The sequence below is a fragment of the Pristiophorus japonicus genome, chromosome 4 (assembly GCF_044704955.1).
Source record: "Pristiophorus japonicus isolate sPriJap1 chromosome 4, sPriJap1.hap1, whole genome shotgun sequence".
Lineage (NCBI taxonomy): Eukaryota > Metazoa > Chordata > Chondrichthyes > Pristiophoridae > Pristiophorus > Pristiophorus japonicus.
In genome coordinates this window covers 9492807-9636663 of record NC_091980.1, presented here as the reverse complement: position 1 = coordinate 9636663, position 143857 = coordinate 9492807, and the positions used below count along the sequence as shown (strand labels likewise).

Genomic DNA, 143857 nt, shown 5'->3' with positions numbered 1-143857 from the left:
CCCTTCCCCTTCCCCTCCTCTCCTCTCCTCTCCTCTCCTCTCCTCTCCTCCCCTCCCCTCCCCTCCTCTCCTCTCCTCTCCTCTCCTCTCCTCTCCTCTCCTCTCCTCTCCTCTCCCCTTCCCCTTCCCCTCCTCTCTCCTCTCCTCTCCTCTCCCCTTCCCCTTCCCCTTCCCCCTCCTCTCCTCTCCTCTCCCCTTCTCCTTCCCCCTCCTCTCCTTCCCCCTCCTCTTCCTCCCCTTCTTCCCCTTCTCCCCCTACCCCCACGCTCCCCCTCCCCAACAAGAGCTATTTTGAATTATTCTATCCGGCCAAACTTTTGAGCCGGGTGACTGCGTTGCCTGCGGTGTGTTTACCTCCCGCCAGCAACATTCCCGGGCAGGCAAGCCAGCATGCGACACCTGCTCCACAGCATAGCAAGATCCCGGGCTTTGAACCCCTTGCGCAGTTGGTCTCACGAGCGGTGGTATCAGCAACGAGCCGTCACTCTGGCGCTAAAAGGGTTAAATTAGGAGGACTGGGTTTGCACAGACCAGGCTTGTATTCCCTCAGCTGTGGAAGATTACAGGGGTGGTTGAATTGAGTTGCTTAAGACGATTAAAGGATTTGATACGGGAAAGATAGATAGATAGATAGAGAGAGAGAAAATATTTCCTGTGGGGGGAGTCCAGGACAAGGTGGCGTCACCTTAAAATCAGAGCCAGGCCGTTCAGGGGTGATGTCAGGAAGCACTGCTTCACACACAGGGTGCTGGGAATCTGGGACTCGCTCTCTTTCTCCCCCCCCCATCCCCAACCAAAAAAAAACTGTGGAGGCCGGGTGTCAATTGAAAATCTCAAAACTGAAATTGATAGATTTCTGTTGGGTAAGGGTATTAAGGGTTACGGAGCCAAGGCAGCTAAATGGAGTTAAGATACATAACATAAGAATATAAGAACATAAGAATTAGGAGCAGGAGTAGGCCATTAGACCCCTCGAGCCTGCTCCGCCATTCAATGAGATCATGGCTGATCTTCGACCTCAACTCCACTTTCCTGTACTATCCCCATATCCCTTAATATCCAAAAAATCTATCGATCTCTGTCTTGAATATACTCAAAGACTGAGCCTCCACAGCCCACTGGGGCAGAGAATGCCAAAGATTCACCACCCTCTGAGTGAAGGAAATTTCTCCTCATCTCAGTCCTAAATGGCCGACCCCAGATCAGCCATGATCTATTCGAATGGTGGAACAGGTGCGAGAGGCTGAATGGCCTCTTCCTGTCCCTCTGTTCCCGATCGCTGTCCAGTGACCCCCGACTGGAAGGTAGGTGTGGACATTAGATTCTGCCTCCCCTTCACATAGTCAACTCTCGATGTGAAGGGCAACTTGGCTGATGTATAGAAAGGTGGCAGTTTTATTGAAACCCAGCGAGAGTCAGCGCTTCTGGTGAGGAATGGGAGAGAATTTGAAGGGCCGAAAATCTGAGGCAAATATCGCAGATGGTCCTTTCCTGATACTACAGGTTGAACCTCCCTTGTCCAGAACTCCCTGATCCGGAACCACCCCTCGTCCAGAACCATTCCCGGGTGGCGCATGCGCAGAACTCTGACGTGAACAAATTGAAGTCCTTCCTCGTTGCCGACGCCCGCAATCGCTGGCCTGACCCCGCGATCCACCGTCCCCTCCATGATCTTTCTGCTGCACTCCCAGCCCCAAGCCAGCCAGCCCCGATATCCCCCCCTTGCTCAGTACCTGTACCATCCAATTTAACGTGACCACCCCTTGTCCGGAAAGATCGCTTATCCAGAACCTGCCAGGTCGCGAGGGTTCTGGATGAGGGAGGTTTAACCTGTACATCTGCCAAAGTACTTTGCTTGGCAAATGGTCAGGGCACCGTGACATGCACCCCATGTACTTTCTGTTGTTGGTTGTGTCCCGGTATAAGTTGCAAGGTCCTGTAGCATAAGTGTCAGACTTGCCTCTGGGTCAGAAGGCTGTGGGTTCAACTCTTACTCCAGAGGCCGGAGGCAAAATCCAGGCTGATTCTTCCAGTGCAGTATTGGGGGAGCGCCGCACTGTGGGAGGGACAGTACTGAGGGAGCACTGTCGGAGGGGCAGTATTGAGGGAGCGCCGCACTGTCGGAGGGGCAGTACTGAGGGAGCGCTGCACTGTCGGAGGGACAGTACTGAGGGAGCGCCGCACTGTCGGAGGGGAAGTACTGATGGAGTTCCAGAGGGTTGTAAATCTATGGAATTCTCTGCCCAGACAGCTGAGGAAACTGGGTCATTGAATATATTTAAGGCGGAGATACAGATTTTTTGAGCGATAAGGGAATAAAGGGTTGTGAGTGCGGGCAGGGAAGTGGAGCTGAGTCCAGGATCAGATCAGCCATGATCTTATTAAATGGTGGAGCAGGCTCGAGGGGCCAGGTGGCCTACTCTGTCCTATTTTTCATGTTCTTATATTCACTGTCGGAGGGGCAGTACTGAGGGAGCGCTGCACTGTCGGAGGGGCAGTACTGAGGGAGCGCTGCACTGTCGGAGGGGCAGTACTGAGGGAGCGCTGCATTGTCAGAGGCGCCGTCTTTCGGGTGAGACTTTAAATTGAGGCTCTAGCTGTCAGGTGGACGTAAAAGATCCCACGACTACTATTTCGATGAAGAAGCTGATATCTATTAATGACCTGGACTTGGGTATACAGGGCATGATTTCAAAGTTTGCGGATGACACCAAACTCGGAAATGTGGTAAACAGTTAGGAGGATAGTAACAAACCTGAGGAGGACATAGACAGACTGGGGAAATGTGCAAGCACATGGCAGATGAAATTTAGCGCATAGATGTGTGAAGAGTTTTGTTTTGGTTGGAAGAATGAGGAGAGGCAATATAAACCAAAAGGTTAAATATTATAGGAGGATACAGGAACAGAGAGACTTGAAGGTGGCAGGGCAAGTTGAGAAGGCTGTTAAAAAGCACATGGGATCCTGGGCTTTATAAATAGGGGCTTAGAGTACAAAAGCAAGGGAGTTATGCTAAACTTTTATAAACCACTGTTTTGGCCTCAACTGGAGTATTGTGTCCCGTTCTGGGCACCGCACTTTAGGAAGAATGTGAAGGCCTTAGAGAGGGTGCAGAGGAGATTGACCAGAATGGTATCAGGGATGAGGGACTTCAGTTACGTGGACAGACTGGAGAAGCTGGGGTTGTTCTTGGAGCAGAGAAGGTTAAGGGAAGATTTGATTGAGATGGTCAAAAATGACGGGATTTGATAGAATAAACAGGGAGAAAGTGTTTCCAGTGACAGGAGGGTCGGTAACCAGAGGCAACAGGTTTAAGGTGATTGGCAAAAGAACCAGAGGGTAGATGAGAATGTTTTTACGCAGCGAGTTGTTGTGATCTGCAACGCGCTGCCCTAAAGGGCGGTGGGAGCAGATTCAATAGTAACTTTCAAAAGGGAATGGGATAAATACTTGAAAATGAAAAATTAGCAGGCTATGGGGAAAGAGCCGGGGGAGTGGGCCTAACTGGATCGCTCTTTCAAAGAGCCGGCACAGGCACGATGGGCCGAATGGCCTCCCCCTGCGCTTTATCATTCTATCATTCTATAAGAGCGGGGGAATTCTCCCCGGTGTCCTGGGCCAATATTTAGCCCTCAACCAATATCACCAGAACTGGTTATCGGGTCACTTATCAAAATTGCTGTTTGTGGGAGCTTGCTGTGCGCAAATCGGTTGTCTTGTTCCGACATTACAACTGACTACTACACTTCATTGGCTGTAAAGTGTTGTGGGACATTCTGAGCTCGTGAAAGAGGCTGTGGCAATGCAAGTCTTCCTTTCTTTCTGAATCTGTCAGATATAATTCCCGTAATTCCATTTGAAAGTCTGATTTTGAAGATATCATCAGTGTTAATACTGAGTTATAGTGATCAGGCAATTCTGCATGAATATTCCTTGAAACAGCAGTGTTTGTAATGGAAGGCGCGTTATTGATTGATTAGCCATTTCTTTGCAAGCTTTTTATTTTCCTCTGTCAGTCTCGTGCTCATCAACACGAACCTTTGTCATGTTGGGGAAATCGGACACTTCCCTGTTGTGAGCAGGACTACTCCTAGCTCAGATTTAGAGGCAGTGAGTGTCAATCTCCCTCTATTCTGCCCCATCCAAACGCCTGACATCCAATCTCAGAACCCCCCCCAGTGCTCTGCTGCACCTGGGGATGTGGGGGGCGGGAACGGGGGAGTGGGGACAATTGGGGACCAAACAACGAGATCATCTTGTGGATGCGGAGGACACGGCTGAGGTACTAAATGAGTACTTTGTATGTCTCTTCACTGGAGAAGAGGATGCTGCCAATGTCACAGCAGAGGAGGAGGTAGTAGAGAAATTGGATAGGATAAAAATTAAGAGGAGGCACTTAAAAGGTTGGTGGCGCTCAGTGTAGAGAAGTCACCCAGTGCAGATGGGATGCATCCTTGTTACTGAGGGAAGCAAGGGTGGAAATTGCAGATGCTCTAGCCACAATCTTTCAGACCTCTTTAGATATGGGAGTGAGGCCAGGGGACTGGAGGATTGTAAATGTTACACCCTTGTTCAAAAGAGGGGAGAGGGTTAAACCCAGTGTTGGGGTAAAAAGAAGACTTCTCTTCCGCAAAGTGGACTCCCTGATATAAGGAATCGACACCCGCCCGTACGCATAGCGACCACTGCATCACTCAAACGAAACCTCGATTCAAACTGTTTTTATTCAAGCATGCTAGGGAAGGATTCCGATGAACAGTTCTCCGATCAGAGGTTTCACATCTACAATTATACAGTTTTTCGAGGTGTGCGACCCTCCTACAAAACCACTGATTGGCTGACTGCTGTTAGCGAAGTTGCATTGATTTGTTGACCTTTATCCGACTGTCTGTGAGTGGCTCTCCCCCACCTGTCCATCTCCCATCACATGTCACCCTCCCAGAATGTGTTGTTCAGTGGTGTCAACTTTGCCTCAGTTCCTCATGACATGTTGATGAACTTTGTTTCCCAGGGTGGTGCTTCCTTATCTCTCTCCCAAGAATTCTCGTCCAAACTACCAGTCAATACCATCCTGTTCCCATGCTGCTATAAGCTATGTTCCTAAACGGTTTACTGTCCTGGTTCTGTACTGAATGCAGTTTCCATGAGTCTGTACTAAGGATAATACAACGGATGGTTCATTAACCATCAAGCTTTGCTGGGTAGCAAGCTTTGCTGCTTCCCCTTCTTAAAACCCATTGTAAGCGAGTGTTATAAGCGTGCTTTACATACATAAGAGTTTTACAGACAATCGGTCAATTACAATCCCTACCGTAAGACAGAGGAGCTCCCAATTCCTCAGAACCTCCCAATACTGATAAGCCCTACAATCTAGACCATATTTTATCCCCTTGCACCCAGCAACTACAGGCCAGTCAGCCGAACGTCCATGGCGAGAAACTTTGAGACAATAATCTGGGACAAAATGAATTGGCATCTGGGAAAGTATGAACGAAGAAATGAAAGTCAGCAGGAATTTGTGTTTGATTAACATGATCGAGCTCTTTGATGAAGTAACGAGAGGGTTGATGAACATTGATGTATATGTGGACTTTCAAAAGACATTTGGTAAAGTACCACATAATAATCTTGTTAGCAAAATAATAGATTAATGGGACAGTGGCAGTGTGGACACGTAATTGGCTAAGGGACAGGAAGTAGAGAGTAGGGGTGAGTGGTTGTTTTTCAGACTGGAGTGAAGTGTACCGTGGTGTACCCCAGGGGTCAGTATGAGGACCACTTTTTTTTTGTTTATCAATGACCTGGATGTGGATGGACAGGGACATGATTTCAAAGTTATGCAGCTGATGCAAAACTCGGAAATGGAGTAAACAGTGAGGACCAAGGTAACAGACTCCAGGAGGTCATAGACGGACTGGTGACATGGGCAAACACATGAAATTTAACGTAGAGAAGTGTGACATGGCATATTCTGGTCGGAAGAATGCGGAGAGGCAATATAAACTAAGTGAGACAATCCTACAGCAGGTGCAGGAGTAGAGAGACCTGGGGTGGTGTACATACACAAGTCTTTCAAAGTGGCAGTACAAGTTAGTTAGAAGGCCGCATGTTATCCTTTGCTTTTAGAAATAGAGGCATAAAGTACAAAAGAAAGGAGGTTATGATAAACTTTGATATATCACTGATTGTGTCCCAGATGGAATATTGTGGGCACCGCACTGTCGGGAGGATGTGAAGGCCTTGGGGAGGGTGCGGAGGAGATTGACCAGAATGGTTCCAGAGATGAGGGACTTGAGCTACGTGGACGGACTGGAGAGGCTCGGGTTGTTCTCCTCGGAGCTGAGAGGGTTGAGAGGAGATTTGATAGAGGTGTTCAAAATCATGATGGGTTTTGATAGAGTAAATAAGGAGAAAGTGTTTACAGTGGCAGAAGGGTCAGTAATCAGTGGTCTCAGATTTAAGGTGATTGGCAAAAGAACCACAGGAGATGAGAATTTTTTTTTAACGCAGCGAGTTGTTGTGATCTGGGATCCGTTGCCTGAAAGGGCGGTGGGAGCAGATTCAATGGTAACTTTGAAAGGGGGAATTGGATAACTACGTGAAAAGGAAACATTTGCTGGGCTGTAGGGAAAGAGCAGGGGGGAGTGGGACTAACTGAATAGTTCTTTCACAGAGCCAGCACAGGCACGATTTATATTACGCCCCTCACGACCTCACATTCCAAAGTACTTCACAGCCATTGAAATACTTTAAGGGTCGTCACGTAATGTTGTTGTAACGTGGGAAACGCGGCAGCCAATTTGCGCACAGCAAGCTCCCACAAACAAACAGCAATGTGATGAGGACCCGATAATCTGTTTAATTGATGTTGGTTATGGGGTAAATTGGCCAGGAGTGAACTCCCCTGCCCTCTTCGAAATAGTGGCCGTGGGATCTTTTACACCCACCTGAGAGGGGCCTCGGTTTAACATCTCATCCGAAAGACGGCACCTCCGACAGTGCAGCGCTCCTTCAGTACAGCACCGGGGAGTGTCAGCCTGGATTTTGGGTTGAAGTCTGTGGTGTGGGGGCTCGAACCCTCGACCTTCTGACTCTCAGGCGAGAGCCACGGCTGACAATGATGGTTCGGAAGCTGCATCGATGGCTAAAATTGGCCCTCACTTTTCTCTTCCTCCCACCATCCACGGCCTTCTGAACCCAAACTTAACGTCACCTGATCTCTGCTGCTTGTTTTATCCTGTCAATTCCGACAAGCCTTCCTGGGGCTAGGAGTTCACCCCTTCACCCGGTTTTCTAAATACATTAAAATATGGCTCCCAGTACGCAGCGACTGAGATTGAAAACCCAGAGAGAGGAACAAACGAGTCTGGTAAACTGTTCATTTTCTCTTGAGTTCCCTTCCATAACTGCAGCTTTCAAATTCAATTTGAGTTGGGCTCTGGCTCCAGACCAGCACAGTGTGGGGCGGTTAGAGCAGAGTCTAATTTTAGCTGTGACGTTGCTGGCAATTTGCTGAGTGGAGGCTGTGAGAGAGAGAGAGAGCTGCTGGCATCGAGGTAAATCGCTGCTGTGCAGTCTTCAGTCAGAGACTGAACGGAGGGCAGTTTTAACAATGGGGGCCAGTATGTAAACAGTCACAGCGTAGTAAACCCTTTAGTTAGTAGGTGGTGAGGAAAACGCTCAGTCCTGCAAGGTAGAATTGGAGTAGGAATTGGTCCTAACACCCTCTCTGTCCCTCTCTGTCCGCTCTGGCCCCCTCACACTCAGTTGTCCGGTTCTGATCCTGCTCTCTGCCCCACACTCTCTCGCCTGCCTCCCATCTTTTCCAGTGCCCGTTTAGTAAGTCAGAGTTGTCTATTGCAGATTGATTATAAAACTTCATGTTATGTTTTCAAATATAAGCAGGAGAAGCTGGAAGAACAGACCTAGCCCCCAGCTTTGTGCTCTTATTTCCCACCTCCAGCCTTTGCAGTTTTCCTTCCCCATGCTCTCATTATAAGGAGAAGAACTTGCTCCTTTGCCCTCAAGAGGTCCCAAAGCACTTTCCAACCAATTAAATACATTTGGAGACAGCGCTGTAATGCAGGAAATGCAAGTTGCACACAGCAAGGTCCCACTATAATAACCAGATCTTTTTATTTTAATTGAGGGATAAATATTGTCCAGGGCACTGGGGAAACTTCCCTGCTCTTAGAATTGTAGCGTGATGCAGCAGAGAAGGAGGCCATTCAGCCCATCACATCTGTGCCGCCTTCAAAATAGAGCCATGGGATCTTTTACGTCTACCTGAGAGAGCAGACAGGATCTCTGTTCAGTATCTCATCCCTCAGCGCCGCCCCTCCGACAGTGCGGCGCTCCCTCAGCGCCGCCCCTCCGACAGTGCGGCGCTCCCTCAGCGCCGCCCCTCCGACAGTGCGGCGCTCCCTCAGCGCCGCCCCTCCGACAGTGCGGCGCTCCCTCAGCGCCGCCCCTCCGACAGTGCGGCGCTCCCTCAGCGCCGCCCCTCCGACAGTGCGGCGCTCCCTCAGCGCCGCCCCTCCGACAGTGCGGCGCTCCCTCAGCGCCGCCCCTCCGACAGTGCGGCGCTCCCTCAGCGCCGCCCCTCCGACAGTGCGGCGCTCCCTCAGCGCCGCCCCTCCGACAGTGCGGCGCTCCCTCAGCGCCGCCCCTCCGACAGTGCGGCGCTCCCTCAGCGCCGCCCCTCCGACAGTGCGGCGCTCCACTGGGAGCGTCAGCACTCCAGTCCCTGGAGTGGGACTTGAACCCACAACCTTTTGAGTCAGAGACGAGAGTGCTGCCCACTGAGCCACGGCTGACACTGACGTACACAACTCAACTAATTACAGGTGTTAAAAAAATTCTTGAAATCTCCAAATCCACTCTCTCCACAGAAACCTTTAGCAAAAAGCAAAAGATTTATACAATCTGAAGAGAACTTGGAGCTCAGAGACAAGGGTGCCACCCACTGAGCCACAGCCCACATGTCCGTGTTCGATTATTATCATTTCACACGGAGCGCTCCTATGAGATGTGCCCACACCTCACACACAGCACAATTCCAGGGTTATTAACACAAGTTAATGTTGAATTCGGGGCAGCATTTCCTGAGACATGTGCATAACCCAGCTGTGCAGTGCCAATGAATAATTTTAATGGCAATTGTTTCAAGTCTGGCAGAGCATCCTTGTACGGAGGTGGCTAACACCTGGTTTGATCGGCTTTCAACACCGCCTTGTTTCATTAACAGATAATGTGTGGGGAGTGTTTGCGGCCAGAGGGGTTTGAACAGGAATCCTATTGGCTTTCAAAATCTCCCGGCAGGGGGTGGGGGCGGGGACAGGTAGCGATCGGGGGTGGGGGCGATCGGGAATGGGGGGCTGTCGATCGGGAGGGGGGGGGTGATTGAGGGGAGCAATTTGGGGGGGGGGGCGATCGGGGTGGGGTGATTGGGGGGGGGGGGCGATCAGGAGGTGATGAGTGGGAGCCAACAATAGTCTTTGGCACTGCAGCAGATCTTGGCGTGGGAGGGGAGAGGGGGCAGTGGGAGGGGGGAGGGGGGAGGTGAGAGGGGGCAGTGGGAGGGGGGAGGGGGGAGGGGAGAGGGGGCAGTGGGGGAGGGGGCAGTGGGAGGGGAGAGGAGGGGGAGGGGGCGGGGGGAGGGGGGAGGTGAGAGGGGGCAGTGGGAGGGGGGAGGGGGGAGGGGAGAGGGGGCAGTGGGGGAGGGGGCAGTGGGAGGGGAGGGGAGAGGGGGCATTGGGAGGGGAGAGGGGGCATTGGGAGGGGAGAGGGGGCAGGAGAGGGGAGAGGGCAGTGGGAGGGAGAGTGGGAGGGGGCAGTGGGAGTTGGGGGGGCATGGGCAGCAGGAGGGCTAGAGGGAGGAGCAGGGGGCAGGGGTAGCGGGAGGGGGAGGAGGAGCTGGGGCAGTGGGGAGAGGGAGGGGCAGTGGGGAGAGGGAGGGGCCCTCCTACGCCTCGCTCCACAGTCAGGTAACTAGTTTAATCGGACCTTTCTGGTGATGATTTCCAGTGGCCGATTCAAGGATCGATGGTTGGGCTGCAGGAAGGCCCCGCATTCTGGGCCGACTGTGTTCAGGGCTGTCCAATTTCGGAAAGTGGGCCGGAACAGACGGAAGGCCTCCCGCTTTGAATATATCAGGAGCCTAACGCCTGCTTCAGGCACGGGCCCCAAACGCCGCTTTTTTTGCCATTAGCAAAATGGCGCACTTCCGATTCGTAATGAGAATGGCCCGTCTGTCCCCCTCCCCGCACTCCTGCCCTGTCACCTACATCCCTGTTTTGCGCCTGGAAAACAATGGGCCGCGCCATCAAATTTCCAGGCCAAAGTTTTACAATGACTGGAGCATGATACCATGTAATGCGCAATGTATTATTCTGCTGCTACGGTACAGCTGTGTTTAACCTGCATTGAAGGCCACAATTTTCTGCAACTGGGAGATGCGGAGGACAGTCAGAGATTAATTGCTGTAACTGAGGCAAAATTGGCAGGCGCTTGTAAACATCTGGCTCCAGGTTAGAAGCAATGAGCAGGAAATAACTGAAGTACTCCTTTCTTTGTACTTCCAACACTTTGAATTGTGGTGTATAAAATAATAGATCTATCCATCTATTGCTTTCTCCCTAAAGGCTTTCATGCCGATTACTCTCATTCCGACAGATTAAGTAACTGGCCCTGATAAATATAATTTCTATAAACTGATGCACTTTTATTAATTAAATCATCCCAAACTTCAAATCAATGACGGATTGCTCAGTTTCACTTCACTTTGCCTTTCACGACCACCGGAGATACCAACGGGCTTTACAGCCAATGAAGTACTTTTGGAGCGTAGTCATTGTTGTAATGTGGGAAATGTGACAGCCAATTTGCGCACAGCAAGCTCCCACACACAGCAATGAGATCATCTGTTTTAGTGATGGTGGTTGAGGGATACATATTGGTCCACGACACCAGGGAAAATCCCCTTGCTCATCGAAATAGTGGCCGTGGGATATTTTGCATCCAACTGAGGGGCAGATGGGGTCTTGGCTTAACCTTTCAATTAAGATGTCAGCCATGTCTCAGTGGGCTTAGGAAGTCATGGGTCCAGAGACTGACACTCCAGTGCAGTACTGAGGGAGTGCTGCACTGTCGGAGGTGCGTCTTTCGGACGAAATGTTACGCCCTCTCAGGTGGGCATAAAACAGATTATCTGGTCATTATCACCTTGCTGTTTTGTGGGAGCTTGCTGTGTGCAAATTGGCTGCCACATTTTCAACATTACAACAGTGACTACACTCCAAAAGCGATTTGGGACACCCTGGGATAGTGAAAGGTGGTAAGATTATCGTTCCTTTTATCCGAAGCATTCCCCTTGCTGTCGTTTGTTTTTCAACTTTTCCCAATCTTCAATGTCTACAAATGTCTCTCAATTGCCCCAATCACATCAAACAACTAATATCCTTGAGTTGTTAATGCTGCTATTCCCGACGTCTGTTGAAATTAATGGGTGATAGAGTAACAGTAACGCTTGTCATTCTTACCTCCACCAGAGGTGGCACTGCCACCTCTATTTAAAAAAAAGGCAGAGTGTAGTGACATCGCAATCCAAGCCAAGCAGAATGGAGATGATTGACAAGCAAGTTACCCAATCATACCTGCTGTATGTGGACTGGGATTGATTTTATGCACATAATTTGTATCCTAAGATGAGAGGGTTGTCCTATGAGGAGAGATTGAGTAGATTGGGCCTATATTCACTGGAGTTTAGAAGAATGAGAGAGGATCTCATAAAAACATATAAATTCTGACAGTTTAGCTGCAGGAAGAATGTTCCCGATGTTGGGGAAGTCCAGAACCAGGGGACACAGTCTAAGGATAAGGGGTAGGCCATTTAGGACCGAGATCAGAGATGCGGAGGAACTTTTTCACTCAGAGTTGTTAACCTGTGGAATTCTCTACCACAGAGGACACAGATGCCAGTTCATTGGATATATTCAAGAGGGAATTAGATATGGCCCTTATGGCTATAAGGATCAAGGGGTATAGAGAGAAAGCAGGAATGGGGTACTGAGGTGAATGATCAGCCATGATCTTATTGAATGGTGGTGCAGGCTCGAAGGGCCTACTCCTGCTCCTATTTTCTATGTTTCTATTCTGAGGGGGATTGACAGGGTAGATGCTGAAAGGCTATTTTCCCTGGCTGGGGAGTCCAGAACTTGGGGGCAATATTTATCCTTTAATGAACATAACAAAAAAGCAGATTATCTGGTCATTATCATATTGCTGTTTGTGGGAGCTTGCTGTGCGTGAATTGGCTGCCACGTTTCATACTTTTATAACAGTGACTACAATCCAAAAATACTTAATTGGTTGTAAAGTGCTTTGAGACGTCTGGTGGTAGTGAAAGGCGCTATATAAATCGAAGTCTTTTGTTCTTTTCATAGTCTCAGGTTAAGGAGTCGGCCATTTAGGACTGAGATGAGAAATTTCTTCACTCAGAGGGTGGTGAATCTCTGGAATTCTCTGCCCCAGAGAGCTGTGGAGGCTCAGTCGTTGGGTATATTCAAGGCTGAGATTGATAGATTTTTGGACTCGAGGGGAATCAAGGATCAAGGGGTAGGGAGAGAAAGCAGGAATGGTGTCCTAAAGTTGCAAAAATGATCAGCCACGATCCTATTGAATGGCGGAGCAGGCTCGAGGGGCCGTATGGCCTACTCCTACTCCTAATTCTTATGTTATGTAACTATTGCCCACTCACTGCATTTTACTGGAGAAAGAAACCTGTTTTTATTGGGAGACTTTGCTATCAGGAGTTCAACATGCTGCAGGTTTTAATAATCATCTTTAAAGAAGGAGAGAGATGTTTAGGGAGGGAATTCCAGAGCTTAGGGTCCAGGCAGCTGAAGGCACGGCCGCCAATGGTGGAGTGATGAAAATTAGGGATGCGCAAGGGACCAGATTCGGAGGCGTGTGAAGATCTCGGGGGGGGGGGGGGTGTGGCTAGAGGAGTGTTGCAGGGATAGCGAGGGCGCGAGGCCATGAAGGCATCAGAACAGGAGTAGGCCATCTAGCCCCTCGAGCCTGCTCCGCCATTCAACAAGATCATGGCTAATCTGGCCGTGGACTCCGCTCCACTTACCCGCCTGCTCCCCGTAACCCTTAATTCCCTTATTGGTTAAAAATCTATCTATCTGTGACTTGAATACATTCAATGAGCTAGTCTCAACTGCTTCCTTGGGCAGAGAATTCCACAGATTCACAACCCTCTGGGAGAAGAAATTCCTTCTCAACTTGGTTTTAAATTGGCTCCCCTGTATTTTGAGGCTGTGCCTCCTAGTTCTAGTCTCCCTGACCAGTGGAAACAACCTCTCTGCCTCTATCTTGTCTATCCCTTTCATTATTTTAAATGTTTCCATAAGATCACCCCTCATCCTTCTGAACTCCAACGAGTAAAGACCCAGTCTACTCAATCTATCATCATAAGGTAACTCCCTCATCTCCGGAATCAGCCTAGTGAATCGTCTCTGTACCCCCTCCAAAGCCAGTATATCCTTCCTTAAGTAAGGTGACCAAAACTGCACGCAGTACTCCAGGTGCGGCCTCACCAATACCCTGTACAGTTGCAGCAGGACCTCCCTGCTTTTGTACTCCATCCCTCTCACAATGAAGGCCAACATTCCATTCGCCTTCCTGATTACCTGCTGCACCTGCAAACTAACTTTTTGGGATTAAAAAAAAAACACAAAAAAAAACACAAAAAAAAAAGGAAAAAAGGGCCTTGTAAATGTCTGGTGTGTCACCCAGGTCGGGTGGCACGGTTTAATGTTTTATGTTTTTGCAGGTAGACTCTAAAAGAGTTTCATGCACAAGGACCCCCAGGTCCCTCTGCACCGCAGCATGTTGTAATTTCTCCCCATTCAAATAATATTCCCTTTTACTGTTTTTTTTTTTTTCCCAAGGTGGATGACCTCACACTTTCCGATATTGTATTCCATCTGCCAAACCTTAGCCCATTCGCTTAACCTATCTACATCTCTTTGCAGCCTCTCTGTGTCCTCTACACAACCCACTTTCCCACTAATCTTTGTCATCTGCAAATTTTGTTACACTACACTCTGTCCCCTCTTCCAGGTCATCTATGTATATTGTAAACAGTTGTGGTCCCAGCACTGATCCCTGTGGCACACCACTAACCACTGATTTCCAACCGGAAAAGGACCCATTTATCCCGACTCTCTGCTTTCTGTTAGCCAGCCAATTCTCTATCCATGCTAATACATTTCCTCTGACTCCGCGTACCTTTATCTTCTGCAGTAACCTTTAGTGTGGCACCTTATCGAATGCCTTTTGGAAATCTAAATACACCACATCTATCGGTACATTTCTATCCACCATGCTCGTTATATCCTCAAAGAATTCCAGTAAATTATTTAAACATGATTTCCCTTTCATGAATCCATGCTGCGTCTGCTTGATTGCACTATTCCTATCCAGATGTCCCGCTATTTCTTCCTTAATAGTTTCAAGCATTTTCCCCACTACAGATGTTAAACTAACCGGCCTATAGTTACCTGCCTTTTGTCTGCCCCCTTTTTTAAACAGAGGCGTTACATTAACTGCTTTCCAATCCGCTGGTACCTCCCCAGAGTCCAGAGAATTTTGGTAGATTATAACGAATGCATCTGCTATAAATTCCGCCATCTCTTTTAATACCCTGAGATATATTTCATCAGGACCAGGGGACTTGTCTACCTTGAGTCCCATTAGCCTGTCCAGCACTACCCCCTTAGTGATGGTGATTATCTCAAGGTCCTCCCTCCCACATTCCTGTGACCAGCAATTTTTGGCGTGGTTTTTGTGTCTTCCACTGTGAAGACCGAAGCAAAATAATTGTTTAAGGTCTCAGCCATTTCCACATTTCCCATTATTAAATACCCCTTCTCATCTTCCAAGGGACCAACATTTACTTTAGTCACTCTTTTCTGTTTTATATATCGAGGCGTTGCTGGACCAAGAGCCCAATGTCTGTCATCGAGCACAGATCACCACCAATACTCCAGATCCCCTTCCAGGCTCAGGAGCGGGAACTCGCAGCTTAGGATCTCTCTGTTCAGGCTTTGTCTCCAGCCTGTAATTAGTCTGGTGTGTCAGTTGTGGCTCAGTGGGCAGCACACTCGCCTCTGAGTCAGAAGGTTGTGGGTTCAAATCCCACTCCAGGGACAAGTGCAGTGCTGAGGGAGTGCTGCACTGTCGGAGTTGCCATCTTTCAGATGAGATGTCCTGTCTGCCCTCTCAGTTGGACATAAGATCTCGTGGCACTATTTCGAAAAAGAGCAGGGACGTTACCCCAGTGTCCTGGGCCAATATTTCATCATCATCATCGACAGTCCCTCGAAATCGAGGAAGACTTGCTTCCACTCTAAAAGTGAGTTCTCAGGCGACTGAACAGTCCCATACGGGAATTACAGTCTCTGTCACAGGTGGGACAGACAGTGGGTGAAGGTAAGGGAGGGTGGGACTGGTTTGCCGCACGCTCCTTCCGCTGCCTGCGCTTGGTTTCTGCATGCTCTCGGCAACGAGACTCGAGGTGCTCAGCGCCCTCCCAGATGCTCTTCCTCCACTTAGGGCGGTCTTTGGCCAGGGACTCCCAGGTGTCGGTGGGGATATTGTATTTTATCAAGGAGGTTTTGAGGGTGTCCTTGTAACGTTTCCTCTGCCCACCTGGGGATCGCTTGCCATGTAGGAGTCCGAGTAGAGCGCTTGCTTTGGGAGTCTGTTCGCATGCCCGACACAAATGTGGCCCGTGCAACGGAGCTGGTCGAGTGTGGTCAGTGCTTCGATGCTGAGGATGTTGGTGCATCCTCCCAGGGGATTTTCAGGATCTTGTGGAGACAGTGTTGGTGGTATTTCTCCAGCGATTTGAGGTGTCTACTGTACATGGTCCACGTCTCTGAGCCATACAGGAGGACAGGTATCACTACAGCCCTGTAGACCATAAGGTTGGTGCCAGATTATATTGCCCCTCAATCAACATAAAAGCAGATTATCTGGAGCAAGGAGGTATGCTCAAACTGTAAAAATATTGGTTAGGCTGCAGCTGGAGTACTGTGTGCAGTTCTGGTCACCACATTACAGGAAAGATGTGATTGCACTGGAGAGGGTACAGAGGAGATTTACAAGAATGTTGCCTGGACTGGAGAATTTTGGCTATGAGGAAAGATAGTGGATAGGAAGGATCTGTTTATCTTGGCAGAGGGGCAACAACCAGGGGGCATAAATTTAAAGTAATTGGGGGGAGGTTTAGAGGAGATATGAGGGGAAATTTCTTCTCCCAGAGGGCGGTGGGGGTCTGGAACTCACTGCCTGAAAGTGTGGTAGAGGCAGAAACCCTCAGCACATTTTTAAAATACTTGGATGTGCACTTGAAGTGCCGTAACCTACAGGGCTACAGACCGAGAGCTGGAAAGTGGGATTAGGCTGAATAGCTCTTTGTCGGCTGGTGAGGGCACGATGGGCCGAAATGGCCTCCTTCCATGCTGTAAATTTCTACGATGATTCTATGTATCACATTGCTGTTTGTGGGAGCTTGCTGTGCGCAAGTTGGCTGCGGCGTTTCCCACATTACGATAATGACTACACTCCAAAAGTACTTCATTGGCTTGTAAAATGCTTTGAGATGTCTGGTGGTCATGAAAGACGCTATATAAATGCTTTTTTTTCTTTTTTGTAAGGGACAGTGTGGAGGTTTTGCCGTCAGGAAACACCGGGGTGTGGTGGAGAACCTGGCTTAACGGGATCTCTTCTCTATCTACCGAAGTTCCAGCAGAAGTTACTGGTCGAACTCCTGAGGAATCTGAGAGCCATTGCTCCCCTCTCGAAGGTGCAGAGGCCACTCTGCATGTGACCAAGCAAACATCTGAGGATATGTTGATGAATTGCGCCTGGTTGAAGTAATCAAAAGACTAATGGAATGGTGGTCTTTATCTCAAAGGGGTTACATAGAAACATAGAAAATAGGTGCAGGAGTAGGCCATTCGCCCCTTTGAGCCTGCACCACCATTCAATATGATCATGGCTGATCATTCCTTCAGTACCCCACACCTGCTTCCTCTCCATACCCCTTGATCCCTTTAACCGTGAGGGCCACATCTAACTCCCTTTTGAATATATCTAACAAACTGGCCCCAACAACTTTCTGTGGTAGAGAATTCCACATGCCCACAACTCTCGAGTGAAGAATTTTCTCCTCGTCTCGGTCCTAAATGGTTTACCCCTTATCCTTGTGACCCCTGGTTCTGGACTTCCCCAACATCAGGAACATTCTTCCTGCATCTAACCTGTCCAATCCTGTCAGAATTTTATGTTTCTTTGAGATCTCTCATTCTTCTAAACTCCAGTGAATATAAGCCTAGTCGATCCATGTCAGTCCTGCCATCCCGGGAATCAGTCTGGTGAACCTTTGCTGCACTCCCTCAATAGCAAGCACGTCCTTCCTCAGATTAGGAGACCAAAACTGTACACAATACTCCAAGTGAGGAAGTGATCCTTCAGTTGAGCCGAGCCTTGGTCAGATCTCCGTATGGAGGACTGCGTTGGGTCCTGGGTAGCGCACCTCAGGGACGATATGTTGCTCTTGGAGGGAGCGCAGCACAGGTTCACCAGAATGAACAGCAAATGTATTTCAACATAGATCAGTGTGAGGTGCTGCATTTTGGTAGGAGGAATAAGGAGGTCACATACTGCTTGGGAAATAAGTCTAAATGGTGTAGAGGAACATCGGGATCCAGGGAGACAGAATGATACCGGGCCTTAAGGATTAAGTTATGAGGACAGGTTGCATAAGCTTGACATCCATTCCCTTGAGTTTGGAAGGTTGAAGGGTGATCTGATCAAGGTGATTAACATGTTAAAGGGATCCGATTGGATAGATACAGAGAAATTATTTCCACTGATAGGGGAATCCATAAAAGGAGAGGACATGGGGGCGGGTTTTCGGCTCCTCTGCGCTCCGTTTCTCGCCCCGGAGCGGCGGCAATGGCGGCGGTGAGGTGTTCTAGGCGGGCGGTCAGCCTCCAGCGCCCCGCGGCGATCCTTGGGGTCGGGTTTAGCACTGAGCTGCGTCCAGTGTGCACCGCCCCTGGGTCGCGACACCGGCGCGAGATTTGACTCCCGCGCGCCCCACAGTGACCGCCTGGGAAATCAGGGCGGGTAACCTATACCGACAGCGGAGAGGTGAGTAACGGACTCCTGAGGTCAGTGCGATTGTTCGTTCTTTTAGTTTTTTTTTGCGATTTGTGATGTGGTGGCATGGGCAATGTTTTGGGAATGTTTTTCTGGGTTTTTTTTTCAGGCGTCTCTGGGAGAGCTCCTGGCCCGGCTCTTTAGCTCGGGAGTTTCCCATCCTGACGCCCCCACGAGGGATGTACAACGCCTCCCATAGCGCTGCGTCCCCTGACTCAGGGCCCAGCCGCCCAATGTTACTGACTGAAGTGCAAACTGTTCCCGGGCGCTAACTTTACCGTCCTGCTGCAATTACCGCCCCGAAATCATCAAAACCAAAATTTCATGCCCTAAAATTAGAGCCAGTCTATCCAGGGGTGAAACCAGAAAGCAATTTTTCACACGCAGGATAGTGGAAACCTGGATCTCGCAACCCCCCACCCCCCAAAAGGCTGGAGGGTGGGGGGCAGATAAATGGAGCTTTCAAGACTGAGATCATCGAAATTTACAGCGCAGAAGGAGGCCATTTTGGCCCATCGTGTCCGCGCCGGCCAATAAAGAGCCACACGGCCCTCGGTCAGCAGCCCTGAAGGTTACATATAAACCTGTGAACAATGACGGAAAGGCAAAGAGCACCCAGCCCAACCAGTCCACCCCACACAACTGCGACACCCCTTATACTGAAACATTCTACACTCCACCCCAACCGGAGCCATGTGATCTCCTGGGAGAGGCAAAAACCAGATTAAAAACCCAGGCCAATTTAGGGAGGAAAAAAATCTGGGAAAATTCTTCTCCAACCCATCCAAGCGATCGAAACTAGTCCAGGAGATCATCCGGGCCGTACTCTATTCCCTGCAGTACTTACCATTATATCTGCGCCATCCAACAAAAGGTCATCCAGTCTAATCCCAATTACCAGCTCTAGGTCCGTAACCCTGCAGTTTAAGCACTAAGTGCCCATGCAACCATCTCTGAAAAGTGGTGAGGGTTTCTGCATCCACCACTCTTCCAGGCAGAGAGTTCCAGATCCCCACAACCCTCTTGTAATAGACCACTCCACTAATGGAAATAGACCCTTACTATCTGCTATATCCAGACCCCTCAATATTTTGCACACCTCGATGAGGTCTCCTCTCAACCTCCTCTATTCCAGTGAGAACAAACCCAGCCTATCCAATCTGTCCTTGTAACTAAGATTCTCCATTCCAGGCAGCATCCTAGTAAATCTGCTCTGCACCCTCTCTAGTGCAATCATGTCCTTCCTATAATAAGGCGACCAGAACTGCACTCAGTACTCCAGCTGTGGCCCAACCAAAGTATTATACAATTTAAGCATAACCTCCCTGCTCTTATATTCTATGCCTCGGCCAATAAAGGCAAGCATTCCGTATGTATTCTTAACCACCTTATCCACCTGGCCTGCTACTTTCAGGGATCTGTGGACAAGCACTCCAAGGTCCCTTTGTTGTTCTACATTATTAAGTGGCCTACCGCTTAATGTGTATACCCTTTCCTTATTAGCCTTCCCAAAGTGCATCACCTCTCACTTCTCTGCATTAAATTCCATTTGCCACTGCTCTGCCCACCTGACCAGTAGATTGGTATCCTCCCACAGCCCATGACTTTCCTCTTCATTATCAACCACAGTCAATTTTAGTGTCATCTGCAAACTTCACAATCATACTCCCTTTATTCAAATCTAAATCGTTGATATATACCACAAAAAGCAAGGGACCCAGTACTGAGCCCTGCGGAACCCCACTGGAAACATCCTTCCAGTCACAAAAACATCTATCAACCATTACCCTTTGCTTCCTACCTCCAAGCCAATTTTTGATCCAACTTGCCCTGGATCCCATGGGCTTTAACCTTCATGACCAGTCTGCCGTGCGGGACCTTCTCAAAAGCCTTGCTAAAGTCCATATATACTACATCGTACGCACTACACTCATCGACCCTCTTGGTTACCTCCTCAAAAAATTCAATCAGGTTAGTCAAACACGATAGATTTTTGTTGGCTAAAAGGTATCAAGCGATTATGGAGCAAAGGCGGATAAGTGGAGGTGAGCTACGGATCAGCCGATGATCTAATTGAATGGCGGATCGGACTCATAGGGCCTAATAGCCGCCGCCTCTTTCTATGAATGTTTCCAGATGAGAAAGGGGATTGAAAGCAGGTACAGAGGGGTTGAGGGTTCACAATGCCCAGTGCAACAAGTTACCAACTTTCTAAATCTCTTGGCGGGCATTTGAAAGTCATGACATCGGCTGATGCTCGTACACGCTGTCCTGTTATGGATCCGTTAAAATCTTCCAAGCATTGTCCTTGGCCAGCAAAAGTGATATTGCCCGGTGAACATCGCTGCTGTTTCCTATTATGACATGGCTGTAATAGGACACAACGGGCTTCAGAATGACTTGGCACTCCACCTCTCCTCAGTCAGATCCCACTCTTCGATCACCTTGTTCCACTGAAGTGCACACTCGGTCCATTTTTAGCAAGTGTTCTGTAATATCATCCTCATCTTAATAGTTATAATCAATAACTTTCTCAATCACACTGCGTCACTTCACCCAACTATGCTGTATGCTCAATAGTTTTTAAACAAATTGGGACGTTGGTCTTGCTGTCAAGGCTGGCATTTATTGCCCATCTCTAATTGCCCCTTGAGAAGGTGGTGGTGAGCCGCCGCCTTGAACCGCTGCAGTCCCATGTGGTGAAGGTGCTCCCACAGTGCTGTTGGGGAGGGAGTTCCCTCCCTGACCCAGTGACGATGAAGGAACGGCCGATATATTTACAAGTCGGGCTGGAGTGTGACTTGGGAGGGGAACTTGTTGGTGATGGTGTTCCCATGCGCCTGATGCCCTTGTCCTTCTAGGCGGTAGAGGTGGCGGGTTTGGGAGGTGCTGCCGAAGAAGCCTTGGCGAGTTGCTGCAGTGCATCTTGTAGATGGTGCACACTGCAGCCACGGTACACCGGTGGTGGAGGCTGTGGATGTATAAGATGGTGGACGGGGTGCCGATTAAGCGGACATCTTTATCCTGGTGACGCCAGTCAATGCCACAATGGGCAGGGTGAGCTGAGCTGGAACAGCAGCAGGGACTTCACCAGCTGATTGCCTGCAACGTTTTAGCTGTTTTAACTCCAGCGATACAACAGCAATAACAACCTGTGTTTATATAGCGCCTTTTAATGTAGTGAAACGTAGTGAAGCTTCACAGGAGCATGTCGGGGCTATAAATAGAGCTGGAGCGCCGGGCCCTGGAACACCGTGGGCGAAGGTGCGGCGAATGAGGATACGGGGCCCAGAAGAGCCGAGGATCCAGGGGCAGCACGGGCCCAGCCCACACTGCGATATGTGTGCACACTGGGTCCGTGCAGCAGAGCTGGTCTCCAGTCGTTTTGGTTAATCCTTGCCACTGGACCAAGACCTATCTCTGTCAAGCCCGCGTGGTGGCTGGTTTGTAAAGGCCATCCCACATTAAAAAAAAAAACCACGCATAGGCATCTTCCACCCCCTCAATTGGAGTTCAGGACTGGCTGGAACATCGGGTCCTTCATTGAAACATCTGTGAACTCTTGTGGAAGCAAGTCATCCCCGTTCGAGGGACCGTCTATGATGATGACGTGATAAAAAATTTGACACCGAGCCACATAAGGAGAAATTAAGGCAGGTGACCAAAAGCTTGGTCAGAGAGGGAAGTTTTAAGAAGTGTCTTGAAGGAGGAAAGAGAGTTAGAGAGGGAGTTCCAGAGCTTAGTGCCTAGACAACAGAAGGCACGGCCACCAATGTTTGAGCGATTATAATCAGGGATGCTCAGAAGGGCAGAATTAGAGGAGCGCAGACATCTCGGCGGAGGGGGGGTGGTTTGTGGGGCCGGAGGAGATTACAGAGATAGGGAGGGGCGAGGGCCATGGAAGGATTTGAAAACATGGATGAGAATTTTGAAATCGAGGCGTTGCTTAACCGGGAGCCAATGTAGGTCAGCGAGCACAGGGGTGATGGATGAGCGAGACTTGGTGCGAGTTAGGACACTGGGCAGCCGAGTTTTGGATCACCTCTAGTTTACGTAGGGTAGAATGTGGGCGACCAGCCAGGAGTGCGTTGGAATAGTCAAGTCTAGAGGTAACAAAGGCACGGATGAGGGCTTCAGCAGTGGATGAGCTGAGGCAAGGGGCGGGGACGGGGGTGGAAATAGGTGGCCTTAGTTATGCTGCGGATATGTGGCCGGAAGCTCATTTCGGGGTCAAATATGACACCAGGGTTGCGAACCGTCTGGTTCAGCCTCACAGGAGTTGGGGAGAGGGATGGAGTCAGTGGCTGGGGAACGGAGTTTGTGGCGGGGACCGAAAACGATGGCTTTGGTCTTCCCAATATTCAATTGGAGAAAACAACAACAACTTACATTTATATAGCGCCTCTAACGCAGTAAAAAAACCTCCCAAGACGCTTCACAGGAGTGTTTTCAAACAAAATTGTACACCGAGCTGCATAAGGAGACATTAGGACAGGTTGGTCAAAGAGAGAGGTTTTCAGGAGGAGAGAGGGCAGAGCTTGGGGCCGAGGCAACAGAAGGCACGGCCTCCAATAGCGGAGCGATGAAAATCGAAGACGTGCAAGAGGGTGGAATTGGAGGAATGGCGAGATCTTGGGTAGGCTGTGGGGCTGGAGGAGGTTAGCGATAGGGATTTGAAAACTAGGATATCCATGAGAACGTTTGAGGATTGCCAAGTGTTGAATCCAGCAATCTGCAACCAAGCAAGAATTAGATCGAATTGCAATCAACGACGACGACAGATACAACAACAACAACAATTTGCATTTCTATAGCACCTTTAACGCAAGGCGCCTCACAGGATCAATCATCAAACACAATTGTACACCAAGCCGCATGAGGAGATATTGGGACAGGTGACCAAAAGCTTGCTGGAAGAGGTCACATGTCAATGCTGGCCTTTGCTGGTATTAGATATTCCGCATGAGCCTCCTCCCAATCTAATTAACTCTTCCCAACCTGCCCCCATATCCCACTCTCCCTCATGTAGACATCAAGCCTCCCCTGAAATACACCAATGCTCACTGCTTCAAGCACTCCATGTAGCAGTGAGTTCCACATTCTTGCCCCTCTCTGTGTCAAGACATTCCTCCTAAATTATTAAATTGCTCAGTCAGTGACCATCTTATAATTATCCCCTCCCTCCCCACTATTCTGGGCCCTCCCCACAAGTTGTAACCGTTTCATAACAGCGTAAGAAATGGGAGCAGGGGTCGGCCATTTGGCCCCTCGAGCCTGCTCCGCCATTCAATAAGATCATGGCTGATCTGATCATGGGCTCAGCTCCACTTCCCTGCCCGCTCCCCATAACCCTTTGCTCCCTTATCGCTCAAAAATCCGTCTATCTCCACCTTAAATATATTCAATGACCCAGCCTCCACAGCTCTCTGGGGCAGAGAATTCCATAGATTTACAACCCTCCGAGAAGAAATTCCTCCTCATTTCAGTTTTAAATGGGCGGCCCCTTATTTGGAGACTATGTCCCCTAGTTTTAGTTTCCCCTATGAGTGGAAACATCCTCTCTGCATCCACCTTGTCGAGCCCCCTCATTATCTTGTATGTTTCAATAAGATCACCTCTCATTCTTCTGAACTCCAATGTGTACAGGCCCAACCTACTCAACCGATCTTCATAAGTCAACCCCCTCATCTCTGGAATCCCCCTGACCTTTCGAAACCCTTGATAATTTTAAAGACCTTTATCAGGCCTCCTCTTTTCCAAAGTAAAATAGACCCAACCTGCTCAATCTTCCCTGATAGTTACAACATCTCAATTCCGTAAATCGTTTCTGTACTTTTTCCAGTGCTTCAATGTCCCTTTGTGTAATATGATGACCAGAACAGTTCACAGTACTCCCAAGTGTGGCCTCATCAAGGATCTATATAAATTTAACATGACTTCTCTGCTTTTGCATTTGATTCCCCTGGAAATGAACCCCAGTGCTCTATTTGCACTGTTAATGGCCTTAACAAGGTATGTTGCTACTTCATTTTCTGACCGTCCAGGAACTAAGGGGCCTCCTCATTCCTCCTGCCAAAATGAATCGCTTCATACTTCCCGGTGTTGAATTTCATTTGCCATTTGCCCGCTCACTCGGCCCTCCTGTTTGTGCTTTCCTGTAGTTTGGCATCATTAGCTAAACCTGCTCTCTCCCCAATCTGTTCCTGACACATGCTCATCTCCACAGGGCTTCCCTCTGGACGCCACGCCCAGGTGATGCGGACACTTTAGCCAAGTGCGTGTCTTCGCATGGGGGAGAGATCGTGCGCTCCACGTCGGTCAAACGGAAACGCTGTAGGGTGGGTGGAGATTTTCATGGCGCGGCGCTTTGGAGAGCGATGGGTTGGCATGTGAGTCAGACACCCACCTGATCATAAATAGCAAGTTGTATTATTGCGACACAAGGCATTGGTCAGGACCCATCTAGTTGACTATCCAAAGGGAGGATATCGTTATAGGATGGGGTAAAGTCCATGATGGAGGAGAGTGTACATGGGCTGTGGGAGGGGATTCAATGGGTGGGTAAAGTGCATGTTAGCGTTGAGTGTACATGGGACCTACTCCTGAATTACCTCATCTTATCATCTTCTTAAATTGCTAACTTGCTGCACAATGAAGTTTTTTCTTTCATTTTATGGACAATGATAAAAGCTTGCAATTCAGCAGATCAATAAAGAACTATAATTTCACTAAATATCTCAGCAAATGAATATCATTTTGTGCTAATTCATCGTTATCTATATTATAAAGATTGATACTGTTTTTTTTTTTTTGCTGGCTGATTTACCAAATTGCCGGAGTTCGATGGACAGTCACTGGCTGGTTCCCACACTTTGCTGAGATGCAGGAGCTCTATGGACAGTCACACGGTATTTCACACTTTGCTGAGATGCAGGGGGTGGATGGGCAGTCAGCGGCCGGGTCAGATACGTGGCTTCTGCCAGCTATGCTCTCGTGAACTGATTGCGGTGCCTTGGGACCCTTTGATCTGTCACTCATAGCACATGGATCTCCATTAGCTGGTGGCAGTTGACCCAGTTTCCCTCACATCATCATTAAAGAGGAAATTAACGCAATAGTTAGGAAGGACATTAGCTTGGATGATGTGGAATCGGTATGGGTGGAGCTGCGGAATACCAAAGGGCAGAAAACGCAAGTGGGAGTTGTGTACAGACCACCAAACAGTAGTAGTGAGGTTGGGGACAGCATCAAACAAGAAATAAGGGATGTGTGCAATAAAGGTACAGCAGTCATCATGGGTGACTTTAATCTACACTGATTGGGCTAACCAAACTGGTAGCAATACGGTGGAGGAGGATTTCCTGGAATGTATTAGGGATAGTTTTCTCGACCAATATGTCGAGGAACCAACTAGAGGACTGGCCATCCTAGACTGGGTGATATGTAATGAGAGGATGAATTAGCAATCTTCTTGTGCGAGGCCCCTTGGGGAAGGGCGACCATAATATGGTACAATTCTTTATTAAGATGGAGAGTGACACAGTTAATTCAGAGACTAGGGTCCTGAAATTAATGAAAGGTAACTTCGATGGTATGAGACGTAAATTGGCTAGGATAGACTGGCAAATCATACTTAAAGGGTTGACGGTGGATAGGCAATGGCAAACATTTAAAGGTCACATGGACGAACTTCAACAATTGTACATCCCTGTCTGGAATAAAAATAAAATGGGGAAGGTGATTCAACCGTGGCTAACAAGGGAAATTAAGGATAGTGCTAAATCCAAGGAAGAGGCATATAAATTGGCCAGAGAAAGCAGCAAACCTGAGGACTGGGAGAAATTTAGAATTCAGCAGAGGAGGACAAAGGGTTTAATTAGGAGGGGGAAAATAGAGTATGAGAGGAAGCTTGCTGGGAACATAAAAACTGACTGCAAAAGCTTCTATAGATATGTGAAGAGAAAAATATTAGTGAAGACAAACGTAGGTCCCTTGCAGTCAGATTCAGGTGAATTTATAATGGGGAACAAAGAAATGGCAGACCGGTTGAACAAATACTTTGGTTCTGTCTTCACAAATAACCTTCCGGAAATACTAGGGGACCGAGGGTCTAGTGAGAAGGAGGAACTGAAGGAAATCCTTATTGGGCGGGAAATTGTGTTGGGGAAATTGATGGGTTGAAGGCCAATAAATCCCGGGGCCTGATAGTCTGCATCTCAGAGTACTTAAGGAAGTGGTCCTAGAAATAGTGGAAGTATTGGTGATCATTTTCCAACAGTCTATCGACTCTGGATCAGTTCTTATGGACTGGAGGGTAGCTAATGTAACCTCACTTTTTAAAAAAAGGAAGGAGAGAGAAAACGGATAATTATAGACCGGTTAGTCTAACATCAGTAGTGGGGAAAATGTTGGAATCAATTAAAGATGAAATAGCTGCGCATTTGGAAAGCAGTGACAGGATCGGTCCAAGTCAGCATGGATTTATGAAATGGAAATCATGCTTGACAAATCTTCTAGAATTTTTTGAGGATATAACTAGTAGAGTGGATAAGGGAGAACCAGTGGATGTGGTGTATTTGGACTTTCAAAAGGCTTTCGACTAGGTCCCACACAAGAGATTGGTGTGCAAAATTAAAGCACATGGTATTGGGGGTAATGTACTGACGTGGATAGAGAACAGGAAGCAGAGAGTGGTATAAACGAGTCCTTTTCAGAATGGCAGGCAGTGACTAGTGGGATGCCGCAGGGCTCAGTGCTGGGACCCCAGCTATTTACAATATACATCAATGATTTAGACGAAGGAATTGAATGTAATATCTCCAAGTTTGCAGATGACACTAAGCTGGGTGGCGGTGAGCTGTGAGGAGGACGCTAAGAGGCTGCAGGATGAATTGGACAGGTTAGGTGAGTGGGCAAATGCATGGCAGATGCAGTATAATGTGGATAAATGTGAGGTTATCCACTTTGGTGGCAACTACACAAAGGCAGAATATTATCTGAATGGGGGCAGATTAGGAAAAGGGGAGGTGTAACGAGATCTGGGTGTCATGGTACATCAGTCATTGAAAGTTGGCATGCAGGTACAGCAGGTGGTGAAGAAGGCAAATGGTATGTTGGCCTTCATAGCTAGGGGATTTGAGTATAGGAGCAGGGAGGTCTTACTGCAGTTGTACAGGGCCTTGGTGAGGCCTCACCTGGAATTTTGTGTTCAGTTTTTGTCTCCTAATCTGAGGAAGGACATTCTTGCTATTGAGGGAGTGCAGCGAAGGTTCACCAGACTGATTCCCGGGATGGCTGGACTGACATATGAGGAGAGACTGCATTGACTGGGCCTTTATTCAGTGGAGTTTAGAAGGCTGAGAGGGGATCTCGTAGGAACATATAAAATTCTGACGGGACTGGACAGGTTAGATGCAGGAAGTATGTTCCCGATGTTGGGGAAGTCCAGAACCAGGGGACATAGTCTAAGGATAAGGGATAAGCCATTTGGGACTAGAATGAGGAGAAACTTCTTCACCTGAGAGTTGTTAACCTGTGGAATTCCCTGCCGCAGAGTGTTGTTGATGCCAGTTCATTGGATATATTCAAGAGGCAGTTAGATGTGGCCCTTACAGCTAAAGGGATCAAGGGGTATCGAGAGAAAGCAGGAAAGGGTTACTGAGGTGAATGATCAGCCATGATCATATTGAATGGTGGTGCAGGCTCGAAGGGTCAAATGGCCTACTTCTGCACCTATTTTCTATCTTTCTATGTTTCTATCATAGAATCACAGAAGGAGGCCATTTGGCCCATCATGCCTCTGTTGGCTCTTTTGAAATTAGTCATATTCTCCCCCACCTCTTTTCCCACAGCCCTGCAAATGTCTCCTTTTCAAGTATTTATCCCATTCCCTTTCGAAAGTTACTATTGAATCTGCTCCCACCGTGCTTTCAGGCAGCGCATTCAAATCACAACAACCTGCTGTGTAAATAAGATATCACCCAGTTCCCCCTTGGATATTTTGCCAATTATCTTAAATCTGTCTCCTCTGAATACCTGCCCTCCTTATTTACCCCTCATAATTTTTAACATCTCCATTAAATCTCCTCTGCACCCTCTCCAAGGCATTGATATCCTTCCTACAGTGCGGTGCCCAGAATTGGACACAATACACCAGCTGAGGTCTAACCAATGATTTATGAAGGTTCAGTATTTGTGCTCTACGTCCCTATATTTAAAGCCGAAGAACCCATATGCTTTTTCAAACACACTTATCAACGTGTACTGCCACCTGCAATGGTATCCCTGACCACAGGACCCGGTTTACTGAAATGACCAATAGTTAAAAATCCTTATTCTAGGTCTGTGGACTTCAGAAGCAGCAACATTTTGGGTATAGTAGTGTAAGAACCCAAAGGCCTGAACCAATAGATACAGAGTAATACTCCCTCTACACTGTCCCATCAAACACCTCCAGGGCAGATACAGTACGGGGTTAGATACAGAGTAAAGCTCCCTCTACACTGCCCCATCAAACACTCCTGGCAGGTACAGGGGGTTAGATACAGAGTAAAGCTCCCTCTACACTGTCCCATCAAACATTCCCAGGGCAGGTACAGCATGGGGTTAGATACAGAGTAAAGCTCCCTCTACACTGTCCCATCAAACACCCCCAGGACAGGTACAGCACAGGTTATGTGATGTATGTAGTGCTCAAACCACTGACTCTATACGGTCTGGTGTTGTAGTAACTGCTGTGACCTTAGTCCTTTAGTGTGTAACTCCAGAGTGCCTCTCAGGTGTGGTGGGCAGCCTTTTATACTCTGTCTTGCAGGTACTTTCAGGTCTCCGACCACAGCGCCCTCTGTGGCACACCATTGTACTTATACGTTTAATGTACCTGGACAATACATAACATCTCACCTCCCTCCCCTCCCCCCAGTTCCAAAGGCCATTGCCGGTGACCTCGGCCTTGTTGGTCCTGGTTGGTTTGTGAGTGTGAGCCCATTACCATCCACTTCCCCCTTCCCCCCCTATGTGGAGATTATGCTTGCGATCCGGTGCAAGCATGTGGTGTTTACAGTCCTTACATGGGTGATGACGTACACGAGCATAACCTCCAACAGAAAGCAGGTATACATGGACAGTACATTTATATGGTACATATAATATGTGGTACAGATGTTATGTCTAAAGGTTGCAGGTACACTGAACAGTTATTTAATCCCAGCTCCTCTGGGTGAGGTGTGGTGGCCGTATCTTGCCCCTTTTAGCCCGAGGTAATGGGCTGCGCTGAGACAGGGTATCGCAACTGGTGCGTTGTCTCTGTTCTCAGAAAGTTGTCGCCTTGGCAGCTCATCTGCAACCGTTGAACCATTGCATGAATCACATAAATCGAAAATCGCTTTAGTCGTTAGTCACGGATCCATTACCCTTTTACTTATACCTCGTGGTATTAACTCTCTTCGTAATTCATAACCATTATTTTAAACACGGTAACCATTCAGCATTAAAATATTAACTCTTATCATAAATCCGAATTCTTACATTCATATAGATCATTTAGACTCGCTCTTGCCTTACAAAAGCCTCTTTGTGGGGACCGCCAATGGTGTAAGGCCCTTTTAAGACTCCCGGGTGCATTTCCCTTTTAAGATGCCATCTTGTGTTTCCCATGAGGCTTCCACTGGGTGCCGCCATTTTAGTTGCTCTGCTGGCCTTTGTCTGCAGAGCTCTGTTGCCATGAGGCTCACAACCATCTTGGGCTCGCTGGCGAAGAAGGAACAAAGAAGAAAGAAAGAAAGAGAAGAAAAACGGCCCAGAGCAACTTATCTTGATTCTGGCAGAAGTGGCTCCCTGGACTCTCAGTCATAGTCCTTGTGAGAGCGGCCTCCGTAATTGCTGCCGCATCCGCCCTCTGGCTCGCGTTCTCCCGAGTCACACCAGCCACCGCCGTAGCCTCCAGCACCGCCGCTGTAGTCTCCGCTCCTATCGCTGTCCCCACAACTGCCGCCTCTCCTGCGGCTGCTACCACCGCCCAACTTTTCCTCTGCATGGGCCCCCCGGATTTGTCGGCCATCAATGGACCTCCCGCTCATCGCCCGCAGCACCCCGCCAGCCCGCACCTACAAGACTACTCCTCCAGGGTCTGCTCGTCTGCGGAGGCTGAGGCTGCAGGATTGCTTGAGGTCAGGAGTTCTGGGCTGCTGTCGCCTGTGTGGGGATTAAGGCTGCAGATGAAAGGCTTCTTCCTCCTCCAGCTCGGTCGGCGCTGCTCTTTGGGAACCCCGGGGAACAGCGGTCTGTGGAGGAATGAAGTCTTCCCAGCTCCCACGGATCTTTCCCATCCACCTCCTGCCGAGAAGCGGCGGCCCATCGCCACAAAGGTAAACCGTGCGTCCCGCCCCCGTGAGATACCTGCACATCCGCCCTGCTGAGAACGGATATCAGTTCCTTGGTGTAGGTGCACAGCTTCGCTGTGACCGGGACCAGCTTGGGTCGTGCAGCTGGGTTGACCCACAGTTTATCAAAAGTTTCCTGACTCATCAACGATGGACCCGATCCAAGTGTCCACTTCCATACTCACTGGGACTCCTTAATCTTGACTTCTGTAGTCACTGGGGCCGAACCGTCGGTACACGTACACAGTCCAAACGCCTCATCATCTTCTGTCTGCTCCTCGCTGGAAAATGGACCCTCTACCATCTCCTCAGCCACACGGTGAGTCGTGTTTCTTTTACACATACACTGAAGGTGGCCTTTCGTGTGGCAGGCATTGCACGTATACTCTGCAAACCTGCACCGGTGAGCCCCATGGCTTCCTCCGCAGCGCCAGCATGGTGCTGCTTGATTGGCCTCCCTCAGCGGACTCTGAGTTCCAAGATCCCGAGGTCCGTGCTCTCTGCCCCGGGCAGAGCCACGTTCTGCAGTTTTGTCCGTGGTGAGCGCTATCCTGTGGACAGTGTCTACCGGGTTCGAGACTGTGTGGATCATCTGCCTGGTGCTGCAAGTCGAGGTCATAAATGCCCGGCTGATGGTGGTGGCTTGCTGCAAGGTGACTGTAGGTTCAGTGGATGGCAGCTTGTGAAGGAGACCCTCATGGCCAATCCCCATAACAAAGACATCTTGCAACGCCTCGTCAAGGTGTGTGCCAAAATCGCACGGCGCTGCGAGTCTCCTGAGGTCCGCAGCATATTTGATGACATCCTGGCCCTCAGGTCTGCAGTGGTGGTAGAATTTGTGCCTGGCCATGAGGATGCTCTCCTTCGGTTTCAGTTGGTCACAAATGAGTTCAATCAGCTCCTCATATAAACTTGTCCCTGGCGCTCGTGGGTGCCAGCAAATCCCTGACGAGACAGTAAACGTCATCGCCACAACTGGAAAGCAATATCGCCTTACGCTTCTCTCTCAGTGCGTCCGTGTTCCCCGTCAGGTCATTTGCTGTGAAGTAGTACTCGAGCCTTTCCGTAAAGGCCTCCCAATCATTGCCTACGGTAAAATCCTTTAGCGAGCCCAGAGTAGCCATGGTTGCGTGAAGTTCATCCGTGCCCTCGTCGCCAATGTGATGTATGTAGCACTCAAACTACTGACTCCACACAGTCTGGTGTTGTAGTTACTGCTGAGACCTTCATCCTTTTATTGTGTAACTCCAAAGTGCCTCTCAGGTGTGGTGGGCAGCCTTTTATAGTCTGTCTTGCAGGTACTTTCAGGTCTCCCACTACAGCGCCCTCTGTGGTGCACCATTGTATTTATACATTTAATGTACCTGGACAATACATAACAGGTTAGATACAGAGTAAAGCTCCCTCTACACTGTCCCATCAAACACTCCCAGGGCAGGTACAGCACTGGGTTAGATACAGAGTAAAGCTCCCTCTACACTGTCCCATCAAACACTCCCAGGGAGGTACAGCACGGGGTTAGATACAGAGTAAAGCTCCCTCTACACTGTCCCATCAAACACTCTCAGGGCAGGTACAGCACGGGGTTAGATACAGAGTAAAGCTCCCTCTACACTGTCCCATCAAACACTCCCAGGGAGGTACAGCACGGGGTTAGATACAGAGTAAAGCTCCCTCTACACTGTCCCATCAAACACTCCCAGGGCAGGTACAGGGGGTTAGATACAGAGTAAAGCTCCCTCTACACTGTCCCATCAAACACTCCAGGGCTGACATCGTTCCCACACCCTCCATTTTGTGACCTCTCTGGGTGATTTGGGCGGTTTAAGGGTACTTTCCCTTCAAGTATTTATCCAATTCTATGGAATATGCTTCCACTGCTCTTTGTGTCCGTGCATTCCAGATCGGATCATCACTGCGTGTTTTTGTTTCAACGGTGTGTTTACAGATAACCTGTGGAATGATCAATCACTGGAGATGGACCCAGACCTCCCCCCGGGGTGGAGAACGATCAGGGACACGAGTGGGACGTACTATTGGCATGTGCCAACCGGCACCACCCAATGGCAGCACCCGGCCTGCACCTCCGATATCAGCCTCGGCTCCGATAAACTGTCGACGGCCCTATCCCCAACCCTGGAGCACAAGGTGAGAGAGCGCGAAAAGGGCATCGGAGCCACCATTCATATTGGAGCAAGATGCATGAGGACTTTTTAATTCGTCGGTGTGAGTGAGGGTGTGACTATGCGAGAGTCACTCATTATAAAGTGCATGTGCGTACATGTGTGTCAGTCTAAGTAAATGTGGGTACATGTATGTTCAAGTTGCTACAATTGTGTTAGTATAAATGAGAGCAAGGCAATCTGTGTCAGTTTACAGGAATGTGTGTGGGGTATTGAGACAGTGATTCTGACTGGAACTTCCTGCCTGTATACTGCCTGCAATCTCCCTGTATTCTGCCTGTTTCTGACTGTAATCTGCCCAATTCCGTCTGTGTTCTGACTGAAATCTCCCTGTTTCTACCTGTATTCTGCCTGTATTCTGCCTGCAATCTCCCTGTTTCTGACTGTAATCTGCCCATTTCTGTCTGTGTTCTGTCTGTAATCTGCCTGGTTCTGTCTGTGTTCTGACTGCAATCTCCCTGGTTCGGATTCCCTCAGGCTGTTGTCCCAGGTTCTGCTGCCGCGCATCGTGTCTCCAGAGGCGGGAAGTTCGAGAGCTCAATGCCAGCTTCGTCATCACTTAACCTGAGGTAAGGCAGCGCAACACTCTGAGGCGTTTATTCATTGATGTTCTGCAGACAGGTCGCCGAGGCAACTGCACTCAGCGACGGACCATGGGCGACTCGGTAGGCACCACCCTCACCTCTGAGTCAGAGGTCGTAGGTTCAAGTCCCACTCCACTGACTTGAACAAAAGAATCTAGGCCGACACTCCGTGCAGTGCTGAGGGAGGTGCCGCCTTTCGGATGAGACGTTAAACCGAGGCCCCGTCTGCACTCTCAGGTGGATGTAAAAGATCCCAGGGCCACTATTTCGAAGAAGAGCAGGGAAGTTATCTCCGGTGTCCTGGGGCCAATATTTATCCCTTAATCAACATAACAAAAAAAACTGATTATAGGGTCATTATCACATTGCTGTTTGTGGGAACTTACTGTGCTTGGGTCACGGGAATGTGGGAAGGGAGGACCTTGAGACAATCACTATCACCTAGGGGGGGTAGTGCTGGTCAGGCTAATGGCACTGAAGGTAGACAAGTCCCCTGGTTCTGATGAAATGCATCCCAGGGTATTAAAAGAGATGGCGGAAGTTATAGCAGATGCATTCGTTATAATCGACCAAAATTCTCTGGACTCTGGGGAGCGGATTGGAAAGCAGCTAATGTAACGCCTCTTTTTTTTAAAAAAGGGAGCAGACAAAAGGCAGGTAACTATAGACCAGTTAGTTTAACATCTGTAGTGGGGAAAATGCTTGAAGCTATCATTAAGGAAGAAATAGCGGGACATCTAGATAGGAATAGTGCAATCAAGCAGACGCAACATGGATTCATGAAGGGGAAATCATGTTTACCTAATTTACTGGAATTCTTTGAGGATATAACGAGCATGGTGGATAGAGGTGCACCGATGGATGTGGTGTATTTAGATTTCCAAAAGGCATTCGATAAGGTGCCACACAAAAGGTTACTGCAGAAGATAAAGGTACGCGGAGTCAGAGGAAATGTATTAGCATGGATCGAGAATTGGCTGGCTAACAGAAAGCAGAGAGTCGGGATAAATGGGTCCTTTTCGGGTTGGAAATCGGTGGTTAGTGGTGTGCCACAGGGATCGGTGCTGGGACCACAACTGTTTACAATATACATAGATGACCTGGAAGAGGGGACAGAGTGTAGTGTAACAAAATTTTCAGATGACACTAAGATTAGTGGGAAAGCGGGTTGTGTAGAGGACACAGAGAGGCTGCAAAGAGATTTAGATACGTTAAGCGAATGGGCTAAGGTTTGGCAGATGGAATACAATGTCGGAAAATGTGAGGTCATCCACCTTGGGAAAAAAAACAGTAAAAAGGAATATTATTTGAATGGGGAGAAATTACAACATGCTGTGGTGCAGAGGGACCTGGGGGTCCTTGTGCATGAATCCCAAAAAGTTAGTTTGCAGGTGCAGCAGGTAATCAGGAAGGCGAATGGAATGTTGGCCTTCATTGCGAGAGGGATGGAGTACAAAAGCAGGGAGGTCCTGCTGCAACTGTACAGGGTATTGGTGAGGCCGCACCTGGAGTACTGCGTGCAGTTTTGGTCACCTTACTTAAGGAAGGATATACTAGCTTTGGAGTGGGTACAGAGACGATTCACGAGGCTGATTCCGGAGATGAGGGGGTTACCTTATGATGATAGATTGAGTAGACTGGGTCTTTACTCGATGGAGTTCAGAAAGATGAGGGATGATTTTATAGAAACATTTAAAATAATGAAAGGGATAGACAAGATAGAGGCAGAGAGGTTGTTTCCACTGGTCGGGGAGACTAGAACTAGGGGGCACAGCCTCAAAATAAGGGGGAGCCAATTTAAAACCGAGTTGAGAAGGAATTTCTTCTCCCAGAGGGTTGTGAATCTGTGGAATTCTCTGCCCAAGGAAGCAGTTGAGGCTAGCTCATTGAATGTATTCAAATCATAGATAGATAGATTTTTAACCAATAAGGGAATTAAGGGTTACGGGGAGCGGGCGGGTAAGTGGAGCTGAGTCCACGGCCAGATCAGCCATGATCTTATTGAATGGTGGAGCAGGCTCGAGGGGCTAGATGGCCTACTCCTGTTCCTAATTCTTATGTTCTTATGTTAAATTGGCTGCATTAAAAGAACGATGTAACTATTTGTACTGCACTTTTGTAACCGACAGGTGACAAGCCCCGCCCCCTGTCATGCTCCGCCCCCCCCCCTCCGGCTGAATCATTCCATGATGCCAAGAAGCAGGACGTGAGCCTCCGACTCCCTTCCCCCGAGCGGGCCTGAGCCCGAGAGTGGCGGGGGGGGGTGGAGGGGCAGGGGTCCGAGAGTGGCCGGGGGGGGGTCCGAGAGTGGGGGGGGGAGGGGAGGGGCCCGAGTGTGGCCGGGGGGGGGGAGGGGCCCAAGAATGGCGTGGGTGGGGGCAGGCCAAGAGCGGCGGGAGGGGGGGTGGCGGGGACTCGATGGCGAGAGAGAGAGGCTGTGGGGAGAGGGGGTGGGGGGAAGAGAGAGGCTGGGACGGGGTGGGGCAGGGAGGGTGTCAGAGGGAGAAGAGGGAACTCGGAAGACGGATCATGTTCTTACAAACCCCTACAAGGGACATCGTTGGAGTGGATAATATCCAGAAGTCATGACAGTGTCACTATTCACTTCATACCCAATAAACCTGTTAACAATCCGTACACAATGCCTGCCCCATCCATGGTGGGGTGGGGGGGATGCACCTGCACTGGGGTAAGGCACTTCGGCTGGGGGAGGCATGCACTTGGACTGGGTTAAGGCACTTATGCTGGCCCTTGTCTTCTGGGGAGTTCTGTCCTCTGTCCCTTCAGGAAGTCAAAGCGGATCGAGTTTTGATTTGCAAAGTCAGTGAGACCTCGGGATGGACCACTTACACATTCCTGTGGTGGCGGTCCCGGGAAGGGGGGCGGGGGGAGGGGAGGAGAGGAGAGAGAGAGAGAGAGAGAGAGAGAGAGGACTCTTGGGTAGGGGGGGGGGGTGGCGGTGCGGAGAGAGAGGCTGGGGGGAGGGGGTGAAACAGACTGGTGGGGGGAGAGGGAGAGGGAGAGAGAGAGACTGGTGGGGTGGGGGGAGGGGGAGAGAGAGAGAGAGACTGGTGGGGTTTGGGGGAGAGAGAGACTGGTGGGGTTTGGGGGAGAGAGAGACTGGTGGGGGTGGGGGGAGAGAGAGACTGGTGGGGGTGGGGGGAGAGAGAGACTGGTGGGGGTGGGGGGAGAGAGAGACTGGTGGGGGTGGGGGGAGAGAGAGACTGGTGGGGGTGGGGGGAGAGAGAGACTGGTGGGGGTGGGGGGAGAGAGAGACTGGTGGGGGTGGGGGGAGAGAGAGACTGGTGGGGGTGGGGGGAGAGAGAGACTGGTGGGGGTGGGGGGAGAGAGAGACTGGTGGGGGTGGGGGGAGAGAGAGAGAGACTGGTGGGGGTGGGGGGGGGAGAGAGACTGGTGGGGGTGGGGGGGGGAGAGAGACTGGTGGGGGTGGGGGGGAGAGAGAGACTGGTGGGAGGGGGGGGAAGAGAGAGACTGGTGGGAGGGGGGGGGAAGAGAGAGACTGGTGGGAGGGGGGGGAAGAGAGAGACTGGTGGGAGGGGGACGACGAGAGAGACTGGTGGGGGGGGAAAGAGAGAGACTGGTGGGGGGGGGGGGGGAAAGAGAGAGACTGGTGGGGGGGGGGAAGAGAGAGAGATTGGTGGGGGGGGGGAAGAGAGAGAGACTGGTGGGGGGGGGAGGGGAAGAGAGAGAGACTGGTGGGGGGGGGCGGAGGAGTGAGACTGGTGGGGGGGCGGGAAGAGAGAGACTAGTGGGAGGGGGGGAAGAGAGAGACTGGTGGGGGGGGGGAAGAGAGAGACTGGTGGGAGGGGGGGAGGAGAGAGACCGGGGGGGGGGGGAGGAGAGAGAGACTGGTGGGGGGGAGAAGAGAGAGAGACTGGTGGGGGGGGGAAGAGAGAGAGACTGGTGGGGGGGAGGGGAAGAGAGAGAGAGAGAGAGAGAGAGAGAGGCTAGCGGGGAGGGAGGGAGGGAGAAGCTTGGGGGGTGGGATTGCAGAAATAAACGCGTCCTTAAAAGAAAAAGATTTACATTTATATAGCACCTTTCCCGACCACCGGACGTCTCAAACTGCTCTACAGCTGATGAAGTACGTTTTGGACTGTTTACACCAGATACTACACTCCAAAAGTACTCCATTGGCTGTAAAGAGCTTTGAGACGTCCGGTGGTCGTGAAAGGTGCTTTATAAATCCAAGTCTTTCTTAAAAGCAGTTTGTGTGGGGAGACAGAGCTACCTCAGCACCTGTAGTCAGTGCGTTCTGTGCCAACAGCAGATGGTGAATCTATCTCTGCCCGTTGCTGCATCCCAAGGGTGATCAGGGTGCTAAAAGGGTTAAAGTCTGATGCCAGGTTGCATAGACGAGGCTTATATTGCCTTGAGTACAGAAGATTAACGGATGATCTAATCGAGATGTTTAAGATGATTAAGGGATTTGATCGGTAGATAGAGCAACTATTTCCTCTGGCGGGGCTCAGTTGTTGAGTATGGTCAAGACAGAGATTGATAGATTTTTGGATATTAAGGGAATCGAGGGATATGGGGATCGGGTGGGAAAGTGGAATTGAGGTCGATGATCGTATTGAATGGCGGAGCGGGCTCAAGGGGCCGAATGGCCGACTCCTGCTCCTAATTCTTACAACCTCAAAATTAGAGCAAGGCCATTGACGGGTGATGTCAGGAAGCACAAAGGGTAGTGGAATCTGGAACTCTCTCACCCCCCAACAAGCTATTGACTGAGAGGTGATCTTATCGAAACGTATAAGATTATGAGGGGGCTTGACAAGGTGGATGCAGAGAGGATGTTTCCACTGATGGGGGAGACTAGAACCAGAGGGCAAGATCTTAGAATAAGGGGCCACCCATTTAAAACTGAGATGAGGAGAAATTTCTTCTCAGAGGGTTATGAATCTGTGGAATTCGCTGCCTCAGAGAGCTGTGGAAGCTGGGACATTGAATAAATTTAAGACAGAGATAGACAGTTTCTTAAATGATAAGGGGTTATGGGGAGCAGGCAGGGAATTGTAGCTGAGTCCATGATCAGATCAGCCATGATCGTATTGAATGGCGGAGCAGGCTCGAGGGGCCGTATGGTCTACTCCTGCTCCTATTTCTTATGTTCTTATGAAACTGGGGAGTCAATTGAAAATGTAAAAGCTGAGATTGAAGAATTTTTTTTCGAGGGCAAGGATATTAAGTGTTACGTGACCAAGGGTGGAGTTAAGATGCAGACCTTTCTGTGGTCTAAACCAATGGTGGAACAGGCTCGGTGGGCTGAACGGACTCTTCCTGTGCCTGTGTTCAATCGGGGGAACTACCGGTGAAAACGTGGCCCTGCAAATGTGCAGTTGGGTGATGGCTGCTGGTGTCAGTAATCGAGGGAGCCAGGCTGTACGCTTACACCCTGGGTTTCCCTGCCGTACATCAGAGCCCAGCGATTCTTCACTCCGAGGGTGGTGAATTTCTGGAATTCTCTACCCCAGAGGACTGTGGAGGCTCAGTCAGAATCAGGTGAATTTATAATGGGGAACAAAGAAATGGCAGACCAATTGAAAAAATACTTTGGTTCTGTCTTCAAAAAGGAAGACACAAATAACCTTCCGGAAACACTAGGGGACCGAGAGTCTAGCGAGAAGGAGGAACTGAAGGAAATCCTTATTAGTCAGGAAATTGTGTTAGGGAAATTGATGGGATTGAAGGCCGATAAATCCCCAGGGCCTGATAGTCTGCATCCCAGAGTACTTAAGGAAGTGGCCCTGGAAATAGTGGATGCGTTGGTGATATTTTCCAACATTCTATGGACTATGGATTGGAGGGTAGCTAATGTAACCCCACTTTTTTTAAAAAAGGAGGGAGAGAGAAAGCGGGTAATTATAGACCGGTCAGCCTGACATCGGTAGTGGGGAAAATGTTGGAATCCATTATTAAAGATGTAATAGGGCATTTGGAAAGCATTGAGAGAATCGGTCCAAGTCAGCATGGATTTATGAAAGGGAAATCATGCTTGACAAATCTTCTCGAATTTTTTGAGGATGTAACTAGTAGAGTGGACAAGGGAGAACCAGTGGATGTGGTGTATTTGGACTTTCAAAAAGGCTTTTGACAAGGTCCCGCACAAGAGTTTAGTGTGCAAAATTAAAGCATATGGTATTGGAGGTAATGTGTTGACGTGGATAGAGAACTGGTTGGCAGACAGGAAGCAAAGAGTAGGAATAAACTGGTCCTTTTCAGAATGGCAGGCAGTGACTAGTGAGTACCGCAAGGTTCAATGCTGGGACCCCAGCTATTTACTATATTTAGATTTAGATGAAAGAATTGAACGTAATATCTCCAAGTTTGCAGATGACACTAAGCTGAGTGTGAGCTGTGAGGAGGATGCTAAGAGGCTGCAGAGTGATTTGGACAGGTTGGGTGACTGGGAAAATGCATGGCAGATGCAGTATAATGTGGATAAATGTGAGGTTATCCACTTTGGTGGCAAAAACAGGAAGGCAGAATATCATCTGAATGGTGACAGATTCGGAAAAGGGGAGGTGCAACGAGACCTGGGTGTCATGGTACATCAGTCATTGAAAGTTGGCATGCAGGTACAGCAGGCGGTGAAGAAGGCAAACGGCATGTTGGCCTTCATAGCTAGGGGATTTGAGTATAGGGGCAGGGAGGTCTTACTACAGTTGTACAGGGCCTTGGTGAGGCCTCACCTGGAATATTGTGTACAGTTTTGGTCTCCTAATCTGAGGAAGGACATTCTTGCTTTTGAGGGAGTGCAGCGAAGGTTCACCAGACTGATTCCCGGGATGGCAGGACTGACCTATGAAGAAAGACTGGATCGACTGGGCTTATAATCAATGGAATTTAGAAGAATGAGAGGGAATCTCATAGAAACATATACAATTCTGACGGGATTGGACAGGTTAGATGCAGGAAGAATGTTCCCAATGTTGGGGATGTCCAGAACCAGGGGTCACAGTCTAAGGATAAGGGGTAAGCCATTTAGGACCGAGATGAGGAGAAACTTCTTCACTCAGAGAATTGTGAACCTGTGGAATTCTCTACCACAGAAAGTTGTTGAGGCCAGTTCATTGGATATATTCAAAAGGGAATTAGATGTGGCCCTTACAGCTAAAGGGATCAAGGGGTATGGAGAGAAAGCAGGAATGGGGTACTGAAGTTGCATGATCAGCCATGATCATATTGAATGGTGGTGCAGGCTCGAATGGCCTGCTCCTGCACCTATTTTCTATGTTTCTATGTTTCAAAGGCTGAGCGAGCTAGATTTTTGGACTCGAGGGGAATCGAGGCTCACGTCAGCATGGCCAATTCAGCAAATCGACCCCACCCCATCCCCCCAGCACTAATACACCCCTCCTCAATAAAGGGAACACTGAAATCATCCTATTGCATAAGAACAAAGAGCACGAGTCGGCCATACAGCCCCTCGAACCTGCTCCGCCATTCAACAAGATCATGGCTGATCTTCGACCTCAACTCCACTTTCCCGCCCGATCCCCATTACCCTCAAATCCCCTCGAGTCCAAAAATCTATCGACTTCAGCCTTGAATATACTCAATGATTCAACGTCCACAGCCCTCCTGGGGCAGAGAATTCCAAAGATTTACAACCCTCTGAGTGAAGAAATTCCTTTTCATCTCAGTCATATATGGCCGACCACTTTTTTTTTTTCCCCCCAGATTCATTTAATTATCTGAATTTAAATTCCCCAGCTGCCGTGGTTAGGATTTGAATTCGCGTCTCCAGATCATTAGTCCAAACCTGGAGGATTACTGGTCCCGTAACATAACCTGAGACTGTGCCCCCCCCCCCCACCCCGCTGGTTCTGGACCCTCCAACCAGGGGAAACAATCTCTCAGCAACTACCCTGTCAATCCCCCTCAGAATCTCACATGTTTCAATGAGATTACCTCTAATTCTTCGAAACTCCATAGAGTATAGGCCCGATCTACTCAATCTCTCCTCAGAGGAGAACCCTCTCATCTCATAAATATCAGCCGGTGCTCAGTGGATAGCGCTCTTGCCTCTGAGTCAGAAAGTCCTGGGTTCAAGGGACTTGAGCACAGAAATCTAGGCTGACACTCCGGTGCAGTGCTGAGGGAGCGCTGCACTGTTTGAGGGGCAGTGCTGAGGGAGCGCTGCACTGTTGGAGGGGCAGTGCTGAGGGAGCGCTGCACTGTTGGAGGGGCAGTGCTGAGGGAGCGCTGCACTGTCGGAGGGGCAGTACTGAGGAGGTGCTGTCTTGCGGATGAGACAATACATTGAGACCCCATCTGCCCTCTTGGGTGGACTTAAAAGATCCCACGGCACTATTTTGAAGAAGAGCGGGGGGAGTTCTCCCCTACGTCCCGGGGCCAATATTTATCCCTCAACCAACATCACTTAAACAAACAGATTATCTCCTGCTGTTTGTGGGAGCTTGCTGTGCGCAAATTGGCTGCTGCGTTTCCTTGCATTACAACAGTGACCACACTTCAAAAAGTACTTCATTGGCTGTAAAGCGCTTTGGGACATCCGGAGGTTGTGACAGGCGCTATATGAATGCAAGTTATTTCTTTAATGCTGATTTCTCAATTCAGATGATTTGCTCCTGAGAAGAGTGTTCTGTTTTGCAGGGATGAGCTGCCCTGGCAAGACAGCAGCCCCCAGCTCAACAGCGATCCCGATTCCAAGGTATGGCACCTCTCTGTCTCTTGTCTGTTCTGTGGGGAAACCTATCCCATACAATTATTGCTTTACGCATCAGATAGCAATTTGACCCCAAATCTCCAAAGGACCTGTGACTTGATCAGTAACCACCATATCGATTGGTCAAATCAAATCGCACTGGGTAGCCTTGAGGAGGAATTCATAGAATGCATACGGGATTGTTTCTTAGAACAGTATGTTACAGAACCTACAAGGGAGCAAGCTATCTTAGATCTGGTCCTGTGTAATGAGACAGGAATAATAAACGATCTAGTAAAAGATCTTCTCGGAATGAGCGATCACAGTATGGTTGAATTTGTAATACAGATTGAGGGTGAGGAAGTAGTGTCTCAAACGAGCGTACTATGCTTAAACAACGGGGACTACAGTGGGATGAGGGCAGAGTTGGCTAAAGTAGACTGGGAACACAGACTAAATGGTGGCACAATTGAGGAACAGTGGAGGACTTTTAAGGAGCTCTTTCATAGTGTTCAACAAAAATATATTCCCGTGAAGGGATAAGCAAGGAAATAAAGGAGAGTATCAAATTAAAAACCCATGCGTATAAGGTGGCCAAGGTTAGTGGGAAACTAGAAGATTGGGAACATTTTAAACAACAGCAAAGAATGACTAAAAAAGCAATAAAGAAAGGAAAGATAGATTACGAAGGTAAACTTGCACAAAACATAAAAACAGATAGTAAAAGCTTTTACAGATATATAAAACGGAAAAGAGTGACTAAAGTAAATGTTGGTCCCTTTAGAAGATGAGAAGGGGAATTTAATAATGGGAAATGTGGAAATGGCTGAGTCCTTAAACAATTATTTTGCTTCGGTCTTCACAGTGGAAGACACAAAAACCATGCCAAAAATTGCTGGTCATGGGAATGTGGGAAGGGAGGACCTTGAGATAATCACTATCACTAGGGGGGTAGTGCTGGACAGGCTAATGGGACTCAAGGTAGACAAGTCCCCTGGTCCTGATGAAATGCATCCCAGGGTATTAAAAGAGATGGCGGAAGTTATAGCAGATGCATTCGTTATAATCTACCAAAATTCTCTGGACTCTGGGGAGGTACCAGCGGATTGGAAAGCAGCTAATGTAACGCCTCTGTTTTTTAAAAAAAAAAGGGGGCAGACAAAAGGCAGGTAACTATAGGCCGGTTAGTTTAACATCTGTAGTGGGGAGAATGCTTGAAGCTGTCATTAAGGAAGAAATAGTGGGACATCTAGATAGGAATAGCGCAATCAAGCAGACGCAACATGGATTCGTGAAGGGGAAATCATGTTTAACTAATTTACTGGAATTCTTTGAGGATATAACGAGCATGGTGGATAGAGGTGTACCTATGGATGTGGTGTATTTAGATTTCCAAAAGGCATTCGATAAGGTGCCACACAAAAGATTACTGCAGAAGATAAAGGTATGCGGAGTCAGAGGAAATGTATTAGCATGGATCGAGAATAGGCTGGCGAACAGAAAGCAGAGAGTCGGGATAAATGGGTCCTTTTCGGGTTGGAAATCGGTGGTTAGTGGTGTGCCACAGGGATCGGTGCTGGGACCACAACTGTTTACAATATACATAGATGACCTGGTAGAGGGGACAGAGTGTATTGTAACAAAATTTGCAGATGACACAAAGATTAGTGAGAAAGCGGGTTGTGTAGAGGACACAGAGAGGCTGCAAAGAGATTTAGATAGGTTAAGTGAATGGGCTAAGGTTTGGCAGATGGAATACAATGTCGGAAAATGTGAGGTCATCCACCTTGGGGGAAAAAAAAACATTAAAGAGAATATTATTTGAATGGGGAGAAATTACAACATGCTGCGGTGCAGAGGGACCTGGGGGTCCTTGTGCATGAATCCCAAAAAGTTAGTTTGCAGGTGCAGCAGGTAATCAGGAAGGCGAATGGAATGTTGGCCTTCATTGCGAGAGGGATGGAGTACAAAAGCAGGGAGGTACTGTTGCAACTGTACAGGGTATTGGTGAGGCCGCACCTGGAGTACTGCGTGCAGTTTTGGTCACCTTACTTAAGGAAGGATATACTAGCTTTGGAGGGGGTACAGAGACGATTCACTAGGCTGATTCCGGAGATGAGGGGGTTACCTTATGATGATGGATTGAATAGACTGGGTATTTACTCATTGGAGTTCAGAAGGATGAGGGGTGATCTTATAGAAACATTTAAAATAATGAAAGGGATAGACAAGATCGCAGCAGAGAGGTTGTTTCCACTGGTCGGGGAGACTAGAACTAGGGGGCACAGCCTCAAAATATGGGGGAGCCAATTTAAAACAGAGTTGAGAAGGAATTTCTTCTCCCAGAGGATTGTGAATCTGTGGAATTCTCTGCCGAAGGTAGCAGTTGAGGCTAGCTCATTGAATGTATTCAAATCACAGATCGATTTTTAACCAATAAGGGAATTAAGGGTTATGAGGAGCGGGCGGGTAAGTGGAGCTGAGTCCATGGCCAGATCAGCCATGATCTTGTTGAATGGCGGAGCAGGTTCGAGGGGCTAGATAGCCTACTCCTGTTCCTAATTCCTATGTTCTTGTGTATCACCAGGTCCTAACTGGATTGTTCTTCCGAAAGAGCCAGCGCAGACTCGATGGGCCGAATGGCCTCCTTCTGTGCCATACTGTTCTGTGATAAACACCGGCATATACCAGCCGGGCCTAATGGCCTGTCACTGTAAATTCTATGTGATGTGGTTTAGTGTAGCAGTGTCAATTATTATTTTCTACCAATTTAAGGAGTTAGTTAAGCATAATACAGGTTGACCTCCCTTATCCGGAATCCTCGGGACCTGGCCAGTTCTGAATAAGGGATTTTTTCCGGACCAATGGTGGTCACGTTAAATTGGGTGGTACAGGTCATTATCATAGACAGTCCCTCGGAATCAAGGAAGACTTGCTTCCACTCTAAAAATGAGTCCTTGGGTGGCTGAACAGTTCAATACGAGAGCCACAGTCCCTGTCACAGGTGGGACAGGAAGTGGAGGGTGGGACTAGTTTGCCGCACGCTCCTTCCGCTGCCTGCGCTTGGTTTCTGCATGCTCTCGGCGATGAGACTCGAGGTGCTCAGCGCCCTCCCGGATGTACTTCCTCCACTTAGGGTGGTCTTTGGCCAGGGATTCCCAGGTGTCGGTGGGGATGTTGCACTTTATCAGGGAGGCTTTGAGGGTGTCCTTGAAATGTTTCCTCTGCCCACCTGGGGCTCATTTGCCGTGAAGGAGTTCCGAGTAGAGCGCTTGCTTTGGGAGTCTTGTGTCAGGCATGTGGACAATGTGACCCGCCCAGCGGAGCTGATCAAGTGTGTGTCAGTGCTTCAATGCTGGGGATGTTGGCCTGGCCGAGGACACTAACATTGGTGCGTCTGTCCTCTCAGGGGTTTTGCAGGATCTTGCGGAGACATCGTTGGTGGTATTTCTCCAGCGACTTGAGGTGTATACTGTACATGGTCCATGTCTCTGAGCCATACAGGAGTACAGGTATTGAGCAAGGGGATATCGGGGCTGGCTGGCTTGGGGCTGGGAGTGCGGCAGAGAGATCATGATGGGGGACGGTGGATCGTGGGGTCAGGCCAGCGATTGCGGGAATCGGCAGCGAGGAAGAACTTCAATTTGTTCATGTCGGAGTTCTGCGCATGCGCCACCCGGTGGCCGGGAATGGTTCTGGACAAGGGGTGGTTCTGGATAAGGGAGTTCTGGACAAGGGAGGTTCAACCTGTAGTTCCTTAAAATCTACCAGTTATCAGTGTTGCTGCTCACATATTCTCTAACTGTTTAATACATTTGTTTGACAATCAAACCCTACGTCAGTCTAGAGTTATCATTGTTCTGCTGCCTGCTAAAGTCCAGGAAGATTATGAAACACGTTATGAAACCAGTCAATTTAAATTAAGTAAAGTGGTTTCTCCATTACAACAATAACTGCAATTCACAATATCCCAAAGCATTTACAGCCAATTAAGTACTTTCTTTTGGAGTGTAGTCACTGTTGTAATGTGGGAAACGTGGCAGCCAATTTGCGCACAGCAAGCTCCCACACACAGCAATGTGATAATGACCAGATAATTTAGGTTAGTGATGGTGATTGAGGGATAAATATTGGCCAGAACACCGGGGAGAACTGCCCTGCTCTTCTTCCAATGGCGCCTCGGGATAATTTATGGCCCTCGGTTTAACATCTCATCTGACAGACGGCACCTCCGACAGTGCGGCACTCCCTCAGCACTGCGCTGGGAGAGTCCCCCTGGATTTTTGTGTTAGGGTCTGTGGACTGGGACTTGAACCCATGAACTTCTGACACCTAAAAGAATCCAGAATGCAAGAGCCGTGGGAACTTGGGGCCATGGACGCTATTGGACGATTGGCCTCCATGTGCCAGGGGTGTGTGTACCCTGCAACTATTTTGTTGCATCTGTAGGACAATAAATCATGAAATCAAGTGCCCCTTGATGAAAGGGTGGGGGGGGGGGGGCACTAAAACCGCCAAACTTAAACAAATTAAACTTTAGACATTAAACGGTCAAATTAACATTTGGTCACAGGGACGATGGTGCACTCCGGCGCCCACCTCTCGTGGAAGGCTGCGAGTGTACCGGTGGACACCGCGTGCTGTGTACACCCTGCAACCCTGGCATCGGTAAGCAACTAAAGTATAACGGGTATTCCGTCAGGTTGAATACAAGGCCATCACAATTCCTCTCGGAGTGTCTCTATGCATATTGAGACATATAGGTAAGGTCCCCATCATCCCTGGCCCACAGGTAGAACCAAATCGTGGTCTTCTGTCGAACTAAACATTGGTCTCCTGTGCTTCCCACTCTGTGCAGTGCTTTGCAGTGCGGTCCCTGGGCTGGGTGGAGATCCCAGAAGAGGACCTGACTCCGGGGAAAAGCAGCATCGCTGTCAACAACTGCATCCAACAGCTCTCCTACAGTAAATGTGAAGGACGACATATCGGGGCGGCCTGGGGAGAGGTGAGTTACAATAGTCGTACCCCACCCCTCGACGTCACTCCCCAAGGGCTCTCAACGCAGAAACCTGTCATCATGTGACCTTGCCGCGGGGCGCTTTACTATTTACACCAGTAGTTGCAGTACATCGGTAGTCCACTAGGTGGAGGCAGAACTTTTCACAGCCTCCTGCGTAAATCGGCAATTGCGTTAAACTGGAATGGGCTCAAGCCCTCGCATGTGTCCAGAATCTTGAAATATATGCTGCGAGGATGTTTCCCCTCGTGGGGGATCCTAGAACTGGGGGGGGCGGGGGCATCATTTCAGAATAAGGGGCCGCCCATTTGAGACGGAAATGAGGAGGAATTTCTTCTCTCAGAGGGTTGTAAATCTGTGGAATTCTCTGCCCCAGAGAGCTGTGGAGGCTGGGTCATTGAATATATTTAAGGTGGAGATAGACAAATATTTGAATAATAAGGGAGTGAAGGGTTATGGGGAACAGGCAGGGAAGTGGAACTGAGTCCATGGTCAAATCAGCCATGATCTTATTGAGTGGCGGAGCAGGCTCGAGGGGCCAAATGGCCAACTCACCAACTCCTGCTCCTATTTCTTATGTTGGGGTGAAATTGCACGCAGCCAGTCTATAATTTATTGTGCCTTGCAGGTGAGGTAGTGTCGGGGTTATGTTGCTGGTCTACTCAAATCTAGTGACTTGCTCGAATAATCCAGAGAATGTGAGTTCAAATCCCAGAATGGAAGAATTCAGAAAGCTGGAAATTAAAAGCAGTCGAATTATCGACAAATCCCAACTGGACCCGGTCTGGCCTCTGTGTGACTCCAGTCCTGGGCCATCGCGGTTGACTTTAACAGCCCTCTGAAATGGCCAAACAAGCCTCTCAGTTGTATCAAAAACTTCTACAAAGGGCCCATCACCACCACCTTCTAATAAGAACATAATAGGAGCAGGAGTCGGCCATACGGCCCCTCGAGCCTGCACCGCCATTTAATACGATCATGGCTGATCCGGTCATGGACTCAGCTCCACTTCCCCGCCCGCTCCCCATAACATCGAAACATAGAAAATAGGAGCAGGAGCAGGCCGTTGGGCCCTTCGAGCCTGCACTGCCATTCAATATGATCATGGCTGATCATAACCTCTTAATCCCCTATCGGTTAAGAAACTCTATCTCTGTCTTAAGTTTATTCAATGTCCCAGCTTCCTCAGCTCCCTGAGGCAGAGAATTCCACAGATTTACAAGCCTCAAGGAAGAAATTCCTCTTCACCTCAGTTTTAAACAGGTGGCCCCTTATTCTAAGATTACGCCCCCTCGTTCTCGTCTCCCTTCTCGAGGACAATCAGCGATGGGCAATCAATGCCGGCCTTGCCAGCGACGCTCACATCCCCAGGAATGAATTGATTTAAAAATGCATTTGTTCGTTTGATAAGGCGGAGAGCAATATAAAGGTGTTTGAAGAAAAGTAAGTGCAATAAAACCAGAAAATGCTGGAAACACTCAGCAGGTTGGGCAGCCTCTCTGGGACGAGAAAGAGAGTTAACATTTCAGGTCGATGAACCGTTCTTCAGAACTGATTCAATAGATTGTTTTTTGCAGTTGTGATTTAATAAAGGAGCCATTCCTGGTCAGGTGACCACCGACCCGTGTCGAGGGTCGTGTCATATATATAGCTCCACCCAGAGGACTAATGTGGCATTGCAGCCATTGCTGTTTACAAGAATGAACAGGCCAGGTCACCTGACTCGTTCCTGAAGTTATCAGCCAGCTTAAAGCTGTGTGTTTGTGAGGTGGTACCGAAAACATAACCGGTCAGAAGGAATTAGCCAAGGTGATCTGCGCCCACTTAGACTGACATCGGTGAAAAGTACATTTAAAACAAATCTAAGCTTGCTTTCCTCAATAAACCACACTTGGAGTTTCTTGTGTTCAGAATAAACCCACAAGACTGTATTTGTAAGCTCAAACTGTTGTGACCTTAGTCTCTTTATTCAGACTCCAGAGTGGAGAAGCAGCATAGTGAATCATCTTTTATACCCCCGGCTTGCCCCAGGTGACCCTTGGGTCTCCCTCAGGTGTGCCCCCTGGTGGCAAGTTGCATGTACTGAGGTTGCATGTTCAGCCATGAACTCATTGAATGGCGGTGCAGGCTCGAAGGGCCGAATGGCCTACTTCTGCACCTATTTTCTATGTTTCTATACATAAGAGTTACTGCGCACAGTTCTGGTCACCATATTACAAAACAGGATGTAGAGGCTCTGGAAATGGTGCAAAAAAGATTTACAAGGATGATAGCACAACTAAGAGTTTAGAATTATCAAGGTGGATTGAACAGGCTGAGGCTCTTGCCTTTAGAAAAGAAAAGGCAGAGGGGTGACTTGATAGAGGTCTTTTAAAATTATGAGAGGGTTTGAAAGTGTAGAAGTAGAGAAGATATTTCCACTTGTGGGGGAGACGAGAATTAGGGGCCATCAATATAAGGCAGTCACTGATAAACCCAATGGGGAATTCAGGAGAAACTTCTTCACCCAGAGAGTGGTGAGAATGTGGAACTCGTGGAATAGTTGAGGCAAATAGCACAGATGAAGCTAAATAAACACGTGGGAAAAAGGACCAGAATATATTCTGACAGGGTGAGAGGAAGAGGGGTGGGAGATGGCATGCACCAGTTGGGCAAAGTGATTCTATACACAACGCTGCAAATAATCTTTTGGGTTAAGACATTCAAGGGTTATTTTTGGTGACCGGTTGCATTAGGTTCTTGACCCTGGTGTACCCGATAACTTTTAAATTTCAAATGATGTGGGACTGGGGGAGGGGGAGGTGGGACTGGGGACTCGGAGTAAGATTTTGGACCGGGGTGGAATAATTAAGGGGCAAACTTGTTGGGTTGGGTGTCGTTTTCTGCTCCTTAACACTTTAATTTGCTTAACGCAGGGTCAGGATATGGTGATGGTTATGAGGAAGGACACTCTGAGCCTCGTGGACCCTGTCCACCACAGTCTGATTCATTCTCAACCAATTATCAACATCCGTGTGTGGGGAGTTGGTTGTAACAATGGCAGGTGAGTTCTCGTCTCTCCGTCCCTTGACACTCTCGGGGGGAGGGAAAGCCCTGTGTTGAGTGGACTGTGTAAATATTTCTAAAATTGCAACCCGGTTTCTAGGACGTCGGGTGTGTAAATTGGGTCCGGCCGTGTGTGAGGTGGTGATACCGGCTGGGCACTGGTTTTACCGCCGGGCGGTACTCACTGCCTCAAACTGTGCAAAATTCGGTTTTGTCGCCCAAAGATGAGAGCGCGGTGCTAAAAGTGGTGTTGCACATTTGCCCTCGGGGGTCCAAGGAGTGGGAGCTGGCGGGGGTGGGGGGAGACCGAATTTCCCCACGGTCGGCTGCCGGCATGCGAGAGGGGAAAAAGTGAAAAGAAAAAGCTGCCCACACTTCCCTTCCCCCCCCCCCCCCCAACACCCACACCCACACTTCCCCCCCCCCCCCCCTCCCTCCCCCCCCACACCCACACTTCCCCCTCCCTCCCCCCCCACACCCACACCCACACCCACACCCACACCCACACTTTCCCCTCCCCCCCCCCCACACACCCCCACACCCACTAATACATAAATGCTAAAAAATAAATAAAGATAAGCGCTTACCTTGCTCGCTAGACGCTCCCGCCCCGTGACTCTCGATGTCCTCAGTGGAATGTTTGCTAGTGCTGTTGGGGAGGGTTTAAATTAAAATGGCAGGGGGATGGGAATCTATGCAGGGAGGCAGAGGGAAGTGAAAAGGGGGCAGAAGCAAAAGGTAGGAAGGAGAAAAGCAAGAGTGGAGGGCAAAGAAATCAAGGGCAAAAATCAAAAAGGGTAACATTACAACATAATTCTAAAAGGACAGTTTAAAAAAAAACAAGCCTGAAGGCTCTGAGTCTCAATGCGAGGAGCATTTGTAATAAGGTGGATGAATTAACTGCGCAGATAGCTGTTAACGGATATGATGTAATTGGGATTACGGAGACATGGCTCCAGGGTAACCAAGGCTGGGAACTCAACATCCAGGGGTATTCAATATTCAGGAAGGACAGACAGACACAGACAGGAAGGAAAAGGAGGTGGGGTGCGTTACTGGTTAAAGAGGAGATTAACGCAATAGTAAGGAAGGACATTAGCGCGGATGAGGTGGAATCTGTATGGGTAGAGCTGCGGAATACCAAAGGGCAGAAAACATTAGTGGGAGTTGTGTACAGACCACCAAACAGTAGTAGGGAGGTTGGGGATGGCATCAAACAGGAAATTAGGGATGCGTGCAATAAGGATACATCAGTTATCATGGGTGACTTTAATCTGCATATTGATTGGGCTAACCAAACTGGTAGCAATACTGTGGAGGAGGATTTCCTGGAGTGTATAAGGGATGATTTTCTAGACCAATATGTCGAGGAACCAACTCGAGAGCAGGCCATCCTAGACTGGGTGATGTGTAACGAGAGACGATTAATTAGCAATCTGGTTGTGCGGGGCTCCTTGGGGAAGAGTGACCATAATATGGTAGAATTCTTCATTTAAGATGGAGAGTGCCACAGTTAATTCAGAGACTAGGGTCCTGAACTTAAAGAAAGGAAACTTCGATGGTATGAGATGTGAATTGGCTAGGATAGACTGGTGAATGATACTTAAAGGGTTGACGGTGGATAGGCAATGGCAAACATTTAAATATCACATGGATGAACTATAACAATTGTACATCCCTGTCTGGAGTAAAAATAAAACGGGGAAGGTGGCTCAACTGGCTAACAAGGGAAATTAGGGATAGTGTTAAATCCAAGGAAGAGGCATATAAATTGTCCAGAAAAAGCAGCAAACCTGAGGACTGGGAGAAATTTAGAATTCAGCAGAGGATGACGAAGGGTTTAATTAGGAGGGAGAAAATAGAGTACGAGAGGAAGCTTGCTGGGAACATTAAAAACTGACTGCAAAAGCTTCTATAGATATGTGAAGAGAAAAAGATTAGTGAAGAATCAGGTGAATTCATAATGGGGGAACAAGGAAATGGCAAACCAACTGAACAAATATTTTGGTTCTGTCTTCACTAAGGAAGACACGAATAACCTCCCGAAAATACAAGGGGACCAAGGGTCTAGCGAGAAGAGGTAACTGAGGGAAATACTTATTAGTCAGGAAATGGTGTTGGGGAAATTGAAGAGACTGATAGTCTGCAACTCAAAGTACTTAAGGAAGTGGCCCTAGAAATAGTAGATGCATTGGTGATCATTTTCCAACATTCCATGGACTCTGGTTCAGTTCCTATGGATTGGAGGGTAGCTAATGTAACCCCACTTTTTAAAAAAAGAGGGAGAGAAAACAGGGAATTATAGACCGGTTAGCCTGACATCAGTTGTGGGGAAAATGCTGGAATCAATTATTAAAGATGTAATAGCAGTGCATTTGGAAAGCAGTGACAGGATCGGTCCAAGTCAACATGGATTTATGAAAGGGAAATCATGCTTGACAAATCTTCTAGAGTTTCTTGAGGATGTAACTAGTAGAGTGGATAAGGGAGAACCAGTGGATGTGGTGTATTTGGACTTTCAAAAGGCTTTTGACAAGGTCCCACAAGAGATTAGTGTGCAAAATTAAGACACATGGTATTGGGGGTAATGTATTGATGTGGATAGAGAACTGGTTGGCAGACAGGAAACAAAGAGTGTGAATAAACGGGTCCTTTTCAGAATGGCAGGCAGTGGCTAGTGGGGTGCCACAGGGTTCAGTGCTGGGACCCCAGTTATTTACAATATATGATTTAGACGAAGGAATTGAACATAATATCTCCAAGTTTGCAGATGACACTAAGCTGGATGGCAGTGTGAGCTGTGATGAGGATGCTAGGAGGCTGCAGGGGAACTTGGACAGGTTAGGTGAATGGGCAAATGCATGGCAGATGCAGTATAATTTGGATAAGTGTGAGGTTATCCACTTTGGTGGCAAAAACACAAAGGCAGATTATTATCTGAATGGTGACAGATTAGGAAAAGGGGAGGTGCAACGAGACCTGGGTGTCATGGTACATCAGTCATTGAAGGTAGGCATGCAGGTACAGCAGGTAGTAAAGAAAGCAAATGGTATGTTGGCCTTCATAGCGAGGGGATTTGAGTACAGGAGCAGGGAGGTCTTACTCCAGTTGTACAGGGCCTTGATGAGACCACATCTTGAGTATTGTGTGCAGTTTTTGTTTCCTAATCTGAGGAAGGACATTCTTGCTATATTGAGGGAGTGCAGAGAAGGTTCACCAGACTGATTCCTGGGATGGCAGGGCTGACATATGAAGAAAGACTGGATCGACTAGGATTATACTCACTGGAATTTAGAAGAATGAGAGGGATCTCATAGAAACATATAAAATTCTGACGGGATTGGACAGGTTGGATGCAGGAAGAATGTTCCCGATGTTGAGGAAGTCCCAGAACCAGGGGTCACAGTCTAAGGATAAGGGGTAAGCCATTTAGGATCGAGATGAGGAGAAACTTCTTCATCCAGAGACTTGTGAACCTGTGGAATTCTCTACCATAGAAAGTTGTTGAGGCCAGTTCGTTAGATATATTCAAAAGGGAGATAGATGTGGCCCTTATGGCTAAAGGGATCAGCGGGTATGGAGAGAAAGCAGGAATGGGGTACTGAAGTTGCTGATCAGCCATGATCTTATTGAATGGCGGTGCAGGCTCAAGGGGCGAATGGCCTACTCCTGCACCTATTTTCTATGTTTCTATGTCCCACCACCTTTCCCGGGCTGTATGGACGCTGGCCGGTAAGGCCACCGCACTCACCGAATTTCCCAGCCGCGGCGGCAAGGGGACGTTGCACGCTCGATGAGGTCACCACATGGGTGGCGGCCGAGCGCGCAGCTGTACGTCTTGGTGCCGCCCGACTACATTTACCGACAGCCCAGGATCCCGGTCGCTGCCGACGGTAAGGACTTAACTGCCGGTTAACCGCCCCTCTCCGGCAGTAACGTGCGGCGTTGGAGACGGAAATTCGAGCCCAGGTCTTTGGTGTTGTGCCTTGGGAGGTGGGGACGTTTGTTGTTGATTAAAGTTTAGATCAATTTTAATCAACAGCAAATCAGGCGCATCAGAATTCGAAATACGGTGCCAATGGCTTCAACTTGCTAAACACACACAGGACAGGAGTCACGTTGAGGCTGAACATTTGCAGCACCCTTTCCCGCTCAGATCAGTACCAGAACCTGTGTTCCTGCTCGGTGAATGGGCACAGCCTCCTGGGAGCTATGTACAGCAACCTGGCGACGTCCTCGGGGCGATGTTGATAACGACACACGAGACCTGTTCTTCTGGACGCTGGTTTGGCAATCCGCAAGAAACGGCCAACCAGAAGAGACCTTCATCGACTTAGCACCGACGTGGAGCTTGACGAATTGACGACCGTGATGTACACTTCACGTCATCGCGAGTACGTGAACACGTGAACATAAGAATTAGGAGTAGGCCATACGGCCCCTCAATAAGATCCTGGCTGATCTTCGACCTCAATTCCACTTTCCCGCCCGATCTCCATATCTCTTGATTCCCCCCGAGAGTCCAAAAATCTATCGATCTCAGTCTTGAACATATTCAGAGACTGAGCCTCCACAGCTCTCTGGGACAGAGAATTCCAAAGATTCACTACCCTCTGTGTACAAATTCCTCCTCATCTCTGTCTTAAGTGGTCGAGCTCTTATCCTGTGTAACGACTTCCCTCCCTGGCTCAGTGAGTAAATTCTGTGCTCAGTGTTGAAACCAAGCCATAGGGCTTGGTGGGCCGCGGGCTCCAACACACGGCAGGTGCTGATCTCGACTGTTGTGGCGACACAGGTCAAGTCCACAACTTGCCTCAGTGCCTCTGGGTTGGAGAAGGCGGGGGGGAAAAAAATCAACTTGGGTTTCCTGCCCAGTAACTCGGTGCATGTGTGGACATTGGGCAACGCCAGGATTCGGAGCTCGGCTGCGATTTCCCTCCCACAGTTGAATAGCCTGCTGGCAGTTTATGTCCACGAACCCATGCGAGGAAGAGCCTATTGGGAGGGGGGGGGGGTGGAAAACCATAATCCCAGGAAGTGGTAAGTCAGGTGAGGAAGGGAGAAATCTGCTCGGTATAAGAATCATAAGAACATAAGAAATAGGAGCAGGAGTCGGCCATTCGGCCCCTCGAGCCTGCTCCGCCATTCAATAAGATCATGGTCGATCCGATCATGGACCCAGCTCCACTTCCCCGCCCACTCCCCATCATTTCTTACGAATGTGAATGAAGACTATGGGGTAGGATGTTGGTGTCTCTGGCGGAAAATGGGTGGACATCCTGGAGAAATGGTCCTTTCGGCCGCTGATCTGCGATTTCCGATAAATCTTCCGCCCAATGTCGAGTGGGAGATCGTGGAGAGCACTTGAGGAAATTCCGGTCGAATGTGTTTGGTGTGTTGGTGTTGGCGGCATCGGTGACATCCATCATCACATGGCTTCTGCTGGCTCTGATTTATAAACATGTAGGAACAGGAGGAGGCCATTCAGCCCTTCGAGCCTGTTCCTCCATTCAGTGAGATCATGGCTGATCTGTACCTTAACTCCATCAACCCGCCTTGGTTCCATATCCCTTAATACCCTTGCCCAACAAAAGTGTATCACTCTTGATTTTGAAATTTTCCCCAGCCTCAACAGCATTTGGGGGAGAGAGTTCCAGATTTCCACTGCCCTGTAATGTATTTGCTTCAAGAGTTCACAAGAACACAAGGAGCAGGAGTCGGCCATTCGGCCCCTCGAGCCTGCTCCTCCATTCAATAAGATCATGGCTGATCTGATCATGGACTCGGCTCCACTTCCCCGCCCGCTCCCCATAACCCTTGACCCCCTTATCGCTCAAAAATCTGTCTATCTCCGCCTTAAATATATTCCATGACCCAGCCTCCACAGCTCTCTGGGGCAGAGAATTCCACAGATTTACAACCCTCTGAGAAAAAATTCCTCCTCATCTCAGTTTTAAATGGGCAGCCTCTTATTCTGAGACTATGTCCCCTAGTTTTAGTTTCCCCTATGTGGAAATATACTCTCTACATCCACCTTATCGAGCCCCCTCATTATCTTATATGTTTCAATAAGATCACCTCTCATTCATCTGAACTCCAATGAGTATAGACTCAACCTACTCAATCTATCTTCATAAGTCAACCTCCTCATCTCCGGAATCAACAGAGTGAACCTTCTCTGAACAGCCTCCAATGCAAGTATACCCTTCCTTAAATACAGAGAGACCAAAACTGCATGCAGTACTCCAGGTGTGGCCTCACCAATACCCTGTACAGTTGTAGCAGGACTTCTCTGCTTTTATACTCTATCCCCCTTGCAATAAAGGCCAACATTCCATTTGCCTTCCTGATCACTTGCTGTACCTGCATACTAACTTTTTGTGTTACACGCACAGGGACCCCCAGGTCCCTCTGTACTGCAGCACTTTGCAATTTTTCTCCATTTAAATTATAATCTGCTTTTCTATTTTTTTCTGCCAAAGTGGATAACCTCACATTTTCCCACATTATACTCCATCTGCCAAATTTTTGCCCATTCATTTAGACTGTCGATATCCCTTTGCAGATTTCTTGTGTCCTCCTCACTCAGTGCTGTTCCACCCATCTTTGTATCATCAGCAAACTTGGCTACATTACACTCGGTCCCTTCATCTAAGTCATTAATATAGATTGTAAACAGTTGTGGACCCAGCACCGATCCCTGCGGCACCCCACTAGTCACTGTTTGCCAGCCGGAAAATGCCGTTTAACCCGGCTCTGTTTTCTGATAGTTAGCCAATCCTCAATTGCTTAAGAATTCGTAGCAACACATTGCTATTAAGAACTAGTTGGTTTATTAGCAAAGGTTTAACAATCACACTACACATTACACCCTGTCAAGCCCCCTCATAATCTTATACGTTTCGATAAGGTCACCTCTCATTCTTCTGAATTCCAATGAGCAGAGGCCCAACCTCCTCAACCTTTCCTCATAACTCAATCCCCTCATCCCCGGAATCAACCGAGTGAACCTTCTCTGAACTGCCTCCAAAGCAAGTATGTCCTTTCGTAAATATCGCTGCAGATAGGTGGGTTCCCCGTATCCAGAGTAAGCAGTTTGGGTCGCTCCCTTTAATTGGGAGAGGAGCTCCTCATACGCGGCAGCGATAGACGGCCCAGAGCGTAGCGCTGCACCCCGCTCCCGCCCCAGGAAGGAAGTGGAGCGCTCGAGAGCTCTACTTCCTTCCTGGGGGCAGTGAACCTAATTTACCGCGAGAGGCGAAACTTCCGTGCCTGCCGAGTGATTGCGCCCCTAAATTTCTAGCCCATGGGTGTAACATCGACCCCCGCCTTCCCGTCTCCTTGAGCGACAAAGAAAGTTACAGCACAGGAGGATCCATTTCGGCCCATCGTTTCCGTGCTGGCCGACAAAGAGCCGCACAGCCCTCGGTCAGCAGGTTACATATAAACCTACGAACAACAATCGAAAGGCAAAGAGCACCCAGCCCAACCAGCCCGCCTCACACAACTGCCACACCCCTTACACTGAAACATTCTACACTCCACCCCAACCAGAGCCATGTGATCTCCTGGGAGAGGCAAAAAAAAAACAGATAAAAATCCAGGCCAATTTAGGGAGAAGAAAATCTGGGACAATTCCTCTCCGGCCCATCCAGGCGATCGACACTAGTCCAGGAGATCACCCTGGCCGTATTCGATTCCCTGCAGTACTTACCATTATATCTACGCCGTCCAACACAAGGTCATCCAGTCTAATCCCAATTACCAGCTCTAGGTCCATAACCCTGCAGGTTACTGCACTTTAAGTGCCCATCCAACCATCTCTTAAAAGTGGTGAGGGTTTCTGCATCCACCACTCTTCCAGGCAGCGAGTTCCAGATCCCCACAACCCTCTGCGTAAAGAAGCCCCCCCCTCAAATCCCCTCTAAACCTTCCACTAACCACCTTAAAGCTATGCCCCCTCATAATAGACCCCATCACCATTGGAAATGGGCCCTTACTGTCCACTATGTCCAGGCCCCTCCGTATTTTGTACATCTCGATGAGGTCTCTTCTCAACCTCCTCTGTTCCAATGAGAACAAACCCAGCCTATCCAATCTTTCTGCCTAGTGTTTGGGTTTCAAACTGAACTGTGCCAGGTGGTTTTGAGGAAAGGCTAAAAACTTCCATTTTCACTAGAAGACTAAAGGGAGCCCTCACTACCATGTGTAAAAGATCCCAGGGTTTGATGACGGAAATCCTGAAGATGGCTCTGGTAAGAGGCAGGATGGTGAGGCCAGGCCAACATATGAATTGGGGACAAATTAATGGACCACATATCAGAGGAAGAGCTTCACACAGAGAGGGTACATGTCTACTTAAAATATAAGAATCTGAATGGGGTAGAAGAGCAAAGAGATTTTTGAGTACAAATACACAAATCACTAAAAGTAGTGACGCACGTTAGTAAGACCAAAAGCAAACCAAGCACTAGGGTTTATTTCTAGAGGTATAGAATTGAAAAGTAGGGAAGTTATGCTAAACCTGTATCGAACCTTGGTTAGACCACACTTGGAGCACTGCGTACAGTTCTGCTCACCATATTATAAAAAGGATATAAAGGCACTGGAGAGAATGCAGAGAAGATTTACAAGGATGATACCAGAAATGCGAGGGTAAAGAAAGAAAGATACTTGCATTTATATAGCGCCTTTCACGACCACCGGATGTCTCAAAGCGCTTGAGGTCTTTAAAATTATGAAAGATTTTGATAGTTATCACAGAGAGAATGTTTCCACTTGTGGGAAGAGCATAACTAGAGGCCATCAATATAAGATCGTCACCAAGAAATCCAATAGGGAATTCCGGAGAAAATTCTTTATCCAGAGAGTGGTGAGAATGTGGAACTCGCTACCACAGGGAGTGGTTGAGGTGAATAGTATCGATGCATTTAACGGGAGGCTAGACAAGCATATGAGGGAGAAGGGAATAGAGGGTTATGCTGATAGATTTAGATGAGGAAAGATGGGAGGAGGCTCGCCTGGAGCATAAACACCGGCATGGACTGGTTAGAAACATAGAAACATAGAAAATAGGTGCAGGAGTAGGCCATTCAGCCCTTCTAGCCTGCACCGCCATTCAATGAGTTCATGGCTGAACATGCAACTTCAGTACCCCATTCCTGCTTTCTCACCATACCCCTTGATTCCCCTAGTAGTAAGGACTTCATCTAACTCCTTTTTGAATATATTTAGTGAATTGGCCTCAACAACTTTCTGTGATAGAGAATTCCACAGGTTCACCACTCTCTGGGTGAAAAAATTCCTCCTCATCTCGGTCCTAAATGGCTTCCCCCTTATCCTTAGACTGTGTCCCCTGGTTCTGGACTTCCCCAACATTGGGAACATTCTTCCTGCATCTAACCTGTCTAACCCCGTCAGAATTTTAAACGTTTCTATGAGGTCCCCTCTCATTCTTCTGAACTCCAGTGAATACAAGCCCAGTTGATCCAGTCTTTCTTGATAGGCCAGTCCCGCCATCCCGGGAATCAGTCTGGTGAACCTTCGCTGCACTCCCTCAATAGCAAGAATGTCCTTCCTCAGGTTAGGAGACCAAAACTGTACACAATACTCCAGGTGTGGCCTCACCAAGGCCCTGTACAATTGTAGCAACACCTCCCTGCCCTTGTACTCAAATCCCCTCGCTATGAAGGCCAACATGCCATTTGCTTTCTTAACCGCCTGCTGTACCTGCATGCCAACCTTCAATGACTGATGTACCATGACACCCAGGTCTCTTTGCACCTCCCCTTTTCCTAATTTGTCACTATTCAGATAATAGTCTGTCTCTCTGTTTTTACCACCAAAGTGGATAACCTCACATTTATCCACATTATACTTCATCTGCCATGCATTTGCCCACTCACCTAACCTATCCAAGTCGCTCTGCAGCCTCATAGAATCCTCCTTGCAGCTCACACTGCCACCCAACTTAGTGTCATCCGCAAATTTGGAGATACTACATTTAATCCCCTCGTCTAAATCATTAATGTACAATGTAAACAGCTGGGGCCCCAGCACAGAACCTTGCGGTACCCCACTAGTCACTGCCTGCCATTCTGAAAAGTCCCCATTTACTCCTACTCTTTGCTTCCTGTCGGACAACCAGTTCTCAATCCATGTCAGCACACTACCCCCAATCCCATGTGCTTTAACTTTGCACATTAATCTCTTGTGTGGGACCTTGTCGAAAGCCTTCTGAAAGTCCAAATATACCACATCAACTGGTTCTCCCTTGTCCACTCTACTGGAAACATCCTCAAAAAATTCCAGAAGATTTGTCAAGCATGATTTCCCTTTCACAAATCCATGCTGACTTGGACCTATCATATTACCTCTTTCCAAATGCACTGCTATGACATCCTTGGTTGGGCCGAATGGCCTGTTTCTGTGTCATATATCCGATGTAACCTTATGTCTGCTATAATCTGCTGGGCCAGCAGAGATAGGTTACTGGAGGACAGGGTTCGATGGGAGGGTTAGGGTGCTGGAGGGGCAGAGTTGGATAGGAGAGTCAGGGTACTGGAGGGAGGGTATTTGATGGGAGAGTTGGGGTACTGGAGGGAAAGGGTTTGATGGGAGAGTTGGGGTACTGGAGGGAGAGGGTTTGATGGGAGAGTTGGGGTACTGGAGGGAGGGTATTTGATGGGAGAGTTGGGGTACTGGAGGGAGGGTATTCGATGGGAGAGTTGGGGTACTGGAGGGAGAGGGTTTGATGGGAGAGTTGGGGTATTGGAGGGAGGGTATGCGATGAGAGAGCCGGGGTACTGGATGATGGCATCGATGGCAGAATTAGGTTACTGGAGGGAAACGATTTAATGGGAGAGTCTGGGTACTGGAGCGAGAGGGTTTAATGGGAGAGTTGGGGTACTGGAGGGAGAGTATTCGATGGGCTGAATGGCATTTTCTAATTTTTGACTTATTATGATGGTATGAACACTTGTAGTGGGGCATGTTTTCACGGACCCCGGCTGACGACCTCAATGACTATCAATACTGAATAATCCAATACACACACATTCTCTGTAGTTACTTAACCCCACTGAATACTTGAGCTATTCACAAGTGATTGTCCATGATCCTCATTATCCGTGCTGATAAACTAAGGGGGCGAAGTAGTCCTGTGCCCTGATTGGGAGCGGTCACTAGCTGGGGGCGGGACTTCCTGTGCCCGGTGCAGAATCCCGCCCCTCAAAGTAAGTGGCGCGCAATCTCGCACACTCCACTTCCTGTTGGGGCACAACCATGTAACGATAACCCCTCACCCCTGAAACCATTCGAGTAAATCCTCCTCCGCACCCTCTCCTAAGCCTTCCTGTCCTTCCTAGGATTAGACACAATACTCCAGCTGGGGCCGAACTAGTGTTTGATATAGGTTTATCATAACTTCCTGGCTGTTGTGCTCTATGCCTTTATTTATAAAGACCAGGATCCCGAATGTTTTACTGCAGTTGTACAGGGCCTTGGTGAGGCCACACTTTGAATATTGTTAGTTTTGGTCTCCTAATCTGAGGAAGGACATTCTTGCTATTGAGGGAGTGCAGCGAAGGTTCACCAGACTGATTCCTGGGATGGTAGGACTGACGAGACTGGATCGACTAGGCTTATATTCACTGAAATTTAGAAGAATGAGAGGGGATCTCATAGAAACATATAAAATTCTGATGGGTTTAGACAGGTTAGATGCAGGAAGAATGTTCCCAATGTTGAGGATCCAGAACCAGGGGTCACAGTCTAAGGATAAGGGGTAAGCCATTTAGGACCGAGATGAGGAGAAACTTCTTCACTGAGAATTATGACCCTGTGGAATTCTCTACCAAAGAAAGTTGTTGGGGCCAGTTCGTTTGATATATTCAAAAGGGAGTTAGATGTGGCCCTTATGGCTAAAGGGATCAGGGGGCATGGAGAGAAAGCAGGAATGGGGTCCTGAAGTTGCATGATGGTGCAGCTCGAAGGGCCGAATGGCCTACTCCTGCATCTATTTTCTATGTTTCTATGTTTACTGCTCTGTAAGCCTGTCCTGCCACCTTCAGAGATTTGTGCACAAACATATCTATTCTTGCACCCTTTATAATTATAGCATCTAGCTTGAATTGTGTCTCCTCATTCTTCCCACCAAAATGTATCACCTCGCACTTTCCTGTATTGAATCTCAGCTGCCATGTGTTCACCCATTCCACCAGCTTGTTTATGTCCTCTTGAAATCTATTACTCTCTTCCTCACTATTTCCTACACTTCCAAGTTTCGTGTCATTTGTAAATTTCACAATTGTGCCCTGTACCCACTCCCACCCCCTTTCCCCAGCCCCCCCCCCCCCCCGCCCCAAATCCATGTCATTAATGTATATTGTCAGGGCTCCGGGACTGGGACACCAGCAGGATTTAGGTCCCTGTGACCAGGAGACCAGCAGGGGTCAAGGCCTCGGGGCTGGGACACCAGTAGAGGTCAAGGCCTTGGGAGTGGGGTAACCAGCAGGATTTAGGTCCCTGTGATCATGAGTCTAGCAGGGGCAGGGCTCTGGGACTATGGGACCAACAGGGGTCGGGGCCCTGGGAGTGGGACACCCAGCAGGGGTCGGGGCCCTGGGAGTGGGACACCCAGCAGGGGTCGGGGCCCTGGGAGTGGGACACCCAGCAGGGGTCGGGGCCCTGGGAGTGGGACACCCAGCAGGGGTCGGGGCCCTGGGAGTGGGACACCCAGCAGGGGTCGGGGCCCTGGGAGTGGGACACCCAGCAGGGGTCGGGGCCCTGGGAGTGGGACACCCAGCAGGGGTCGGGGCCCTGGGAGTGGGACACCCAGCAGGGGTCGGGGCCCTGGGAGTGGGACACCCAGCAGGGGTCGGGGCCCTGGGAGTGGGACACCCAGCAGGGGTCGGGGCCCTGGGAGTGGGACACCAACAGGAGTTAGGTCCCTGTAACTATGTGACCAGCAGAGGTCAGGATTTCCACCAAAGTTACGTGACCGATCTGCGAACTCCTGTGGAATTTGTACCCGGGTATATCCAGCCATTTATCTGAGTAAAACTGAGGTGTATGTTTTGGTTTGGCAATATCATATATATATAATTAATTCAACTGCTTTATGACTTTATTGATTAATCGATTGATTTTCTTCATGCTGCCATGGAGACAGAGACAGGTAGAGTTTCCGATTTCTATTCAGTCTTCTTCCAATTTGTCCATTTAAAAAAAATTAAAATATTGATTATTGCACCATCATAACTAATGGCACTTTGATAACCTATTGACTGATAAACTGTACAAATTGCAACCGGTCATCTGAGACCTCACTGAACGTTGGGACCAACAGTCTATCTCCTGAACCCTGAGATTTATGAATTGAGACGGAAACAGAGGAATGACGAAGAAGGAAATCGGGTGAATTAGAGTCAAGTCAGGTACAGGAAGAGAAATAGAGAGAGGGAAAGAAAGATTGGATTAAGAGAAAGAGAGAAAGGAAAAGTAAGAAAAAAAATTAAAATGTTACCTTTTTAAAATTTCTAATAATTGAATACATGCAGGAATAAGATTGAATGGTTGGCCGGAGAGGTTGATTGGCATTGCATTTATAATTATCACATTCTTTAACGAGTACTTACGCTCTTAATTACCAGCCTTAACTTTCTGCGGCATATTTAATGGTCAATTAATATTCAAATCCAGCAATTCTTTACAAAGAAAAACTTGCATTTCTATAGCGCCTTTCACAACCACTGGATGTCCCAAAGCGATTTACAGACAATGAAGTACACGGACTGTAGTAATGTGGGAAACACGGCAGACAATTTGCGCACAGCAAGCTCCCACAAACAGCAATGTGATAATGACCAGATAATCTGTTTCTGTGATGTTGGTTGAGGGATGAATATTGGCCAAAGACACCGAGGAGAACTCCCCTGCTCTTCTTCGAAATAGTTCCATGGGATCTTTTACGTTCACCTGAGAGGGAAGACAGTGGACTCTGTTTAATGTCTCATCCAAAAGACAGCACCTCTGACAGTGCGGCGCTCCCTCAGCACTGCACTGGGAGTGTCAGCTTAGATTTATATACTCAAGTCTCTGGAGTGGGACTCGAACCCACAACCTTCTGACTCAGAGGTGAGAGTGCTGCCCACTGAGCCACGGCTGGCACTGTTATAAATAACCGGGGAGGCTGAGGGTGAGACGCCGTCTGTGTGAAACAAGTGCCGTAAATTGACCAGCCAGTTCTGGAGATTCGCACCTCACAGTATATCTCTTCCTTCCCTGAACCTGTCGGCTGAGTTGTGCGTTAATAGGGGCGTGTGTCGTTAAACACGCCGTAATTTTTCCAGCAAGATCCGGGCCCTTCTATTTAGCATCACAGGGAAACCCTCTGGTGTCTCATCGCCTCACTGCATCAGTGTCTCCGTGAGAGGGGAAGCTAACCGAATCCTACAGCAATAGCAACAACAACAACTTGTATTTATATAGCGCCTTTAATGTAATGAAACGCCCCAAGATGCTTCACAGGAGTATTATGCGATAAAAATTTGACACCAAGCCGCGCAGGTGACCTAGAGCTTGGTCAAAGAGGTAGGTTTTAAGGAGTATCATAAGAACATAAGAAATAGGAGCAGAAGTAGGCCACCTGGCCCCTCGAGCCTGCTCCTCCATTCAATAAGATCTTGGCTGATCTGATCTTGGGCTCAGCTCCACTTCCCTGCCCGCTCCCCATAACCCTTTACTCCCTTATCGCTCAAAGATCTGTCTATCTCCACCTTAAATATATTCAATGACCCAGCCTCCACAGCTCTCTGAGGCAGAGAATTCCACAGATTTACAACCCTCAGAGGAAATTTCTCCTTATCTCAGTTTTAAATGGGCGGCCGCTTATTCTAAGACTATGTTCCCTAGTTTTAGTTTCCCCTATAAGTGGAAATATCCTCTCTGCAGCCACCTTGTCGCGTGCCCTCATTATCTTATAAGTTTCGATAAGATCACCTCTCATTCTTCTGAACTCCAATGTGTATAGGCCCCGTCTACTCAACCTTTCCTCATAAGACAACCCCCTCATCTCCAGAATCAACCTAATGAACCTTTTCTGAACAATCTCCAATGCAAGTATATCCTTCCTTAAATACGGAGACCAAAACTGCACGCAGTACTCCAGGTGTGGCCTCACCAATACCCTGTACAGTTGTAGCAGGACTTCTCTGCTTTTATAATCCATCCACCTTGCAATAAAGGAATCTGGACCGATTGGTGGCAGGGTCGTCCGGAATCTGTAAAATGTTCCGCAATCCAGACCCGCCGACCCTGCTGACCTCTAGGTCCTGCCGCTGCCCGACCTCTGGTCTCTTCTCACCGCCCCTTGCCAGTGCCCTTACCTTGAGGCCTCCTCACCGGCCCAAACACCTCCTCCGTGATGGGGCCGCCCGACCAGCTCTTCGGCGGGCCCTGCCCGAACACTTCCCTGGCGACGGGGCCCCGGCCGACGACCCCATCGCCCGGCGAACACCACACCACCCCACCCGCCCCCCGCCCTTCTGACGTTCCGAAATCCGGAAATACCTGAACTTGGGCTCGGGTGTTTCTGGATTCGTGACATCAGAAAGAAGTTCCAAAATCCAGCAAGATGCAAAATCCGGAACTGCCTCGATCCCGAGGGTTCTGGATTCGGGATGCTGCACCTATACTAACTTTTTATGGTTTCATGCACAAGTGCCCCCCAGGTACTGTAGCACTTTGCAATTTTTCTCCATTTAAATTATAATTTGCTTTTCTATTATTTCTACCAAAGTGGATAACCTCACATTTTCCCACATTATACTCCATCGGCCGAAATTGTGCCCACTCACTTAGCCTGTCTATATCCCTTTGCAGATTTTTGTGTCCTCCTCACAATTTGCTTTCCCACCCATCTTTGTATCATCAGCAAACTTGGCTACATTATACTAGGTCCTTTCATCCAAGTCATTAATATAGATTATAAATAATTGGGGACCCAGCACTGATCCCTGCGGCACCCCACTAATCACTGATTTGCCAACCGGAAAATGACCCATTTATCCCGACTCTCTGTTCAGCCAAACTTCTATCCATGCTAATATATTACCCCAAACCCCGTGAGCTTTTTATCTTATGCAGTAACCTCTTATGTGGCCTTCTGGAATACCTTCTGGAATACACAACATCCACTGGTTCCCCTTTATCCACCCTGCTCGTTACAACCTCAAAGAACTCCAGCAAATTTGTCAAACATGATTTTGCTTTCATAAAGCCAAGCTTGAAGGAGGAAAGACAGGTAGAGAGCTGGAGAGGTATAGGCAGGGAGTTCAAGCTTCGGGCCCAGGCAGCTGAAGGCACGGCCACCAATGGTGGAGCGATTATAATCAGGGATGCTCAGGAGGGCAGAATTAGAGGGGTGCAGACATCTCGGGGGCTTGTGGGGCTGGAGGAGATTACAGAGATGGGGAGGGGTGAGGCAATGGAGCGATTTGTAAACAAGGATGAGAATTTTGAAATCGGGGCGTTGCTTAACCGAAAGCCAATGTAGGTCAGTGAGCACAGGGGGTGATGGGTGAGTGCGACTTGGTGCAAGTTAGGACACGGGGGCAGTGAGCACAGGGGGTGATGGGTGAGCGAGACTTGGTGCAAGTTAGGACACGGGGGCAGTGAGCACAGGGGGTGATGGGTGAGCGGGACTTGGTGTGAGTTAGGACACGGGGCAGTGAGCACAGGGGGTGATGGGTGAGCGGGACTTGATGTGAGTTAGGACACGGGGCAGTGAGCACAGGGGGTGATGGGTGAGCGGGACTCGATGCGAGTTAGGACACGGACAGCGAGCACGGGGGTGATGGGTGAGCGGGACTGGGTGCGAGTTAGGACACGGGCAGCGAGCACAGGGGGTGATGGGTGAGTGGGACTTGGTGCGAGTTAGGACATGGGCAGCCGAGTTTTCGATCACCTAGTTTACGTAGAGTAGAATGTTTGAGGCCAGCCAGGAGCGTGTTGGAATCGTCAGGTCTAGAGGTAACAAAGGCATGGATGAGGGCTTCCGCAGCAGATGAGCTGAGGCAAGGGCGCAGACGGGCGATGTTACTGAGGTGAAAATAAGCGGTCTTAGTTATGCTGTGGGGGTATGGTCAAAAGCTCATTTCAGGGTCAAATATGACACCAAGGTTGCGAACAGTCTGGTTGGGGAGAGGGTTGGAGTCAGTGGCTGGGGAACGGAGTTTGTGGCGGGGACTGAAAACAATGGCTTCCAATATTCACTACAGCACAGAATGGCAGAGAGATCAAGTGTGTGTGTGGGACGGGGGTGTTTGGACATACAAGAATATACTTACCTTGGAGGCAGTGCAACTGAAGTTCACTAGACTGATTCCTGGGATGAGCGGGCTGTCCGATGAGGAGAGATTGAGTAGATTGGACCTATACACTCTGGTGTTTAGAAGAATGAGAGGTGATCTCATTGATACGGATAAGATTCTGAGGGGGATTGACACGGTAGACGCTGAGATGTTGTTTCGCCTGAGATAGATAAGATTTTTGACTCTGAGGGAATCAAGGGGTACGGGGATCGGGTGGGAAAGTGGAGTTGAGGTTGAAGATCAGCTTAACATCGGTGGCAGGAAAAATAATGGAATCCCTACTAAAGGAGGAAAACAGAAGAATATCTAGAAACCAAAAATATAATCATGAATAGTCAGCGTGGATTTCAAAAGGGCAAGTCTTGCTTGACCAACCTCATTGAATTTTTTGAAGAGGTAACAGAGAGAGTAGACCAGGGTAATGCAGTCGATGTAATTTATCTAGATTTTCAAAAGGCCTTCCGATAAGGTACCCCATAATAGACTGGTGAGCAAGGTCAGAGAATGCGGAGTCAGGACAAGTAGCAGAATGGAAAGCTAGTGGCTTCAAGACAGAAAGCAGAGAGTGGGGGTAAAGGGAGTTATTCACAGTGACAGAAGATGGGTAGTGGTGTTCCACAAGGATCAGTGCCGGGACCACTGTTGTTCACAATTTATATTAACGATTTGGACTACGGAATCACAAACACAATTTCTAAATTTGCGGATGACTCCAAATAGGGTGAGAGTCAATACTGAGGAGGACTGCAACAAATTACAGGAGGACATTAATAAGAACATAAGAAATAGGAGCAGGAGTCGGCCATACGGCCCCCCGAGCCTGCTCCGCCATTAAATAAGATCATGGCTGATCCGATCATGGATTCAGCTCCACTTCCCCGCCCGCTCCCCATAACCCCTTATTCCCTTATTGTTTAAGAAACTGTCTATTTCTGCCTTAAATTTATTCAATGTCCCAGCTTTCACAGCTCTCTGAGGCAGCGAATTCCACAGATCCACAACCCTCAGAGAAGAAATTTATCTTCATCTCAGTTTTAAATGGGCGGCCCCTTATTCTAAGATTATGCCCCCTAGTTCTAGTCTTCCCCTATCAGTGGATACATCCTCCCTGCATCCACCTTGTCAAGCTCCCATAATCTTATACATTTCGATAAGATCACCTCTCATTCTTCTGAACTCCAATGAGTAGAGGCCCAACCTACTCAACCTTTCCTCATAAGTCATCTCTCGAATCAACCCTGTGAACCTTCTCTGAACTGCCTCCAAAGCAAGTATATCCTTTTGTAAATATGGAAACCAAAACTGCACGCAGTATTCCAGGTGTGGCTACAGTTGTACAGGCTATTGGTGAGGCAAGACTTCCCTGCTTTTATACTCCATCCCCTTTACAATAAAGGCCAAGATTCCATTGGCCTTCCTGATCACTTGCTGTACCTGTATACTAACCTTTTGTGTTTCATGCACAAGTACCTCCAGGTCCCGCTGTACAGCAGCACTTTGCAATCTGTCTCCATTTAAATAATAACTTGCTCTTTGATTTTTCTTGCCAAAGTGCATGACCTCACACTTTCCAACATTATACTCCATCTGCCAAATTTTTGCCCACTCACTTAGCCTGTCTGTCCTTTTGCAGATTTTTTTTTGTGTTCTCCTCACACGTTGCTTTTCCTCCCATCTTTGTATTGTCAGCAAACTTGGCTACGTTACACTCAGTCCCTTCTTCCAAGTCATTAATATAGATTGTAAATAGTTGGGGTCCCAGCACTGATCCCTGCGGCACCCCACTGGTTACTGATTGCCGAATGGGCATATAATTGGCAAATGAAGTTCAACACAAATAAATATGAGGTAGTTCATTTTGGTAGGAAGAATAGGGAGGTTACTTATTACTGGGAGGGTGAGAGTCTGGGTGGGGTAGAGAAACAGAGATCTGAGTACAAATACACAAATCACTAAAAGTTGCGACATAGGTTAGCAAAGCCGTAAAAAAAAAAGCAAACCAAGCACTTGGGGTTTATTTCTAGAGAGATAGAATTGAAAAATAGGGAAGTTACGCTAAACCTGTATTGAACCTTGGTTAGACCACATTTGGAGTACTGCGTACAGATCTGGTCGCCATTTTATAAAAAGGATATAGAGGCACTGTTATGTCTTTGGATGCTCTGACAATGACTCTACGAGGCAATGTGTTGTACTTGAACTGTAGTGACCTTAGTCCTTTATTGGTAACTCCAGAGTGAAGATCACACCTGGTGGCCTGCCTTTTATACTCGGCCAGGCACACCTATACAGGTAACCTACAAGTCTCCCACTGCTGTGCCCTCTGGTGGCACATCTTGTGATAGTACCAACAGTAACCATGTAGGATACATGCCACACTGGAGAGGGTGCAGAGAAGGATGATATCAGAAATGCGAGGGTATACCTATCAGAAAAGGATGAACGGGCTCTGTCTCTTTTCTCTTGAAAACAGAAGGCTGAGGGGTGACCTAATAGGGGTCTTTAAAATTAGGAAAGGATGTTCCTCTTGGCTGGGGAGTATAGACCCAGGGGTCACAGTCTCAGGATAAGGGGTCGGTCATTTAGGACTGAGATGAGGAGAAGCTTCTTCACTCAGAGGGTGGTGAATCTTTGAAATTCTCTACCCCAAAGGGCTGTGGATGCTCAGTTATTGAATATATTCAAGACAGAGATCGATAGATTTCTGGATATTAATGGAATCAAGGGATATGGGGATAGTGTGCAAAAGTAGAGTGGAGGTAGAAGATCAGCCATGATCTTCTTGAATGGTAGAGGAGGCTCGGGGGCCCAATGGCCTACATCTGTTCCTATTTCTTATGTTCTTACGTTCTTATATTTTGATAGAGTGGATACAGAGAGAGTGTTTCCACTTGTGGGGAAGAGCATAACGAGAGGCCATCAATATAAGATAGTCACCAAGAAATCCAATCGGGAATTCAGGAGAAACACCGTTACCCAGAGAGCGGTGAGAATGTGGAACTCACTGCCACAGGGAGTGGTTGAAGCGAATAGTATCGATGCATTTAAGGGGAGGCTAGACAAGCATATGGGGGAGAAGGGATTAGAGGGTTACGCTGATAGATTTAGATGAGGAAAGACGGGAGGAGGCTCGAGTGGAGCATAAACGCCGGCATGGACTGATTGGGCCGAATGGCCTGTTTCTGTGCCGTGTATCCGATGTAATCCAATGTAGTGAGCCATCACCTTATTGATGGCGGAGCAGGCTCGAGGCCCCCATGGCCTACTCCTGTTCCTAATTCTTATGTTTATGCGGGACAGGGAGGAATGGTTAGAGGACTATGGATCACAGTAGCATCGCTAAACTAGAAAGAGAGACAAGGAAGGTGATGATAGAGCACGGTTGGAGACTAGAAGTGACAGGAGGATTGGCAGAATGTAAACACTGTGTTTAAAGTCTTTATCAACCTACCATATTATAATTAGTCCAGATGCTCTTCAGTAAGTACCTTTGTTGAGCTGCATCTGCCTGGTTTCGCTGTGTAAACGGGGATATTATATTTCAAATAAATGGACTCTAGTATGTACCCCGTACCAGATGTAGAATGTCCCTGTAATATGACACAAATTACTTTACATCCATTAAGAGCTTAATATCCTCCAAAGATCTCACTGATCCAGTTCGATTTAAATTACAAAATCAGTTCAAACTAGATCTGGAAAAAGATGAAATAATTACAAACTTAACTACTCAGAATACTGTGAGTACATTGTGAAGAGGAAATCAGCGACACCAAGGGAGTGGTACCAGAATAGATTCACCCATTGGTCAGTGGGCCAGGTACCAGGGGAGATCCCTCCACTGCTTATCGGCGATTGGTACCGAGAGATGGATCTGATTAATGGGCAGACAGAGAGACAGTGTGAGACGGGCAGACAGAGCGACAGTGTGAGACGGGCAGACAGAGCGACAGTGTGAGACGGGCAGACAGAGAGACAGTGTGAGACGGGCAGACAGAGCGACAGTGTGAGACGGGCAGACAGAGCGACAGTGTGAGACGGGCAGACAGAGCGACAGTGTGAGACGGGCAGACAGAGAGACAGTGTGAGACGGGCAGACAGAGAGACAGTGTGAGACGGGCAGACAGAGAGACACGGTGAGACGGGGAGACACAGTGAGACGGTGAGATGGGCAGACAGACAGACGGTGAGATGGGCAGACCGTGAGATGGGCAGACAAAGTGGGCCAGTATGTTACCAGAATAACGTTGCGATGTTTGGTTCATATCACCCTCTCAGCACCTCTGATCTGAGGCGTCCCCAGCTCACCAGGTGGGCAATGAAATGTAAGCCTTAATTCCCCCCACCACCTCCACCACTCCATTCACAAGGCTGCCCCTGTTTGAAGTATAAATCTCCCAAGGGCATTTCCACGAAATCCCCAGCACAAGTGAGTGCAACTGTGGCCCACTATCATTCAATTTAGTTATCCTCGCAGATTTGATTTCCCCACCAGCAGAAAACGTTTCTCTCTATCTACCCTTGCAATACCTTAAAAACCTCAATCAAGTCATCCTTTAACCTTCCATATTCCAGGGAATACAGTACAAGCCTAGCTTGTGTAATCTCCCCTCACAATCTAACCCTTGGAGCCCGGGTAACATTCTGGTGCTGCGTTCCTTCCAAGGCCAATATATCCTTGCTGAGGTGCGATACCCAGAACTGTACACAGTGCTCCAGGTGTGGTCTAACCAGGGCTTTGTACAGCTGTAGCAAAACTTCCTCCCTTTATATATTGTAGCTCTCTAGTTATAAAGACTCACATTCCATTAGTCTTCTGGATTATGTTTTATACCTGACTACTACACTTTAATTATCTATGTACATGGCCCCCTAAATCTCTTCCGACCTCCCACTCTTCCTAGCTTTTCACCATTAAAACAATATCCAGATTAATCCTTTTTGGTCCAAAATGGATGACCTCACATTTGCCTGTGATGGAATCCATCTAACAAAGTTTCAGCCACTCACTTAATCTATCAATGTCTCTTTGTAATTTTATGCTCCCAACCACACTACTTACCATACCACCAATCTTTGTGGGCAAAGTTGGATATACGACTTTCTATCGTGTTATCCAAATCATTAATAAATACGGTGAACAGTTGCCAGAGCCTTGTGGGACATCACTAGTCACTTCCTTTCAATTCGAGTACATCCCATTATCCCTACTCTCTGTCTTCTACTGCCTAACCAATCTCCTAACCTGGTCAACCTTAAGAGAAGTAGCGGCAGGGATTGTGGATGCATTGGTTGTAATTTACCAAAATTCCCTGGATTCTGGGGAGGTCCCAGCAGATTGGAAAACTGCAAATGTAATGCCCCTATTTAAAAAAAAAAAGGAGGCAGACAAAAAGCAGGAAACTATAGACCAGTTAGCCTAACATCTGTGGTTAGGAAAATGTTGGAGTCCATTATTAAAGAAACAATAGCAGGACATTTGGAAAAGCAAAATTCGGTCAGGCAGAGTCAGCATGGATTTATGAAGGGGAAGTCATGTTAGACAAATTTGCTGGAATTCTTTGAGGATGTAATGAACAGGGTGGATAAAGGGGAATCAGTGGATGTCATGTATTTGGACTTCCAGAAGGCATTTGACAAGGTGCCACACAAAAGGTTACTGCACAAGATAAAAGTTCACGGGGTTGGGGGTAATATATTAGCATGGATAGAGGATTGGCTAACTAACAGAAAACAGTGTCAGGATAAATGGTTCATTTTTTGGTTGGCAATCAGTAACTAGTGGGGTGCTGCTGGGACCCCAACTATTGAGAAGGTTCACTCGGTTGATTCTGGAGATGAGGGGATTGACCTATGAGGAAAGGTTGAGTAGGTTGGGCTTCGCTCATTGGAATTCAGAAGAATGAGAGGTGATCTTATCGAAACGTATAAGATTATGAGGAGCTTGACAAGGTGGATGCAGAGAGGATGTTTCCACTGATGGGGGAGACTAGAACTAGGGGACATAGTCTTAGAATAAGGGGCCGCCCATATAATGCTGAGATGAGGAGAAATTTCTTCTCAGAGGGTTGTGAATTTGTGGAATTCGCTGCCTCAGAGAGCTGTGGAAGCTGGGACATTGAATAAATTTAAGACAGAAATAGACAGTTTCTTAAACGATAAGCAGATAAGGGATTATGGGGAGTGGGCAGGAAAGTGGAGCTGAGTCCATGATCAGATCAGCCATGATCGTATTAAATGGCGGAGCAGGCTCGAGGGGCCGTATGGCCTACTCCTCTTATTTCTTATGTTCTTATAACATGCCTTGGTGACCCAGCAACGATGTATCTCCAAGTCAGAATGGTGGTTGATTGGTGGGGAACGTTGAGGTGATGGTGCTCCCACAACAGTGCTGCTCCTGTTCTTCCCGGTGGTAAAGGCCACATGGGAGGCAGGTGCTTTCAAAATAGCCTTAACGACTTTCTACAGTGCATCCCGTAGATAGTACTCGCTGCAGCCACGGTCATAGGACATAGAAATAGAGACACGCATAAACAGAACGAAAGATCAGTCGGATATAGTCAGAGATAAAATACAGAGAGACACAGATGGACAGGTGGGTAAATAGATAGATTGTGGGGTACACATTTAAGGTCAGACATACTATATCAGACAGAGAGACGTAACGCAACCTAGCATCAGAACTCTCAGTGTTGCTTCCTATCTGTAGTCAGGTAGTCAGACAGACTGAGCAAAAGCCGGACAGTCATAGACTGGCTGATAAACAGATAGGTATAAATGGATCGACAGAGAAAAACAGATTGATAAACAAACATAGACAAAGTATAGAAAGACAAGTTATAGACAAACTGATTATAGAAAGATTTAAATAGATAGACAAGAGTATTGGTAGAGAAACTCATTATAACCAGACAGAATATAGATAGGCAATTGGATGATAGACATAGGAACATAAGAATCTGGAGCAGGAGTAGGCCACATGGCCCCTCGAGCCTGCTCCGCCATTCAGTAAGATCATGGTTGATCTTCTACCTCAACTCCACTTTCCTGCACCATATCCCTTAATTCCCCGAGAGTCCAAAAATCCATCGATCTCAGCCTTGAATACACTCAAAGACTGAGCCTCCAAGGCCCTCTGGGGCAGAGAATTCCAAAGACTCACCACCCTCTGAGTGAAGAGATTTCTCCTCATCTCAGTCCTAAATGGCCGACCCTTTATTCTGAGGTTGTGACCCCTGGTTCTAGACTCTTCCCAGCCAAGGGTTCTAGACTCCCCATCCAGGGTGAGGCAGACAGACAGAGTCTAGACAGACAAAGGCCCTATTCCTCCTGGACTGAGAAGCAGAGGCTGGATTTCCGGGAAGTCTGGAGTAGATGGTGCCTGTAGTGGTGCGGGTGCCTGCCAACCCGCTGCTAATGAGCTGCCATCAGCACCCTCCACCCCACCCCCCACACATCCCATCCTGCATCATACACCACATTCCCCGATAGGGTCGCAGCGGGCATGATCCCACAATAAGAGGCTGGAACGCTGCCTATAGGATTTCAGGGCCCTCAACTACAGACAGACTATAGCCAGACAGATAAACTATAGCCACACAGACTATAGGTAGACCTGCGAGGACCATCAGCAGCAGGTCAGGGCCTTAAAGGAGGAGCAGCATGGAGCATACTGCAGGAGCTGCTGCAGGAGAGCGACGGCTGTGAAGAGGGCGACTGAATTGTTCGTCACCAAGGTCCAGGTCGCTGATTAGAGCGTGGGCAGGTACAGCAGGAGCGGCGAGGAATCGTGGAGCGAAGTGATCAGGGCCCAGGACAGCCGAGGGCCCAGGGGCAGCACGGGCCCAGCCCACACTGCGACATGTGAGCGCACTAGGTCCGTGCAGGAGAGCTGGTCTCCAGTCATCTTGGGTAACCCTTGCCACTGGACCAAGACCTCGCTCTGTCAAGGCCCGTGTGGTGGCTGGTGTGCAACGGTCAACCCACGTTAAAAAAACCCACGCACAGGCATCTTCCACCCTTCAAGATTTAGTTCGGGATCTGGAATATTAGGTTCTGTGTTGAAACACCTGTGAACTCATCCCTTTTTGGCCTGGAAGCAAGTCATCCTCGATACGAGGGACCGCCTATGATGATGAGACAGGCAGACTGGAGACAGGCAGACTATTAACAAATAGACAATGGACAGAGGCCACAGACTACAGACAGACAGATTATAGACAGACAGACAGATTATAGACAGACTGTAGACAGGCAGAGAGACATAGACTATAGACAGATAGAGACAGACAGGCTATAGACAAATAGACAATGGACAGAGGCTACAGACTATAGACAGACACAGACTATAAACAGACTGTAGACATGCAGACTCTAGACAGGCAGACTAGAGAGGGAAAGGGCGATCGATGTGATGTATTCTAAGGCTATGGACTGTGCGTTCGGTGTGTTGAATGTTGGATCTGTTTCTTCCTCCCGCGGGTAGAGATTTTGCCTATGTAGCGAGCGACAAGGACACGTGCATGCTGAAGTGCCATGTCTTCCACTGTGACACGCCTGCAAAGGCCATCGCCACTGCCCTTCACCAGATGTGCTCCCAGGCAAGTCCTCTTCATTACTTGGCAAGCTCGCCTTTGTTCTGCTTCACCCCGCAATGACTGCAGCTTTCCTTTGTTCCCGTGCAGTGGGCAGCACCCACAAGCCAGCATGTATTCCCCATCCTGAAAGAAAAGACTTGCATTTATATAGCGCCTTTCATGATCACCAGACGTCCCAAAGTGCTTCACAGCCAATGAAGTACTTTTTGGAGTGTGGTCACTGTTGCAATGTGGGAAACGCGGCAGCCAATTTGCGCACAGCAAGCTCCCACAAACAGCAATGTGATAATGACCAGATAATCTGTTTTTGTGATGTTGTTTGAGGGATAAATATTGGCCCCAGGACACCGGGGAGAACTCCTCTGCTCTTCTTTGAAATAGTGCCATGGGATCTTTTACGTCCACTTGAGAGAGCAGACGGGGCCTCGGTTTAACGTCTCATCTAAACGATGGCACCTCCGACAGTGCAGCGCTCCCTCAGCACTGCACTGGGAGTGTCAGCCTGGATTTCTGTGCTCTAGTCCCTGGCGTGGGACTTGAATCCGTAAGGTTCTGAGGGCACTGACTTTCAAACTACATAGCGTTGAACTGGAGTCACATGTAGATCAACCCATACATTACCCGACTGGTTGAATTCAATTACTTAACTTGCCACGGGTGGGATTTGAAGCCGGTTGCTCGTCTAGTTCCATAACCACTGAGGTACCACGCCCATAACTCGGTTTCTTTAGGTATACTGGCTAGCTGTCAGACTTGACTCTGTGGTACTTCTGAGCTAGAAGTTGTGATTTCAAATCCACTCCACAACTTACACACATCTGACATAACATAGGAACATAAGAATTAGGAACAGGAGTAGGCCATCTAGCCCCTCGAACCTGCTCCGCCATTCAACAAGATCATGGCTGATCTGGCCGTGGACTCAGCTCCACTTACCCGCCCGCTCCCCGTAACCCTTAATTCCCTTATTGGTTAAAAATCTATCTATCTGTGATTTGAATACATTCAATGAGCTAGCCTCAACTGCTTCCTTGGGCAGAGAATTCCACAGATTCACAACCCTCTGGGAGAAGAAATTCCTTCTCAACTCGGTTTTAAATTGGCTCCCCCGTATTTTGAGGCTGTGCCCCCTAGTTCTAGTCTCCCCGACCAGTGGAAACAACCTCTCTGCCTCTATCTTGTCTATCCCTTTCATTATTTTAAATGTTTCCATAAGATCACCCCTCATCCTTCTGAACTCCAACGAGTAAAGACCCAGTCTACTCAATCTATCATCATAAGGTAACCCCCTCAACTCCGGAATCAGCCTAGTGAATCGTCTCTGTATCCCCTCCAAAGCCAGTATATCCTTCCTTAAGTAAGGTGACCAAAACTGCATGCAGTACTCCAGGTGCGGCCTCACCAATACCCTGTACAGTTGCAGCAGGACCTCCCTGCTTTTGTACTCCATCCCTCTCGCAATGAAGGCCAACATTCCATTCGCCTTCCTGATTACCTGCTGCACCTGCAAACTAACTTTTTGGGATTCATGCACAAGGAACCCCAGGTCCCTCTGCACCACAGCATGTTGTAATTTCTCCCCATTCAAATAATATTCCCTTTTACTGTTTTTTTTTCAAGGTGGATGAGATGACCTCACATTTTCCGACATTGTATTCCATCTGCCAAACCTTAGCCCATTCGCTTAACCTATCCAAATCTCTTTGCTGCCTCTCTGTGTCCTCTACACAACCCACTTTCCCACTAATCTTTGTGTCATCTGCAAATTTTGTTATACTACACTCTGTCCCCTCTTCCAGGTCATCTATGTATATTGTAAACAGTTGTGGTCCCAGCACCGATCCCTGTGGCACACCACTAACCACCGATTTCCAACCCGAAAAGGACCCATTTATCCCGACTCTGCTTTCTGTTAGCCAGCCAATTCTCGATCCATGCTAATGCATTTCCTCTGACTCCGTGTACTTTTATCTTCTGCAGTAGCCTTTTGTGTGGCACCTTATCGAATGCCTTTTGGAAATCTAAATACACCACATCCATCGGCACACCTCTATCCACCATGCTCGTTATATCCTCAAAGAATTCCAGTAAATTAGTTAAATATGATTTCCCCTTCATGAATCTATGTTGCGTCTGCTTGATTGCACTATTCCTATCCAGATGTCCCGCTATTTCTTCCTTAATGATAGCTTCAAGCATTTTCCCACTACAGATGTTAAACTAACCGGCCTATAGTTACCTGCCTTTTGTCTGCCCCCTTTTTTAAACAGAGACGTTACATTAGCTGCTTTCCAATCCGCTGGTACCTCCCCAGAGTCCAGAGAATCTTGGTAGATTATAACGAATGCATCTACTATAACTTTCGCCATCTCTTTTAATACCCTGGGATGCATTTCATCAGGACCAGGGGACTTGTCTACCTTGAGTCCCATTAGCCTGTCCAGCACTACCCCCCTAGTGATAGTGATTATCTCAAGGTCATCCCTTCCCACATTCCCGTGACCAGCAATTTTTGGCATGGTTTTTGTGTCTTCCACTGTGAAGACCAAAGCAAAATAATTGTTTAAGGTCTCAGCCATTTCCACATTTCCCATTATTAAATCCCCCTTCTCATCTTCTAAGGGACCAGCATTTACTTTAGTTGACACTCCCATTGCAATACTGAGGGAGTGCTGCACTGTCGGATGTGCCACTTTACCCACACATTGTCAAACCAAGGCCTCGCTCATGAATGTAAATGATCCCATGGAACAGCATGGGAGTTGTCCCAGCCAACAGTTATTCCTTGACCAACATCACCAAAACGAATCATTTATCACATTGCTGTTTGTGGGAGCTTGCTGTGCCCACAATGGCCACCGCAGTTCCCTCCATTACGACAGCGACTACACTTGAAAAGTACTTCCTTGGCCGTGAAGCACTTTGGCACCACCTGAGGTTGAGAAAGGTGCTATCTAAATGCAAGTTCGTTCTTGACATTCTTGTCGAGTCTCTTGTCCAATTGACCTCCATCAGTGGGCGAGGACCATAGGGACTGATTAATGACCACTATCAATGTAACCATTTATCTTGTGTGAAGCTACACCATGAGTGTTGGCAGGCTATTCAACTGGGGCGGGGGGAGCATCACAGTCAAGACCAATATAACCTGTACAAGACTAGCACACTCTCTTCAGTGTGGCAGTCAGTTGAGGTTTCTCAGAATCTGTCTGAAAAAACACAAGGGGGGTCATTTCTTAAGAATATAAGAATTAGGAGCAGGAGTAGGCCATTCGGCCCCTTGAGCCTGCTCCACCATTCAGTAAGATCATGGCTCATCTTCCACCTCAACTTCACTTTCCCCCTCGATCCCGATATCCCTTGATTCCCCCTAGAGTCCAAAAATCTATCGATCTCGCCTTGAATATACTCAACGATTCAGCAGCCACAGCTCTCTGGGGCAGAGAATTCACCCTCTGAGTGAAGAAATTCCTCCTCATCTCCGTTTTGAATCGCTGATCCTGAGACTGTAAACCCTGGTCTCGGACATTTAGGCATCAGCACAAAACACGCAATATCAATTCAGTCGCCCGTTTTACATCTCTGCCGATTTTCATATCCATTGATTGTCACTGATAGGAAAATCGGGAAGTATAAATGGGTGCTGAATTAATGTCGCCCGTTTTACAATATTGACCAAAGTCAGAACTACCCCCCATTAACCCCCCCACCGCCCCTCCCCCACCCATTGAATCTTGAGTACAGGTTGAACCTTCCTTATCTGGCAGCCTCGGGACCTGGCCTGTGCTGAATAAGGGATTTTGCCAGATAAAGGGGGGGTCAGCCCGAGGGGGTGGGGGGAGGCGGCCCGAGGTCAGGGAACGGGGAAAGTGTCGGTGGGCCCCCGGTGGGCCGATTGTCAGCACGGCCCCAAAGTCAGGGTTTTTTGGGCTGATGCAGACACGATGGGCCGAATGGCCTCCTTCTGTGGCGTAAATTTCTATCGGGTCAGCCACGTTCTGCGCATGCGGCCCCCGCCTACCAGAATCATGCCGGACGAGGGGTGGTGCTGGATAAGAGAGTCCCGGATAAGTGGGACGGGGGTCCCAACCTAAAAGTCAATAAACTAATAGTGTGCTAACCAAATCTGTACTGTGTCTCGGAATCTGAAACCTTCTCCAACTCATTCCAGATCATGGCGGAACGAGCAATAACTAACGACTCATCGAATATCTCGGGGATGGAGGAGGGCATCTCCCCGGTCGACCTACCGCTCCAAGGTACCTTCAACCTCATGGAGAATCTTGCATTTAACAGAGCTTCCTTGCAGAGGTCGGAAGGTCTACACCATGGTCTATATCGGTCATCACCAACAAAGCAAACCCCCCAAAACCGTGATACACCAGTCATTGAAAGCAAACAGGCAGGTGCAGCAAGCAGTTAGGAAGGCAAATGGTATGTTGGCCTTCATTGCAAGAGGATTTGAGCAAGGATGTCTTGCTACAGTTATGCAGGGCCTTGGTGAGACCGTACCTGGAGTATTGTGAGCAGTTTTGGTCTCCTTACCTAAGAAAGGATATACTTGCCATAGGTGCAGCGAAGGTTCACCAGACTGATTCCTGGGATGGCAGGACTGTCGTATGAGGAGAGATTGGGTCGACTGGGCCTGTATTCACTAGAGTTTAGAAGAATGAGAGGTGATCTCATTGAAACTTATAAAATTCTGACCGGGTTGGATAGACTGGATGCGGGGAGGATGTTTCCCTTGGCTGGGAAGTCTAGAACAAGGGGTCTCAGGATACGGAGTAGGAAATTTAGGACTGAGATGAGGAGAAATTTTTTTACTTAGAGAGTGGTGAACCTGTGGAATTCTCTACCACAGAAGGCTGTGGAGGCCAAGTCACTGAATATATTTAAGAGGGAGATAGATAGATTTCTAGACACAAAAGGCATCAAGGGGTGTGGGGAGAAAGCAGGAATATGGTGGTGAGATAGAGGATCAACCATGATCATATTGAATGGTGGGGCAGACTCGAAGGGCCGAATGGCCTACTACTGCTCCTATTTTCTATGTTTCTAACACAAGCCATGGTCCCACCCTTTCCTATTACATGTCCAGTTTTGGACTTGGGAAAGGACAGTCTGAACACAGTCTAAGACATCCTATGTCCTTGGTTCCTCATTAGGGGCGAGACTTTCCATCAGTTTCGCCTCGCTACTGCCCAGTTACTGCCCATTTAACCGCTGAGATGAAGTATAATGCCCATTTATCGCCCATTTTCCCTAACAATGGAAACTAACGTCCTATCAGCTACCTTACCATAATGCACCAAAAGAAGTTGGTAGGTAGGTAAGAAATAGGAGCAGTAGTCGGCCATTTGGCCCCCCGAGCCTGCTCCGCCATTTAATAAGATCATGGCTGATCTGATCCACTTCCCCGCCCGCTCTCCATAACCCTTTACTCCCTTATCGTTCAAAAATCTGTCTATCTCCGCCTTAAATATATTCAATGACTCAGCCTCCACAGCTCTCTGGGGCAGAGAATTCCACAGATTTACAACCCTCTGAGAAGAAATTCCTCCTCAGCTCAGTTTTAAATCGGCGATCCCTTATTCGGAGACTATGTCCCCTAGTTTTAGTTTCCCCTATGAGTGGAAATATCCTCTCTGCATCCATCTTGTTGAGCAAGTGGGATAGAGTAGACACAAGCAGACTGATCCCAATAGTTGAGGGATATAAAATGAGGGGCCATTGATACAAGGTTAATATGTAATATTACATTTCAAGAAGGATTTGAAAGAGGGCCTGCACAGGACTAAAGAGCTCCTGAGATCAAAGATGAAATCATTTGGATTGTCCATTGGTCTGACAGTAGGAAATGGTGGGGTAGCCAGTCTGTTTTGGAGTTTATCAGCAAATGGTTCTAATCACATTTACCCTCTGTTATGTATATAATGACTCAAAAGACTTGTTACTGTAAACTCACTCAGGTGTAAACCTGGTCCACTTTATTCGTGCCCAAAGTGACTGCAAGACATGATACCAGCACTTATATACCAGGGCCCACGCACACGTGCGTACAGCCCAATGACCTCCGACAGTGGCGCCCCCTGGTGTCTGGTGACCCCAAGCATCAATACATGACAACATCCCCCTTCAAGATCTTAGTATCAATCTCTACAAATTATGACAGTCTGCGGCTTTCCGCTCACGAGTTGATCGTCTCAGTTTAACTCCAGTTCTGGGCGAGCGTTCTGAGTCAGTTATGACTGGAGCCTGAGTAGCCGCTCTGATGGGGGTGGTAATGACCATGTCAGAGAACTGAAAGTGCAGGTTCGATAATGACAGCAAAGTCCTCTGATGACTGAACATTGGTTGTATGGTCACTGATGGCATCTTCCTCAAGCGGTTCCAGCTCATCCGTGTGCCGCAGTTTCACTGATCAACATGTTTCCTGCGTGTTTGCCCATTCTTGAGCATGACAATAAACACTCTGTTACCCTCCTTGGCTGTGACAGTACCGGCGATCCACTTTGGACCTTGACCATAGTTCAGTACATAAACCGGATCGTTGACAGAAATAACACGTGACACAGCAGCACGATCATGATACAGTTGCTGACTTTGACGTCTGTTTTCAATACGATCATTCAAATCAGGATGAACAAGAGAGAGCTTGGTCTTGAGACTTCTCCATCAGTAGTTCAGCAGAGGGAGATCCCGGTAAGCGTGTGAGGTCTTGTCCTATAACTAAGCAATATGTGTGACAAAGGAGTCTGAAGTGAACCCTAAGTTACACGTTTCATACTTTGCTTGAGCATTTGAACAGCACGCTCTGCTTGACTATTAGAAGCAGCTTTGAATGGGGCTGACCTCACATGTTTAATACCATTGAGTTTCATGCACTCTTGAAACTCCAGACTTGTGAAGCAAGATCCGTTGTCGCTCACAACAATGTCAGGCAAGCCGTTAGAAGCAAACATGACACGAAGGCTCTCAATGGTAGCTGTAGACATACTGGATGGCATAATAACACACTCTATCCACTTTGAATATGCATCCACCACAACAAAAAACATCTTTCCCAGGAAAGGGCCCGCAAAATCGATGTGTATCTCGACCGTGGTTTAGATGGCCATGACCAAATACTCAGCGGAGATTCCGCTGGTACCTTACTAAGCTGCATGCAAGTATTATATTGATGCACACATGATTCCAGATCAGAGTCAATTCTAGGCCACCATACATGAGCTCTGGCAATGGCTTTCATCATGACAATGCCAGGATGAATGCTATGTAGTTCACGTACAAATTTCTCTCTTCCTTTCTTGGGCATAACAACACGATTGCCCCACAGTAGACAATCTGACTGAATGCACAGTTCATCTTTGCGACAGTTGTAAGGTTTGGTCTCATCACACATTTCCATAGGTATGGCAGACCAATCACCACTGAGGACACAACGTTTCACAACTGATAAAATAGGATCATGACTGGTCCAGATCCTAACTTGTTGAGCAGTGACAGGGATACCTTCACTCTCAAAAGCATCCATTACTAACTAGATCTGCAGGTTGAGGCGTCTCCATATCTGGTGTGGGCAAAGGCAGATGACTCAGTGCATCGGCACAATTCTCAGTACCCTGTCTGTGACGAATAACATAATCATAGGCAGACAGTGTCAAGGCCCACCTCTGGATATGGGATGATGCATTGGTATGAATACCTTTTGTTACCTTTCTGAAAACAATGAAATGAGTGGCTTGTGATCCATTTCTAGTTCAAAACGAAGACCAAACAGATACTGTTGCATTTTTTTTTTTACCCCATACACACAGGCCAAAGCTTCTTTTTCTACAATGCTGTAAGCTCTTTCCGCTTTCGACAAACTTCTCGAAGCATACGCAACAGCTTGTGGCTTTTCCAACTCATTTGCTTGTTGGAGTACACAGCCAACCCCATATGGTGTAATACAAGATGCTTACACGGATCATAATGAACCAGCAGCTTGTTTGAACAGAGCAGATTCTTAGCTTTCTCAAAAGCTCTATCTTGAGACACACCCCAGACCCAGTTGTTGCCTTTTCTGAGCAGCATGTGCAGTGGCTCTAGCAAAGTGCTCAATCTGGGTAAAAAAATTACCGAAGTAGTAGAATAGTCCAAGCTCAGTCACATTCTGAGGCCTGGGTGCGTTTTTGATGGCCTCAGTTTTCGAGTCTGTCGGCCTGATGCCATCACCAGCAATCTTCCTCCCCAGGAATTCAACTTCAGGTGCCATGAAGACACACTTTGAACGTTTCAGCCTGAGTCCCACTTTGTCCAGTCGATGTTGAACTTCCTCAAGGTTGTTCGGATGTTCAGCAGTGTCGCGACCTGTGACCAGAATGTCATCTTGAAACACGACAGTTCTAGGGATGGACTTTAGTAGACTTTCCATATTCCTCAAAAATATAGCTGCAGCCGAACGAATTCCAAAAAGACACCTGTTGTAGACAAATAGACCATTATGGGTGTTGATGCAGGTGAGTTTCTTTGAAGTGTCGACAAGCTCCTGTGTCATATAGGCCGACATCAGATCCAGTTTAGTGAACGACTTTCCACCAGCTAGCATGGCGAACAGGTCATCAGCTCTCGGTAACGGATACTGATCCTGTTTCGAAAATCGGTTAATCATAATCTTGTAGTTTCCACAAATCCTGACAGTGCCATCACTCTTCAACAATAGGACTGGCCCACTCGTTAAACTCGAACGCTAATATGACCCCCTTCACGTTGGAGTCTGTCAAGCTCAATTTCAACCTGCTCCCTCATCATGTAGGGAACAGACCCAAGTTTTATGATAGACAGGCCTTGCATCAGAATCCAGATGAATCTTCACCTTGGCTCCTGTAAAATTTCTAATGCCCGGTTCAAACAAAGAAGGAAACTTCTTCAACACTTGAGCACACGAAGTGTCATTCACTTGACGATGCTTTCATATTGTTCCAATTCCACTTGATTTTCTCGAACCAATTCCTGCCGATCAGTGTTGGACCATTACCTGGGACGATCCATAACCGAAGATCATGAACCACACCGTCATATGACACCTTTACGACTGCACTGCCAATCACCGGTATAAGTTCCTTCGTGTAAATATGCAACGTGGCATTGATTGGACTCAGCTTAGGCTTCACCGCCTCAGTGTGCCACAGCTTGTCGAATGTCCTTTGGCTCATTATCGACTGACTCGCACCTGTGTCCATCTCCATTGATACCTGTAGGCTATTCAGCTTCACGTTAACCATTATCGGCTGGCTCTTTCCCAAGAATGAATACAGACCATACACTTCCTCCTCGGGTTGTGCATCTGGGCCAGCGCTACACTGGTCATCATCACCAATGTAATGAGCGACAGCACGCTTGCTCATTGTGGGCACATTCTCTGAAGATGTCCCACTTTGGAACAGCCGTTACAGATGTACTGCCCAAACCGACACTGATGAGGCCGATGATTGGCCCCCACAACGCCAACAGGGTGAAATAGGATTCGTACCAGTTGGCGGACTTTGAGCAGCTACAGGTTTCACGTAAACAGTCGAGTAGGCCCTGCCATAAGCAGCTCTGCCAGACGACGACACAATCTTGTTTACAGTACTTGCCGTGGAGCTCCGACTTATCGATGATATCTGCCTCAAATTATCATCAGTCATCATGCATGCCTTGTCAGTCGCAATGGCCTTGCTCAAATCCAGCGTCTCTGCAGCCAATACCGTCCGGAGAATCACATCATGGTTGACGGCTATCACGAAGAAATCTCGCAGCATGTCTTCCCAAACACGGTGCCAAATTTACACGGCTCAGCAGGACGTCACAGGTCAGCGACGAAACCCGACACATCCTGGCCCTCAGCACGAACATGTGTGTAGAAGCGATAGCGTGATATGATGATCCTCTTGTTTGGCTTGAGATGGTCACGTACCAACGCACACAAATCCTTGTATTCTTTGTCCGTTGGGCGTGCAGGTGAGAGCAGATTCTTCATGAGGCCATATATTCTTGAACCACAAACAGTGAGGAAAACCGCCCGGCGCCTAACTGCGTCATCGTCTCCCGCCATGTTGTTGGCCACAAAATACTGATCCAGGCGGTCGATAAAATCCATCCAATCCTTGCCATCCACGAATCTCTCCAGAATTGCAATAGTGCCCATTGTGCATGCGAAGGTTCTTAAGTTACCTCGTCGCCAAATGTTATGTATATAATGACTCAAAAGACTTGTTACTGTAAACTCACTCAGGTGTAAACCTGGTCCACTTTATTCGCGCCCAAAGTGAGATAAGACATGGTACCAGCACTTATATACCAGAGCCCGCACACACGTGCGTACAGCCCGATGACCTCCGACAGTGGCGCCCCCTGGTGGCTAGTGACCCCAAGCATCAGTACATGACACCCTCCATGTTCCCATACCACTTCAAAGCCCTTGATCTAAGAACATAAGAACATAAGAATTTGGAACAGGAGTAGGCCATCTAGCCCCTCGAGCCTGCTCCGCCATTCAACAAGATCATGGCTGATCTGGCCTTGGACTCGGCTCCACTTACCCACCCGCTCCCCGTAACCCTTAATTCCCTTAGTGGTTAAAAATCTATCTATCTGTGACTTGAATACATTCACTGAGCTAGCCTCAACTGCTTCCTTGGGCAGAGAATTCCACAGATTCACAACCCTCTGGGAGAAGAAATTCCTTCTCAACTCGGTTTTAAATTGGCTCCCCCGTATTTTGAGGCTTTGCCCCCTAGTTCTAGTCTCCCCGACCAGTGGAAACAACCTCTCTGCCCCTATCTTGTCTATCCCTTTCATTATTTTAAATGTTTCCATAAGATCACCCCTCATCCTTCCGAACTCCAACGAGTAAAGACCCAGTCTACTCAATCTATCATCATAAGGTAACCCCCTCATCTCCGGAATCAGCCTAGTGAATCGTCTCTGTAACCCCTCCAAAGCCAGTATATCCTTCCTTAAGTAAGGTGACCAAAACTGCACGCAGTACTCCAGGTGCGGCCTCACCAATACCCTGTACAGTTGCAGCAGGACCTCCCTGCTTTTGTACTCCATCCCTCTCGCAATGAAGGCCAACATTCCATTCGCCTTCCTGATTACCTGCTGCACCTGCAAACTACCTTTTTGGGATTCATGCACAAGGACCCCCAGGTCCCTCTGCACCGCAGCATGTTGTAATTTCTCCCCATTCAAATAATATTCCCTTTTACTGTTTTTTTTCCCAAGGTGAATGAACTCACACTTTCCGACAATGTATTCCATCTGCCAAACCTTAGCCCATTCGCTTAACCTATCCAAATGGATAGGATCTTCATCCAAATGTCCAATCTAAGCTTGACTGCTGACAAGGTTTCTGTCTCAGCCACTAACCCTGGAGTGACTCCCACAGCCTCACAACTATGGGGAGAGTCCATGATAGGGGAAGAGGGTACATGGGCCGAGGGAGGGGATTCAATGGGTGGGTAGATTCCATGGTAGGGGAGAGTGTCCATGGGCTGTGGGAGGAGGTTGAATGGATGGGTAGTCCATGATAGGGGAGAGTACGTGGGCTGTGGAAGGGGGTGAGTGGTCTACTCATAATCGCTGCTTTCTTATCTGTTCTGAAAGACTTGACCTTTTAAGTGGGAATATATTTGCAAACTGCGTACTGTGACGGTAGAGCTGTGATGGTGGGTGATCTGTTTCCCTTGCACATGTCCCGCAGAGGCAGTGATGACCAATCTGCCATTGTTTTACAGTTGATCTCCTGGAGGCGATGAGACAATCTGTGCAGAGGTTTGAGGTGCAATACGTTGGCTGTCTCCCTGTAGCCAATCCAATGGGTGAGTAAATCCCCCCCCCTCCCCGAGAAACCCGGGCTGTAAACTGGACCACCGCGGGAAAGCTGCTATCGATCGCCTGTCAATCCCAGCCTGAACAGCAACGTGAGGCCAAACTAATCCTTGCGCTGCAGACTGAATCTTGTTATTTAGGCAATTAAAAAATATATCAAATGTGACAAGTTAGATTGTGTCTTCCTGCCTGTTTTCTTCCTTGTTTGCCTAAAGTAAAACCGTGGCTCAGTGGGTAGCACTTCTCGCCTCTGAGTCAGAAGGTTGTGGGTTCAAGTCCCACTCCAGGGACTTGAGTAGAAAAATCCAGCCTGGAGTGCTACACTGTCAGAGGTGCCATCTTTCAGATGAGATATTAAACCGAGGCCCTGTCTGCCCTCTCGGGTAGATGCAAAAGATCCCACGGCACTATTTCGAAGAAGAGCAGGGGAGTTGTCCGCAGGCCAATATTTATTCCTCAATCAACATCAGAAAAACAGTTTAACTGGTCATTATCAATTTGCAGTTCGTGGGAGCTTGCTGTGCGCAAATTGGCTACCACATTACAGCAGTGACTACACTCCAAAAAGTACTTCATTGACTATAAAGCGCTTTGGGATATCCTGAGATTGTGAAAGGCGCTATATAAATGCAAGTCTGTCTTTCTCTCCTTTCCTTCCTTCCTTTTTCTCTCTCCTGAAGGTACCGACTCCTGCTGGAGAATTTCTGGGATTAGGCATCTTTTTTAAATCCATTCTCGAGATATAGACGTTGCTGGCAAGACCAGCATTTATTGCCCATCCCTAATTGCCCCTTGAGAAGGTGGTGGTGAGCCGCCTTCATGAACCGCTGCAGTCCGTGTGGTGAAGGTGCTCCCACAGTGCTGTTAGGGAGGGAGTTCCAGGATTGTGACCCAGTGGCAATGAATGAACCCGAGTTATGAGCAGAGTATTCAGAAGTTGGGAATGTTAACACTGAAGAAAAGATTCAGGGGTGATTTTATAGAAGTATTCAAGATCCTAAATGATATAGTCAAGCGTCAGTGTATTTATCGTAGTCACAAATTGAACAAGAAACCATTTAACCTCAAATGTAGGAGGGTGAAAAGACTTGATTGCTTTGTGCAGTGAATTGTCAATGCATGGGATGGGCTGCCGAGGGAGGCTGTAAGTAGTGATTGTATCAAGGAAAAGGTGGATAAATTCCTGGACTGCAATGGCCTGCTCTCTTCCTGGACAGTCGAAGGTTATTATGAAGTAGTTACTTTTGCCCCAATGAATCAATCTGAATCCTGTGTCTCAACCAAATGTCTATTTTCATTGTGCAACCCGATAAAGCGAGGGGTTAAATTTCAACTTGGTTTCTGTGATGACCGGACGATCACAGTGCAATTTTTACGGCCAGATGCCAAGGTGTAAATCTATCCATGTATCAGAAGGCAATTCCAATGGACGGAGTCTATAATGGATGCATTAAACGTTAAAAAGGAACTTGAATTCACAATACCTTTCATGACCTCGGGATTTCCCAAAGTGCTTTACAGCCAATGAGGTACTTTTGTTGAAGTGTAGTCACTTGTAATGTAGGAAACGCATTCATGCACAGCAAGCTCCCACAAACAGCAATGTGATAATAAACAGATAATCTGCTTTAATGATGTTGACAGAGTATTAAATATTGGCCACGCATAGGTCCTCTGATCTTGTTCGAAATAATGGCCGTGGAATATTTTACAACCACCTGAGCGAGCAGACAGGGCCTCGGTTTAACATCTCATCCAAAAGACAGCACCTCCAACAGTGCAGCACTCCCTCAGCACTGCACTGGGAGTGTCAGCCTAGATATCCAGTTTCTAGCGTGGGACTTGAGCCCACAACCTACTAACTCAGAAGCAAGGATGCTATCCACTGAGCCACAGCTGACTTTAAAGTTAGGACTGCTACTTAACAGCATAAAGACTTGCTTAATGATGAGAGTTATGTTAATACAATGCTACTCAACCTCTCCAGCCCAGAAAGGGAACAATTGAAACTTTGGCGTCTCATTCCTACAGGTAGTAAATAGTTGTTAGATATTTTAAAAAATTTTACATTTTAAGTTTTTAAATATTTTCTTATTTTTCCATTCTGTCTTTTTATCCCTCTCTCTCTCTTTCTGTACTTGATTTGGCTCTAATTCACCCTAATTCCTTCTCTGTTATTCCACTGTTTCTTTCTCAATCCCTAACTCTCAATGGTTAAGGAGGTAAGCTGATGGGTCCCGTCGTACACTCAGGTCCCAGATGCCCTGTTGCCCTCACCACACTGTTATCAGCTCACACTTCCATCAAGTTATGGCGCAAAAACATTTTCGAGCTGAAGGGTGAGGGAAAAAGTCTAACTAACGCGAAAAGCTGTGAGATGCGCCCCACTCCAGCAAATTCTGGGCTATTTAGAAGTTCAGAGCCAGGGGACATAGTCTTAGGATAAGGGGTAGGCCATTTAGGACTGAGATGAGGAGAAGCTTCTTCACTCAGAGAGTTGTTGACCTGTGGAATTCCCTGCCGCAGAGAGTTGTTGATGCCAGTTCATTGGATATATTCAAGAGGGAATTAGATATGGCCCTTACAGTTAAGGGGATCAAGGGGTATGGAGAGAAAGCAGGAAAGGGGTACTGAGGGAATGATCAGCCATGATCTTATTGAATGGCGGTGCAGGCTCGAAGGGCCGAATGGCCTACTCCTGCACCTATTTTCTATGTTTCTATTAGTAATCCTGTTATTGGTAGTTTTTGTAACGTATTTTAGCAGCATGTGATTCCAGTGCCACTTATTTTCATTATGTTTCATTAGTTTATATCTTATTTACTTCAGCACACAAATCTAGGCTGACACTCGCAGTGCAATGCTGAGCGAGCGCTGCACTGTCACAGGGGCAGTACTGAGGGAGCGCTGCACTGTCGGAGGGGCAGTACTGAGGGAGTGCTGCACTGTCGGAGGGGCAGTACTGAGGGAGTGCTGCACTGTCGGAGGGGCAGTACTGAGGGAGTGCTGCACTGTCGGAGGGGCAGTACTGAGGGAGTGCTGCACTGTCGGAGGGGCAGTACTGAGGGAGTGCTGCACTGTCGGAGGGGCAGTACTGAGGGAGTGCTGCACTGTCGGAGGGACAGTACTGAGGGAGCACCGCACTGTTGGAGGGGCAGTACTGAGGGAGCACCGCAGCGTCGGAGGTGCCGTCTTTCGGATAAGACATTAAATCGAGGTCCCATCTTCTCTCTCAGGTGGATGTAAAAGATCCCACGGCACTATTTCAAAGAAGAGCAGGGGAGTTCTCCCCGGTGTCCTAGGGCCAATATTTATTCCTCAATCAACAAAACAAAAACAGGTTATCTGGGTCATTATCACATTGTTGTGTGTGGTAGCTTGCTGTGCGCACATTGGCTGCCACGTTTCCCACATTACACCAGTGACTGCACTCCAAAAAGTACTTCATTGGCTGTAAAGCGCTTTGGTCGTGAAAGGTGCTTTATAAATGCAAATCTTTCTTTCTTTATTGGCATATATTTTTATGAATTCATATTTTAGTGTGATTTTATTGGTATATGATTTTACGTGGATATTTGTATCAATATATATATTCTTTTATCAGTACCTAGTTTTATTTTTTAATAGATATATTTCTCTGGCGTTGTTCATTTTCTCGATGATGGTGTATTTCTAGGGATGAAGCTGATGAATGGAGTGATCAGGGGTCTGCTGGATTCAATGGACAGACACGAATGGCCAACTGTTCTCCTGCAAGTCTCCGATACCACGCTGTCTGTGTGTAAGGGGGAGGTGAGCCAGGGCTCAGACCCCAACATCACTAATTCCTCACGTGTTTCGCCGGTTCCAGTCAGTAATTGTCACCGCCTACGGTCAATCCATCGGGAACCGTTACTTAATTCGATGGACTGCACGTAATCCCAGTGTTGAGTTTTCATTCCTTCGGCTGCCTGGGGCCCCAAGCTCTGGAACTCCCTCTCTCCGTCTGTGTCTCTCCTCCTTTAAGACGCTCCTTAAAAATTCACCATTTTGACCAACCTTTAGTCGCCTGTTCCTGATGTCTGCTTGGGCGGCTCGGTGTCACATTTTCTTTGACCGTGCTCCTGAAGCACCTTGGGACATTTTACTGCACTAAAGGCACGAGATAAATACAACTATGTAGCTATTCACCATCACTGAGGAACATCAGTTTATGGTGACTGACTGAGTCAATCCTGTTTTTAATTGAACAGAATTCTGGTGTTACTCACCAGCCAACACTCTGCCTCAGTCAATACAGAGTACGGTAGCATAGTTGTTGGACTAGTAATCCAGACTCATGATCCGGAGAGATATGAGTTCAGATCTCAGTTCACCACGGCAGCTGGGGAATTTAAATTCAGTTTATTCAATAAATCTGGAATAAAAAAAGCTCCTGTCAATAACAGTGACCATGTAACCACCAGATTGTTGTAACAACCCATTTGGTTCACTAATGCCCTTGAGGGAAGGAAGTTTGCCCGATTCCGAGGGACTGCCAAAGAGAAGAATACAACACAATCACATAATTTCTCAACCGATCGAGAGTTGGTTAAAAGAATTGGAATAAAGCAACTATCAGATTACCACATAACAACATAAGAAATAGGAGCAGGAGTCGGCCATTTGGCCCCTCGAGCCTGCTCCGTCATTCAATAAGATCGAGGCTGATCCGATCATGGACTCGGGTCCACTTCCCTTCCCACTCCCCATAACCTTTCACTCCCTTATCGCTCAAAAATCTGTGTATCTCCACCTTAAATATATTCAATGACCCAGCCCCCACAGTTCCACAGTAGAGAATTCCAAATATTTACAACCCTCTGAGAGAAGAAATTCCTCCTCATCTCCATTTTAAATGGGCAACCCTTTATTCTTAAACTATGCCCCCTAGTTCTAGATTCTCCTACGAGGGGAAACATCCTCTCTGCATCTACTCTATCAAGCCCTCTCAGTATCTTATACGTTTCAATAAGATCACCTCTCATTCTTCTAAACTCCAATGAGTACAGGCCCAACCTGCTCAACCTTTCCACATAAGGCAACCCCTTCATCTCAGGGATCAACCAAGGGAACCCTCTTTGAACTGCCTCCAATGCAAGGTCAGAGGGAATAGAATGTGAAGGAGCTTTGCTCCCTATCTCAGTAACCAACCGTTCTGTTCTCTTCAGCAGTCCGGTAATGCAAGGAGCTGCACTGCTTGCCCTGTTGTTCAGGAAGGTCCCAGGTGCCCTGTTGTCATTCAGTAGCCACCCGACCGAGCGCCTGGATGTAAAAGATCCTACGAGCACTATTTCGAAGAAGAGCTGGGGAATTCTCGCGGGTCCTGGGACCAATATTTCTCCCTTAATCAACATCACTAAAAAAAAAAACAGATTATCTGGCCAATATCACATTGCTGTGTGTGGGAGCTTGCTGTGCGCAAATTGCCTGCTGCGTTTCCCACATTACAACAGTGACTACACTCCAAAAAGTGCGGTATAGTGCTTTGGGGTGTCCGAGGTCGCTATAGAAATTTTCTACTCTTCCCTTTCCCTCTCTTTCTCTCTTTCCCTCCCTCCCTCCATTTCTTCCTTTCTTTCTTTCTGTTTTTTCTTTCTTACTTTCTATCTATCTTTCTTTCTATCTAACTTTCTTTTCCTGTCTTTCTTTCCTTCCTTCTTTCATTCCTTCTTTTTTTCTATCATTCTTTTCATTTCTAACTTTTCTTTCCTTTTTCTTTCTTTCTTTCCTTCGCTTTCTTTTTTTTCTCTCCAACAATATTTTTGAGCTGAAGGGTGTGAAGTAACGAATGGGACATGCGGCGCAAGATAAGCACGCGAGGGCGAAAGGGATAGGATATGTTGATGGGGTGAGATGAAGTGGGACGGGAGCAGAAACACCGGCACAGACCTGTTAGGCCAAATGGCCGGATTATGTGCGGTAAATAGTTGTAATGCTCTGAGATGTCTCTGATCCAGCGGGCCACTGGGACTAGTAACATAGAAACAGAGAAAATAGGGGCAGGAGTAGGCCATTCGGCCCTTCGAGCCTGCACCACCATTCAATATGATTATAGCTGATCATTCCTTCAGTACCCCATTTCCTGCTTTCTCTCCATACCCCTTGATCCCTTTAGCCGTAAGGGCCATATCTAACTCCCTCTTGAATATATCCAATGAATTGGCATCAACAACTCTCTGTGGCAGGGAATTCCACAGGTTAACAACTCTCTGAGTGAAGAAGTTTCACCTCATCTCAGTCCAAAATGGCCTACCCCTTATCCTAAGACTGTGTCCCCTGGTTCTGGACTTCCCCAACATTGGGAACAATCTACCCGCATCTAACCTGTCCCGTCCCGTCAGAATCTTGTATGTTTCTAAGAGATCCCCTCTCATCCTTCTGAACTCCAATGTATAAAGGCCCAGTTGCTCCAGTCTCTCCTCATATGTCAGTCTGGCCATCCCGGGAATCAGTCTGGTGAACCTTTGCTGCACTCCCTCAATAGCAAGAACGTCCTTCCTCAGATTAGGAGACCACAATTGAACACAATATTCCAGGTGAGGCCTCACCAAGGCCCTGTACAACTGCAGTAAGACCTCCCTGCTCCTATACTCGAATCCGCTAACTATGAAGGCCAACATACCATTTGCCTTCTTTACCGCCTGCTGTACCTGCATTCCAACTTTCAATGACTGATGAACCATGACACCCAGGTCTCGTTGCACCTCCCCTTTTCCTAATCTGCCACCATTCAGATAATATTCTGTCTTCGTGTTTTTGCCCCCAAAGTGGAAAACCTCACATTTATCCACATTATACTGAATCTGCCATGCATTTGCCCACTCACCTAACCTGTCCAAGTCACCCTGCAGCCTCTTAGCGTCCCCCTCACAGCTCACACCGCCACCCAGTTTAGTGTCATCTGCAAACTTGGAGATATTACACTCAATTCCTTCATCCAAATCATTGATGTATATTGTAAAGAGCTGGGGTCCCAATACTGAGCCCTGCGGCACCCCACTAGTCACTGCCTGCCATTCTGAAAAGGACCCGTTTATCCCAACTCTCTGCTTCCTGTCTCTATCCACGTCAGTACATTACACCCAATACCATGTGCTTTGATTTTGCACACCAATGTGGGACCTTGTCAAAAGCCTTTTGAAAGTCCAAATACACTACATCCACTGGTTCTCCCTTGTCCACTCTACTCGTTACATCCTCAAAAAATTCCAGAAGATTTGTCAAGCATGATTTCCCTTTCATAAATCCATGCTGACTTGGATCAATCCTGTCACTGCTTTCCAAATGCGCTGCTATTTCAACCTTAATAATTGATTCCAACATTTTCCCCATCACTGATGTCAGGCTAACCGGTCTATAATTACCCGCTTCTCTCTCCCTCCCTTTTTTAAAAAGTGGTGTTACATTAGCTACCCTCCAATCCATAGGAACTGATCCAGAGTCGATAGACTGTTGGAAAATGATCACCAATGCATCCACTATTTCTAGGGCCACTTCCTTAAGTACTCTGGGATGCAGACTATCAGGCCCTGAGGATATATCGGCCTTCAATCCCATCAATTTTCCTAACACAATTTCCCGCCGAATAAGGATATCCTTCAGTTCCTCCTTCTCACTAGACCCTCGGTCCCCTAGTACTTTCGGAAGGTTATTTGTGTCTTCCTTCCTGAAGACAGAACCAAAGTATTTGTTCAATTGGTCTGCCATTTCTTTGCTCCCCATTATAAATTCACCTGAATCCGACGGCAAGTATTTTGGTCCTTGTAAATCTTACTTGCACCGTCTCTAGTGCTTCGCTATCCTCTCTGTAATCATCATCATAGGCAGTCCCTCGGAATCGAGGAAGACTTGCTTCCACTCTAAAAATGAGTGAGTCCTTAGGTGGCTGAACAGTCCAATACGAGAACCACAGTCCCTGCCACAGGTGGAACAGACAGTGGTTGAAGGAAGGGGTGGGTGGGACTGGTTTGCCGCACGCTCCTTCCGCTGCCTGTGCTTGGTTTCTGCATGCTCTCGGCGACGAGACTCGAGGTGCTCAGCGCCCTCCCGGATGTACTTCCTCCACTTAGGGCGGTCTTTGGCCAGGGACTCCCAGGTATCAGTGGGGATGTTGCACGTTATCAGGGAGGTTTTGAGGGTGTCCTTGTAACGTTTCCTCTGCCCACCTTTGGTTCGTTTGCCGTGAAGGAGTTCTGAGTAGAATGCTTGCTTTGGGAGTCTCGTGTTTGGCATGTGGACAATGTAGCCTGCCCAGCGGAGCTGGTCGAGTGTGGTCAGTGCTTCGATGCTGGGGATGTTGGCCTGGTCGAAAACGCTAACGTTGGTGCGTCTGTCCTCCCAGGGGATTTGCAGGAAGTTGTGGAGACATTGTTGATGGTATTTCTCCAGCGACTTGAGGTGTATACTGTACATGGTCCATGTCTCTGAGCCATACAGGAGGGCGGGTATCACTACAGCCCTGAAGACCATGAGCTTGGTGGTGGATTTGAGGGCCTGGTCTTCAAACACTCTCATCCTCAGGCGGCCGAAAGCTGCACTGGCACACTGGAGGCAGTGCTGAATCTCATCGTCGCTGACTGCTCTTGTTGATAAGAGGCTCCCGAGGTATGGGACGGGAGTGCACTTCATTTCACTGATGTATATTGTTTTTGTTCTGTCCAGGAGAGCGGGGAGCCATGGTGGGAGTGTCGTGTCCGGTATCTGACCTTTCTAGGGGTCGGGAGGGACCCGCGCTCCTTCGGCATCATCGTGGACACGGGACGCCAGCACTTCGAGTGCCACGTCTTCTGGTGTGAGCCGGACGCTGGCTGTGTCTCCGAGGCCGTTCAAGCCGCCTGCATGGTGAGTCTTGACATAGCACGGCAGGAGGCCGTTCGGCCCATCGTTCCTGTGCCGGCTCTTTGAAAGAGCGACCCAATTAGTCCCACTCCCCCTGCTCTTTCCCCACAGCCCAGCAAATGTTTCCTTTTCAAAAACATCTCCAATTCCCTTTTGGAAGTTACTATTGAATCTGCTCCCACCGCCCTTTCAGGCAGCGCGTTCCCAATCACAGCAACTCGCTGCGTTAATAAATTCTCCTCATCTCCCCTTCTGGTTCTTCTGCCAATTATCTTAAATTTGTGTCCTCTATGTCAACTTTAGCTCAGTGGGTTTAACTCTCGCCTCTGAGTCAGCAGGTTGTGGGGTCAAGTCTCATTCCAGGGACTTGAGCACAAAATTCTAGGCTGACACTCCCAGTGCAGTACTGAGGGAGTGCCGCACTGTTGGAGGGGCAGTACTGAGGGAGTGCTGCACTGTCGGAGGGGCAGTACTGAGGGAGTGCCGCACTGTTGGAGGGGCAGTACTGAGGGAGTGCCACACTGTCAGAGGGGCAGTACTGAGGGAGCGCTGCACTGTCGGAGGGTCTGCCTTTCGGATGAGACGTTAAACCGAGGCCCCGTCTGCCCTCTCAGGTGGATGTAAAACTATTTCAAAGAAGAGAAGGGGAGTTTTCTCCGGTGTCCTGACTAATATTTATCCCTCAATCAACATCACAGATTCTCTGGTCATCTGGTCACATTGCTGTTTGTGGGAGCTTGCTGTGCGCAGATTGACTGCCACGTTTCCCACATTACAACAGCGACGACACTCCAAAAGTACTTCATTGGCTGGAAAGTGCTTTGAGACATCCGGTGGTCGTGAAAGGCGCTATATAAATCCAAATCTTTCTTTTGCTCTAGTTACCGACCCTCCTCCCACTGGAGACACTGTCTCCCTATCTACTCTGGCAAAACCCCGCATCACTTTGATCAGTTCTATTAAATCTCCCCTTAACCTTCTCTGCTCCAAGGAGAACAATCCCAGCTTCTCCAGTCTTGGCTGACATTCCTCATCTCTAGTACCATTCCAGTAAGTCTCCTCTGAGGCCTTGCAAAGTACGTAAAGCTGGAATAACCAAACCAAAGCTAACATAATGTACAGTATGTGTATCTATAAGGATTGTGTATAGTGAGCTCCAAAAACAGGGTACAGGGATGAGCGACTCAGTTACGTGGATAGATTGGAGAAGCTGGGGTTGTTCTTGGAGCAGAGAAGGTTGAGAGGAGATTTGATCGAGGTGTTCAAAATCATGAGGGATCTGGACAGAGTAGATCGAGAGAAACTGTTCCCATTGGTGGAAGGGTCGGGAACCAGAGGACACAGATTTAAGGTGATTGACAGAAGAACCCAAGGGGACATGGGGATAAATTGTTTTACGCAGCGAGTGGTTAGGATCTGGAATGCGCTGCCTCAATCGTGGCTTTCAAAAGGGAGTTGGATAAGGATCTGAAGGAAAAAAATTAGCAGGGCTACAGGGAAAGGGCGGGGGAGTGGGACTGGCTGAGGTGCTCTTGCAGAGAGCCGGCACGGGCTCGACGGGCCGAATGGCGGCCTCCTGTGCTGTCACTAATCTATGATTCTTATGATTAAGGCGAGATTTAATAGAGGTGTTCAAAATTATGGAGGGTTCTGATAGCGTGAATAGGGAGATACCGTTTCTGCTGGTGGAAGGGTCGGTAAGCACAGGACACAGAATTAAGATAATCGGCAAATGGCCCCCAAATGGGGTGGGGGGGGTGGCGGGAAGAAGAGGAGAGTTTTTTTTTTAAGTAGAGAGTTGTTATGACCTGGAATACACTGCCTGAAAGGTTGCTGGAAGCAAATCCAATCATAATTTTGGAAAGTGATTTGGATAAATACTTGGAAAAGGAAAAATTTGCAGGTCTGTGGGGAAAGAGCAGGGGGGGAGCGGGACTGATTGAGCAGCTCCTTCAGTGAGCTGGCGCAGGCTCAATGGTCCTCCTTCTTTGCTGTGATTCCTTCTGGAAGTGTGCGTGTGAGGGGTTATTGAGTGTGGGCACGATCAGGTTTGACTTTGATGGTCCCCACGATGCACTTTGAACTTGATCCTGTTTCCAATGGCGGACGGGTCGATAACCAGAGGGCTCAGATTTAAGATGATTGGCAAAAGAACCAGAGGCAACATCGAAGGAAAACTTTTTTTTTTTTACGCAGCGAGTGGTTAGGATTTGGAATGCGCTGCCTGATAGGGCGGTGGAAACAGATTCAATAGCAGCCTTCAAAAAGGAGTCGGATAAATACTAGAAGGAGAAAAAGTTGCAGGGAGATGGGGAAAGGGCGGGTGAGTGGGACTGACTGGGTTGATCTTCGAAAGAGCCGGCGCAGACTCGATGGGCCGAATGGCCTCCTCCTGTGCTGCACTGTTGCATGATTCCAATTTCCTTTTCTGGCTCCCATGTTAGCGGACATTGTTACCGGTTCACTCTCCTCAGGTTCTGTCCCCTTCTCCCTCAAATCTGCCGTCATCTCCCCACTCCTCAAAAAGCCAACCCTCGATCCCACCGTCCTTGCAAACTTACCACTCCATCTCCAACCTCCCTGTCATGTTCCAAAATTTGGCTGCCCGTGGTCCTAACTCGCACCAAGTCTCGCTCACCTATCGCCCCTTGTGCTCGCTGCCCCGTGTCCTAACTCGCACTAAGTCCCGCTCACCCATCACCCACTGTGCTCGCTGCCCCGTGTCCTAACTCGCACTAAGTCCCGCTCACCCATCACCCACTGTGCTCGCTGCCCCGTGTCCTAACTCGCACTAAGTCTCGCTCACCTATCGCCCCTTGTGCTCGCTGCCCCGTGTCCTAACTCGCACCAAGTCCCGCTCACCCATCACCCGCTGTGCTCGCTGCCCCGTGTCCTAACTCGCACCGAGTCCCACTCACCCATCACCCACTGTGCTCGCTGCCCCGTGTCCTAACTCGCACCAAGTCCCGCTCACCCATCACCCGCTGTGCTCGCTGCCCCGTGTCCTAACTCGCACCGAGTCCTGCTCACCCATCACCCACTGTGCTCGCTGCCCCGTGTCCTAACTCGCACCGAGTCCCGCTCACCCATCACCCACTGTGCTCGCTGCCCCGTGTCCTAACTCGCACCGAGTCCCGCTCACCCATCACCCACTGTGCTCGCTGCCCCGTGTCCTAACTCGCACCGAGTCCCGCTCACCCATCACCCACTGTGCTCGCTGCCCCGTGTCCTAACTCGCACCAAGTCCCGCTCACCCATCACCCGCTGTGCTCACCGACCTACATTGGCTCTCAGTTAAGCAACGCTTCAATTTCAAAATTCTCATCCTTGTTTACAAACCCCTCCATGGCCCTCGCCCTCTCCCTATCTCTGTAATCTCCTCCAGCCCCACAACCCCCCGAGATGTCTGCACTCCTCTAATTCTGCCCTCCTGAGCATCCCTGATTATAATCGCTCCACCATCGGTGGCCGTGCCTTCTGCTGCCTGGGCCCCAAGCTCTGGAACTCCCTCCCTAAACCTCTCTGCCTCTCTTTCCTCCTCCAACGCTGCTAAAGACACACTTCTTTGACCAAGTCTTTGGTCACCTGCGCTAGTTTCTACTTATGTGGCTCGGTGTAAAATTTTTTTACTGCATAACACTGCTGTGAAGCACCTTGGGATGTTTCACTACATTAAAGGTGCTATATAAATATAAGTTGTTGTTGTTGTTGATGTTATGACAGAGGAAGTGGAGAGAAGAGATCTCTCCCATGCCCCCGCCAATGATCTCTCCAGAAAATGATTATGCCCCCATGGGCAGTCGATCATTTGCCCTCTTTAAGCGACATGCCGTTGACCTCTGCCCTCTGCCCTCACGCTGTCACGGTAACCCCGTGCTGTCCTTCTGTCCAACAGCTGCAGTACCAGAAATGCCTGGTGGACGCGACTCCCTCGGCGAGACCCAAGAGCGCCTTCCCGTCGCAGCTGGCCATCGCGGCCCTGAAGAAGCACGTGGCACCCGCGGTGATCGACAGCGCGGGATCGGCGGCCGGGCCCCAGCTCTCGGGCCCCAAGCTCGCCGTCGGCTCCAACCTCCGGCGCGGCGTGCTGGCGCTGATCGACACCTTCAAACCCAAACAGTCCGTGCTGCAGATGCCGTAGGGTCGCTGAGGAGGATGGCGGGGCGGGGAGAGGCAGTGGGCAGGGCAGGGTGGGAGGCTCGTTGGGTGGGAGAGGGAGCCATGCTGGGTGGGAAAGGGAGGATGGGAGCATGAGGGCGAGGGAAGGAGGGGACCGAGGGGAGGGTGTGGAGGGGACCGAGGGGAGGGGCTGGAGGGGAGCATGAGGGGGCGGGGGGACGGGAGGGGGGAGCGCGAGGGGGAGGAGTAGATGGGGGAGCGCAAGGGGGGAGGGGGGAAGCACGAGTGGAGGAGCGCGAGGGGGAGGGAGGAGGAGATGAGAGGGGGGAGGGGAGCAAGAGGGAGGAGGGGGCTCAAGGGGGAGGAGGGGAGCGCGCGGAGGGGAGCTCGAGGGAACACGAGGGGGATGGGGAAGAGGGAGTTTCATTGGAAGGGGAGGGGGAGGGAACGCCCATGAGGGAAGGACAGCGGATTTTACCCAGTGGTGTACCCGAGGTATTTGATGATGATAGAAGTGGCCATGAGTTGTGCCCGTGTTAATTTTGCACGAGGGTCGTGGAGCGATGGGGCGAGAATTCCTGCTGGGGAAAGTTGCGGGGTTGGAAGAACGGTGTGGGAGACGGAGCTTTGGCTGCGGGTCGCACTGGGGCCCTGAATTTCTTGGGGGATGGGCTCGCTCGGCTGGCACAAGTGGCGTTCAGCCCTCGTCTATCTCGTCTTGCCCACATCACTGAGATTGACGGCCAGGGGAGGGCGCATTGTGGGAGCAAATATTCATCATTGATTCGTCCCCAGTCAACCGGCGCTACTTTACCGGAAAAAGTCGCGGAGAAACGGCGGCAAGGGAATCTCCCGGAAACTAATCCCGCCTTCCCACCGCCTCCAAGGACACAGGAACAAGGGGAGGACATTCAGCCCCACGAGCCTGTTCTGCCATTCAATGAGATCATGGCTAAATCTGCACCTCAACCCCATTTATCTGTCTTGGTCCCATAGCCCTCGATAATCTATCGGTCTCAGTCTTGACAGCTCCAATTGACCCCCAGCATCAACAGCCTTTTGGGGGGGAGAGTTCCAGATTCCCACTGCCCTGTGTGTGAGGAAGTGCTGCCTGACATCACCCCTGAACGGCCTGGCTCTAATTTTAAGGTTCTGCTCCCCTTGTCCTGGACTCGCCCCCCCCCCCTCCCTCACCCCCACCCCCCACCTGAGTAATTAGTTGCTCTCTCATCGACTTCATAGGCGGTCCCTCGAAGCGAGGATGACTTGCTTCCACACCAAAAAGGGATGAGTTCACAGATGTTTCAATGAAGGACCTAATATTCCGGATCCCGAACTACATGTTGAAGGGTGGAAGATGCCTGTGCGTGGATTTTTTTAACGTGGGGTGGCCGTTGTACACCAGCCACCACACGGGCTTGACAGAGCTAGGTCTTGGTCCAGGGGCAAGGGTTAACCAGGACGACTGGAGACCAGCTCTGCTGCACGGACCTAGTGCGCACACATATCGCACAGTGTGGGCTGGGCCCGTGCTGCCCCTGGGCCCTGGGCCCTGGCCTCTTTTGGGCCCTGAACTCAAGCCTCTCCTGGGCCCCGATCACTTCCCTCTACAAACTCTCGCCGCTCCTTCGCCCCTCCTGCTGTGCCCGCCCGCACTGCAATCAGTGACCTGGCTTCGCAGCCGTCGCCCTCCTGCAGCACCACGCGCTGCTCCCTGCAGTGGTATGCCGCCGCACGCTGCTCCCTCCGATGGCCCCGGCCTGCTGATGGTCTCTATCCACCTGATCAAATCCTTTAATCGTCTTAAACATCTCAATTAGATCAACCCTTAATCCAACACAATCCTAGTCTATGCAACCTTTCCTCGTAATTTAACCCTTGTGGCCCCAGTTTCATTTTGGGGAATCCCCCTCCTAGGCCACTGTGGTAGCAGCTGCCCTGGTGTAACCTTGGAAAGATGAAGCCCCACACCCCCCCCCCCCCCCATCCCCAGCTAAGGGGGTCCGAGCTGCTTCTGGTCCGAAGACAACAAATGATGAAAAAACAAATTCTTCAGCTCCCAGTGGAGCCATCGATTAACCTTCTGATTTAAGGTAATTGAGCCCCTCTGGAATCATAGAAATTTACAGCACAGGAGGCCATTCGGCCCATCGTGTCTGTGATGGCCAACAAAGAGCTATCCAGCCTAATCCCACTTTCCAGCTCTCGGTCCGTAGCCCTGTAGGTTACGGCACTTCAAGTGCACATCCAAGTACTTTTTAAATGAGGTGAGGGTTTCTACCACCTACTACCCTTTCAGGCCGTGAGTTCCAGACCCCCACACCATCAACGTTAAAAAATTTGCCCTCAAATCCCCTCTAAACCATCTACCAATTACTTTAAATCTATGCCCCCTGGTTGTTGACCCCTCTGCTAAGGGAAATAGGTCCTTCCTACCCACTTTATCTAGGCCCCTCATAATTTTATACACCCCAATATCGACCCCCTTTAGTCTAATGAAGGCTTGGGGCCCTTTCGAAGGGCCTCAGCCGCTCTCAACCCGGCTCCCCGCTGGCTGTGAGGGGTACTGAAACCCACCTAGGACATAATGGGCAAGTTCTCCGGGGAATTGTGGGAAGTCAGGGGCCCCCCCCCACCAAGGTTACACCGAGGCTGGTGCTACCACAGTGGACTTGGAGGGGCTACTGAACAAATTCACCAGGATGAAACCAGAACTAAAAGAGTTAAATTATGGCAGGTTGCATAGACTCAGCTTGTGTTCGCTTGAGTATAGAAGATTAAAGTGGTGAGCTAAATGGGGTCAGCCATTTAGGACGGAGGTGAGGAGGAATTTCTTCACTCGGAGGGTGGTGCATCTTTGGAATTCTCTGCCGCGGAGGGCTGTGGAGGCTCAGCCGTTGAGTATATTCAAGGCTGAGATCGATAGATTTTTGGGCTCGAGGGGAATCCAGGGTTATGGGGATTGGGCGGGAAAGTGGAGTTGAGGTCAAAGATCAGCCGTGATCTTATTGAATGGCAGAGCAGGCTCGAGGGGCCGAATGGCCTACTCCTGCTCCTGATGTTCTAACATCCCCCCCCCAAAATACGCCCCCTTGGTGCAGGGGAGGCAGAAGATCAGCCCGTGGGCCACCTCATCGGAATTCAAAGGGGCAAGGCCGTGTAATCAGGTTCCGCCTCAAATTCCTCCCTCCCTCCCCCGAGTGGAGCTCTGCCTTCCCACCTCCCCAGGGATTCTGGCACCTTCCTGTTCCACCGATTAAAGTTTCAGCCAATCGAAAATGTTCTTGAAGATGATGCTATCATGCTGTGACCTCATAATGCTCCGACTACAGCGATTGGCAGAGAGAGATCTTGTGATCGAGCCCAGTGTTTAATAAATAAAACTTCTAAAATACGACAATGAGAATGGTAGTATTTTTGACGAATGGAGCCGACAGATTTCAGCGGAACGCTGTTGAAACCCTGAACCTGAGACTATGATCCTGCTCTCCAGGGCTCACGATCCCAAACTTCACCTCAGCACCGTAGGGACAGGTATGATATCTCTGGTTTTGACCGACACAGCAAGAGCAGCTCCTGCTGGGTCAACCGAGAAGTGGGGTGGCCCTCCACTCGAGGAGGCCCTGCAAACAGAGGCCCAGGGCTAAGACTCAAATTGCGGACTAACTTCATCCTCTGCACTCACCAGTCATCGCAACCGCTTAAGCTGGACAGCGCCTGTAGTTCCAACCCGCGGTCGATCAGGAAAGGAATCGACCCGAGTCGCAGTTACGGTCAATGACGGACAGCTAAAGACTCTCTGGTCCATCGAGCCTGTCCCACACAAGTGCGATACCTTTTGTATCACAACATATACACTCCACCCCACCCAAAACCATGTGATCTTCTGGGATAGGCAAGAAAACCTATCATGCAGAGAGGATGTTTCCACTCAAAAGGGAGTTGGATGTGGCCCTTACGGCTAAAGGGATCAAGGGGTATGGAGAGAAAGCAGGAATGGGGTACTGAGGTGAATGATCAGCCATGATCATATTGAATGGTGGTGCAGGCTCGAAGGGCCGAATGGCCTACTCCTGCACCTATTTTCTATGTTTCTATGATGGGAGAGACTAGAACTAGAGGGTATAATCTTAGAATAAGGGGCCGCCCATTTAAAAGAGATGAGAAATTTCTTCTCTCAGAGGGTTGTAAATCTGTGGAATTCGCTGCCTCAGAGAGCTGTGGAAGCTGGGACATTGAATATATTTAAGACAGAAATAGAGTTTCTTAAATGATAAGGGGTTATGGGGAGCGGGCGGGGAAGTGGAGCCGAGTCCATGATCAGATCAGCCATGATCTTATTGAATGGCGGAGCAGGCTCGAGGGGCCGTATGGCCGACTCCTGCTCCTATTTCTTATGCAAAACAGAAAACCCAGGCCAATTTGGGAGAAAACAAAATCTGGGAAATTGCTCTCCGACCCATCCAGGCGATCGAAACTAGTCCAGGCGATCACTCTGGCCATTAAATTACCTGCAGTACCGACCTTCTGTAAGAGGTCATCTCCATCGCAGCCAGAAACAAATCCAGCTTTCGCTCGAAGGAACTCAGTGAGTCTGCATCCACCACATGGAACAGCAGCGTGTTCCAGGGGTCTACTGTTCTCTGGGAAAAGAACCACCTTCTGACCTCTAACCTCGATCTAGCCTTATACAACTTAAATGTGTGTCCCCTGGTCCTGCCTAACCTATTTAATTGAAATAAACTGTCTGCTGGAACATTGTTGATTCCCTTCATTATCTTATAAACCTCAATCATACCCTCCCTAATTATTGGCGGAGGTGGTTTAACTGACGGGCATTACACAACACGGGCAGAACCGCGTCACTGATGTAGTTAGGGGACGTGTAAACTGTTAGCAAACAAAATCTGACACCTTATCAGTAGGTAACCTTTGACATTATTGCCAATTAAGTTAATTTAAGGATTAAGTCATGGCAGGAGAGCCCAGACCCGTGTCACGCTCCTCCTGTGCTATGTGGGAACTCAGTATCCCTGGCTGCTATGTCTGCAGGAAGTGCATCCAGCTACAGCTCCTGACACACCGCATTGCGGCACTGGAGCTGCACATGGATTCACTCTGGAGCATCCACGATGCTGAGGATGTGGTGAATAGCACGTTTAGTGAGTTGGTCACACTGCAGGTAAAGGTTACTCGGGAAGATAGGGAATGGTTGACTATCAGGCAGAACAGTGGAAGGAAGGTAGTGCAAGGGTCCCCTGCGGTCATCTCGCTCCAAAACAGATACACCACCTTGGGAGCTGTTGAGGGAGATGTCTCATCAGGGGAGGGCAGCAGCAGCCAAGTTCATGGCACCATGGGTGACTCTGCTGCACAGGAGAGCAGGAAAAAGAGTGGGAGAGCTATAGTGATAGGGGATTCTACTGTAAGGGGAATAGATAGACGTTTCTGCAGCCGCAATTGAGACTCCAGGATGGTATGTTGCCTCCCTGGTGAAAGGGTGCAGGATATCTCGGAGCGGCTGCAGGACATTTTGAAGGGGGAGGGTGAACAGCCAGTTGTCATGGTGCATATAGGTATCAACGATATAAGTAAAAAACGGGATGAGGTCCTACAAGCTGAATTTAGGGAGCTAGGAGATAAATTAAAAAGCAGGACCTTAAAGGTAGTAATCTCAGGATTGCTAGAATAGACTGGCGAATGATACTTAAAGGGTAGACGGTGGATAGGAAATGGCAAACATTTAAAAATCACATGGATGAACTTCAACAATTGTACATCCCTGTTTGGAGTAAAAATAGAACGCGGAAGGTGGCTCAACCGTGGCTAACAAAGGAAATTAGGGATAGTATTAGTTAGATCCAAGGAAGAGGCATATAAATTGGCCAGAAAAAGCAGCAAACCTGAGGACTGGGAGAAATTTAGAATTCAGCAGAGATGGTCAAAGGGTTTAATTAGGAGGGGGAAAATAGAGTATGAGAGGAAGCTTGCTTGGAACATAAAAACTGACTGCAAAAGCTTCCATAGATATGTGAAGAGAAAAAGATTAATGAAGACAAACGTAGATCCCTTAGAGACAGAATTAGGTGAATTTATAATGGGGAACAAAGAAATGGCAGACCATACTTTGAAAAAATACTTTGGTTCTGTCTTCACGAATGAAGACACAAATAACCTTCCGGAAATACTAGGGGACCAAGGGTCCATCGAGAAGAAGGAACCAAAGGAAATCCTTATTAGTCAGGAAATTGTGTTAGGGAAATTGATGGGATTGAAGGCCGATAAATCCCCAGGGCCTGATAGTCTGCATCCCAGAGTACTTAAGAAAGGGCCCTAGAAATAGTGGATGCATTGGTGATCATTTTCCATCAGTCTATCAACTCTGGATCAGTTCCTATGGACTGGAGGGTAGCTAATGTAATGCCACTTCTTAAAAAAGGAGGGGGAGAGAAAACAGGTAATTATAGACCGGTTAGCCTGACATCAGTAGTGGGGAAAATGTTGGAATCAATTATTAAAGATGAAATAGCAGTACATTTGGAAAGCAGTGACAGGATCGGTGCAAGTCAGCATGGATTTATGAAAGGAAAATCATGCTTGACAAATCTTCTGGAATTTTTTGAGGATGTAACTAGTAGAGTGGACAAGGGAGAACCAGTGGATGTGATGTATTTGGACTTTCAAAATGTTCTTGATAAGGTCCCACACAAGAGATTGGTGTGCAAAATTAAAGCACATGGTATTGGGGGTAACGTATTGACGTGGATAGAGAACTCGTTGGCAGACAGGAAGCAGAGAGTCGGGATAAATGGGTCCTTTTCAGAATGGCAGGCAGTGACTAGTGGGGTGCTGCAGGGCTCAGTGCTGGGACCCCAGCTATTTACAATATACATCAATGATTTAGATGAAGGAATTGAGTATAATATCTCCAAGTTTGCAGATGACACTAAACTGGGTGGCAGTGTGAGCTGTGAGGGGGACGCTAAGAGGCTGCAGGGTGACTTAAACAGGTTAGGTGAGTGGGCAAATGCATGGCAGATGCAGTATAATGTGAATAAATGTGAGGTTATCCACTTTGGGGGCAAAAACATGAAGGCAGAATATTATCTGAATGGCAACAGATTAGGAAAAGGGGAGGTACAACGAGACCTGGGTGTCATGGTACATCAGTCATTGAAAGTTGGCATGCAGGTACAGCAGGCGGTGAAGAAGGCAAATGGCATGTTGGCCTTCATAGCTAGGGGATTTGAGTATAGGAGCAGTGAGGTCTTACTACAGTTGTATAGGGCCTTGGTGAGGCCTCACCTGGAATATTGTGTTCAGTTTTGGTCTCCTAATCTGAGGAAGGATGTTCTTGCTATTGAGGGAGTGCAGCGAAGATTCACCAGACTGATTCCCGGGATGGCAGGACTGACATACGAGGAGAGACAGGATCGACTGGGCCTGTATTCACTGGAATTTAGAAGAATGAGAGGGGATCTCATAGAAACGTATAAACTTCTGACGGGACTGGACAGGTTAGATGCAGGAAGAATGTATGCCTAGGTTGGGGAAATCCAGAACCAGCGGACACAGTCTAAGGATAAGGGGTAAGCCATTTAGGACTGAGATGAGGAGAAACTTCTTCACTCAGAGAGTTGTTAACCTGTGGAATTCTCTACCGCAGAGAGTTGTTGATGCCAGTTCATTGCATATATTCAAGAGGGAGTTAGATGTGGCCCTTACGGCTAAAGGGATCAAGGGGTTTGGAGAGAAAGCAGGAAAGAGGTACTGAGGGAATGATTGGCCATGATCTTATTGAATGGTGGTGCAGGCTCGAAGGGCCGAATGGCCTACTCCTGCACCTATTTTCTATAATTCCATGTTTCTAATAGGTGACTAAAAGCTTCTCCAAAGAGGTAGGTTTTAAGGAGCGTCTTGTGGAGAGGTTCAGGGAGGGAATTTCAGAGCTTAGGTCCGCGACAGCTGAAGGCACGGCTGCCAATCAGAACAGAAGAAATAGGAGCAGGAGTAGGCTCCATGTCCCCTCGAGCCTGGCCCGCCATTCAATAAGATCATGGCTGATCTTCAATTCAACTCCAACTTCCCAAACTATCCCTATATCCATTGGTTCCCTTAGCATCCAAAAATCTATTGATCTCTGTCTTGAATACACTCAACGGTTCACCATCCAGTCCTTTGTGATAGAGAATTCCAAAGATTCACCACCCTCTGAGTGAAGAAGCTTTTCCTCATCTCAGTCCTAAATGGCCGACCCCTTATTCTGAGACTGTGTCCCCTGCTTCTCAACTTTCCAGCCAGAGGAAACATCTTCCCTGCATCTACCCTGTCAAGCCCTGTAAGAATTTTGAATGTTTCAATGAGATCGCCTCTCATTCTTGTAAACTCTAGAGAATATAGGCCTAGTCTGTTCAATCTCTCCTCATTAGGACAATCCCTCCATCCCAGGAATCAGTCTGGTGAACCTTTGTAGCACTCCCTCTATGGCAAGTATATCCTTCCTTAGGTAAGGAAACAAAAACTGTACACAATACTCCAGGTGTGGTCTCACCAGGGCCCTATATAATTGCAGTAAGACATCTTGGGCTGAAATTACCCCCCTCAAGGTCCATTACCGCCTCGAAGGGGCGCTGATGACACGGACCCACGTCCGCCCTGCTCCCACCCCCTCAGCCGCCAGGAAAACATCAAAGATGGCAATTTCGCTATATTCTCCGTCCCGTGGATTTGTCCGGAGAATAATCGTTTATTTCGGAAGGTGCGCCCCATTTGGGGCGGAGGGCAATTTCGGTCCCCTTTATTCTTACACTCCACACTAGGGAGAGGCTGTTAACCTGCTCCACTTATGGGAAGGGATTCACTCTCGTATCCAGCCTGCGGAGACACCAGCGAGTTCACACTGGGGAGAGACCGTTCACTTGCTCCATGTGTGGGAAGGGATTCACTCAGTCACCCAACCTGCTGAGACACCAGCGAGTTCACAACTAACTGCAGGGGTTGGATTCTGCTGTTCTTCACATCCGACTGAATCGTGTTCATTCTGTTAGTTGGTGTTTGTTTCTGCTGTTGTTAATAACCCTTCAACTCGGCTGGAGTTTAATATTTTGATATTTCAAATAATAGTGTCTCAATATTCGATATCTCCAAGGTAAGAGAAGACTAATTGATGTCCTGTTACTGACTGCTCCATTTAAGATCGGGGCGGAGAGCGAGCGGGGCAGAGAGCGACCGGGGCGGAGGGAGACCGGGGGTGGAGAGAGTCGGGGGCGGAGGGAGACCGGGGCGGAGAGGGTCCGGGGGCAGCATGGGCCCAGCCCACACTGCGATATATGTGCACACTAGGTCCGTGCAGCAGAGCTGGTCTCCAGTTGTCCTGGATAACCCTTGCCACTGGACCAAGACCTCGCTCTGTCAAGCCCGTGTGGTGGCTGGTGCACACACGGGCATCTTCCACCCTTCAGGATGTAGTTCGGGATCTGGAACATTAGGTCCCTCATTGAAACACCTGTGAACTCATTCCTTTTTGGTGTGGAAGCAAGTCATCCTCGACACGAGGGACCGCCTAATACTATCCCATACTAATCCCCATGGTGGAGCGATTGAGCCCGATTGAAGAGGCCAGAATGACCTCTCTCGTTGCCCAACAGAACGGTCTAGAATTGGGGTTTACCCAGTGGTGCCTGTGAACTGCCGCGCCCACAATGATGCGCCGGAGGCCTGTGTAAAGCCTTGCCCACCTTCGGGATGCGACCCGTTGGGCGGCCAGATTGTGGCAGGGGCTTGGCGGTGGGGTCAGCTCCCGCGCTGCGCTCTCATCGCGGGGGATCTGCACGTTGGCGGCAGTGCGATCCCGCCCAGGAGAAAAAAAGCCAAAAAAATAAGTCACCGAGTAGCAAGTTTTTATTTACAATAGTCGTGGGTACTGGTGCCACGTTGAGCCACACGCGCGCGCGCGCGCCCCCGCCCCCGTTCCCCTCGGCCGTTACAGGCCGTGAATGATGGTCCTGTTGCGGAGTTGCTGCACGTAGGCCTTGGCCTGGTCAAAGCCGGTGGTCTTCTCCACCACTGGGGGGCTTCCTTCCACCAGCTTGACGAAGTAGTGGCAGTAGACCCTGTCCATGATCCCAAACATCCCGCGGCCATGGTAACGCAGCCTCTTCAGGTACTGACCCTTGCTCGAGAACGACTCGGCTGGCGGGGAGAAGGAGCAGTGAATTAAACGGAGCCCCGTTGGCAGACGGTTTAGACTGCCTCCACCCCACCGCTCCCCTCCCCTTCACCCTCTGTCAGCCCGTGGCTTGGTGGGCAGCGTTCTCGCCTCAGAAACTTGGAAGTCCCATAAAAATCCAGGCCGACACTCCCGGCGCGGTGCTGAGGGAGCGCTGCACTGTCGGATCCTTCGAAAAGAGACGTTAATTCCGAGGCCCCGTCTGCTCTCTCAGGTGGACGTGCAAGATCCCACGGCCACAATTTCGGAGAAGAGCACGGGAGTTATCCCCGGTGTCCTGGGCCAATATTTATCCCTCGACCAACATCGCTAAAATCTGTTCATTATCACATTGCTGTGTGTGGGAGCTTGCTGTGCGCAAATTGGCTGCCGCGTTTCCCACATTACAACAGTGGCTACACTTCAAAAAGTACTTCATTGGCTGTAAAGCGCTTTGGGACGCCCGGTAGTCGTGAAAGGCGCTATATAAATGCAAGTCTTTCTTTCTTTTCCAGTAGTGTCCTGGAGATTAATATTTACTAGGTCCCTTGCTTTTTGTGGTATATATCAATGATTTGGACTTGAATGATTAAGAAGTTTGCAGGTGATACACAAATTGGTTGAGTAGTTGATAATGAAGAAGAAAGCTGTAGGCTGCAGGAAAACATCAATGAACTGGTCAGGTGGGCGGAACAGTGGCAAATGGAATTGAATCTTTGGAACAGAGGAGGCTGAGGGGAGACCTTATTGAGATGTATAAGATTATGAGGGGCATAGATAGCGAGGATAGGAAGAACCTATTTCCTTTAGCAGAGGGGTCAACAACCATGGGGCATAGATTTAAAGTAATTGGTAGGAGGTTTAGAGGGAATTTGAGGGGAAATTTCTTCACCCAGAGGGTGGTGGGGGTCTGGAACTCACGGCCTGAAAGGGTGGTAGAGGCAGAAACCCTCACCACATTTAAAAAATACTTGGATGTGCACTTGCAGTGCCGTAACCTACAGGGCTACGGATCTAGAGCTGGTAAGTGGGATTAGGCTGGGTAGCTCTTGGTCGTCCGGCGCGGACACGATGGGCTGAATGGCCACCTTCCGTGCTGTAAATTTCTATGATTCTATGATTTACTCCCGGGACACTGCAGAACAATCCAGGTTGTGTTAGCAACCCCTAGTCCCCATCCAAACCCATGGACAAAATGCAGAATAAAACTCTCTCTGACCGAATCTTGCAAACAGTGCCCCTGACTGCACAATAACAATTTGCATTGATATAGCGCCTTTAACGTAGTAAAACGTCCCTGGGCACTTCACAGGAGCGATTATCAAGCAAAATTTGACACTGAGCCAGATAAGGAGATATTAGAAGAGGGAAGCTTGCTCAAAGAGGGAGGTTTTAAGGAGGGTCTTAAAGGAGGAAAGAGAGGTAGCGAGGTGGAGAGGTTTAGGGAGGGAGTTCCAGACCTTGGGGCCCAGGCAACAGAAGGCAGGACCACCAATGGTGGGGCGATGAAAATCGGGGATGCTTAAGAGACCAGAATAGGAAGAACGCAGAGATCTCGACTCAGGGGCGGGGGTGTTCTAGTGCTGGAAGTGGTTACACAGCTAGGAAGAGGGGCGAGGCCATGGAGGGATTTGAGAACAAGGATAATAATTTTATAATCGAGGTGATGATGGACCGGGAGCCAATGTAGTTCTGCGAACACAGGGGGTGATGGGTGAGCGGGACTCGATGCGAGTTAGGACACGGGGCAGCAGAGTTTTGGATGATCATGAGTTTAGAGAGGGTAGAACGTGGGAGGCCGGCCAGGAGAGTGTGTTTATTGTTTCCATAACAACCGACCTCTGACCCAAGTCAGCTTGACATTTGATGAGACAGCTTTGCGTTGCAAGTTAAGTGTCCATAGAACAAAAGCTGAGAGAGAGAGAGAGAGAGAGAAAGGCGGATAAAGAAAAAGACTTTCATCTCATCATCGTGAGGGAGAGCGCAAGTGAGTGAGACGGACAGAGGGAGGGGGCAACTTTAACCCAATCTTCTCGACACGAATCTCAGGAGATCGGCTCAAAGGCCTGTTTTACTGCCCCTTCCAATTTCACTCTCCAACGAAGTCAACCGCAAGTAAGTGCGGGCAGATGTTTCAATCGGACGTTCGATCCGAGCCTCCCCCTTCTCCTCAGTTTCCCACCGGGCGGGTGAGGTTAAAAGACCTCCCCCCAGGGACTGAGACAGAGACAGAAAGAAGTTCGACTTTTATTCATGCATGGGATGTGGGCGTCGCTGGCAAGGCCGGCATTTATTGCCCATCAAGAAGATGGTGGAGAGCCGCCTTCTTAACAACTGAGTGTCCTGTTGGGCCATTTCAGAGGGCAGGTAACAGTTAACCACATTGCTGTGGGTCGGGAGTCACATATAGGCCCAGACCGGGTCAGGACGGCAGATTTCCTTCCCTAAAAGGACATCGGTGAACCAGATGGGTTTTTACCACAATCCGGAAGTGCCATGATCACCATTACTGGCACTAGCTTTTCATTCCAGATTTATTTAATCAACTGAATTTAAATTCCACAGCTGCCGTGGTGGGATTTGAACTCGTGTCTTTAGATCATTAGCCCAGGATTACTAGTCTAGTGACATAACCATTGTGCCACTGTTCCCAACATACCCGAGTTGCACTTGAACCTGACCCCGACCCCAGGTTGCGGGGTGAAAGGACACAAGCCTCGGATAATACTCCTCAGATCACGCTTTTACCGGAGTCCGTCCTTACCTACGTGCAGGTTTGATCTGTACTCCAAATTGTGGTTCCTCACCGCCATTTCCTGAGCTTCCAAAAGAACCTGAAAGAGGCCATAAACAGATTAAGAACACAAGAAATAGGAGCAAGAGTCGGCCATTTGGCCCCTCGAGCCCATTTAATAAGATCATGGCTGATCTGATCTGATCATGGACTCGGCTCCACTTCCCCGCCCGCTCCCCATAACCCTTGACTCCCTTATCGCTCAAACATCCGTCTATCTCCGCCTTAAATATATTCAATGACCCAGCCTCCACAGCTCTCTGGGGCAGAGAATTCCACAGATTTACAACTCTCAGAGAAGAAATTGCTCCTCAACTCAGTTTTAAATGGGCGGCCCCTTATTCTGAAACAACACACAACACAGGGCTCCCAGCAGAACTGGCCGGTCGAAACCCACTGCAACAAGACAGAGAGGGAAAAAAAATGAGTGAGACAGAGAGAAGTACCAAGTAAGAAACGTGCGTTTATATAGCGCCTTTCACGACCTCAGGACCCAAAGTGCTTTACAGCCAATTAAGTAATTTTTGAAGTGTAGTCACTGTTGTAATGCAAGGTCATCATCATCACCATAGGCAGTCCCTCGAAATCGAGGAAGACTTGCTTCCACTCTAAAAGTGAGTTCTCAGGCGACTGAACAGTCCAATACGAGAATTATAGTCTCTGTCACCGATGGGACAGATAGAGGTTGAGGGAAGTGGAGGGCGGGACTGGTTTGCTGCACGCTCTTTCCGCTGCCTGCGCTTGTTTTCTGCATGCTCTCGGTGATGAGACTTGAGATGCTCAGTTCCCTCCCGGATGCACTTCCTCCACTGAGGGCGGTCTTTGGCCAGGGACTCCCAGGTGTCGGTGGGGATGTCGCACTTTATCAGGGAGGCTTTGAGGGTGTCCTTGAAACGTTTCCTATGCCCACCTGGGGCCCGCTTGCCACGTAGGGGTTTCCGAGTAGAGCGCTTGCTTTGGGAGTCTCGTGTTGGGCATGCGGACAATGTGGCCCTGCCCAGCGGAGCTGATCGAGTGTAGGTCAGTGTAGGGTAACGAGGCAGCCAATTTGCGCACAGCAAGCTCCCACAACAACAACTTGTATTTATATAGAGCGTTTAACAAAGTGAAAACGTACCCTGACGCTTCGCAGGACCGTTATCAAACAGAATCTGACACCAAGCCACATCAGGAGGTGTTGGGACCAAAAGCTTGACCGCAGAGGTTTTAAGGAGCATCTTAAAAGGAGAGAGTTGTAGAGACGTGGAGGTTTAGAGAGAGAGTTCGAGAGCTTAGGGCCTTGGCAGCTGAAGGCACGGCCGCCAATGGTGGAGCGATGTAAATCGAAGATGCACAAGAGCCCAGAACAGGAGGAGTGAAAGATCTCGGAGGGTTTGTGGCACTGGAGGAGGCGACAGAGATAGGGAGGGTACAGAAACAGCAATGAGTTAATGATCGGGTAATCAGGTGTACGTTAAGGGATAAATATTGGAAAGGGCACTGGGAGAACTCCCTTGCTCTACTTTGAATAATGCCACGTGACGTTTGATATTCGCCAGAGGAGGCGGACAGGAGTTTGAGCCCCACTCCAGAGACTTGAGAACATAATCTAGGCTGACACTCCCAGTATAGTGCCGAGGGAGTGCCGCACCATCGGAGGGGCAGTGCCGAGGGAGCGCCGCACCGTCGGAGGGGCAGTGCCGAGGGAGCGCCACACCGTCGGAGGGGCAGTGCCGAGGGAGCGCCGCACCGTCGGAGGGGCAGTGCCGAGGGAGCGCCGCACCGTCGGAGGGGCCGACTTTCAGATAAGGCCTCTCTCAGGTGGACGTGAAAGATGCCCTTCGCAGAAGAGCAGGGGACTTCTCCACAGAGTCCTGGACAATATTTATCCCTCAACGAGAGAGTGCTATCTGGTCATTATCTGATCGCTGTTTGTGGGAGCTTGCTGTGCGCAAATTGGCGGCCGTGTTTCCTACATTACAACAGTGACAACACTTCAAAAAGTACCTCATTGGCTGTAAAGCGCTTTGGGATGTCCTGAGGTCGTTACAGGCACTATAGAAATGCAAATCTATATGTCTTCTCTATGAATCCGCACTAAAAATTGTCCCTCCAGGCAAGATACTCCCGGTTATCTGGCCCGCCCAAGCTTCAGGTGAAGCACTTACCTCCAACATGACCTTTGCCCCCTTTTTGTCATTGAACTGCAGCTGGGCAACTGCCTGGTCAAAGGTCATCCCTCGGATCTGCAACACAAACATTAGCGTTAAAATCCTTCACACCGTTACAGGGAACTCACGCATTTAACTCCCAAACCTGTGGCCTCAACCACCTAAAAGGACAAGGGCAGCAGGCGCATGGGAACACCACCACCTCCACGTTCCCCTCCAAGTCACACACCATCCTGATTTGGAAATATATCGGCCGTTCCTTCATCGTCGCTGGGTCACAAACCTGGAATTCCCTCCCTAACAGCACTGTGGGAGCACCTTCACCACACGGACTGCAGCAGTTCAAGAAGGCAGCTCACCACCACCTTCTCAAGGGGCAACTGGGGATGGGCAATAAATGCCGGCCTTGCCAGCGACGCCCACGTCCCGCGAATACATTTGTTAAATCCAAGCTGGCTGAACAATGTTGGGGGCAAGAAAGCTTCCTTTGAGGAATCAGTGCGGGGGCCCACCAGAGCTGGGTCTGATTATTCCGCTTGGGACTTTCCCCTCCATCACCACCATGAGATTCTTTATTTTTGGGACACATTACTGGATTTTGCTCGAAGTGCACGAACAACGGCGGACAGGAACGGAATCCTGGTCCATCCAGCCTCTTCCCGCACAATGATGTCAGTACCAGCCGTGGCTCAGTGGGCAGCACTCTCGTACTCTGAGTCAGAAGGTTTGTAGATTCAAGTCCCACTCCAGGGACTGGAGCACAAAAGTCTAGGCTGACAATCCCACCCCAGTGCTGAGGGGGCGCTGCACTGTCGGAGGTGCCGTCTTTCGGATGAGACATTAAACAGTCTGCTCTCTCGGGTGGACGTAAAAGATCCCATGGCACATTGCAACAGTGACTACAGTTCAAAAAGTGCTTCATTGGCTGTAAAGCACTTAGGGATGTCCGGTGGTCGTGAAAGGCGTTATATAAATGCAAGTCTTTCTGTCCTTTTTTATTTATGGTACATTTTGGTAGGATGAATAAGGAACTCCTTCAAAAATAAATGTCTAAATAGGGTAGAGGAACAGAGGTACCTGGGGGTACAGATACACAGAGCACTAAGAGTAGTGAAACAGGTTAATAAGGTCTTTAAAAAAGCAAATAAAACACGGGGCTTCATTTCGAGGATAGATATGAAATGCAGTGAAGTCATGTTAAACTTGTACAGCACAGAACCTTGGTTAGACCACAGTTGGAGTACTGTGAACAGTCCTGGTCTCCAAAAAACAAAAGCAGACATTGATGAGGAGATCCAACACCGCCTCCAGTGCGCCCCTGCAGCCTGAGGAAAAAAGTGTTCGAAGACCAGGCCCTCAAATCTACCACCAAGATCATGGTCTACAGGGCTGTAGTAAAACCCGCCCTCCTGTATGGCTCAGAGACATGGACCATGTACAGCAGACACCTCAAGTCGTTGGAGAAATACCACCAACGATGTCTCTTCAAGATCCTACAAATCCCCCGGGAGGACAGGCGCACCAACATTAGTGTCCTCGACCAGGCCAACACCCTCAGCATCGAAGCGCTGACCACACTCGACCAGCTCCACTGGGCGGGCCACATAGCTCGCGTGCCAGACACGAGACTCCCAAAGCAAGTTCTTTATGCGGAGCTCCTTCACGGCAAACGAGCCAAAGGTGGGTTGTGGAAACGTTACAAGGACACCCTCAAAGCTTCCCTGATAAAGTGCGACACCCCCACTGACACCTGGGAGTCCCTGGCCCAAGACCGCCCTAAGTGGAGGAAGTGTATCCGGGAGGGCGCTGAGCACCTCGAGTCTCATCGCCGAGAGCATGCAGAAACCAAGCGCAGGCAGCGGAAAGAGCGTGCGGCAAACCAGTCTCACCCTCCCTTTCCATCAACGACTATCTGTCCCACCTGTGACTAGAGTCTGTGGTTCTCGTATTGGACTGTTCAGCCACCGAAGAACTCACTTCAGGAATGGAAACAAGTCTTCCTCGATCCCAAGGGACTGCCTATGATGATGATATTATAAAAAGGATACAGAGGCACTGGAGAAGGTGCTAAAAAGATTTACAAGGATGATACCAAAATTGAGGGGTTACAACTGTCAGGAAAGGCTGAACAAGCTGGGGCTCTGTTATATAGAAAGGAGAAGTCCGAAGGGGACCGGATTGAGGGGTTTACCATTATGAAAGGGTTTGATAGGGTAGACACAGAGAAGACATCTTCACTTGTGGGGGGGGGGGGTCCAAAAAAATAAGATAGTCACTAATAAATCCATAAATAGAAAGATAGGAACAGGAGGCCGTTCAGTCCCTCGAGTCTGTTTTGGGGCACCTTTCTCTAGAAAAGGGAAGGCTGTGGGGTGACCTGATAGATGTCTTTATAATTATGAAAGGGTTTGATAGGGTAGACGGAGTGAAGATGTTTGCACTTGTGGGGGAGACCAGAACTCGGGGCCATTGGTAGAAGACAGTGACGAATAAACCCAATGGGGAATTCAGGAGAAACCTCTTCGCCCAGAGAGCGGTGAGAATGTGGAACTCGCTGCCACAGGGAGTGGTTGAGGCGAATAGTATCGATGCATTTATCCATCCGCCCCTTAAATGCATGAGGGAGAAAGGAACAGGAGGTGCTGATAGGGGTGGGATGTAGTGGAGGTGGGAGGGGGCTGGTGTGGAGCAGAAACACCGGCACGGACTGGTTGGGCCGAAGGGCCGGTTTCTGTGCTGTAATGACTTAAACCGTGATGTCTTGTGTGGCGCAATACAGACACCCCTCACCCACCCTACTTGCGGCGGGGTTCGTCATTTGTATCTCGTCGCCAGTTGTTATGTCTTGAATAAACAGTCAGGCTAGATACTGCAAGCTCAAAGGGATGACCTCCTCCTTGGAAAGGCGAAAACCCCAGATTAAAAACACCCAGGTTTGGAGGGGCATTGTTGGCGGAGGAAGGAACGGGGGCAAAGGCGGGGGGGGGGGGGGGGTCAGGGTTCATGGCCGGTTCTGACCCCCCCCCCCCCGACCCATTCCCCTGCTCCGGCACTCGTTTTGCCGCAGGAAGAGTCGGGGGTTGCCTGTGGCACCAAAGGGAGGAGGAGCTAGGGTTAAAGGGGCAGGAGACCCGAGGATATTTTTGATAAAGCTCTCCACGAGCCGAGGGACCTCTTCAAAAAGATTGAGAGGGAGGGGAGAGGGGAAAAGTGTCCAACTCCTGGGACCTTCGGAAGGGGGATGGGATGGCGCAGGGTGTCCCGGGCCCGGCAGTGCCCGCGGTGGGAGCGGCAATGTATTTGCTTCATGGGTTCTTTGCTTAAGAATTCATAGCAACACATTGCTATTAAGAATTAGTTGGTTTATTCGCAAAAGGTTTAGAAACATAGAAAATAGGTGCAGGAGTAGGCCATTCAGCCCTTCAAGCCTGCACCACCATTCAATAAGATCATGGCTGATCATTCACCTTGGTACCCCTTTCCTGCTTTCTCTCCATACCCCTTGATCCCTTTAGCCGTAAGGGCCATATCTAACTCGCTCTTGAATATATCCAAAGAACTGGCATCAACAACTCTCTGCGGCAGGGAATTCCACAGGTTCACCACTCTCTGAGTGAAGAAGTTTCTCCTCATCTCGGTCCTAAATGGCTTACCCCTTATCCTTAGACTGTATCCCCTAGTTCTGGACTTCCCCAACATCGGGAACATTCTTCCCGCATCTAACCTGTTCAGCCCCGTCAGAATTTTATATGTTTCTAGGAGATCCCCTCTCATCCTTCTAAACTCCAGTGAATACATGCCCAGTCGATCCAGTCTCTCCTCATATGTCAGTCCTGCCATCCCAGGAATCAGTCTGCTGAACCTTCGCTGCACTCCCTCAATTGCAAGAACGTCCTTCCTCAGATTAGGAGACCAAAACTGAACACAATATTCCAGGTGAGGCCTCACCAAGGCCCTGTACAACTGCAGGAAGACCTCCCTGCTCCTATACTCAAAACCCCTAGCTATGAAGGCCAACATGCCATTTGCCTTCTTCACCGCTTGCTGTAACTGCATGCCAACTTTCAATGACTGATGTAACATGACACCCAGGTCTCGTTGCACCTCCCCTTTTCCTAATCTGCCGCCATTCAGATAATATTCTGCCTTTGTGTTTTTGCCACCAAAGTGGATAACCTCACATTTATCCACATTATACTGCATCTGCCATGCGTTTGCCCACTCACCTAACCTGTCCAAGTCACCCTACAGCCTCTTAGCATCCTCCTCATAGCTCACACCGCCACCCAATTTAGTGTCATCTGCAAACTTGGAGATATTACACTCAATTCCTTCATCTAAATCATTAATGTATATTGTAATTAGCTGGGGACCCAGCACTGAACCCTGCGCACCCCCACTAATCGCTGCCTGCCATTCTGAAAAGGATCCGTTTATCCCGACTCTCTGCTTCCTGTCTGCCAACCAGTTCTCTATCCACGTCAATACATCACCCCCAATACCATGTGCTTTAATTTTGCACACTAATCTCTTGTGTGGGACCTTGTCAAAAGCCTTTTGAATGTCCAAATACACCACATCCACTGGTTCTCCCTTGTCCAATCTACCAGTTACATCCTCAAAATAATTCTGGAAGATTTGTCAAGCATGATTTCCCTTTCATAAATCCATGCTGACTTGCACCGATTTTGTCACTGCTTTCCAAATGCGCTGCTATCCAAATGCGCTGCTATTTCATCTTTTATAATTGATTTCAACATTTTCCCCACCACTGATGTCAGGCTAACCGGTCTATAATTACCCGCTTTCTCTCTCCCTCCTTTCTTAAAAAGTGGTGTTACATTATCTACCCTCCAGTCCATCGGAACTGATCCAGAGTCGATAGACTGTTGGAAAATGATCACCAATGCATCCACTATTTCTAGGGCCCTTCCTTAAGTACTCTGGGATGCAGACTATCAGGCCCTGGGGATTTATCGGCCTTCAATCCCATCAATTTTCCCAACATAATTTCCCGCCTAATAAGGATTTCCTTCAGTTCCTCCTTCTCACTAGACCCTCGGTCCCCTAGTATTTCCAGAAGGTTATTTGTGTCTTCCTTCGTGAAGACAGACCAAAGTATTTGTTTAACTGATCTGCCATTTCTTTGTTCCCCATTACAGATTCACCTGAATCTGACTGCAAGGGACCTACGTTTGTCTTCACTAATCTTTTTCTCTTCACATATCTATAGAAGCTTTTGCAGTCAGTTTTTATGTTCCCAGCAAGCTTCCTCTCATACTCTATTTTCCCTCTCCTAATTAAACCTTTTGTCCTCCTCTGCTGAATTATAAAATTCTCCCAGTCCTCAGGTTTGCTACTTTTTCTGGCCAATTTATATGCCTCTTCCTTGGATTTAACACTATCCTTAATTTCTCTTGTGAGCCACAGTTGAGCCACCTTCCCCATTTTATTTTTACTCCAGACAGGGATGTACAATTGTTGATCATGTGATCTTTAAATGTTAGCCATTGTCTAGCCACCGTCAACTCTAAGTATCTCTCGCCAGTCTAGTCTAGCCAATTCACGTCTCATACCATTGAAGTTACCTTTCCTTAAGTTCAGGACCCGAGTCTCTGAATTAACTGCGTCACTCTCCATCTTAATAAAGAATTCTACCATATTATGGTCACTCTTCCCCAAAGGGCCTCGCACAACAAGATTGCTAATTAGTCCTTTCTCATTACACATCACCCAGTCTAGGATGGCCAGCCCTCTAGTTGATTCCTCGACATATTGGTCTCAAAAACCATTCCCAATACACTCCAGGAAATCCTCCTCCATCGCATTGCTACCAGTTTGGTTAGCCCAATCAATATGTAAATTAAAAAGTCGCCCATGATAACTGCTGTACCTTTATTGCACGCATCCCTAATTTTTTGTTTGCTGTCCCCAACCTCACTACTACTGTTTGGTGGTCTGTACACAACTCCCACTAGCGTTTTCTGCCCTTTGGTATTCCGCAGCTCTACCCATATGGATTCCACATCATTCAAGCTAATGTCCTTCCTTACTATTGCGTTAATTTCCTCTTTAACCAGCAACGCCACCCCACCTCCTTTTACTTTCTGTCTATCCTTCCTGAATGTTGAATACCCCTGGATGTTGAGTTCCCAGTTACATCATATCCATTAACAGCTATCTGCGCAGTTAATTCGTCCACCTTATTACGAATACTCCTCGCATTGAGGCACAGAGCCTTCAGACTTGTCTTTTTAACAAACTTTGCCCCTTCAGAATTTTGCTGGAACGTGGCCTTTTTTGCTTTTTGCCTGGGGTTTCTCTGCCCTCCACTTTTACTTTTCTTCGTTCTATCTTCTGCCCCACATTCTACTTCCCTCTATCTCCCTGCATTGGTTCCCATTCCCCTGCCATATTAGTTTAACCCCTCCCCAACAGCACGAGCAAACACTCCCCCCTCGAACATTGGTTCTGGTCCTGCCCAGGTGCAGACCGTCCGGTTTGTACTGGTCCCACCTCCCCCAGAACCGGTTCCAATGTCCCAGGAATTTGAATCCCTCCCTTCTGCACCACTCCTCAAGCCACGTATTCATCTGAGCTATCCTGTGATTCCTACTCTGATTATCATACTCACATTACCAGTTCATCCACCAGGCTCACAACTGCATGCCTCATTGTGGATGACCTAGACCCAACTGGCTGGGGTTTTATTGAGTCTTGTGAAGATCATGTGACTGGCTAAGCCACTCACAAAGCAACAGCTCTACAACTATTTTCGAATAACTTGCTGCCAAGTGCCTTTTTTTGGTAAGGGCATTAGAACCCACAAATTTACAAATCAGTTGTCAACTTTGCCAAATCAAATTAAAATTATGCTCCTGGGGGTGATGATGCACTCCAGTCCCTCCAGTGCCCACCTCTCGCGGAAGGCCGCGGGCGTACCGGTGGACACCGCATTCTCCATCTCCAGGGACACCCTGACTCGGATGAAACTGCGGGAGAGAGGCAGGCAGTCGGGCTGAACGAGCCCGTCGACCGCCCGCTGCCTGGACCGGCTGATGGCACCCTTGGCCAGGCCCAAGAGCAGTCCTACGAGGAGGCCCTCGGACCTACCCGCTCCCCTCCGCACAGGGTGCCCAAAGATCAGGAGTGTGGGACTGAAGTGCAGCCAGAAATTGAGGAGCAGCCCCTTCAAATAATAAAACAGGGGCTGCAACCTCGCACACTCCATAAAAACATGGAACACGGACTCTTCCAGACCGCAGAAATTGCAGGCGGCCTGGGAGCCCGTATACCGACTTAAAAATTTATTGCACGGGACTGCTCCGTGCACCACCCTCCAGGCCAAGTCCCCGATAAATAATGGGAGGACTCCCACGTAGAGTGCCCTCCATCGGGGACCCCCGCCTCCTCCGGACAGCAAGATGGTACGCCATGGCGTGTCCGGACGGCAGACGAGGATGGGAAGGTTGAGAGTGTGCAGGAGCAGCCCGTACAGGAAACCCCTCCGTGCAGAACTGAAAGGCACGGAGGGGATTTCCCCGAGGAGGCTCAAGTTGTGAGGCGCCGGCTCCCGAGGGAGGTTTCCGGGCTCTACAAACATCCGAGCACACTCACAGGTGCATATATTACAGTAGGGAACAAAATCTGGAACCTGTCCATAGCTCTGCATCCCCATCGACAGGTGGTCTGGGCTCGGGGGAGCAGGTCTCTATTTCCCCCAGGCGGGAGAGGGAGGGAGGGAGGGGAACCCGGGTCAGCAGTGGGACTGTGGTGGTGAGCCTCCCTGCGGGAGCCACCTTCAGCTACCATCCCTGGGCCGTGTCACGGAGCAAACTCCAGCCCCGAGCTCCCAGAAAACACCGGCTTACCATGTTCATTTACAGGATGTGGGCACCAGTGGTGAGTCCGACATTAATTGCCCTCGGGAACATAACATAAGAAATAGGAGCAGGAGTAGGCCATACGGCCCCTCGAGCCTGCTCCGCCATTTAATAAGATCATGGCTGATCCGATCATGGACTCAGCTCCACTTCCCTGCCCGCTCCCCATAACCCCTTATCGTTTAAGAAACTGTCTATTTCTATCTTAAATTTATTCAATGTCCCAGCTTCCACAGCTCTCTGAGGCAGCGAATTCCAGAGATTCACAACCCTCAGAAGAAATTTCTCCTCATCTCAGTTTTAAATGGGCGGCCCCTTATTCTAAGACCATGCCCTCTAGTTCTAGTCTCCCCCACGAGGGGAAACATCCTCTCTGCACCCACCATGTCAAGCCCCCTCATAATCTTATACATTTCGATAAGATCACCTCTCAGTCTTCTGAACCGCCGCCTTAAAGCGCTGCAGCCCCCGTGGATTATAATTTGTTGTCGCCGTTTTTGATACAACGGAGTATCTTGCTGGGCCATTTCAGAGCCATTCAACCACCATGTTGCTGTGGGTCTGGAGTCACATATAGGCCCAGACCGAGTAAAGACAGCTAAAGGGACATTAGTGAACTCAATGGGATTTTACAATAATCCAATAGTCTCATAGTCACCATTACTGATACTAGTTTTTAAATTCCAGATTTATTTAATTAACTGAATTTAAATTCCCCGGCTGCTGTGGTGAAATTTGAACTCACGCCCCTGAATCATTGGCCCAGGCCTCTGGATTAATAGTCCAGTAACATAACATAACCACTATGCGACCGTATCGCGCAACAATTGCATTTATATAGCGCCTTTAATGTAGTGAAACGTCCCAAGGCGCTTCACAGGAGTATTATGAGATTTTTTAAATAAAACATACCGTTCCCATAAAATATGGACTTACCATTTTCGCCAGGTACCACATTTTGTCCTTGCTGTACTTGATCTGCCTCCTGCAGTGGTAGACTTCCTGTAGAAGCACAAAGCACCATTTAGAATCAAATCCACACAAAAGCACACCTGCGACGAGGATTATGGGGCCACAGAGTGCGTCTCCCCCCCACCCCGCGCAGACACTCGGAGTTTGGTGAAGCGCGGCGGTGTAAGGATCAGACCCTGGCGCTTGAACCATCAACCAACAGCCCCATCAGAACCTCCGCTCCTCTAGTGTCAGCCGTGGCTCAGTGGGCAGCACACTCGCCTCTGAGTCAGACGGTTGTGGGTTCAAGTCCCACTCCAGGGACTCGAGCACAAAAATCTAGGCTGACCCTCCCAGTGCAGTGCTGAGGGAGGTGCCGTCTTTCGGAGGAGACATTAAACCCATATTTCTCTCGCTCTCAGGTGGACGTAAAAGATCCCACGGCGCTATTTTGAAGAGCAGGGGAGTTATCCCCGGTGTCCTGGGGCCAATATTTATCCCTCAATCAACATCACTAAAACAGATTATCGGGTCATTGTCAATATTGCTGTTTGTGGGAGCTTGCTGTGCGCAAATTGCTGCCGCGTTTCCTACATTACAAGTGACTGCACTCCAAAAAGTACTTCACTGGTTGAAAAGCGCTTTGATGGTCATGAAAGGCGCTATATAAATGCAAGTCATTCTTTCTTTCGTCTTATAAGAATATAGAGAAGGTGCAAAAAAGATTTACGAGGATGATACCAGAACTGAGAGGTTAAACCGATCAGGAAAGATTGAAGAGGCTGGGGCTTTTTTCTCGAGAAAAGAGAAGGCCGTGGGATGACCTGATAGGGGTCTTTAAAATTACGAAGGGGTTCGACAGGGTAGACATAGAGATGCTCCCACTTGTGGGGGAGACCAGAACTAGGGGCCATCAATATAAGATAGTCACCAATAAATCCCACAGGGAATTCAGGAGAAACTTCTTTACTCAGAGAGCGGTGAGAATGTGGAACTCGCTGCCACAGGAAGTGGTTGAGGCGAATAGTATCGATGCATTTAAGGGGCACCTGGATAAACATGAGAGAGAAAGGAATTGAAGGATATGGTGATGGGGTGAGAAAGAACATAAGAAATAGGAGCAGGAGTCGGCCATTCGGCCCCTTGAGCCTGCTCCGCCATTTAATAAGATCATGGCTGATCTGATCTTGGCCTCTACTCCACTATCCCCGTCCGCTCCCCATAACCTTCCAGTTCCTTATCGCTCAAAAATCTGTCTAACTCCACCTTAAATATACTCAATGATGGAGGTTGGGAGGAGGCTCGAGTGGGACATAAACACCGGCTTAGACCGAATGGCCTGTCTCCGTGCTGTAACTTCGATGTAACTAAAAACCGGCACTGCGGCAAGTGTAACCTACCATTGGTCTGCGAGGCTCATGGGGCAGTTGGGGAGGGTAGACCACTCGGTTCTTCCTCTCCCAGTTTTTCGCTGTGAGAGCAAGGCTCGTGTGTAGGTTCGACTGAGGAAGGAGATTGCAGGATGCCAGCAACCTGTAGGGAGAGGAGCCAATACTGAATACTGAAAGATGCAGATCGTGCGAACATAAGAAATAGGATCAGGAGTCGGCTATTTGGCCCCTCGAGCCTGCTCCGCCATTCAATAAGATCATGGCTGATCTGATCATGGACTCAGCTCCACTTCCCCGTCGGCTCCCCATAACCCCTTATCACTGTGTGTATGATCCATTACCCCTCAGCCCCCCTACAATTTTAGTTTTTTTTTCGTTCATGGGATGTGGGCGTCGCTGGCAAGGCCGGCATTTATTGCCCATCCCTAATTGCCCCTTGAGAAGGTGGTGGCGAGCCGCCTTGTTGAACCGCTGTAGTCCCGTGTGTTGAAGGTGCTCCCACAGTGCTGTTAGGGTGTTCTGACGATGAAGGAATGGCCGATATATTTCTTAAGACAGGATGATGTGTGACTTGGAGGGGAACTTTCAGGTGGTGGTGTTCCCATGCGCCTGCTGCCCTTGTCCTTCTAGGTGGTAGAGGTCATAAGAACATAAGAATTAGGAACAGGAGTAGGCCATCTAGCCCCTCGAGCCTGATCCGCCATTCAACAAGAAAAATGGCTGATCAGGCCGTGGACTCAGCTCCACTTACCCGCCCGCTCCCCGTAACCCTTAATTCCCTTATTGGTTAAAAATCTATCTATCTGTGACTTGAATACATTCAATGAGCTAGCCTCAACTGCTTCCTTGGGCAGAGAATTCCACAGATTCACAACCCTCTGGGAGAAGAAATTCCTTCTCAGCTCTGTTTTAAATTGGCTCCCCCGTATTTTGAGGCTGTGCCCCCTAGTTCTAGTCTCCCCGACCAGTGGAAACAACCTCTCTGCCTCTATCTTGTCTATCCCTTTCATTACTTTGAATGTTTCTATAAGATCAACCCTCATCCTTCTGAACTCCAACAAGACCCAGTCTACTCAATCTATCATCATAAGGTAACCCCCTCATCTCCGGAATTAGCCTAGTGAATCGTCTCTGTACCCCCTCCAAAGCTAGTATATCCTTCCTTAAGTAAGGTGACCAAAACTGCACGCAGTACTCCAGGTGCGGCCTCACCAATACCCTGTACAGTTGCAGCAGGACCTCCCTGCTTTTGTACTCCATCCCTCTCGCAATGAAGGCCAACATTCCATTCGCCTTCCTGATTACCTGCTGCACCTGCAAACTAACTTTTCAGCCAGTCCAGGCAGCAGGCGGTCGAGGGGGTCGTTCAACCTGACTGCCTGCCTCTCTTCCGCTCTTACATCCGGTCCAGGGTGTCCTTGGAGATGGAGCACGCGGTGTCCACCGGTACTCTCGCGGCCTTCCGCGAGAGGTGGGCACCGGAGGGACTGGAGTGCATCATTACACCCGGCAACCAAATTTTAATTTGATTTTACGTTTTAAAGTTTAATTTGTTTTAATTGCCGGTGCTTTTAGTGTCCCCCTCCCCTTTTATAGGGGGCACTGGAAAAAGGAAAATTTGATTTTAGTGCCCAAAAAAAAAAACAAAAAAAGGAAAAAAAAGAGGGCCTTGTAAATGTCTGGTGTGTCATCCAGGGCGGGTGGCACCGATTAATGTTTTTGTTTTGCAGGTAAACTCCAAAAAGAGTTTCATGCACAAAGACCCCAGGTCCCTCTGCACCGCAGCATGTTGTAATTTCTCCCCATTCAAATAATATTCCCTTTCACTGTTTTTTTCCCCCCAAAGTGGATGACCTCACATTTTCCGACATTGTATTCCATCTGCCAAACCTTAGCCCATTCGCTTAATCTATCTAAATCTCTTTGCAGCCTCTCTGTGTCCTCTACACAACCCGCTTTCCCACTAATCTTTGTGTCATCTGCAAATTTTGTTACACTACACTCTGTCCCCTCTTCCAGGTCATCGATGTATATTGTAAACAGTTGTGGTCCCAGCACCGATCCCTGTGGCACACCACTAACCACTGATTTCCAACCCGAAAAGGACCCATTTATCCCGACTCTCCGCTTTCTGTTCGCCAGCCAATTCTCGATCCATGCTAATACATTTCCTCTGACTCCGCGTACCTTTATCTTCTGCAGTAACCTTTTGTGTGGCACCTTATCGAATGCCTTTTGGAAATCTAAACACACCACATCCATCGGTACACCTCTATCCACCATGCTCGTGATATCCTCAAAGAATTCCAGTAAATTAGTTAAACATGATTTCCCCTTCATGAATCCATGTTGCGTCTGCTTGATTGCACTATTCCTATCTCGATGTCCCGCTATTTCTTCCTTAATGATAGCTTCAAGCATTTTCCCCACTACTCGTGGGTTTTGGAGGTGCTGCGAAGAAGCCTTGGCGAGTTGCTGCAGTGCATCTTGTAGATGGTACACACTGCAGCCACGGTGCGCCGGTGGTGGAGGGAGTGAATGTTGAAGGTGGTGGATGGGGTGCTGATCAAGCGTCCTGGATGGTGTCGAGCTTATTGAGTGTTGTTGGAGCTGCACTCATCCAGGCAAGTGGGGAGTATTCCATCACACTCCTAACTTGTGCCTGGAACTGCAAACTCTAACAGGGGTTTGGTTCAGTACCTGTCCAAGTTTCCAATCTTCATGTGCAATTATAGGCCTAGAGGGAGTCTCTGGCATGGTGCAACTGGGCCTGTGAATGGCGTCAGGGCATCACTCCCCTATTTACACCGGAACTCAAACCACCGGCAACTTAAGGTCAAAGTGCCCGCACGTTTCAGGTGGGAGGACACTTGTTAGACGTGAAATTGGAGTCCTACAACGTACATAGGCCCCCCAACTGAAATTTTGAGGTACAAATGGGCAGAGTGTAGCTCAGCGGGTAGCACACTCGCCGCTGGGTCAGAAGGTTGTGGGCTCAAGTTGCACTCCAGCGACTTGAGCACAGAAATCTAGGCTGACATGCGCAGTACTGAGGGAGTGCTGCACTGCCGGAGGTGCAGTCTTCTGTGTGGGACATTAAAGCGAGGGCCCTCCCAGGTTATTAGGAAGCATTCCGTGGCACTATTCGAAGAGGAGCAGGGGCGTTCTCCCCTACAATAATAGGGGAGAACGCTAATAGTTATCCCTCAAGCAACAGTACTCAAAAATAAAACAAATTATCTGAACTTTAGGTGTCAGCTGTGGTTCAATGGGCAGCACTCTCTCGCCTCTCAGTCAGAAGATTGTGGGTTCTAGTCCCAGTCCAGAGACTTGACCGCACAATCCAGGCTTACACTCCAGTGCAGTACTGAGGGAGTGTTGCACTGTTGGAGGTGCGGTCTTTCGCCAAGATGTTAAAGCGAGGCCCTGTCTGCTCTCAGGTTATAGTAAAGCATCCCGCGCCCACTATTCGTAGAGCAGGGGAGTTTTCTCTGGTGTCCTGGGCTAACATTTATCACAAAAAAAAAAGATTATCTGGTCATTTATTCCATCGCTGTTTGTGGGAGCTTGCTGTGTGCAAATTGACAGCGGCGTTTCTTACATTACAACAGTGACTACACTCCAAAATTACTTCATTGGCTGTAAAATGCTTTGGGACATCCTGAGGTTGTGAAAGGCGCTATCGAAATGCAAGTACAAAAGCAAAATACTGTGGATGCTGGAAATCTGAAACAAACACTGAAAATACTGGAAACACTCAGCAGGTCAAGCAGCATCCGTGGAGAGAGAAACAGAGTTAATATTTCAGGTCGATGACCTTTCGTCAGAACTGGAAAAAAGCTAGCGATGCAACAGGTTTTAAGCAAGTATAGGGCAGGGAAAGGAGGGAGGAAAGAACAAAAAGGAAGATTTGTGATCGGGTGGAAGGCAGGAAAGATTTAATGACAAAAGGGAAAATGGTGCAAAGCGAAAGGAGCTGGTAATGGGACAAGAAACAAAAAATGGGTTAGAAAAAATAGGGGCAGTGGTTAAGGTTTGAAATGGTTGAACTCGATGTTGAGTCCAGAAGGCTGTAAAGTGCCCAATCGAATGATAAGGTGCTGTTCCTCGAGCTTCATTGGAACAGTGCAAAGACCGAGAGGTCAGAGTGGGAGCGGAGCGGAGAGCTCAAGCGACAGGCGAATCTATACAAGTGAAAGTCCTTGCGTTAACAGAAAGGTTCCCAACTGCAGTCTCACCTTGTGTGGATGTGTGTCAGCAGACCCCTCACTGCAACAGCGCCTTAAACAGAGAGGAACAGAATCACAAAACGGTTACAGCACAGGAGGCCGCCATTTGGCCCGTTAAGCCCGTGCCAGCTCTCTGCAAGAGCACTTTAGCTAGTCCCACTCCCCCGCCCCATAGCCCCTGCAATTTTTTTTCAGGTACTTATCCAATTCTCTTTTGAAAGCCACGATCAAATCTGCCTCCACTACCCTTTCAGGCCGTGCATTGCAGATCGTAACTGTTCGCTGCATAAAAAGGTTTTTCCTCATGTCGCCTTTGGTTCTTCTGCAAATCACCTGAAATTCGTGTCCTCTGGTTCTCGACCCTTCTGCCAATGGGAACAGTTTCTCTCTATCTACTCTGTCAAGATGTTGAACCTCTATCAAATCTCCGCTCAATCATAGAATCATAAAGGTTTACAGCACGGAAGGCCATTTCAGCCCATCATGTCCATACTGGCCAACAAGAAGCTATCCGGCCTAAGCACAATTTCCAGTTCTCGGTCCATAGCCCTGTAGGTTACGGCACTTCAAGTGCCCATCCAACTACTTTTTAAATGTGGTGAGGGTTTCAGGCAGTGAGTTCCAGACCCCCACCACCCTCTGGGTGAAGAAATTTCCCTGCAAATCCCCTCTAAACCTCCCCCCCAATTACTTTAAATCTATGGCCCCTGGTTGTTGACCAAAGGGAAACAGATCCTTCCTAGCCACTATATCCAGGCCCCTCATAATTTTACACACCATAATCAGGTCTCCCCTCAGCCTCCAAAGGAAACAAACCCCAGCCTATCCAATCTTTCCACAGCTAAAATTCTTCTGTGCTCTCAGGGGAACCCCAGTTTCTGCAGTCGGTGCACCAAACTGAATGGAGCCAGAGGCAGTGTGTGGAGCAGAGAGAGAGAGGGCTGTGTGTGTGAGAGAGAGAGCGAGAGGGGGCTGTGTGAAAGAGAGAGAGAGAGAGAGAGGGCCGTGAGAGAGAGAGAGAGAGAAAGAGAGGGGGCTGTGTGAGAGAGAGAGAGAGAGAGAGGGGGCTGTGAGAGAGAGAGAGAGAGAGAGAGGGGGCTGAGAGAGAGAGAGAGAGAGAGAGGGGGCTGTGAGAGAGAGAGAGAGAGAGGGGGCTGTGAGAGAGAGAGAGAGAGAGAGGGGGGGCTGTGAGAGAGAGAGAGAGAGCTGTGAGAGAGAGGGCTGTGTGTGTGTGAGAGAGAGAGAGAGTGAGAGGGGGCTGTGAGAGAGAGAGAGAGTGAGAGGGGGCTGTGAGAGAGAGAGAGAGAGAGAGAGCTGTGAGAGAGAGGGCTGTGTGTGAGAGAGAGAGGGGGGGGCTGTGAGAGAGAGAGAGAGTGAGAGGGGGCTGAGAGAGAGAGAGGGGGCTGTGAGAGAGAGAGAGTGAGAGAGGGCTGTGAGAGAGAGAGAGAGAGAGAGAGAGGGGGCTGTGAGAGAGAGAGAGAGAGAGAGAGCTGTGAGAGAGAGGGCTGTGTGTGAGAGAGAGAGGGGGGGCTGTGAGAGAGAGAGAGAGTGAGAGGGCTGTGAGAGAGAGAGAGAGAGAGAGGGGGCTGTGAGAGAGAGAGTGAGAGGGGGCTGAGAGAGAGGGGGCTGTGAGAGAGAGAGAGTGAGAGAGGGCTGTGAGAGAGAGAGAGTGAGAGAGGGGGCTGTGAGAGAGAGAGAGAGTGAGAGGGGGCTGAGAGAGAGAGAGAGGGGGCTGTGAGAGAGAGAGAGTGAGAGAGGGCTGTGAGAGAGAGAGAGAGAGAGAGAGGGGGCTGTGAGAGAGAGAGAGAGAGGGGGCTGTGAGAGAGAGAGAGAGAGGGCTGTGTGTGTGTGAGAGAGAGAGAGAGGGTAAGAGAGAGAGAGGGCTGTGAGAGAGAGAGTGAGAGGGGGCTGTGAGAGAGAGAGAGAGAGAGAGAGGGCTGTGTGTGTGAGAGAGAGAGAGAGAGAGAGAGGGTAAGAGAGAGAGGGGGCTGTGAGAGAGAGAGAGAGTGAGAGGGGGCTGAGAGAGAGAGAGTGAGAGGGGGCTGAGAGAGAGAGAGAGAGAGAGAGAGGGAGAGGGAGAGAGTGAGAGTGAGAGTGAGAGCGGGTGTGTGAGGGAGAAGGCTGTGAGAGAGAGAGATAGAGCCAGGCCCACCTGCCCGCACGGGAGCCGCCATGTTGCCGGGAAAGCCGCCCAGACCCGACCCATCGATCCATCGATCCCTCGATCCGCAGCTCGGCCCGCCACTGCAGCGGCTGCGCACATCGCGTTGACTGTTCAGTGTTTGTTGCTGGGGGGCCTGGGGATTGAGGATATAGGGGGGCTGATTTGGGGGGATATGGCGGGGCTGATTTGGGGGGATATGGGATGGATGATTTGGGGGAGGGGCTGGGGATTGGGGGGCTGACTTGGGGAGGTATGGGGGTGCTAATTGGGGGGACCTTGGGATTGGGGTCTGGGGATATGGAGGGGCTGATTTTGGGGGAGTGGGAATATGCAGGGGAGGGCTGGAGATTGGGGGGGGAGGGTTGGGGATTATGGGGGGGGGAGAGTCTGGGAATTTGTTGGGGGGGGGTGAGAGAGTCTGGGGATTTGCGGGGAGGACTGCTGGGGATTGGCGGGGGGGTCGGTGGAACGGACGGGGCCCGGGGATTTCGGGGGTGGGGGGTAAGCTGTGGAGGCACTTGTTCTGGGAGCGCACTGAGACACACAGACATACATTGTGTCCCACAGATATACACTGTCCCACACACTGAGATACACTGTGTCCCACACAGTGAGATACACTGTGTCCCACACAGTGAGATACACTGTCCCACACACTGAGATACACTGTGCCCCTCACACTGAGAGATACACTGTGTCCCTCACACTGAGATACACTGTCCCACACACTGAGATACACTGTGTCCCTCACATTGAGATACACTGCGTCCCTCACACTGAGATACACTGTCCCACACACTGAGATACACTGTGTCCCTCACATTGAGATACACTGCGTCCCTCACACTGAGCTACACTGTGTCCCTCACACTGAGATACACTGTCCCACACACTGAGATACACTGTGTCCCTCACATTGAGATACACTGCGTCCCACACACTGAGATACACTGTCCCACACACTGAGATACACTGTGTCCCTCACATTGAGATACACTGCGTCCCACACACTGAGATACACTGTGTCCCTCACATTGAGATACACTGCGTCCCACACACTGAGATACACTGCGTCCCACATTCTGAGATACACTGTGTCCCACACACTGAGGGATACACTGCGTCCCACATTCTGAGATACACTGTGTCCCACACACTGAGAGATACACTGTGTCCCACACACTGAGGGATACACTGTGTCCCACATTCTGAGATATACTGTGTCCCACACACTGAGGGATACACTGTGTCCCACACAGTGTGATACACTGTCCCACACACTGAGATACACTGCGTCCCACACACTGAGATACACTGCGTCCCACACACTGAGATACACTGCGTCCCACACACTGAGACACTGGGGCTTGTATAGAGAGACTGGGGGGGGGGGGGGGGTGGGGGGAAGAGAGATAGAGAGAGAAACAGACAGATAGGTAGATGGAGAGAGAGTGACTGATAGATACAGAGAGAAGCAGACAGATAGGTAGATAGAGAGACAGACAGATAGATTGATAGAGACAGAGGGAGATAGATAGATAGAAAGAGAGAAAAAGAGAGCGAGAGATAGATTAAATAGAGAGAGTTATGCCGCATTCCAACCCTCAGAGATACAGAGACTGGGATACACTGCACCACAGCCCAGAGACTGGGAGACTGAGAGGGAGAGAGACACAGAGAGATAGAGCAACACAGCCAGAGAGAGATACTGGGGCTGGGACTGCGGGAGAGACTGCGATGGAGAGAGAGAGAGAGACTTGGATAGAGAGACAGAGAGTTACTGGGACTGAGGGGGATACATCACAGCCCAGAGAGACTGGGATAGAGAGGGAGGGGATCTGGGAGACTGAAAGATGATCGGGAGAGACTGAGATAAAGGGAGAGACTGGGGGACAGAGACAGGGAACATAAGAAATCGGAGCAGGAGTCAGCCATTTGGCCCCTTGAGCCTGCTCCACCATTTAATAAGATCATGGCTGATCTGATCATGGACTCAGCTCCACTTCCCCGTCCACTCCCCATAACCCTTTACTCCCTTATCGCTCAAAATTCTGTCTATCTCCGCCTTAAATATATTCAAAGACCCAGCCTCCACAGCTCTCTCGGGCAAAGTATTCCATAGATTTACAATCCTCTAAGAAATACATTTCTCCTCATCTCAGTTTTAAATGGGTGGCCCCCTATTCTGAGACTATGTCACCGAGTTTTAGTTTCCCCTATGAGTGGAAATATACTCTCTGCATCCAACGTGTCGAGCCCCCACATTATTTTATGTTTCAATAAGATCACCTCTCATTCTTCTGAACTCCAATAAGTATAGACCCAACCTACTCAACCTATCCTCATAAGTCAACCTCCTCATCTCAGGAATCAACCTAGTGAACCTTCTCTAAACAGCCTCCAATGCAAGTATATCCTTCCTTAAATACGGAGACCAAAACTGTACGCAGTACTCCAGGTGTGGCCTCACCAATATCCTGTACAGTTGTAGCAGGACTTCTCTGCTTTTATACTCTATCCCCCTTGCAATAAAGGCCAACTTTCTGTTTACCTTCCTGATCACTTGCTGTACTTGCATACTAACTTTTTGTGTTTCATGCACAAGAACCCCCAGGTCTCTTTGTACTGCAGCATTTTGCAAGTTTTCGCTATTTAAATTATAATTTGCTTTTCTATTATTTCTGCCAAAGTGGATAACCTCACATTTTCCCACATTATACTTCATCTGCCAAATTTTTGCCCACTCACTTAGCCGGTCTATATCCCTTTGCAGATTTTGTGTGTGCTCCTCACAATTTGCTTTCCCAACCCATCTTTAAAGCTGGCATCAATCCGCAGTGAGATACAGAGACTGAGATAGAGAGCTACAGTGCATTCCAAAACAGAGAGAGAGAGAGAGAGAGATGCACCCTGTTCCATAACCTGAGACTGAGCGACTGCGATAGAGGGGGATAGAGAGAGGCAGTGAGATATAGTCACTGGGATAGAGAGACAGACTGGGGGACAGACACTGAGAGACACAGAGATAGACTGCATTCCACAGGCCAGAGCCTGGGATAGAGAGGGGAATAGAGAGAGAGAGAGAGACTGAGACTAATGGGGAGGGAACGACTGAGAAAGAGGGAGTTAGAGACAGAGGGAGAGAGAGAGATAGATAGACTATAAAGTCACAGAGAAAGATAGCGGGATAGAGACCGAGAGAAAGACTGATAGAGGCAGAAAGGGAGCTGTAGATGGAGGGAGAACGATAGAGAGAGCGGCAGAGATATATAAAGATTGAGACAGAGAGATAGAGATAAATAGAGAGAGACTGAAATAGAGAGAGATATATAGAGGAAAGAGAGACTGAGATACAAGGAGAGGGAGAACGAGATTTAGGGAGTAGGGAAAGATATATAGGGGAGAGCTAGATATAGATATACAGGGGGAGAAATACATACAAGCATAAGGGGTATAGGGGAAAACTACATGCAGGGGAGATATAGGTAGATATACAGAGAGCTGATATATAATATATATTTATACACACACACATGGGAATAGGGGATAAAGGTAGATATACAGGGGTCTGGAGAGAGGATTGTATATATATATACATACACACAGATAGAGAGGGATGGGGGATACAGGTAGATATACAGGGGTCTGGAGAGGGTTGTACACACACAGAAGGATGGGGGAGGGAGAGGGCAGGACATGTGTTGTGGGAGGTGCTTGGAGAGGAAGAGGGAGGGAGTGAGAGACCGGAGTCGGAAGCAGAGACAGGGGGAGGACCCAGAGTTGAGCCCCACACGCGGAGACAGCGAGAGCCGGGGACCCGACACACCGGGAGCCGCGCACACAGAGCCGGCCCGGGACACGGGGCGCTGCCAGCGCCGGGATGGGCAGCCGGGACCGGGAGCAGGACCAGGAGCTGGCCCGGGCGCTGAGCCCGTCGCCCAACTGGTACTGCAGCCGCTGCAGCGACACCAGCCCCGGGGGAGTGCTGGGCTTCGGGGCCAAGAACAGCATTTTCCTGCTGGGGCTGAGCCCGAGCCAGCCCCTCGCCCTCGGTACACTCCTCACTGCCTTTGTATATCCCCCCCTCTCCTCCTCCCTGCCTTTGTATATATCCCTCCTCCTCCCTGCCTTTGTATATCTCCCTCCTCCCTGCCTTTGTATATATCCCTCCTCCTCACTGCCTTTGTATATCTCCCTCCTCCCTGCCTTTGTATATATCCCTCCTCCTCACTGCCTTTGTATATCTCCCTCCTCCTCATCCTCCTCCTCCCTGCCTTTGTATATCCCCCTCCTCCTCCTCACTGCCTTTGTATATCTCCCTCCCCCTCCTCCTCACTGCCTTTGTATATCTCCCCCCTCCTCACTGCCTTTGTATATCTCCCCTCCTCCTCCTCCTCACTGCCTTTGTATATCTCCCCTCCTCCTCCTCCTCACTGCCTTTGTATATCCCCCTCCTCCTCACTGCCTTTGTATATCTCCCCTCCTCCTCCTCCTCACTGCCTTTGTATATCTCCCCCTTCCTCCTCCTCCTCCTCGCCTTTGTATATCTCCCCCCTCCTCCTCCTCCTCCTCACTGCCTTTGTATATCATCTCCTCCTCCTCCTCCTCCTCCTCCTCACTGCCTTTGTATATCTCCCCTCCTCCTCCTCACTGCCTTTGTATATCCCCCTCCTCCTCCTCCTCACTGCCTTTGTATATCCTCCTCCTCCTCCTCCTCACTGCCTTTGTATATCTCCTCCCTCCTCCTCCTCCTCCTCACTGCCTTTGTATATCTCCCCCCTCCTCCTCCTCCTCACTGCCTTTGTATATACCTCTCCTCCTCCTCCTCACTGCCTTTGTATATCCCCCTCCTCCTCCTCACTGCCTTTGTATATCCCCCTCCTCCTCACTGCCTTTGTATATCTCCCCCCTCCTCCTCCTCCTCACTGCCTTTGTATATACCTCTCCTCCTCCTCCTTACTGCCTTTGTATATCCCCCCCCTCCTCCTCCTCACTGCCTTTGTATATCCCCCTCCTCCTCCTCACTGCCTTTGTATATCCCCCTCCTCCTCCTCCTCCTCCTCCTCACTGCCTTTGTATATTCCCCTCCTCCTCCTCCTCACTGCCTTTGTATATCCCCCTCCTCACTGCCTTTGTATATCTCCCCCCCCCCCTCCTCCTCCTCACTGCCTTTGTATATCTTCCCCCTCCTCCCGCCTCACTGCCTTTGTATATCCCCCCCTCACTGCCTTTGTATATCTCCCCCCTCCTCCTCACTGCCTTTGTATATCTCCCTCCTCCTCCTTGCCTTTGTATATCTCCCTCCTCCTCCTCCTCCTCCTCCTCCTCCTCACTGCCTTTGTATATCTCCCCCCTCCTCCTCCACCTCACTGCCTTTGTATATCTCCTTTCACCTCCTCTGGACCTCCTTGAAGGATTAACTCTGGGATTCCCTATCCTAAACCTCTCTTTCCCCTCCCCTCTCTCGCAGTGTTCTTTAAAGCCTACCTCTTAGACCAAATCAAACCCCTCCAGGGCCTCCTCCCTATCTCCATAACCTCCGACAACCCTCCCTATCTCTGTACTCTGCTTCTCTAACCTCCTCCAGCCCTACAACCCTCCCTATCTCCCTACCCTCCTCCAGTCCTGCAACTCTCCAATTCTGCCCTCTTGAGCATCCCTCGATTTTAATCGCTGCACCATCGGTGGCCATGCCTTCTGTTGCCTGGACCCCAAGCTCTGGAACTCCCTCCCTAAACCTCTCCGCCTCTCTACCTCTCTTTCCTCCTTCAAGACGCTCCTTAAAACCTACCTCTTTGACCACCTGCCCTAATATCTCCTTGTGCGGCTCGGTGTCAATTTGTTTGATAATTGCTCTTGGGACATTGTACTATGTTTTATAAATGTTGTTTACAGCCAATGAAGTACTTTTGGAGTGTAGTCACTGTTGTAATGTAGGAAACGCGGCAGCCAATTTGCGCACCGCAAGGTCCCACAAACAGCAATTGAGATAATGTCCAGATAATCTCTTTTTTTTTAGTGATGTCGATTGAGGGATAAATATTGCCCCAGGACACCGGGGAGAACTCCCCTGCTCTTCTTGGAATAGTGGCTGTTGGATCTTCTTGCGTCCACCTGAGAGAGAAGGCGGGGCCTCGGTTCTGGGAGAATCCGTGGGTAAATTCCCTGCTCAGTGCGGCACTGAGCCATGGAGGCGGGAAAACCTGTAGCTTCCATTCCCGGCCTGTGCCGTTAGGCCGTTGGAGCTAAAGTTGACCTCCGTCCCATCTTGGTTTTGGGGACGAGAGAAAAATTGGGACAGGGTTTAAATACGAACATAAGAAATAAGAGCAGGAGTTGGCCATGCGGTCTCTCGAACCTGCTCCGCCATTCAATAAGACCATGGCTGATCATTGACCTCAACTCCGCTTTCTCGTCCGATCTCCATATCCCTCAGTTCCCTTAGAGCCCAAAGATCTATCGATCTCAGCCTTGAATATATTCAATGACTCAGCATGCTCTGGGGCAGAGAATTCCAAAGATTCACATCCTTCTGAGTGAAGAAATTCCTCCTCCTCTCGGTCCTAAACGGCTGACCTCTTATCCTTTTTTTTAAATTCATTCCTGGGATATGGGAGTCGCTGGCAAGGCTGGCATTTATTGCCCATCCCTTAATGCCCCTTGAGAAGGTGGTGGTGAGCCGCTTTATTAAGAGCAGTGGACTGTTAAGAGTCAATCACATTGCTGTGGGTCTGGAGTCACATATAGGCCCAGACCCTGGGTAAGGGCGGCAGATTTCCTTCCCTAAAGGGACATTAGTGAACCCGATGGGTTTTTATGACACTCCAATGGTCTCATGGTCACCATTACTGACACTAGTTTTTTATTCTAGATTTATTTAATTAACTGCATTTAAATTCCCCGGCTGCCCTGGGGGGATTTGAACTCACGCTCCTGGTTCATTAGTCCAGGCCTCTGGATTACTGGTCCAGTAACATAACCACTATTCATCCCGAGAGCATGCTCCCCTGGTTCGAGACTCCCCAGTCAGGGGGAATAACCTCCCTGCATCTACCCTGTCAACCCCCCTCAGAATTTTTTAACGTTTCAATGAGATCGCCTCTCGTTCTTCTAAACTCCGGAGATTATCGGCTCAATACCTGCATCAAGCGCTCTCTTCACCTGCGTCTGATGGAAATGCTCACATCTATGAGCGTTTTTCATTTTTATAAAAGGAGATTGGTAGGTTAAAACTGTTTGCACTGGTCGGTGAAGTTGGTAACAAGTGGACTTTGAGGTTTGGAGTTTTTCCTTAAGGTTGGAGAGTCGACGGGGTACGGAATGCCAGAAACTCTGGTGGCGACAGAATCCATCATGGCTTTTGAAAGGGAAGTGGATAAATATTTGAAGAAGTAAATCTTTGAGGTTACGGGGCATGGGACTGAGTGAATAACTCTGTCTGAGAGCCGGCATAGGCACGATGGGCTGAGCGGCCTCGTGCTGCATTTATCATTCTATGTAGCGATGCATTTATCTGTCAGGATGATGTCTGCTTCCTTTTTAATCACCGTTTTATTTCTTCGCAAACTCTCCTGATTGATAACTCGCCGGGAGACAAAGAGGAGGGATCGCCACGTCAGTTAGGCCACAGCTAGAGTAGTGCATGCAGCTGGAGTACTGCGTACAGTTCTGGTCACCACATTGCAGGAAAGATGTGATTGCACTGGAGAGGATGCACAGGAGATTTACCGAGGATGTTGCCTGGACTGGAGAATTTTAGCTATGAGGAAAGATTGGACAGTCTGGGGTTGTTTCCTTTGAAACCGAGGAGGCTGAGGGGAGACCTGATTGAGGTGTATAAAATTATGAGGGGCCTGGAAAGAGTGGATAGGAAGGACCTGTTTCCCTTGGCAGAGGGGTCAGCAACCAGGGGACACAGATTTAGAGGGGATTTGAGGGGACATTTCTTCACCCAGAGGGTGGTGGGGGTCTGGAACTCACGGCCTGAAAGGGTGGTAGAGGTAGAAACCCTCACCACATTTAAAAAGTACTTGGATGTGCACCTGAAGTGCCGTAACCTGCAGGGCTACGGATCGAGAGCTGGAAAGTGGGATTAGGCTGGGTAGCTCTTGGTCGGCCAGCACGGACACGATGGGCCGAAATGCCTCCTTCCATGCTGTAAATTTCTCTAAATCTAGGGGAGATTGGCCGCAGAGGGATTAGTTGGCTGGTTAAGTTGCCGCGCGGCGATTATCGCTGAGTTTAACCAGCGCGGGTTGTTGTTTTACCGTTCCAGGAGAGCTGGTGGGTCACACCGAACGGGTGACTGGCTTCACCTTCTGCCACCACCCGGGTCTGCCCGATACCTGTGCCAGTTCGTCCGACGATGGCACCGTCAAAGTCTGGGACACGCAGACTAGAACCGTGCTCAAGGAACACACGGCTCACCAGGTCAGTCCGCCCATCCAGGTCATCCTGTCGTCACCCCAGCTCGCTCTTGACTTTTCTCACCAGTTTATTATTGCAGAACAGCTTCCGATTTATACCAAAGGAAATAAAGACTTCCATTTATGTAGTGCTTTTCACAACCTCGGATCTCCCAAAGCCAATTAACTATTTTTTTGAAGTGTCATCACTGTTGTAATGTGGGAAACGCAGCAACCAATTTGCACACGGCAAGCTCCCACAAACAGCAATGTGATAATGACCTGATAATCTGTTTTTGTTATTTTGATTGCGGGATAAATATTATCAGGACACAGGTGATAACTCTCCTGCTCATCCTCGAAAACTGTCATGGAATCTATTGCGTCCACCTGAGAGAGCAGACGGGGCCTCGGTTTAACGTCTCATCCGAAAGACGGCACCTCCGACAGTGCTGCGCTCCCTCAGTACGGCCCCTCCGACAGTGGAGATTTTTGTGCTCCAGTCTCTGGATTGGGACTTGGGATTTGGGATTTGAACATGTCGTGTATTTGGATTTCCAGAAGGCATTCGATAAGGTGCCACATAACAGGTTACTGCACAAGATAAAAGTTCATGGGGTTGGGGGTAATATATTAGCATGGATAGCGGATTGGCTAACTAACAGAAAACAGAGAGTCGGGATAATTGGGTCATTTTCAGGTTGGCAAACAGTAACTAGTGGGGTGCCGCAGGGATCGGTGCTGGGTCCTCAACTATTTACAATCTATATTAATGATTTGGATGAAGGGAACGAGTGTAATGTAGCCAAGTTTGTTAATAATACAAAGATAGGCAGGAAAGCAAATTGTGAGGAGGATACGATGTGGTTGGCATCATGGAGACATGGCTCCAGGGTGACCGAGACTGGGAACTCAACATCCAGGGGTATTCAACATTTAGGAAGGATAGACAGAAAGGAAAAGGAGGCGGGGTGGCGTTGCTGGTTAAAGAGGAGATTAATGCAATTGTAAGGAAGGACATTAGCTTGGATGGTGTGGAATCGGTATGGGTGGAGATACGGAATACCAAAGGGCAGAAAACGCTAGTGGGAGTTGTGTACAGACCTCCAAACAGTAGCAGTGAGGTTGGGGAGGGCATGAAACAGGAAATTAGGGGTGCATGCAATAAAGGTGCAGCAGTTATCATGAGTGACTTTAATATGCATATAGATTGGGCTAACCAAACTGGAAACAATACGGTGGAGGAGGATTTCCTGGAGTGCATAAGGGATGGTTTTCTCGACCAGTATGTCGAGGAACCAACTAGGGGGGAGGCCATCTTAGACTGGGTGTTGTGTAATGAGAGAGGATTAATTAACAATCTCGTTGTGCGAGGCCCCTTGGGGCAGAGTGACCATAATATGGTGGAATTCTGCATTAGGATGGAGAATGAAACAGTAAATTCAGAGACCATGGTCCAGAACTTAAAGAAGGGTAACTTTGAAGGTATGAGGCGTGAATTGGCTAGGATAGATTGACGAATGATACTTAAGAGGTTGACTGTGGATGGGCAATGGCAGACATTTAGAGACCGCATGGATGAACTACAACAATTGTACATTCCTGTCTGGCGTAAAAATAAAAAAGGGAAGGTGGCTCAACCGTGGCTATCAAGGGAAATCAGGGATATTATTAAAGCCAAGGAAGTGGCATACAGATTGACCAGAAATAGCAGCGAACCCGGGGACTGGGAGAAATTTAGAACTCAGCAGAGGAGGACAAAGCATTTGATTAGGGCAGGGAAAATAGAGTACGAGAGGAAGCTTGCAGGGAACATTAAAATGGACTGCAAAAACTTCTATAGATATGTAAAGAGAAAAAGGTTAGTAAAGACAAACGTAGGTCCCCTGCAGTCAGAATCAGGGGAAGTCATAACGGGGAACAAAGAAATGGCAGACCAATTGAACAAGTACTTTGGTTCGGTATTCACTAAGGAGGACACAAACAACCTTCCGGATATAAAAGGGGTCAGAGGGTCTAGTAAGAAGGAGGAACTGAGGGAAATCCTTATTAGTCGGGAAATTGTGTTGGGGAAATTGATGGGATTGAAGGCCGATAAATCCCCAGGGCCTGATGGACTGCATCCCAGAGTAATTAAGGAGGTGGCCTTGGAAATAGCGGATGCATTGACAGTAATTTTCCAACATTCTATAGACTCTGAATCAGTTCCTATGGAGTGGAGGGTAGCCAATGTAACCCCACTTTTTAAAAAAGGAGGGAGAGAGAAAACAGGGAATTATAGACCGGTCAGCGTGACATCGGTAGTGGGTAAAATGATGGAATCAATTATTAAGGATGTCATAGCAGCGCATTTGGAAAGAGGTGACATGATAGGTCCAAGTCAGCATGGATTTGTGAAAGGGAAATCATGCTTGACAAATCTTCTAGAATTTTTTGAGAATGTTTCCAGTAGAGTGGACAAGGGAGAACCAGTTGATGATGTGTATTTGGACTTTCAGAAGGCTTTCGACAAGGTCCCACACAAGAGATAATGTGCAAAGTTAAAGCACATGGGATTGGGGGTAGTGTGCTGACGTGGATTGAGAACTGGTTGTCAGACAGGAAGCAAAGAGTAGGAGTAAATGGGTACTTTTCAGAATGGCAGGCAGTGACTAGTGGGGTACCGCAAGGTTCTATGCTGGGTCCCAGCTGTTTACACTGTACATTAATGATTTAGACGAGGGGATTAAATGTAGT

General features: G+C 48.8%; 3 protein-coding genes and 1 non-coding gene across 7 annotated transcripts in view; 2 read left to right on the top strand and 2 right to left on the bottom strand.

Moving 5' to 3' along the window:
• Positions 1-8832: 8832 nt before the first annotated feature.
• LOC139263656 (U5 spliceosomal RNA) lies at positions 8833-8944 on the bottom strand. The gene has a single exon (XR_011593182.1). It is a non-coding gene; the product is annotated as a U5 spliceosomal RNA (small nuclear RNA).
• Positions 8945-25112: 16168 nt separating this feature from the next.
• Positions 25113-100987, top strand: apbb3 (amyloid beta (A4) precursor protein-binding, family B, member 3). Its single transcript, XM_070877161.1, has 12 exons — positions 25113-25148; positions 32569-32768; positions 33281-33372; positions 42031-42088; positions 46941-47087; positions 50015-50142; positions 76002-76116; positions 80285-80372; positions 87876-87959; positions 91646-91761; positions 96652-96831; positions 100724-100987. Exons 1-12 carry the CDS (start codon positions 25121-25123, stop codon positions 100967-100969), a joined length of 1482 nt encoding a protein of 493 aa, XP_070733262.1. The 5' UTR covers positions 25113-25120; the 3' UTR covers positions 100970-100987.
• Positions 100988-110829: 9842 nt separating this feature from the next.
• Positions 110830-132805, bottom strand: mrpl22 (mitochondrial ribosomal protein L22). Of its 3 annotated transcripts, XM_070878004.1 has the most exons (7): positions 132705-132783; positions 130562-130604; positions 126333-126465; positions 124918-124983; positions 116096-116173; positions 113919-113988; positions 110830-111138 (listed from the first exon to the last, which is right to left on the bottom strand). In XM_070878004.1, exons 1-7 carry the CDS (start codon positions 132724-132726, stop codon positions 110930-110932), a joined length of 621 nt encoding a protein of 206 aa, XP_070734105.1. In that variant the 5' UTR covers positions 132727-132783; the 3' UTR covers positions 110830-110929. The 3 variants fall into 3 exon arrangements, with proteins under 3 accessions (XP_070734105.1, XP_070734107.1, XP_070734108.1); XM_070878006.1 differs by lacking the exon at positions 126333-126465 and having other exon boundaries at positions 132705-132805; XM_070878007.1 differs by lacking the exons at positions 126333-126465; positions 132705-132783 and adding an exon at positions 131330-131465.
• Positions 132806-136459: 3654 nt separating this feature from the next.
• gemin5 (gem (nuclear organelle) associated protein 5) overlaps positions 136460-143857 on the top strand; it is a 106055-nt gene continuing 98657 nt past the window's right edge. For both annotated transcript variants that reach the window (XM_070878003.1, XM_070878002.1), the window contains exons 1-2: positions 136460-136768; positions 140992-141146. In XM_070878003.1, coding sequence (XP_070734104.1) covers positions 136597-136768; positions 140992-141146 — 327 coding nt within the window. In that variant the 5' untranslated portion in view covers positions 136460-136596. The remainder of the gene's footprint in view (positions 136769-140991; positions 141147-143857) is intronic.

Bases quoted from the DNA above. Each gene is read 5' to 3' on its own strand.
- apbb3 (XM_070877161.1), top strand. From the start codon at position 25,121: ATGCAGGAGCTCTATGGACAGTCACACG. The intron at 33,373-42,030 runs GTAAGGCAGCGC...TCTGTTTTGCAG, and splicing joins TCGTCATCACTTAACCTGAG to GGATGAGCTGCCCTGGCAAG. The intron at 42,089-46,940 runs GTATGGCACCTC...CACTCTGTGCAG, and splicing joins ACAGCGATCCCGATTCCAAG to TGCTTTGCAGTGCGGTCCCT.
- mrpl22 (XM_070878004.1), bottom strand. From the start codon at position 132,726: ATGGCGGCTCCCGTGCGGGCAG. The intron at 124,984-126,332 runs GTAGGTTACACT...GTGCTTCTACAG, and splicing joins ATGAGCCTCGCAGACCAATG to GAAGTCTACCACTGCAGGAG. The intron at 116,174-124,917 runs GTAAGTCCATAT...TTTGTGTTGCAG, and splicing joins TGTGGTACCTGGCGAAAATG to ATCCGAGGGATGACCTTTGA.